The sequence below is a fragment of the Haliotis rubra genome, unplaced genomic scaffold, assembly GCF_003918875.1.
Source record: "Haliotis rubra isolate DU_JTF1 unplaced genomic scaffold, ASM391887v1 Scf479, whole genome shotgun sequence".
In the NCBI taxonomy this organism is placed as follows: Eukaryota; Metazoa; Mollusca; class Gastropoda; order Lepetellida; family Haliotidae; genus Haliotis; species Haliotis rubra.
Genome location: NW_025767167.1, coordinates 217,911 through 336,835, shown reverse-complemented (window position 1 = coordinate 336,835; position 118,925 = coordinate 217,911). Strand labels below are relative to the sequence as shown.

The window sequence follows — 118,925 nt, the reverse complement described above, 5'->3', positions numbered from 1 at the left end:
TGTTTCTCAACTTTGGTTGTGTAGTACATGTTGAAAGGGATCTATAGAACCTTTAGGCTCATATTTCATTGAAGGTGTAATTGCTGCTTCTTCTAGGGTTTTTTTATCATTGAGTTTACAATTATATTTTTTTTCATTATCTGTAAACACAGTTTATTATATAGTTTCATATGGTCCTTTGTGAGTTATCAACTGGTTTTTCATAGGGCTGCTTTAAAAAAATATATGTGTGGCAGGGGTGGAAATAACTTTAAAATTGCTAGTGTACTCCGGTACAGTGGCACATGTAAAATCACTTGCCCTGGTAATTTTTCCACTATACTGTCCGTTTTCTTGTTGATTTTTTAAATAAACAACATAATTAACATTGGATAGTCAACTGGACACCGGTACAGTGTGATATACAAATTTGCTTGCCCGACAGAAAAAAACACTGGACTCAGACATCGGGCAATGGATTATTTCCACCCCTGTGTGGTGGCACGTGGTCCTGTGCATAGAGCTCAGGTCACAAATCAGTTGAAGTTAAGCAAGGTTGGGCTCGGACAGCCCTTGGATGGGTCACCGTGTTGGCAGCTTAACTCCTGAGAGTTTCTAGGACTTCAGTCCAGCCCCACAACGAAGCACATGTGATACATGTGGTCTCACCTTAGGCAAGCGAGTTTGTTCACAATTGCCTCTGTTCACCCAGCAGGAAATGGGTACCCGGTGAAATAAGTTGTGAGACTATTAACCTTCTAGCACCTAACAGGCAGCTTGGGTTATCCGGGGTAATAATGATCATATTGTGTGCTTTGAGCAGGATATCTAGCCTGGAAAAGGCGCTTTATAAATATTCTCATCATTATTAATGTGAAACACTAACGATGTTTGACAATTATGATCACTGGGCTTCACTGGACTCAGATTCACTTTTGGCTTCCATGGAAGTCAACACGGTGATGTTGATGAGTTCTGCAAGACCCTTGTTAACTAACAGTTGTGACCTCATTCTGTTGCTAGACCAGCTGGTAATTCTGCAGCCTTGTGGTTGAAGTGTTCACTTGTCAAGATTGTGTTTGATTCCGGTTTGTTTGTTTGCTTGTTTGTTGTTTAATGTCGCACTCAGCAATATTCCAGCTATATGGCGGCAGTCTGTAAATAATCATGTCTGAACCAGACAATCCAGTGATCAACAGCATGAGCATCGATCTATGCAGTTGGGATACGATGACATGTGTCAACCTAGTTGGTGAGTCTGACCACCACACTAATCACCTCTTGCAACAAGGATGGGTTGCTGAAGACCAATTTTTCATTGGTCTTGATATCAGTACAACGCATGAAGCTCAACTCTGTTGTTCTGACTTTGTCGAATATCACTGAAAGCTGTGTAAAAATGTTGTCTCACACCCAGGTGATACGCAGTGCTTTACTGGAAATACTGTTCACAGCTGAACTCCTGGCAATAACCAGTGATTTTGGCAGTATGGTAAAATGCTAGATGCTTACATTTCTCTTTCAACTAGTTTTTGTGAAGCGAAGTATCAATAACTAGATACACTGTCTTCTGGAATGTCTGTTCCTGTATTTTTGCTTTCGGTATTTACAGGGGACATACCGTTAACATGGGTCTAGAAGTATTTGCTATTTGATAAACCAAGGTTGTCTGTTCAAACTCAAGAGTACTTTATAATATGCAGAGAATATGAGACTGTTGTAGACTAAAGTGTTGTATCAGCTCTAAAGTGTTGTATCAGCTCTAAAGTGTTGTATCAGCTCTAAAGTGTTGTATCAGCTCTCAAAGAGCCAGAAAATATTACAAATGTTGGGCAGCATGGAATCTCACGAATGACACCATGTCAGGCAACTGTCTGCAGGAGTTTAACTCTCTGAAACTGGTCATTGATTGATTGTGTGCCATGTCTCCTTATGGTAATATATACTACTCAAAAAAGTTAAGGAACATCCAATTATTCGATGTTACTGTAGTTAGTAATAATAAATCAAGTGTTCTTTAATTTCTTGTGAGTAGTATATATACCCTGGAACCACCATGGGTTTGCTTTGAGTCTGGGTTGAATTACACAACAATCGATAAAGACATCAAATCAATTCCTCTGTGTATTTATGATAAAAACAAGCAGTGGTATCACAGTAGCCCTCTCAATGTTAGCATGGTTATGTTACATGCACTTGAACAACTTTGTTAAAGGATCATCCAGTCTCACCATTCAAGAAAATGTCTTTTTCAACTGGATGTTCAATCATGACTGTGTTTTCATTTGTGTAGGTATTATTGAGAGTTCACCCTTACGAATATGGCATTTTGAATGCAGATGTTTACCAATCTCATGCCCAGAGGAGGTATTTTGTGTATGATTTTGAAGCTCAGGAGTAAGAGAAGTTCTGTACTAGGTCTGTGTCAAGTTTGTTTGTTTGTTTGTTTGTTCAGGCTGCCCTAAGCAATATTCCAGCTATATGATTGCAGTCTGTAAATAATTGAGTCTGGACCAGATAATCCAGTGAATGAGCGTCAATATGCACAACCACATGCGTCAACAAAATTCGTGAGTCTGGCAATGTGATATTGTTAGTTTCTTTTTATGACAAATTCTAACCCAAATCTGCATGGAGCGTTACTTATGTATGTAATACAATACAATACTGGAGATAGGATACTCTGGATGAGGATGCAGATGTGAGGGACACGAGCTTCATATGGCAAGTGTCATGTTGTAAAGTTATCATGCATCTGATTTTGTATATCATGCCAGTTCAAATTACTATTAAATACCTGTAATCCCAACAAAGTATCCCAACATACCTCGGACCCGTTTCCCAAAGCTCTCATAAGCCTAAGATCTCATAACCTTTCTCGTAGCATTTGTACCTCCTGTGTTACAGTATAGGAGGTACGAATGCTACGAGAAAGGTTTCAAGTTCTTAGGATTACGAGAGCTTTGTGAAATGGGTCCCAGGTCATTAGTATGTGTAGCATGAGCAAATCATTGCTACATGGCATAAAATTATTGCTTTTGAGGCCAGTCATGAGGTAACATATTTGGTAACACATAGTAGTTAGCTGATTACCCCAGTATTTGGAAGTATTGATGTAAAACATATATTTACCTGATTTGTCAAATCTATACCACTCAACTTTTGATAAGCATACTGAGAGGTGTCATCAGTGACATAACACAGCTCTTTCTAGTTCACTGTGCAGTTCTGTCCCATCAACTTGAAATGATTTGTTTGTTGTTAACGACTCCCTCAGCAATATTCCAGCTATATGGCGGCGGTCTGTAAATAATAAAGTCTGGATCAGACAATCCAGTGATCAACAGCATGAGCATTGATCATGATCGTGTGAACCAAGTCAGCGAGTCTGACCACCCGATCCCGTTAGTCACCTCTTACAACAAGCACGGGTTGCTGAAGATCAATTCTAACCCGGATCTTCACTGGTACAACTTGAAATGTTTCACAAGCTTCATGTATCTGATATTATTTGTATGACAACATATGCAAGCAGTCAGACAGTTTCATCCTACACGAATGCCCCATATCCATTTCAAGAGTTGAGTAGTATATAATACTGTATTATCTTCATGCCAGTATTAAGAAAATGTCCTCGATACTTTAAAGATGACAGTATTTGTTTCAGCTGCTGGTTATGTTACTGGTGAAATGCGTTTACTTTTTTCATAGTAAGTTACCAGATTTCTATGATTGATAATGATTGTTTGGAATGATGTTTCACATGTTAGTATTGTTCTGGTTAAGGATGACGAACAAATTGTGCTTTTATTGTTGGTTGTATTAATTTGGATGAGTTTTATTTTCATGTTGCATGAAAATATCCTGTTGTATTACCCAGATATATTTTTTTGCGAATATCCACGATGCAGGAGTTTTAGAATAATGAAATAACAATTATAAAAATAATTCAGTACAGTGTATCAGTAACGCCAGTTACTATTTCAAAACAAAACGTGCCACGCATCGAGACCAAGCTCAGAAATCATGACAACTTTTTAGGGCACATTTTAACCATGGTCTAAGAGTGCTGTTGTTTGCCATACTGAGTTGTGATCCTTTGGGTGCTAGAACTCATGATCGTGGGTTTGAATCCTGAATATGCTCTGTTCAAGTTTTCAGGTTTGTCAACCCCGTACTGATGTATTAATTTGGGGTTTTCTCTCACTGGAATCATGATCAAACCGGTGCTAAACCAATTTGCTCAAACTAATAGATGAAAATAAGATATTGTTCAACACCATTCTACCCCATTGGGGTAGCCTGGTGGTCAAAGCGTTTGCTTGTGGGCCTGGGTTTGATGCCCCCACATGAGTACATTGTGTGAAGCCAATTTCCGGTATCCCCCACAGTGATATTGATGGAATATTGCTAAAAGGGGTTTAAAACCATACTAACTCACTTGTCCCACTGATTAGTAGTGAGAGGACAGAGAGGCTGCCTTGTTTGTATCATACCAGAAAACATTAGGAGATGGTACTTGTTGTCACCCTGCCTGCTGCTTGGCATTGAGGGGATGGAACAACCACTGGTTGGCTAATAGTTGTATACTAGGGTATGAAACTCCCACAAAATTCCGCCAGACCACAGGGCTGGTTAGATGTAAACCTTGCCAGCCCTCACCAAAACTTACCTGCCCACAAAAATATCTTCATTATAAATGTCTAAATTTAACCCGACAGTTGGGCAGGTGAATTTGAGAATCTTGCAGTCAGTGTTGAAAATAACCCTTTCCCGGGCGGTCGGCCAGGCAGTTATTTCGAGTGGCATATCCATAGTGTCTCAGTGTGCTAGTAATTTAATACAGCCATTAGTCAGCACATGTAGACACACACCCCTCGCACGCATGCACGCACGCACACACACCCATGTTGCTGGCTAAGTACATCAGTCTTTAAGGCCACATTAAACTGCATTTCATCACACCTCACCTGTAGAGTGGTGGAAGTGTCCCCATGTGAAGGAGAAAGTGCAGACTCAGCACGTGACAGTCATCCTTGGTGTGACATTGCCGCATACAACACACATCATCTTTGGCGTGCATCATATGCCAAGCGAACACTGATACAAAATACAGTGGAAACACATTGATCGAAATTATGGGGGACTTAAAAATCAAGGAAAAAGTCTGATTTTTGTTTCGTTCAAGACCACCAACAGAGTGAATTTCCGAAGCCAAACATGTTGAGAGATTACATGCAATGTAGTCATGTTTGTTCTTACTGCCAGGGCTGGCTAAAAAGATCGATAATCGGAAATATCGTCATTGGGGAGAAATATCAGTGATTATCGATATGAAAACTGTGTCATCGATAATCAGAAATAAACTATAAAGGTGAAATAAAGTCTGAATTATGACACATAATACTCAACGTTATGTCTATATTCAAATCAACATCGAAAGTAGGTTCAGGAGGCTGTTTTGTTGGTGATCCATGCATAAATGTCTCACCAATCGCCAGTCTTATTGTGATTTCTTCAGACTTTCTTTGGTATTTTTGCTTAAATTTACTCCCTAATATTTATCAATAATCTATCGATATTTAGCAAGATTATCGATCTCTAGGAGCTATATCATTGGTCAGCCCTACTTACTACTAGTACAGAATATTTACATTGTATATTGTGTAAGGATTGCGACGTGGTTGAGTCTGAATGTATGATGCTACCTGCATCAGTTGGAGATTACAAATGGATGGAGATATTAGTAGCCTGTTCTGTTTCCTATTTACTGAGAACAAGAAAGGTTGCCCTTAATATCTTCATTTTCAAGTGTATGTGTTTCTTTGGAACACAGATATTGATGTTTGTGTTTGTGAAATGTTCATTGGATATTAATCAGTTGATATTAAAGATGAGAGTCAGGATTTATATACGATCTATGTATAAACTGCTTTTGTTCGTGTAGAATACGGACTAATTTGACTAGACCCTTATGTATGACTAATCAGGACTTCGGAAAACATATCCATCTTATAACAAAGTCCCATTCAAAACACATGGTAAACTAATGTCCACCAATAGGCTCATGTACTGGACGGTCAGATTTGTAAAAAGTAAAAATGAGCCATGAAAGTTCAAAATTGTGTTTATAAACTGACCGTGTCCATCATAGTGCGTCATGTCTGAAAAGATGTGTTCCTGTATAAGTCTACACGGACACTTAGTCCCTGAATATACATGTAACAAATAAACCCATTTAATTGAAAAGGAGCCATAGTGAGTTGGGAGATTCCTGACCTGGGGAAATCTAGACTTGCTTCATTTTCGTCTTTAGCACTGCATCGAAAATAGGGAAAATAATGTGGTTCAGGGACTGTGAGACAGACTACATTGCAGGGAGGGCTAGGCAGTAGGGAAATAATGTGGTTCAGGGACTGAGACAGACTACATTGCAGGGAGGGCTAGGCAGTAGGGAAATAAATGTGGTTCAGGGACTGAGACAGACTACATTGCAGGGAGGGCTGGGCAGTAGGGAAAATAATGTGGTTCAGGGACTGTGAGACAGACTACATTGCAGGGAGGGCTAGGCAGTAGGGAAATAATGTGGTTCAGGGACTGAGAGACAGACTACATTGCAGGGAGGGCTAGGCAGTAGGGAAAATAATGTGGTTCAGGGACTGTGAGACAGACTACATTGCAGGGAGAGGCTAGGCAGTAGGGAAATAATGTGGTTCAGGGACTGTGAGACAGACTACATTGCAGGGAGGGCTAGGCAGTAGGGAAATAATGTGGTTCAGGGACTGTGAGACAGACTACATTGCAGGGAGGGCTAGGCAGTAGGGAAATAATGTGGTTCAGGGACTGTGAGACAGACTACATTGCAGGGAGGGCTAGGCAGTAGGGAAAATAATGTGGTTCAGGGACTGTGAGACAGACTACATTGCAGGGAGGGCTAGGCAGTAGGGAAATAATGTGGTTCAGGGACTGTGAGACAGACTACATTGCAGGGAGGGCTAGGCAGTAGGGAAATAATGTGGTTCAGGGACTGAGACAGACTACATTGCAGGGAGGGCTAGGCAGTAGGGAAAATAATGTGGTTCAGGGACTGTGAGACAGACTACATTGCAGGGAGGGCTGGACAGTAGGGAAATAATGTGGTTCAGGGACTGTGAGACAGACTACATTGCAGGGAGGGCTAGACAGTAGGGAAATAATGTGGTTCAGGGACTGTGAGACAGACTACATTGCAGGGAGGGCTAGACAGTAGGGAAATAATGTGGTTCAGGGACTGTGAGACAGACTACATTGCAGGGAGGGCTAGACAGTAGGGAAATAATGTGGTTCAGGGACTGTGAGACAGACTACATTGCAGGGAGGGCTAGACAGTAGGGAAATAATGTGGTTCAGGGACTGTGAGACAGACTACATTGCAGGGAGGGCTAGACAGTAGGGAAATAATGTGGTTCAGGGACTGTGAGACAGACTACATTGCAGGGAGGGCTAGGCAGTAGGGAAATAATGTGTTTCAGGGACTGAGAGACAGACTACATTGCAAGGAGGGCTGGACAGCAGGGAAATAATGTGGTTCAGGGACTGTGAGACAGACTACATTGCAGGGAGGGCAAGGACGTAGGGAAATAATGTGGTTCAGGGACTGTGAGACAGACTACATTGCAAGGAGGGCTAGGCAGTAGGGAAATAATGTGGTTCAGAGACTGTGAGACCAACTACATTGCAGGGAGGGCTAGTCAGTAGGGAAATAATGTGGTTCAAAGACTGTGAGACAGACTACATTGCAGGGAGGGCTGGACAGTAGGGAAATAATGTGGTTCAGGGACTGTGAGACAGACTACTTTGCAGGGAGGGCTAGGACGTAGGGAAATAATGTGGTTCAGGGAATGAGAGACAGACTAACCAAAGTCAAATGAATGTTAGATTGGTCATGTGCATTTATAATGAAAGTGTACACTAGTCTGAATATTGAACAGATACATATGGATGATTGGACGTGGGATGGAATGTGTTTACTGTCTCTCATGCAGGCTCTGAGAACATCTGTGCCAGATGAAATATATTTCCATCATTCGTTTGTTTCTGATTGTTTGAGAATCGCAACTCCCATACCTTAACATAGACTTAAGTAGTCATAGCGCTGAGATGATCGCAACTCCCATACCTTAACATAGACTGAAGTAGTCGCAGTGCTGAGATGATCGCAACTCCCATACCTTAACATAGACTTAAGTAGTCATAGCCCTAAGCTGAGATGATCGCTGAGATGATCGCAATTCCTATACCTTAACACAGACTTAAGTAGTCATAGTGCTGAGATGATTGCAACTCCCATACCTTAACATAGGCTTAAGTAGTCATAGTGCTAAGATGATCGCAACTCCCATACCTTAACATAGACTGAAGTAGTCGCAGTGCTAAGATGATCGCAACTCCCATACCTTAACATAGACTTAAGTAGTCATAGTGCTAAGACGATCGCAGCTCCTATACTCCCATACTTTAACATAGACTTAAGTAATCGCAATGCTAAGAAGATCGCAAATCCCATACATTAACATAGACTTAAGTAGTCATAGTGCTAAGACAATCGCAACTCCCATACCTTAACATAGACTTAAGTAGTCACAGTGCTAAGATGATCGCAACTCCCATACCTTAACATAGACTTAAGTAGCTAGAGTGCCAAGATGATTTAACATAGACTTAAATAGTCATACTGCTGAGATGATACTCCTATATCTTAACATGTTAAGATGATTGCAACTCCACGTTAAAAAAATCATAAATGGAAGAAATTAAATGTCTCTGTTTTGATGAAATATCTGAAAATCTCATATTTCATTTATTGTGGCCAAACAGTTCAAACTTGCACTGAACTGGAAAGGGTCATATTAGTTTATATATTTTCTTTTCAGGACATTGCTGTATTTGTGTCAAATATATTTGAAATGATGATTTTCGCAATAAATATACGACTCCAACATGTTGTATTGTATTTATTTTGTAAGACACACTATCGCATTCAGCAAGGAATAAAAGGAATTGTTTTGAAATAAAAGATCCTGCAATAAATGTCAGATGAAAAATGAATTTCATTGTTTGAAGACCCATTATATGATCTCATACTTTAAAACACATCATGAAATGCATGGTGAGCAGTGGATATGTCAATTTTAAACTTCAACTGAAGATGTCCAGCTTTCCTCAATTCACACAAAAACTGATGGAATCCACTCTTAAATACTTCCAGTCATCTTTCATGCAGTTTCAATAAAATAATCAACCAGGCTGTGGCAAAAATATATAATCCTCCGAACACACGTCTATTACATCATAGCCATTATTTCTGTGTAAAAGCTGTCCCGAGATTTTAAACACATTTCTTCAAAGCACTTGAGACATGTCAAATGCCGGTTGTAAATCGGTCCATTCTTGGGTGTGCTTGAGCAGATGGGGATTTTCTTCCAGCAAAAAATTCAGTTGACCTTCTCACCAGTAATTTCTTGAAGGTTTTCATACTTACAATATTAGTATCTATAACCATTTTGCTGTTATTCTTCTCTTGACGGGTTTATGGAAGTACTGATTTTTGTGATTTGTATCCCCCATTCCCCTACCAACCCTCTTGGACAGTAGCTGCTTACAAATATAATCCACACTGCATTAGCCTCTCAGACCAACAAAGTTAATTCTATTCTCAACAAAATACATTACAATGTGATTCTCTTCACTCAAATCACAGGATCTGTGTCACTGATGTGTCTCCTTAGATTCACATTTAATCGTCTCTCACTCCACACTGTGGCACTGCCATTCATCTTCTGTACAGAACAGGAGTTGTCTGCTCTCTCAGTCTTTGTCATAGTCTCATTCTATGCAGTAGTTGCCTGCCCTTGCTTGTAGGTGACACTGATGTCTGCTTTCTATGAAGTACTAAACATCTGCTCCATCCATCTTTGTTAAAGTCTCACCAAAATGCTGTATTTGCCAGCCCTTGTTCAGTGGTGACATTGATGTCTGATTTGTACAAAGAAATAGGCGTCTGCTCTCTTGGTCTTTGTCAGTCTGACCGAATGTAAAATATGCTGCCCTTGCTCAGTAGTGGCATTGATGTCTGTTTTCAATGCACAGCTATAGGCATCCCCAATATTGGTCTTTGTCACAGTCTCACCAAATCAAGTAGCTGCCTGCCCATGAACAGTGGTGACATTGATGGCAGATCTCTCAGTGTTTGTCACAATTTCAGGAATTGTCTCCCCCTTGATCTGAGGTGCCGTCTGCTTCTGACTGTTCGTGACCATCCTCCTTTCCATCCTCTCCATACTGAGTGAAGTCTGGCAGCTCGCAGCCCACATAAGCACCATTGTCCACACAGTGTCGAATCAGGGAGCGCCACTTGTCATCCTGCAGACATGTCACAACATTGGATAGCCAAATTAGTTCACCATTCTACTACTTGAGTCAGTGTAGTTTTACATCGCTTTTAGCAATATTCCAGCAATATCACGCGGGGGACACCAGAAATGGGCTTCACACATTGTACCCATGTGGGAAATAGAACCCGGGTCTTTGGTGTGACGAGCAAACGCTTTAACCACTAGGCCCTTAAAAATGTGACTGAGATAGTGAAGTCACTTCAGAATGGAGTCTTGGTAGCTATGGTAATTAAGGGACCTGGCCCCGATTTCTCGAAACAATCTTAAGTCTGAGTTTTGACTGAAGTTAGAGTTTTTACTCAAATTTGAGAAAACATATTTCCCAAAATGAAATAAAATCTATATTAAACTCAAACATAGTAGACAATTTGAGTTTGGTGAATAGAAAAATTAAGTTGTTTGGGCTTTTTTATTTTAAAAATGCAGCTGAGTTAAAAATTCAGCTGTTTCAAATTGTCAAACTCACTTTGAAATTTGAGTAAAAAACTTAGTTTGTTTAGAGAAATCGGGGCCTGGTCTAATTATCATTATAGAATGGAGATATTGTACCCCTGGATCACTGAGAAAGTTATACACATTGGTGGATGGTTGCTCTGAGTTCATCAAGACACTTCCAGCCGAGTTCAGGCAGATCAGAGATCCACTCACCTGACACAGAACGTGTGGGTTTCCAACAATGATGAGCAAGGCCTGGGCTCGTGTGATGGAAACGTTGAAACGTTTTGCATTGCTAAGGAATCCCAAAGTGTGACGGAGGTCGAAGCCTATCAGTTTCTCATTGGCTCGCACCTGTACAGAACATAAACAAAGAGTAATGAAAAACATGATGGAATGATTTCAGAAATAGGCAGTTTCACACCACTTTGGATTTGAACTGTGATTACAGAAAATGTTCCTATTATGGGACACAAGTCGGTGATCCTGTAAGAGCCATCCATTCTTTAACAGACTTGAGAATGTCTTCTATCAAATCTTATGAAATCCGATTCATAAAAAGAGTTCTTGAATGGCACTTAGAAGTTAAACGAACATGAATACATGACACATTTTTATGGATAACAACTTCTTATTGATTCTTTTGAGAGCTAATTCTTGCTCCTTCATCAGGTGAATAAAGTTGTTCTCCATAAAAACATGCCGTGTATTCAGAGATAGGATTTATTAAAATAAACGGTTATTTAAAGGCTATCAACAATCTTGATGAACATCCCGCTCACTGTTGAAATGATGATGGCCTTTCTCTCCTGTCCTTGAAACTCCTCCACAGATCCAACCTTCACCATGTCCACATCCAGTTTGTCTATCATTAGACGGATTTTCTCCACCTGAGGAGAGAGGGAATAAATTCAATATCACCTTCATGTCCAGACCAAGTCTGTCACTAAACGAATGAGATATGAACTCCGCCAGCACCAGCACTTACATACCTGTTTCCTGTAGGGGTGATGATACCAATGTCGTCCACTGTCAGTCTGTACTTACATACCTGTTTCCTGTAGGGCGTGATGATACCAATGTCGTCCACTGTCAGTCTGTACGTACATATCTGTTTCCTGTAGGGCGTGATGATACCAATGTCGTCCACTGTCAGTCTGTACGTTCATACCTGTTTCCTGTAGGGCGTGATGATACCAATGTCGTCCACTGTCAGTCTGTATTTTCGATTGTTCAACAGACTCTGGAGGTAGTGAACAACCTGGACGGTTTCCATGGGGTTGAACCAGGAGGGGCTGTCTGTTTCACGCATGTCCTCTCCCTGATGATTAAACAGCGGTGTTATTCTGCGCTTATAAAAATGTTGCATGATAACTGACTTCACTGCAATAATGTGGGGATACAAAGATTCTTATGGCTCATCAATGGGACGACATATATCTCTGGATACCTTTTGTTGAAGAAGTGATGAATGGGCCCACATTCTACTGATAATCTATTCTGTCACTGAATCCCATAAGGTTTTGTATGGGCCAACATTCTACTGATAATCTATTCTGTCACTGAATCCCATGAGGTTTTGTATGGGCCAACATTCTACTGATAATCTATTCTGTCACTGAATCCCATGGGATTTTGTATGGGCCAACATTCTACTGATAATCTATTCTGTCACTGAATCCCATGGGATTTTGTATGGGCCAACATTCTACTGATAATCTATTCTGTCACTGAATCCCATGAGGTTTTGTATGGGCCAACATTCTACTGATAATCTATTCTGTCACTGAATCCATGAGGTTTTGTATGGGCCATTCCACTGATAATCTATTCTGACACTGAATCCCATGAGGATTTTGTATGGGCCAACATTCTACTGATAATCTATTCTGTCACTGAATCCCATGAGGTTTTGTATGGGCCAACATTCTACTGATGATCTATTCTGTCACTGAATCCCATGGGATTTTGTATGGGCCAACATTCTACTGATAATCTATTCTGTCACTGAATCCCATGAGGTTCTGTATGGGCCAACATTCTACTGATAATCTATTCTGTCACTGAATCCCATGAGGTTCTGTATGGGCCAACATTCTACTGATAATCTATTCTGTCACTGAATCCCATGGAGGTTCTGTATGGGGCCTACATTCTACTGATAATCTATTCTGTCACTGAATCCCATGAGGTTTCTGTATGGGCCAACATTCTACTGATAATCTATTCTGTCACTGAATCCCATGAGGTTCTTGTATGGGCCAACATTCTACTGATAATCTATTCTGTCACTGAATCCCATGAGGTTCTGTATGGGCCAACATTCTACTGATAATCTATTCTGTCACTGAATCCCATGAGGTTTTGTATGGGCCAACATTCTACTGATAATCTATTCTGTCACTGAATCCCATGAGGTTCTGTATGGGCCAACATTCTACTGATAATCTATTCTGTCACTGAATCCCATGAGGTTCTGTATGGGCCAACATTCTACTGATAATCTATTCTGTCACTGAATCCCATGAGGTTTTGTATGGGCCAACATTCTACTGATAATCTATTCTGTCACTGAATCCCATGAGGTTCTGTATGGGCTTCTATGATAATCTATTCTGTCACTGATTCTACTGATAATCTATCACTGAATCCCATGAGGTTCTGTATGGGCCAACATTCTACTGATAATCTATTCTGTCACTGAATCCCAAGAGGTTCTGTATGGGCCATCTACTGATAATCTATGAGGAGGTTCTGTATGGGCCAACATTCTACTGATAATCTATTCTGTCACTGAATCCCATGAGGTTCTGTATGGGCCAACATTCTACTGATAATCTATTCTGTCACTGAATCCCATGAGGTTCTGTATGGGCCAACATTCTACTGATAATCTATTCTGTCACTGAATCCCATGAGGTTCTGTATGGGCCAACATTCTACTGATAATCTATTCTGTCACTGAATCCCATGAGGTTCTGTATGGGCCAACATTCTACTGATAATCTATTCTGTCACTGAATCCCATGAGGTTCTGTATGGGCCAACATTCTACTGATAATCTATTCTGTCACTGAATCCCATGAGGTTCTGTATGGGCCAACATTCTACTGATAATCTATTCTGTCACTGAATCCCATGAGGTTCTGTATGGGCCAACATTCTACTGATAATCTATTCTGTCACTGAATCCCATGAGGTTCTGTACCAACATTCTACTGATAATCTATTCTGTCACTGAATCCCATGAGGTTCTTGTATGGGCCAACATTCTACTGATAATCTATTCTGTCACTGAATCCCATGAGGTTCTTGTATGGGCCAACATTCTACTGATAATCTATTCTGTCACTGAATCCCATGAGGGTTTTTGTATGGGCCAACATTCTACTGATAATCTATTCTGTCACTGAATCCCATGAGGTTTTTGTATGGGCCAACATTCTACTGATAATCTATTCTGTCACTGAATCCCATGAGGTTTTGTATGGGCCAACATTCTACTGATAATCTATTCTGTCACTGAATCCCATGAGGATTTCTGTATGGGCCAACATTCTACTGATAATCTATTCTGTCACTGAATCCCATGAGGTTCTGTATGGGCCAACATTCTACTGATAATCTATTCTGTCACTGAATCCCATGAGGTTCTGTATGGGCCAACATTCTACTGATAATCTATTCTGTCACTGAATCCCATGAGGGTTCTGTATGGGCCAACATTCTACTGATAATCTATTCTGTCACTGAATCCCATGAGGTTCTGTATGGGCCAACATTCTACTGATAATCTATTCTGTCACTGAATCCCATGAGGTTCTGTATGGGCCTACATTCTACTGATAATCTATTCTGTCACTGAATCCCATGAGGTTCTGTATGGGCCTACATTCTACTGATAATCTATTCTGTCACTGAATCCCATGAGGTTCTGTATGGGCCTACATTCTACTGATAATCTATTCTGTCACTGAATCCCATGAGGTTCCTGTTCTACTGATAATCTATTCTGTCACTGAATCCCATGAGGTTCTGTATGGGCCAACATTCTACTGATAATCTATTCTGTCACTGAATCCCATGAGGCTTCTGTATGGGCCAACATTCTACTGTAATCTATTCTGTCACTGAATCCCATGACGCTTTTGTATGGGCCAACATTCTACTCCTGATCTATTCTGTCACTGAATCCCATGATTCTGTCCAACATTCTACTGATAATCTATTCTGTCACTGAATCCCATGAGGTTTTGTATGGGCCAACATTCTACTGATAATCTATTCTGTCACTGAATCCCATGAGGTTCTGTATGGGCCAACATTCTACTGATAATCTATTCTGTCACTGAATCCCATGAGGTTCTGATATCTATTCTGGGCCCATGACATTTCTACTGATAATCTATTCTGTCACTGAATCCCATGAGGTTCTTGTATGGGCCAACATTCTACTGATAATCTATTCTGTCACTGAATCCCATGAGGTTCTGTATGGGCCAACATTCTACTGATAATCTATTCTGTCACTGAATCCCATGAGGTTCTGTATGGGCCTACATTCTCCTCATAAACCAGTGGTTGATAGCCTGAGCATGAGTGTCATCAGGCCCCCCATTCCATTAAGAAATCTTAGTGTTGTGACTATCACAACTCTCCATTTAAGTATGGTATAACTGGCTTTGTACTAAGGTCGCTTTGTGATAATCCCCCATGTCAAGCTAGTGTTCCCATTTGCCAGTCAGCTTGAGATGACTCACCCTGAGTCCGTGGAAGATGACGGGGTGGTTTTTCCGAGGCAGCATGTCCCAGTCACACAGAGTATGAGTGAGGGCTGGGTCAGACACCACCTCCAGTTGGTCGAAGTAGAACAGGCGGGACGGCAGCGCCAGAATGGCAGGGTGAGACCGGTAGTTCTCCACCAACATGGTAACCTAGGTGACAGATATTGGTATGGTTACCTCAGAGATGAACACAGTTATGGTTACCTTGGTGATAGACAGTCATTGTTACCTATGTGAAAGATATAGTTATAGTTACCCAGATGATAGACAGTCATTGTTACCTATGTGAAAGATATAGTTATAGTTACCCAGATGATAGACAGTCATTGTTACCTATGTGATGAATATAGTTATGGTTACCTATGTGATAGAGAGTCATTGTTACCTATGTGAAAGATATAGTTATAGTTACCCAGATGATAGACAGTCATTGTTACCTATGTGAAAGATATAGTTATAGTTACCCAGATGATAGACAGTCATTGTTACCTTTGTGATAGATATAGTTTTGGTTACCTATGTGATAGAGAGTCATTGTTACCTAGGCTAGGTGATAGGCGTAGTTATGGTTACCTAGGTGATAGACATAGTTATAGTTATGGTTACCTAGGTGATAGACATAGTCATTGTTACCTATGTGAAAGATATAGTTATAGTTACCCAGGTGATAGACAGTCATTGTTACCTATGTGATAGATATAGTTATGGTTACCTAGGCGATAGACAGTCATTGTTACCTATGTGATAGATATAGTTATGGTTACCTAGGTGATAGACAGTCATTGTTACCTAGGCTAAGTGATAGGCGTAGTTATCGTTACCTAGGTGATAGACATAGTTATGGTTACCTTGGTGACAGACAGAGTTACATAGGAAAGCTTCCTAAGCTTAAACTTAAAATAACCATTCATTAAGAGAGTGGAAATATGAGAAATGAGTGAGTGGGCTGTCTATTACAACACTTCAGTATTTAAGTTTCATCAAAGCAATCCTCTTGAAAGATGAAAGCCCAAGTTGATGTTCGTTATAATAGTCTCATGTCTGGTGACACTTATTAGATTGTGGATGTTAAGTTGCACATTTCCTTTTGCAAAACTTACAATCTCAAGTGGCAAATTATATTATTTTCATCATGTGGTATATATAAAATGGGCCAACCAGCATGGAATCAAATCCACCATGATCTGCAAACAGCCTCTCATTCCTCATGTACAGTGACCTCTCCATTAGCCTTTCAAGGAAAGAGAACTCCAGGCCGTACATCTTGGAGAACTTCGACATGATCACTGGGCCCAGCTGTTTGGGGTCTCCTGCCAATACGATCTGAAACAACCACGAAATGGTTCCTGGAATCTGCAATGATCACTTGAACAATTATTATCGCTATCAGACAGTGCACCTGATCTCTTATTAGTCTTTTTGCTAACTGTAAACCATAAGAATGCTTTACCTAAACTAGCCGTGTCACCTGGTATGTGATATTATCCAGACAACTGGTTCTACTATTTACACAGTTTCTCTTGTTCACTCACACAAAGCGATACAATGTCATTTTCTTATCACAGAAAAATGAGCTTGATGAAGAGTAACCTTTAAACGAGCTGACCCCTTTCTACAGTGCTATTTGGGGTCCTCAAAATTCGGCTTATATACAATGACATACAGTATATGGTTCCAGGACAACTGAAGCTCAACAGTCTTGATAGTTTTCTCAGGTTTACAGGTTTACATGATGTCTACTGATTTATTAAACAATAAATTGAAATGACATAATTGTTGTGATGTTTTAAGTTAATCGGATCATCAAAAGGTATGAGCCAAAATGTACAAGCATGCATAATTTCACAAAGACACACCTAAATTATCTGTTTGGTGCCCAATGGTACCCTCCTAAAAACAATGCATTTCTACCCCTGGTATCAGCTCACCTGCCCGTCTGCTCCTGCCACAAGTCCTGTAGATATCAGACACTCCGGCTCTGTCGCCTGCCCTGCCTGAATCAGAAATACCTGTAAGTATCTACAGATATAGTGATCCTTTGCGATAGTACACCACAGAACCTGACCTGCCTTAACCAAATAGGTGAAATGTCAGCAAGTGCTGGGAGGAAGCCATATTCGTAAAGATTTTGTCTTTGAACGAGAATGTCCTGTGACCTTGACCTTGACACACATGTTATAATGTTTTTATTTAAAATAAACAGTGTACAAAGGTTACAATGAAGCACTACGACTGCTTCCTGATGTTGGGACAGCGTCTGCTGCACATCAGATTACAAATGTACACTAACAAAAGAAAGCCAACAGCACATACAGTCTGTCTCCAAATGAGATTGTTTGTTTGTTGTTTAATGCCGCACTCAGAAATATTCCAGCTATATGGAGGCATTCTGTAAATAATCAAATGTGGACCAGACAATCCAGTGATTAACAGTATGAACATCGATCTATGCAATTGGGATACAATGACATGTGTCAACCAAGTCAGCGAGCCCGACCACCCGATCCTGTTAGTTGCCTCTTGTGACAAGCATGGGTTGCTGAAGACCAATTCTAACCTGCATCTTTACAGGTTCCAATCGAGAACAACCAATTCCAAATAACTCAAAATCAGGATGGTCTATTAAATGTTAATACAGTACATTGCAATGAATACCTTGTACCAAACAAAATCTCCAGCAACTGACCCTATGACTCACCTCGTCTACAAACGCGTGAGTGAAGTGTCCGGCCTTCAGCCCCAGCATGTACAGAGACCCAGCAGAGTTGCATGTACACACAACAACGCGGTACCGTGATATCAGCTCAAGGTCGTCTCCATAGCGACAGTACTTCTCTAATACCTCAGGGACGTTCTGAGAAGAGAGACTGATTAATTCACAAATAATTGAAACAAACATTCATTGTGACCTAAGTTCTATCCATCTATAATCTTATATTTGTAGGGTATAAGTTATTTTTTCTGTGAAATGGAAGGGAGCCAACAGAATCTCTTGTTTTCTTGCTGTCTACTGACATGTTGACTTGCTTGGGAATTTTCAAACATAGTTGTTTGACAGAGAAAGTTCTACTTTATATTATTTAGATTTGTTTAGGTTTTCTTTGTTTAGGCTTAAAGATGTCTCAAACATGATCTATGGGATTGCGAATTGGACTCCTGGAGGGTAGGCAGAGTTGCTATTGTCTCTTGATGTAGGAAATCACCAAGAGCACATGAACGATGAAGATTTGCCTTGTGTGTGCCCATGTTGCTTATGTTTGATTGTAGCACATGCAAATCTAAAATCAATGTATGGTGTGCGAAAGGGACAAAATAATCATACAAACATACATAAGTAGTTATTATATGAATATATACGGCTAAATATCTTTGCTTGGGGCTACAAATCATAGGTGTTGCGTTACATTTTTCTATGTGTATATAATATGTTGGAGAACTACTGCCTAGCTAACAGTGCTTGAAATATAGTCTCACATGCTCTTTCTTTCTATTCTGTTCGCCATCTTAAATGAAGGACAGTCAGGTTGTTCAGAGCATCATTTTAATGTCCCCATCTTACCTCCAGGCTCCTGTTGAATGCATTCAGTCTCACCAAGTCAGACTCTTTCACCAAGCCACTCGCCACAAGTCTCTCCGCCTACAGACACGAGACAGAGTTATCACAAATGAGTTTCTGAATCTTAGAAAAACTTGGTAATGAAAATATATAATTCAGTTACCTGAGTACTATCACTGATTACATGTTGTATTATATCCTCATTCTGTCATCACTGCATGAACCCATTCACAATTGCAACTTTATTTCAGAAGAACCCATGAAGATAACGTGTTGGAATTTGTCTTCAGCAACCCATGCTTGTTGTAAGAGGTGACTAACAGGATCGGGTGGTCAGGCTCGCTGACTTGGTTGCTACATGTCATTGTATCCCAGTTGTGTAGATCGATGCTCATGCTGTTGATCACTGGATTGTCTGGTTAATTATTTACAGACCGCCTCCATATACCGGTAGCTGGAATATTGCTGAGTGCGGCATTAAACAACAAACAAATAAAACGAAGATGTATAAAGGCTCGAGTTAAGGATGTCGGTCTAACAATTCTTGTTACATCACGTCACCTCATTGTGGGGTGAAATCCTCAAGTCATGCAAATCTCAGGTGTTTATTATTGTGGTGACACCTGTGGGTATTGCATAAATCGAGGCTCGTGCTGTTGATCACTGGATTGTTTGGTCCAGACACAATTATTTACAGACTGCCGCGATCTGGTTGACACATGTTATTGTATCCCAGTTGTGTAGATCGATGCTCATGCTGTTTATCACTGGATTTCTGAGTTGTTTGTTGACTTCACACCTAGACCTTTTACAGTCAGATTCCTGGTTAACTTTTTAGTTCCAACCGGTAACACTATAGACAGGTACTTAAACACGCATTGATTCAAATGGGGTCAGTGAGTGAGTAAGGTTTTACGCTGCTGTTAGCAATATTCCAGCAATATCACTTCACCAGAAATGGGCTTCACACATTTTACCCAAGTGGAAATCAAACCTCGGTCTTTGGCATGATGAGTGAATGCTTTAATCACTAGGCTACCCTACCACCCCCTATTCAAATGGGTGTCATGACAATGGTAAAGTTACAGTGTTAACCAATACAAAATGGTACAAGGACTATACAGGTGGTACCGAGCACGATGACCACTTCAGCTGAACTTAACCCGTCTCATCCCTGGACTTACGAGAAGGTCTGCAGCACTGTTGGATGGCGTGGACGCTATAATCCGACTGGACGGGATCTGGGAGAACACCTGGAGGATTGCCTCCACCATCGTCATCGTCTTCCCTGTACCTGAAAAACAATGTCTTCAGTAGAGGAGTGAGTGAGTGAGTGAGTTTAGTTTTACGCTGCACTCAGAAATATTCCATCTGTATGGCGGTGGTCTGTAAATAATTGAGTCTGGACCAGACAATCCAGTGATCAATAGCATCAGCATTGATCTGCCTTTGGGAACCAATGACATGTCAACCAAGTCAGCGAGCCTGACCACCCGATCCTGTTAGTCGCCTCTTACAACAAGAATGGGTTACTGAAGACCAATTCTAATCTGGATGTTCACAAGTGTGAGGAGATTATGATGAGATAAGGTCAGATCAAGCATCTTCTTGTTTATACTGCAGTTGCTAAAACTTCCTGTCAAGGTCTCTGTCCCCACCACGATACTGCTCTTTATCTTACCTTCATATGAAATACTTTAATTTCATTGGTTAGTGATGCTTAACAAGTTTCTGTGTCATCCCTCCCAAACTGTCCGCCGAAAATCTGTATCGCTAACAATCGTATGACGTCATAATATGACGCATGCAGTGTCCGGGGTTCAAAAACCATTCGATTAGCTGTTTTGAGTTCACTATGTACAGATTTATTTTACCGACTTTCACTGCTTTATTTAAACTATTTTATACATTGAGTCGTTTGCACACTCAACTTAAACATAATTAACCATTTTCATAGCAGTGTTAAGCTTGTCAGAAGATGTTTCACTGATTTAAAACATCCAGTCGAGAGGCACACGCCATTTTGTTTACATGTCATATAGTTGGTAGCGATCTTTAAAATAAAATAAAATGATGTTTTGTACATTTAACATGGCGGTAAGATAAATACTGCTACAACCAGGATACAACCACTCTCTAAATGTACAGTATCAGGTGGTTTCAAAACAGTGAAAACATGGCAGTCCATTCCTGTGAGATATGGTGTTCTGCATTTTCCCCTAAATATTAGACCATTTCACCCTTGATATCCAAATCCAGCTTTTCTGTGGGAAAAAAGAAACAGGGAAGAATACTTGGCTAACTGATATCACCCAGGTATTTATCCCAAGAAGTCAACCCAAAATTGGTGCAATTAGGAATTTGAGCTCCCGAAGATAGAAAAAATTCGTAATTTCCCCAAAATTACTAATTTCCCCAACAAATTAGGGGGAGTGTATCCGTATAAATTGTTGCACTCAAAAGGAACAAACTTGAGTCAGGATGCCATTCTTTTCACATATTACACATCACGATCCTTACACAACTGAAACCGGTTTGCAGTACTCGGCTGCAGTGTTTGTGAATGGTAAGTGAATAAAATAAACAGTGCGTGGAATTTATCAGGAAGCCTACTCAACTTCCAGATTACTTTCTACGTGTTAACAATTTGAGAACTTCTGTAAATAAAGTGTTGTATTTATAAAAATCGGAATGAATTTGGCTTTGTCGGGATGGCGGAATCGACATGTATTTTTCGGGATGATTCCGATAAATTCGGGAGGGTTGTTTAAGCCCAGTGTAAGTAAGAAAGTGTGCAAAGGCCATGGAGCATGTTCCCCTTTGACATAACAATGTTTTCTTGTCTATTCTGACAAATATCACATCCAAACACATAACCAAATGTATAACTAAATTCATCCATACCTGGTGGCCCAAATATGACATAAGGCAAAGGCCGACTCTGCCCGAGGAGAATCTTAATAACAGCAGCCTTCTGTCTGTTGTTGAGACTTCTGTTGAAAAACTTGACTTGATCCTGTGTCCATGGGTTGATGTTTGGCAAATATGTAGATTTACCGTTTCTGTCAGTGCCTTCCTTGTCTACAGAATTTTTGTTTTGTGGATGACAGTTACCATTATTTTGAGTGGTGCCACCAAAGCCAGTGTAGCTAGCCTGGAGTTTGACAACATCTTGCGCTCCAGATGGCTTGGAGAGTTGGATCTGTGGCATTTTGGTTTGAAGATAAGTAGGAAACAGAACTGGAATTGGACAAAAAAGTATCAAAAGAATTTCAAAAGCAAATAATATAAAGCAGTGCTAAAAGCAGTGTTTAGTGTGTCCTTTAGTATTCAGAATACTGAACACTTTCTATCTGCAATACATACTGTTCACATGATTTAATCTAAATCCCCAGTTAACAAAAGTAGGGTTTAGGTTAGACTAATATCTAGTCTCTGAAATGAACATATTTTGCACAAACAAACGGTTCAGCTTCGGAAAAGAGCACTACCACCAATTTCAGGCTAAGTCAAACTTGTTGCCATGGAAATGCCAAAAATATTTTATTCAGAATTCCAAAAAACTACCAAAAGGCACCAGTACACCACCAGACCAATCTATGTGCCAAGTTTGGTGAAGAAATAGTGAACGGTTTTAGAGTTCAGCTCCGGAAAAGAGCACAACCACCAATTTCAGGCTAAGTCAAACTTGTTGCCATGGAAACGCCAAAAATATTTTATTCAGAATTCCAAAACTACCAAAAGGCACCAGTACACCACCAGATCTATCTATGTGCCAAGTTTGGTGAAGAAATAGTGAACAGTTTTAGAGTTCTGCTCCGAGAAAAGACAAATGTGCACGGACGGACGGACGGACTCCATTTTAATACCCCCCTCAAAACGCGTTGCGGGGGTTAAAAAGGAGCCCAGAAATTTTCTTAATTTTCAGAACTGAGGTAATCTAGACTTTTGCCACACATTCTAGTCTTGCATGGGCTGTATTGGGTATATTTGTTTTGGGGTCTGTATGATAATCTCGGGGTTGGTGTTTGTTTTATTTCACCAGGTTCAATTATCAACTGGTCCACCAATTTCATTTCTCCTCGAGCTATGTCCCACAAAGCTACCATAGTTCTATGACAGTCGTATGTATATGTTATAATCATCTTAGCCAACTCACAGCTTCATGAAACAGGGCCCAGAGGCTTGGCATAACTCACTGGATTAACAGTTTTCCATAAAAATATAATTAGAAGTATTTAATGTAACCTCAATGCCATAAACCCCCAAACTTGTAAGATATAAACATCCCTCCAGAATCATAAGTTGCAGATCATTTGACCTTCAGCAAATCAAGGTGATGTCAGATGTGTTATCAGTACAGTAGGTTACTGGTGACCTTCAGTCAGGGGAGGTAAATATTCCCCTTGGTACACAGGAGCTATTGTTGGTATGAAAATGTTTGCTGGCTGGAGGAATCTGAATGCAGTATTTGACACATGGGATATTCTTACAATCACAACATTGTTAAAGTTGTCCCCATTTACCTGTGTCCTTGAGATGGCGGACAGCCAGTGAGACGGCCTGGTGACATCGGCGCAGCGACGTCCTACATAAACACAACACTGTCAACACATTACTTCATCTACCTAAACAACAGTGTAATTAACAGGGAAGAAGAAATACTGTTTGCGTTTCTTTCAGTTACTTCCTGTTGCTATAATATCAGTATTCTTTTGTTTAGCTTTGCCCTCTATATTACCTTTCATTTGTTCTCATCTTTCAGGAGGCGGTGGGTAGCCTAGTGGTTAAAGCGTCCTCTAGTTACGCTAAGACCCCGGGTTTGATTCCCCACATGGGTGCATTGTGTGAAGCCCAATTCTAGAGGCCCCCACTGTGATTTTGCTGGAATATTGCTAAAAGAGGCATAAACCCAACTCACTCACTCACTCTCATCTTTCAACTTGTGATTCCAATAATCCTGTGATCCAAGATACAAGAAATACTGGCCAAAAATCATATTTACCTGTTAAACGTAAACTCCACATTGTAATCCTCTCCATTGTACTTTCCCTGGAATTCTGGATTGAACTTCAACAGCACTTCGCTGCTGTGTATCTGTGAAAAAAGTATCTGCCTTCAGTCGTACTGTTATAATTAGTTCCTTCCATGCCTTCTGATTGGTCAGATAGACAGAGTAAGGTAGTAAATCAAACAAAGACAATATAAATAAAAGGCAGGTAATTTGAGATCACAAGAATCATAGGAACCCGTGAGATATAGAGAATTAAGGTATTATATCTATACATATAATCCTTAAAATTCTGACTTCCCGCTAAACAGACATACCCTACCTCCAAAAAAAGTAATGAGTAACACAAACATATTTTGAGTTGTCTTTCAACCTATTGGTCAGCAATAGATATATAAACCGGAAAACAAACAATGTGGCCAAATCATAGCCAGTGAGCTTCACCTCATGCACAAAACCCTCGTAGCAGGGTCCATCAGGGTCCCCTGGATCGGTGAGGATGATCTTGTCTCCAATGAGAATAGAAGGTCGACCTTCAGCAAGGCCTGGGACTTGGAGGGCCAGGTATTCCCCGCATCGACGTAAACACACCTGCAACATGGAGGATCAAGTCTACAATAACCATATTATTCTGGAATTAATGTTTTCAATTATTATTACAGTGTTTATTTCCATTTCAAGTGAAGCGTATATAACTGTTATCTATAAAATGAAGTAAAGCTTTTGAAACCACTTGTCAGATTGATAGGAGCACGGAGAATAGAACAGATCACTTTGTGTGTAAGTTTTATTCTGTTTGTTGTTTAATGCTCCACCCAGCAATATTCCAGCTATGTGACTGCAGTCTGTAAATATTCGAGTCTGGATCACACAATTCAGTGATCAACAGCATGAGCATCGATCTACGTAACTGGGGTACAATGACGTGTCAACCAAGTCAGCAAGTCTGACCACCCAATCCCGTTAGTAGCCTCCTACAACAAGCATGGGTTGCTGAAGACCAATTCTAACCCAGAACTTCACAGGTGTTTGAGTAAGTGAATGGGGTTAAATTCCCTTTTCTCAGCAAGGAAGACAAAAAAACACAATTTGCAGTGCAGTGTTGCATCTCATTCCCTGTTTGGATTTCTCTCAGCATTAAAGGCACAGTTGTATAACTATTTGTACTTTTCATGCCATATTCAGCATTAAGAAGATGACACGAGTCGATATATGTGATATCAAACGACACTATGTCTGGGGCAGTAGGATAGCCTAGTGGTTAATGTGTTCGCTCATCACGCCGAAGATCCGGGTTCGATTCCCCACATGGATACAATATATGAAGCCCATTTCTGGTGTCCCCCGCCGTGATATTGCTGGATTATTGCTTTAAAGAGGCATAAAACCCTACTCACTCACTCACTCTCTACATGTCTCACCCTGTGGAGATCAAACTGCCTGATGTCAATCTCTTGCTGTATTTCCTCCAGGTGCAGTAGAGCTGAAAACTTCTTTACGTAGTTGTCCATGGTCAGTACCTGCCATTTCAGTATTTGTTTATCAATTACTACATGTTCAACCAAAAGCTGAAGCTGAAAAAGATATGTCCGTTTCCTATTACATGCTTTTTAAAAATAGGGTTGGTGGGTCGGTTTTATCTTCTTTTTTACTTTTTTAAAATATTTTTTAGTGGCACCAGGTGGGCACCTGAGGTCTTCAAGAGTACCATATCATGTTGTGACAATGCCTTATGATGAAACATTGAAAGATTTCTATATAAAATCATTATTTATGTTATTTATTTGCAGATTTGGTTAGTGAGGACCCATTATACCAATTCAATGCAAACCATTTTAGCCCTACGTACACTGAAAAACATGAATATATCATAATCGAATTGGATGAAAATGATGAGTTGAAATGCACTCCAGTCATGATATTGACTTTATTGATAAAGATTTAGTGTCGGGTGGGTTAGGATAGGGTCGGTCGGGTTACCGGAAACGGACATATATTTTTTTGGGGGGGGGTGGCTTACACTCATAGAATGAGTTTGGATGTTTTTCCCAAGCAAACCTATTCATTTTGCCAGCACATAACACAGGAACTTAATTACATTGGTTGAGTTTGTTATCTTCTGCTCGAACCTGAAGCAACACAATGTAGGGTTTTGAAACTTGTTGAAACTGCGAAGTTAACACAAAAAAATCCATTTTCTCAAAACTTATACTCACTAATTTGCTGAGTGCTGTACAAACAAGATATCAATACATGTAAATTACTGTATGCACTATCATACTGAACTGGATACTTTATACATCCTATCATTTCTTAGAGCTACAGAATCTCCACACAAAAGTATGTATTATCAAGGGTATATCTGGTTCTGGCTTTCTTTTGCTATCTAAAACTGCGTGGTAAAGAAACAAAGCTGAATCATTTTTAGAAAACCGATACTGGATTGGCAAAGGAACCATGCATTCTTCAAGTCAAAGTTCATTCAAAGTCAACTGACAACCTTTCATGGAGACGTCCACAGATCTTCAGCCAGAGAGGTGGTATATCAGAAAAAAGATCTGACTTTAATCACACTACATTACGTCTGTTCATTTCAGATAACGTAACTGTAAATGATGGATAATGATAGATCAGCTTGCTATATTTCTAGGTGAAAGTTCCTATGGCAGTTCACAAATGTGAAGGTTATTTACACACCTGTGCCAGTTCAGGGACGAGTTCAGTGAGCTCACCGTCACACCAAACACACTGACGTAACCGTTCGGGAACTACAAATGATGGAAGTTTCTGGGGCAGCTTCATCTTGTTCTGAAACCTAGAATTCATCACGTTACAGTGAAGTACAAACAACAGACATCTATGGACATTTTGGTACAGTATTTGTCCTACTAATTTGTCCAATTACCTAAGTCAACTGGTAAGTGTGCACTTGGATTCTTATCCTCAACTCCCTGGGGATCATAGCACCTTAACTGCCTGTGAGGAAGTTAACAGTCACAGAATATTACCATCTCATCCTACCGGGTACCCATTCACTGCTTTGTGAGGAGGCATGTTCCAAGGAGAGGCCTGTGCATCAGGAGACACCAATACAAGTTAACAGTCACAGAATATTATTGCCTCATCCTACCAGGTACCCATTCACTGCTTGGTGAGGAGGTATGTTCCAAGGAAAGACCTGTACATAGGGTGAGGTGAAATGGGGTTTAACGTCACACTTACAATATTTCTCTCATATGACCACGTGCATGTTTGTGTATGTGTGACTGCTTGTACCAGCCCAGACTTAAAGGTCACATGCAACGTAAAACACAACTTTGCAGATTCTGATACCTTTCGGTATGGACTTACCGAAACAAAGCGTCAAAAATGCAAATTCAACTTATAAAGTTGAAAAATAACGCGATGAAAAAAAACGTTCAAACGTTTCACTAATTTTCCCCAGACTTTTCTGGGGAATACGGGTTTCAACAGCTGGGCTGCGCTCATAGCACGTGCGCAGTGAAATAGGTTCGCGCAACTTGGAGTGAGTGAGTGAGTGAGTGAGTTTAGTTTTACGCCGCACTCAGCAATATTCCAGCTATATGGCGGCGGTCTGTAAATAATCGAGTCTGGACCAGACAATCCAGTGATCAACAGCATGAGCATCGATCTGCGCAATTGGGAACCGATGACATTTGTCAACCAAGTCAGCGAAACTGACCACCCGATCCCGTTAGTCGCCTCTTACGACAAGATAGTCGCCTTGTTATGGCAAGCACATGGGTTGCTGAAGACCTATTCTACCCCGGATCTTCACGGGTCCGCAACTTGGAAGCGGGCTGTCTGGTGAATACTCGGTTAAGGCTTTGGTGTGAGCTATTTTCATAATGTTTTGTTGATATCTCACAGGCGCGAGCTTTTTATATGTTATGACAGTAAATAAACTGTTTATATAATTTCATTTGTCTATTTCACCACACGTTCTTCTTACCGAGTCACTTTCTCAGTTCGATACTTAAAAGCAATGTCATTATTTAGCGTTGACACAATTTCTAACTGTGATATAGATATGTCGCTGTCACAGACAAAACTCAATGTCTTGTTTTATGGACACCTGTGTGTCTGCCTGCCTGTCTGCTAATGACAATATTCAATACACAACTGCGATCACTGACCACATGCAATTTGAACTTAACACCAATCAGGCTATACACCATAAACAAAACGCATTGATTTATGGCCCGAGTTCGGTCTCTGTCATATTATGTAATTACACAGACAGGCAGGTGTGATACTTGAACACATGACATGTTATGATGTCTGTTGATTGCAAAATGTTATACACAAAAAATGAGCATGTATTTACAAAACCCAACATCTCAATATATACACACACAATGAGCCGTGAAGGCGGCATCTGCTAATGAACCAGCCGTTACACTTGAGTGCACACCCACCCGCTCTGACTGGGTTCGGTATCCGGCTGCTTCGTTTCGAGGGAGGTAAACCCAAGTACAAAATATTGCACTTTTGATTTGCGATTATACGCTTATAATTTTGTTTATTTGTTTTTTCATAATCAGCAATGCATATTATATGTCATGAAGAAGTGATAATTGTGTTTTAATTATGTTTGATTTTTTGGTTGCATGTGACCTTTAAGCTTGTTTTATAGTGCTAGCTCACTGAGATACCATGCCTCAGTTAAGCATGAATACCCCACTCAGACACATTATTCTGACTCTGAGCCGACCACTTCTTACTTTACCCATACATGCCGAGTGCCAGGCAGGGACCAACAAGTACTATATTTCAACACCTTTTGAAGCAGCAGGGGATTGAACCTGTGCATAGGGAGACACCACTACAAGTTAACAGTCACTGAATATTACTGTTTCATCCTACCCAGCACACATTCACTGACTGGTGAGGAGGCATGTTTCGAGGAAAGGCCTGTGCATAAGGAGACACCAATACAAGTTAACAGTCACAGAATATTAATGTCTCATCCTACCGGGTACCCATTCACTGCTTGGTGAGGAGGCATGCTTCCAGAAAAGGCCTGTGCATAAGGAAACACCACTAAAAGTCCTTTAGCAAGACCGAAGTCCTAGAAATCTTCAGGAGTCATGCTGCCGAACACATTACCCATCCAAACATTACCCATCCAAAGATTTTCCAAGGCCAGCATTACTCACCCCCTGGAACCACTGTCCTGCAGAGGTGCAGTGATAGGGTGACTGTCCGCCTGTGTTTGCAGTGATCGCGTGCTTGTTTTGGCGGTGAATGTAAGTTCTCTGTTAAAAATCTAGTCACCATTTGTGAAAGACGAACAATATCATTTAAATATTAACATTTCACAAATGCAAAGATGTTGATGGTTATTTGTAGAAAGTTTTAAGTTGCTAGGTTAAACATGAGGAAAGCCAGCAGCGATTATCCGCAGAACATACCAGGAAATGGTGTCAAGAGGAACCATTTTTTGAAAATTTTCTTGGGGGTCAGGACATGCCCACAAGCCTCCCAAGAAGTCTCATGTACTAGCACGTCCAGTTGTGCCTACACTTCATTTCTTTCCTGGGTACGCCCCTGGAGGGATTTCAACATTGTGAGCTGGGGGTCCATTCATACTAGGAATTGCAACAGGGTAAAGTGGGATCTATTTATATACGGATAAAGTGGGGATCAATTCACACTAGGAATCTCATCCATGAACATGATGAATGAGGAAGTATCTCTCACCTCTGTGGCCTCTGACCTGGGATGACCCATTCACCTGACCCTGCAGCTTTGTATTGATTCACTTTGTGTGGGTTAGACCTGGGAAAGGAAGGAAAGATACATCATACAGTCAGTCTATTAACTATATACAGGGATATCTAATCTAAGACACTACGTCACTTCTAACATCATACTTCACACGTTTATATCCACAGTCTTCTTTGACTTTGGACTGACTGACTGAGTTTGGTTTTACGCCACTTTTAGCAATATTCCATCAACATCACGGCGGGGAACACCAGAGTGAGTGAGTGAGTTTAGTTTTACGCCGCTTTTAGCAATATTCCAGCAATATCACGGCGGGGGACACCAGAAATGGGCTTCACATATTGTACCAATGTAGGGAATCGAACCCGGGTCTTCGGCGTGACGAGCGAACACTTTAACCACTAGGCTACCCCACCGCCCCCTTTGACTTTGGAAGGAACCAGGAGAGTCCTTAACCACTGGGCTACCTCATCGGCCCTATATATAATAATAAAGAAGTTTTTATCCATATAACTATGCCCCTTTATTTCCAGACTAAATACTTTGTATCTGTTGTTTCCAAGAAGAAAGATAATACCATGGTTACCTACCTGCCTCCATCATCACTGGAACAGGGTACAACTTGTGTGGCTCGCCAGGAGCACTTCCCCTGGTGGCTCTCTATAGCGGTCACTTTCACCCTGTCCCGCTTCCTTGGACGGTAGTTGTTGACACACACCTTGGGGGTAAAATACACCTCCCCATCAACATACCCATGATCCTCCATCGCAGCCGAAACATCTCCGACAAATGTCCATTGACGTAAAGGCTCAACATTTACAGCCCATACTCTGTCCTCATCTTCTGATACTTTCACTGCTTCCAGCTCGGCTGTGACCCAATCGCCTCTCCAGGGTTTGAAATTCTCCACACAGCTGTCTATTTCAAACTCAAGTTCACCATTAATCATCCCGGTTTCATTCCCTAGTTGTGTTATTTTACCAACACAAGCTGATTTGGGTTCTGCTTCAGCTTCTTCCTCCTCATCCTCCCATGACTTGGAAACGACTGTTATTTCTTCCGCATACCAGCCCCCATTTTCATACTGTTGCTTAGCAACAACAGAAACAGCATCGCCAACCCCTGGCTTATGGGAACCCTGTGAGTCGTCTAAAGCAAAATAGATTTCTCCATCAACAAGGCCATGTTCACCAAACACGTGTGTCACTTTGCCGTCAAAACGTCTGGTTTCAAAAGCCTCAATCTCTTGCTCCTCGATAATGAAAGAGGAATCGGGCCATTTTGATTGTACCTCATCTGTTCTGGTTTCTGTGTTGTCATCCTCAGTATCTTCTTGATTAAAGAAGTAGTTAAATATATTTCCCAAAGCAGAAAACATTCTGTTTTATACCAACATTGATCCTGAAAATAGACAAGATATTATTTTACATTTACTTCCTACAGAAAACAGCCAACATTAAACAACATTTGTGATCGAACTGTAATTGGCAATTCATTCAACAAAAACACTTTCTTTGGGAATTCAACAATTAAATTTTTCATCCAGGGAATAACGCATCCAGAGAGTGGAAAGATGGTGGAACCAACCTTGCCACGTCATTCCAAAAGGCCTTAACAGATGTTCTATCGTTATCATGCACTATGGGGACAAAACAAGGTCTGGTTGGCACTGTGTCTGAGAACACTGTGTGTTAAAGGTCACATGCAACGTAAAACACAACTTTACAGATTCTGTTACCTTTCGGTATGGACTTACAGTAATAAATGATCAAAAATGCAAATTAAAAAATAACACGATGAAACCCACCCCGCGAAATCAGAGTTCAAACGATTCACTAAATTCACCCCAGCTGGGGTGAAAAGTGGTTTCAACAGCTGTGCTGCGTTGCACTGCGCTCATGGCGCATGCGCAGTGAAAATGTGTCTGCCTGCCTGTCTGCTAATGACAAAAAGCAATACACATCTTCGATCACTGATCACATGCAATTTGAACTTAACACCTATCAGGCTATACACCATAAACAAAACGCACTGATTTGTGGCTCATGCACCTGTATTTACAAAACCCAACATCTCTATACACACAAAGAGTGTATCGGCAAATGAACCAGCCAATGAAAGACTTCGACGTGAAAGACTCCGTGACACTTAAGTGCACGCCCATCCGCTCTGACTGTGTTCAGTATCCCGGGTGCTTCATTTCGAGGGAAGTAAACCCAAGTACGAAATATTCCACTTTTGATTTGCGATTGTACGCTTATAATTTTGTTTGTTTTTTCATAATCAGCAATGTATATTATATGTCATGAATAAGTGATACTTGTGTTTTAATTATGTTTGGTTGCATGTGACTCTTAGTAATGTGCCATGATATCTCAGTTATCTACAATATAATATCTGCATTAATCTAGATCAGTACATATATGCAAATACAGGCATGCAGCAATTCACACATACAAGTGTAAACATTACATTACAGGTGCAATTATGTTGAACGTAAAGTTTAACCCATTTTCACCTTTACCTCACTATGCGAGTGTGAGATTTTTATTACAGTATTAGAGGCCTCCAGCCCAAAGTACATGTTTTGTCTGACAAACCACCATTCACAAAAGGTTTACATAACAGTGAGTGAGTGAGTATGGTTTTATGCCACTTTTAGCAATATTCCAGCAATATCAGGGGGACACCAGAAATGGGCTTCACACATTGTACCCATGTGGGGAATCGAACCACGGGACGAGATGAGCGGACGCATTAACCACAAGGCAACCTCACCGCATCACATCACCATGCATGACACAAGTCCATGTCTGAGGAACTTGCATGTTACAAGTAGATGTTCTATGATACATAATCCTATTCCAACAGTTCAACAAGGCAATGAAACATGGGTTAACATCCCATTCAAAATTATCACTCTTATATCAGTGGTATGGGTGATATGCACACACGTGAGTGGCTGCATGCATTACAACAGATTAATGCCAATTAATTTTATGGCGCTTGCTGACAGAGCTACCCAAGTACCCTGCCACAAATTTTACCCCCTGTGCTTTGGTTTAGGGTTTTGGAGGAAGATCACTTTGGGAATGCAAAAGTATGTTGTGCAAAATCAATAGCCTTACTCTGTCTCTCTGCTTATGACTGAAATTACACAACTTAATACACGTTGTACAGATTCAGCAGAAACCTCTTATCAATATCATTATGGCCTCTGGTTTCAGGTTTTGCAAGCCTGTTAAGTGACTCGAATGAGGAATGAGGAAATTGTTTTTCACGTTGATTAAATTATTGAAATATTTCTGGAACCACATTTCCTTGTAGTTCGAAGGTAAGATAAGTTGTTGATCAATCACAATAAATCAAATAGCCATTAATCCGGGCGCACCCTTGCAGTGACCAGATGTTACGACATTCTCACATGCGAGTTGAAATTAAAGGGGAATTCCCGCCTTCCCAGACTTCCGCATTATTTACAACATCCGGATTGTTGTTACTATAAATAGAACTTCGCTTGCAGCTGTTTTGGTAAAACAAATCATTCACGGATTAATTATAACATGTAAGATATTTTTTATTTATTCGTCACAATTTCATGAAATAAAATTTGATAATGAAGTATGTGACTAAAACGTAATATAATAATGTGCGTCACTTCCGGTTGTCGAGATACTCTTTGTTGGGATTGATGAAAACATTGCAATACTTGAACAATCTTCCGAAAAGGTTTGTTCCTATGCCACTTCTTTGAACTTTATTTCAGCCGATTACTTTCTTAACACTATAGTCTATGTGTTCGACATGAGGTTTGTTTGAAAATGTTCCAATTTTCATTTTTAGAGAAGATATTTTAATGTCAACGACAGTCATCTGTTTTTGTGAGTCATGAAGAATATATTGGTATGACACTCACTATACAAATAGTTTGGAAGATCGAATATTTAGCCAGTTTTTCCCCGTTCAAACAGTAGACAGTAGAGACGATTAATTTACGGTCACAAATGTTATTCCTAGTTGAATAAACAAACTAGTTTATCTTTTCTTTCTCTGAAGGGGGCTTAAGATTATCACAGATTATGATAGGTTTAACGTTGGCCTAGTATCTAGCATGGGTATTGTTGACTCACATTATGATGTGAAATCAAGAACAAACAGGTGATTTTCAGGGCCATTTTCAGTATAAAGTGATGTTAAATAAGATTGTATATGTCTTCAAATAAAGTGAAATTTTGTCATCCTTTTCAGTGCAGCTTTAGAATTGTAAACACTAACATTGGGACTCATTGTAGTAATCATTTGTTCATTTAGCCTTTTATAATGTAACCGTTTGAAAGGTACTGTGTTCCTGCTACTGGCTTGTCACCAGTTATTGTCGAGGCCAGTTACTGGCACCCCCATATGATAGCTTGTACATTATTAAGGCTTTTTTTACTTTAGCTCATGTTTATCAGGAGATATAGATATGGGAGAGAACCTTATTAGCCAAAATGACATTCATGAGTCCGGAAATGTTAAAATTACAGTGGATTACAGAATCATTTCTTAACTGGTCAGTGGTCAGTACAGAGGTGCACATGAGTCATGTCGTCCACTGATCGTTTGGATTAAGGTATCCTGAGGGCAAAATATCTTGTTGTGGAGTATCAGGCTTTTTGGAGAGGAATGTGGGGCATCCTCTTATACTGTCAGTATTTGTAGATACTTACTTCAGTTCTATTTCTGCTGCTGCTCCTGTAACCATGGTAATTGCAGCCATTTTTAACTTTTGCAAGGTTTGAAAGCTTGTTTGTTCCAGGCTATTAATAATCAAAGACCAGTAAAAGGAAATGCTGGCTAGTGTATTTGACTTTCTTTTTATGATGTGATGACAACAAATTACATGTAAAAGATCTTTAAAAATGTCGTATAGAAAACTGTACGCATGATGCTCTCATTTGCCACAATAATTTTGCATCAAAAGCTTGATGCAATAATTCAACTTTCACGATTCTGTTTGGATCAGAAACAGACAAAACCAGAATTAACTCCAAAATGTCATGTTTAACAAATCAAGAAAACTCAAAACTCTGTCATTCATGTTCAACACATCTAAATGCCTTCAAATGATTAAGAATGATTCTTTCTTAAGTGTTTAGCATTGCATGCAAATGTTAACAACAATATAAATCTTCTATTTGTTGCTACACTGATCTTGGATGCATTTCAAGGTGATTCAACCCACCAGAAGCAGGAAGTAACTTTTGGAGTCCAGTTTTCGATCACCAAACATTAGAAATGACATTTGTTATTTTTACATTCATTGTGACCTGAGATTATCTGTTTTATGTTAAGTACATATTTAATGTGCTGGAATATTGGTATGTGCATTGTGCATGTTAACACTGAGGCCACAACACTAGGCTGAGCAGAGTGTTTAAGCTGTGTTGAATCCTTGTCTGCTTACCGCTGATATACCTTGATATACGGTTGTAGCTTTCTCTATACAAGTCAGTTTTGTCATGTTTATGGTAATATGCCTCAGTGGAGATTCTGAGTTGGAATAGCTCCAGCAACATGCTGGTCATAAAGGCTCAGGTCAGTTGTCATGGTTATAGTCCAGGGTGCCGTTGTACAAAGCAACCATAGCCTTACACCAGTCGTAAGTCTTTATTGATAAGGTATGTGAGTTACGATCATCTTAGCTCTAAGGTTGCTTTGTACGAAGGGACACAGGTTGATTGTGTATTTTTACCTCTACATGATCAAACTATTGGCCACTTGATTCTGTGGTCCACCATCCTCCAGCTGGAACGTTGGACTGTGGCATTAAACAACAAAGAGTTGCAATGTTTTTAAAAACGTTTTTTGAAGAGCTATACCAGTTTTGAGTTGATAGTTTCATCATGTCTGTACAGATCCAGACTTAACTATTCTCATGCATTCTTTTTCACTATCTATATTGTATTTGTATCATTTGTTTGTATTCCTTGACTGTTATGTAAAGGGGCGGTGGGGTAGCCAAGTGGTTAAACGGTTAAAGCGTTCGCTCGTCACACCGAAGACCCGGGTTTAATTCCCTACATGGGTACAATAGGTGAAGTCCATTTCTGGTGTCCCCCATCTTGATGTTGCTGGAATATTGCTAAAAGCAGCATAAAACCATACTCACTCACTCACTGTTACGTAAACCTTTTGTGAATGGTGGTTTGTCAGACAAAACCTGTACTTTGGGCTGGAGGCCTCTAATACTGTAATAAAAATCTTGAATCTTGACAAAATTTAACACATACTTAACAATACACAATGCCTTTCAGAAAGAGGTCAAACACAACATATATTATGTATGGGATTACACTTTCTCAGTAAAGTACAGATTTTCATACTATTTGGGGCAGAGTCTCATCCAGTATTTAAACTCACATTCTCAGATGAAGGCTCCTAATTGCCAGCACAAAAAGTATGTGATCTAGACTACTACTTGTCTGACTTCCATTTTTGTTAAGGTTTCTGATAATTTAAATTAACAAAACAAACCCATGGAATTGGAAATATTACACTGTCTCAGTTTACCGATCACAATAATTCACATCCCTTTTACAGCGCACCATACTAACTTGTAACATAATAATACACATTTTAATTCAACACAAAGGAATGTTTAAGGCATGTAGTAATGAATATGAATACTTATTCATGAAAACTTTATGGTTAATATCTAGTAATTAGCATAACAAAATATCATGTATTGTAATCGTTAAAGTTAAATGATAATTTCTATGTATAACAGCAATACTTTGTGAACAAAGCTGCTTACAGCCTAATTGCAATGCCATGAGGGTTGACTAATGCTTAGTCTGTGAATATACATAATTTTGAAAGAAACAAATATTTCCTTTTAAGTTGAAAAGGAGCCCCAGTAAGATGGGGTCTGTCATACAGACCCTGAAGCAAATATATCCAAGAATGCCCACTTATGTCTAGAAAATGTGGCAAGTCAAGAAGAAAGTCTCAGGGCTCCTTTTCATTATATTTTATTTTGTTTACTATGAACTTTTTTCTGTAAAATATGTTCATTTCAGAGACTAGTTGTAAGACTAGGTCTGTTCCCCACATAGCTATTGATATTACTGGAATATTGCAAAAATGATGTACACCTCACTCACTCACTGGAAATGATTATATACAAGCTAGTGTGTCATTTTTTGTCAACTCAGAGTTTTATATAATATTGTGACCTTTTATACTGGGGCTCATGTTATCACTGACCTGGCGGATTGAATGTCATAAAAGTCTCTGGTATATCTCGTTGAGATGTGACAAGTGACACAGTTGTAGTGATTTATCTCGGGCATTGTTGATTGTCGACTGTTGCTTAGTCTGTGAATATATTTTGATAGAAACAAACAATTTAAACTGAAAAGGGGGCCCCAATGAGTTGGGAGATTCAGTTTGAGTGAGTTTAGTTTTACGCCACTTTCAGCAATATTCAAGCAATTTCACAGCGGGGGGACACCAGAAAAGGGCTTCACATATTGTACCCATGTGGGGAATCGGACCATGGTCTTCGGCATGACGAGTGAACGCTTTAACCACTAGGCTACCCCACCGCCCCTTGGAGATTCAGAACCTGAGGAAATCTAGACTTGCTTCATTAGGGCTTTAGCATTGCAGAAAGGCTAGACAGATGGGAAAATAATGCGGTTCAGCGACTGTGAGACAGACAATTCTGATTGCTATAATTTCAGTATGTTATCCAGGATTTGTTGAACAGTATGTGCTGATTAGCCTGGTTTTCTCCATGTTACTGTTAGAATTGATCTTCAGTAACCTATGTTGGTCGTAAAAGGTGACTAACCAGATCGGGTGATCAGTAGTGGTGGTCCGATTAATTGAAATACTCGAAGATTGGTCGCAGTGACTAAACAGCCAAGCAATCGATCACATTTTCTCATAACCGAACACAAACAATTTTGGAACTACTGTTTTAGTCTTTGAAACACTTGACTATGTAACATATCTTCGGAGTTGTCAGGGCCTGAAAACCTGTTTAATTCTTTGAAAACTCACTTCACTAAATGAAATTTATATCATGACTGAATATTTCTCTAAGACTCCAGGACGTTTATGTTCATGATATATTAGTCATCACTTTAAAGTAGCAAGTTGCATCATGTTATACTTATCTGCAATAACAAACTGGATAGGAAAATCTGACGAACGACGCTAACCAATTTTTTTCGATGATTGTTCGTTGGTAATAAAGCAATCATCAAATTTTAGATTCCAACCAATTCCCAACACTAGTGATCAGGCTTGCTGACTTGGTTGACACATGTCATCGTATCCCAATTGCGTAGATCGATGCTCATGCTGTTGATCAGTGGATTGTCTGGTCCAGACTCGATTATTTACAGACCACCACCATATAGCTGGAATATTGCTGAATGCAGCGTTTAAACAAGAAACCAACCGACCTTGTTTTCTCCCACTCTGCTTATACTTGCAACAGTGAGTGAGTGACTTAAGTTTTATGCCGCACTCAGCAATATTCCAGCTATATTCCAGCGGTCTGTAATTAATCGACAAGCATGGGTTACTAAAGATCAATTCTAACCCGGACCTTCACTGGTAGTTGCAACAGTTAAAAGTAACATAAGATGTACCCTGATTGAGTCTAAATCAAAATGTTGGGAAACAATTGCTGCTTATAACAAGTTGGAATTCCTGTATAATCTTGATAATGGCCAATAGGCTGCCATGAGGTGATGTACATGTGTTTCATACATATCATGTTTATGTTATGTACTCAAGTTAAAATCTTTAGCTAGTTAATAGCAATATCATTAATCAGGGAAGCAGTTATGTACTCAAATGAAACTTACATCTGTTACTAATTAATAGCAACAACATCAGCCTGGGAAGCTGTGATGATATTTCAAGTGGTATGTTTGCTCCACGTTGTCTTGTAGCTAAGTCAGATGGTAATATTGTCAAGTGAGCTGTGTGGAACAACAGGTAGGTTGAACCATTTGTCTGGAGCTGTAAAGAAATGTTTGACTGTCTCCATCCTATTATGATAAAGATCCTGATTCACATGCTACAGTTTTTAAAATAGCAGTCATGTTACTGTCATTAGCAATGTTTATGGGTTTGACTTAGGTTGGATTCCCAATATTTGTAGAATGTGCGAAGCCCCTGCCCAGATAGCATTCAGACATTGGCCCAATGTTGGCAATGGTTTTGCCAACGTTGGGGCCAACGTCCGAATGCCATCTGGTAGGGCTTCAACGAGTCCATTTTTTTGGACTCGAGTACTCGAGGGATGAGACTCGACTCGGACCCGAGTACTCGAAATTCATACCTTTCAAGCAAACGATAGCGTAAATTGCATGACGTGTTCCGATCACACAAGTGAACACTTACTTCTTTCCGACTTCATATCGTCATGTGACTAACATTTCCTATTGGTCAGAATCAGTATTTGGATGTTTACTTGACAAATGTTTTTTTTCTTCGTACTTCTTGTACTGCCTGCAAAACGCAGTGATATACCGCACAGGCGGCATTTGGTTATTTTGCTCTTTTCACTATCCAGATCAAGATACACCCATACATTTGATTTTTTTATCTTTCTCCATGTCTATCAATTGTCAAGATAGTTACCTAATCATTTTAAGAAGTGAAATCTCAAACGATGTATAATATTTACTCTCATCTGCAGACTTGTAACAACTAATACCATACAGCCACACCGTGTGAGGAGTAAACTATTTAATTTAGGTGTTAATAAAAACATTATCAGATGGGTTAAAGAATTCAGGGTACATAGAACTCAGTATGTCAGTGTCAATGGCTATCAATCTTCTTTTCTCTCAACCTCTACTGGAGATCCACATGGCTGTGTTCCTTCATCCGTTCTTTTCGTTTTGTATACCAATGACTGTTACTTGTCAATATATGACTTGTTTACTGTAAAATGTGCAGATGACGCCACTGTTACTGGCCTAGTTTCTGATTCTGAACATTATTATCGTCAAGGCATTGACAAAACCGTAATGACAGTTTTTTATCAAACCTTTATTCAAAGTGTGTTGACCTACAATTTTCTATGTTGGTATGGGGATCTGTCTCATCGCAACAAAAACAAACTTTTCAATATTGTTAATACCGCTTGCAAAATTTCTGGAGTGTCTTTCGAGTATATTCCCTCTATCTATAAGCGCCAGATTGTCAAAAAGGCAGCTAAAATTAGATTTGATAGTTGATATATTTGATCTCACCATTTTGAACTACTTCCTTGTGGACGCTGCTGTCGATTCCCTCCTTCAAAACAAACAGAGCTCGACAGTCTTTGATACCATCAAGTATTCGTGAATGCAACAAATATTTTGAATCACACCATCATGTTATTAGAACTAGAATTATTCAGCCTCTTTACCTATGTGGTTAATTGAATTATATCATGTCAGATTTATTTGTAAATAGCATTCGTTTTGAGCATGTAATTATTGTGTAAATTTTTGTGAACTGTGTATATATTCATTTTGAGACAGTTTGGATGTATAAGAATTTCCTCCGGGATAATAAAGTTATATCTTATCTTATTATAAGACGTTAACGGCCGCTCGTGCTTAGCACATGGCAGACAGTCTGTCAACGTCAAATAATTCGAGTTATCTCCTCTTTTCGAGTCCTCGAGTCCTTGAAAATGGACTCGAGTCCAGCTGAACCCGACTCGTCCTCGAGTACTCGAGTACCCGTGGAAGCCCTACCATCTGGGTGTTTGATGTTCCCTGCTGTGATATTGCTGGAATATTGTTAAAAGTGGCATAAAACCTCACAATTCCCAAGACCATGTCTGGTGTCCCCTGCCTTGATATTGCTGGAATGCTGGAATATTAATAAAAGCAGTGTAAAACCTAACACCCAATCACTCACTCCCTCACTCATTCAAGAGAAATTCTGTATTAGTGGAGATTGGTCCTTCTCTTCTGAAATAACAGGGATATTGCATAAATCCTCACTCACTCATTGAAATGATGGAATAAAGCTCATAGCTCATAGATTATATGGATAATTGATGATGGTTAGACATTGCTAATTTAAATCTAAATAGGCATTTGTCTGCCCACAGCCGTTATAGCAGAGCATAAGCAGAGAGTTTATTTGTTCATACATATATCTATATATATCTTCACACCAGTTTTAGTTGAAGTAGGTATTTACTTTAAGATGATAATCTGTTGGCTTTGCTGAACCGAAAATATCTGCCCCCCAGACATTGCAAGAGGCTGGTGGCTAATACTTCAGACTGGTTTGCAAGACATACTTGCATAATGTTGCTGGTAGCTGTGATGCTGTAATACTGATTGACCCTGGCCCCTCTCACACACTCGCACACAATGATACATCACATGACTTTATGGAGAACAACTTCTCGTTTGTTGCATAGAGCGATGTTTCAGTGTTGGATCTTGAAAGCATAAGTACCTACACCGAAATGTTGCTCTTTGCTATAAACAAGAAGTTGTATCCATAAAGCTTTTTTTGACTTATAATACTTTAATAATGACTCAACAACTTCTAGAATGCCAATCACATGCACTCAAACACTTTCACATGCCCTCTCTTACAAACTCATGCTCACACTCACTCAATCTCACACACCCTCATAGTCATACACTCTCTCAAACTCTGTCATGCTCTCATACACTCCTGCCCACTCTTACTCACTCTCACACACACTCTCTCTCACACACACACTCTCTCTCACTCACTCACTCACACTTTCTCACTCTCACACACACTCTCTCTCTCACACACACACTCACTCTCACACCCTTTCTCTCACACACTCTTTCTCACACACTCTCACTTGCTCATGTACACTCATACGCTTACACACTCATACATTATCACACACTAACTTTCTCATACTCTCACTCTCATACACATTCTCACACACTATAATCTCACTCTCATACTTTCTCACACACATTTTCCTCTCTCACACTCTCTCTCTCTCACACATACTCTCATCTTCTCTATCACATTCTCTTTCTTCACTCTCTCATCTTTCTTTAAAAGTGGTTCATATTTGTAATCTGTGTGTTCCTGCACATATACACATTAAAGAAGAAATATGTTCCCAGCCTTTCGATTGTTCAAATTGTTGTGTCAGTCTAACTATTGCAGCTAGTGCCGTCTGTAGTCTCAAAGTCCTTGAAATATACTACATTCCCCCTCTGCCCAACTCTTGCTGTAATGCTAAAGTAAGGCAAGGCTAGATTTTCCGCAGGTTCGGATCTCTCATTTCTCTTAGGTTATTTTTCATAAAGATAAAGTGAGAAAACTAGCATAGTTTTACACCACTTTTAGCAATATCACAGCAATATCACAGCAGGGGACACCGGTAATGGGCTTCACACATTGTACCTATCTGGGGAATCAAAGTTGGAGTTAGAAATGAGTTTATTAGAGTTGTTTGTTGCTGTGAACATTTTTTACTGTAGTGTATATAATATCGAGACTTTGTCTCCAACTTTTTATACAAAATATCGATAATTAACACATTAAGATAGTGATCATGCCTGTAGTGTATGTGTGTGTAAATTGGAGTTCCGCTTTAATTCTTGAATCAAACATGCTAGGACTGTTAACTAAACCAGATCTGTGTTGATGGACATAGTGTTGAGGTAACTAGAATTCCAGGCCATATGAGCTGCCTTGATACTTTGTCATGATACTTGACACATTGTGTGAACATGGCTAAGTAGACAGCTTCCATTATCAGAGTCACTATGACAACAACGATGGCATCAGATTTCTTCTATACATTGTCTATCCTGGCAGACAATAGTGCTTAATTTTCATCTGGATGTTATTTTTCAAACCTTTATCTGTATACAGGGATAGAAATGCATATAAATTAGGTGTGCCTTGGTGAAAATTATACTAACAATTATATGCAATCAATTAATGAAGTGTAGCTGCAAGCTCAATGTTTATAAGCACCTACAACGCACATATATGATTTAATTTGTCGTTTTTTTGTTTCCAGTTCTTGTGTATTTGTTTAAATGATATATGTACTGGTGATGTATTAATATAAGCAGAGTACAGCTTGTTTACCAAACCAGATTCTCTAGGAATAAAAATATGTTTAAACCAAAATAAGTGTGGCCATACCTTTTGATGATTTCAATGAACCTTAAACATTTAATCAATAGTTTTGTTATTTAAATTTCTTGCTTAAAAAATCAGTAAACATCATGTAAATCTGTAAACTTGAGAGCTGGATTTCCGTAACACTGTCAAGGCTACAAGAACAATTCAGCATCATTTGTCCTGGACCCACAAACTATGTCATGATCCAAAACAGGATTTCCTGTTATGCTCGCCAGCATCCAAAATGCCCATGTCCTTGTTCAGCTGTGAGACTGAGAGGGCCACTGATGAACGGTTTCAGGGTATGCCAAAATAAGTTTTGATTAATTTCAGATGGTCAGATTTATTGCATTTTCCATTAAATAAATCATGGTGTGTATTGTTTTTATGATTTTAGTCGTGCTGCCAGGGCACATAGAAAACATTTAATCTTTACCATTTCAATATTTATCAAATATTGAATTACCAATAAGGGCTATTTCAATTCTTGGTATGTATTCTTGTGTTGAATGTTGTATTAAAACTTGTCTTTATAATACTATACTTGTATCACCATGTAGCAGATGTTTCATTTGTTATAATGAACATTCAATGTTAGACTATACTACTCAAACTAAGCTAACTAACTCTTCATATAGTGATAGGACAGAATTGAGTGTTCCCTAACTTATGTTGAGTAGTATATAACCATGATAATCACAATCCCAACACAAATCAAGTATCATGATTTGTATATCTTGTAACTCAAGTAACTCGATTCATGAAGATCCAGTTAGAATTGGTCTTCAGCAACCCATGCTTGTTATATGAGGCGACTTACGGAATCGTGTTGCTAGACTCACTGACTTGGTTAACACATGTCATTGTATCCCAACTGCGTAGATTGATGCTCATGCTGTTGATCACTGACTTGTCTGGTCCAGACTCGATTATTTACATACCATCGACATATTTCTGACTATTGCTGAGTGTGGCATGGAACAACAAACGTTCAAGTTGTGTCTCATGCCCCATTGATTTGAAATTAGGGAAAGCTATCAGGATCAAAATTGTTAGTAATGCATGTTTAAGGACGCATATTTTTGTCTGACATGATCATGGAAGATTTCTGTGTGTTGTACTGGTTTTACGAAATCATCTTTTTCAGAAAAGTGATCTAAATCCAGACACAATGTCGACAGACATGAAGAGCCAGAATTCTGAGGAGTCCGACTACAGTGACCAGTCTGACGGCATGGATGATGATGATGATGATGAGTATCAGGATCTCCATGATTACTACAATGAAACAGATGACCTTGACCTTGAGAAGCCAAAGAAATGTGATGACCCTGAGTACTTCGAGTACGAGCTGCTCCAGATGGAAGATGTGGATAGGCTACTGAACGAGGAAATAGAAGCACTTTGTACCCCTTTAAAGGTAAACTCAGTTGGAAAATGAAGAACCTACATGGTGAAGTAGTCACTGTACTTCAATTCCCAAGACCATGTCTGGTGTCCCCTGCCATCATATTGCTGGAATGATGGAATATTAATAAAACGCTCTCTCGCTCGCTCCCTCCCGCTCCACTCCACTCCGCTCCACTCCACTCCACTCCACTCCACTCCACTCCACTCCACTCCACACTCCTGGTCTTTAGTGAAAAATCTAAGTGTCTTGTGCAGATTTGATTATTTGCAGGTTGCGATTACACTGGGAATATTGCTGGCAAAGGCATAAAATAAAATAATAATATATTGCGGAAAGCAATACTGACCTCGGACTTTGTCCTCGGTCATTATTGCCTTTTCGCGGGTCCATAAAAACAGGTATTGACCGAATTCGCTAGTCTATAATTGTTTTATTATGTAATTACCGAAAAAAAGCTTCTAAAATCCAAAACATGTCCATTTAGTCAAGAAAAGTAAGTTTATTTTCACTACAAACCAATAACATTAAGTCAACAATACTGTGACATGTAAACAATAGAATGACGTCATAGTAACTCAGGTCAATATGACTTTTGTTCGGGACCTGGGTTGGGGTCAATATGCTTTTCTGTCAACGGTCACGTGACCGCCTCTAGACCAGTCAGTAAGCTGGAAAAATATGCTTGCATAATAACATGTTTTAGCATGTAGCATGTTGGATATATCTCACACATGAAGTTGTTGACCATGATATGACTGAAATATGGGTTAATCTCCAGCTCAGTGTCTGTTGGTTTCTTAAATTTGTGTTAACTTTAGATGATTATGGCTTCCCCATGCCATTGCAGTCCTAATTCCTTTTGTCTCTCAATCCTTACAGTTCTTCATTTGTTTGATAACGGTGTTAGAACCTGCACTGAAACATTGCTCCCACTGTAATAAAGAAATTGTACGTTTAATGTATCGCTTCTCAATTAAGATATTGAATACATTTAGTATTAAAAGAGTATTATAGAATACAGGTAAAACAGTGCAAGCCTAGTGAGATATCACCAAGCTTAATGGGGCTGGCGGGGTAGCCTAGTGGTTAAAGCGTTCGCTCGTCTCGCTGAAGACCCGGGTTTGTTTCCCCACATGGGTACAATGTGTGAAGCCCATTTCTGGTGTCCCCCGCCGTGATGTTGCTGGAATATTGCTAAAAGCGGTGTAAAACTAAACTCACTCACTCACTCAAACCTAATGGCCTGTGAGATGTGTTAGCATGGTTCATGGCGACCCATATAGCCAAATTGGAAACTATTTTAATTAATGTTCTTCTTCAGATTACTCCATCTCTTGCCAAAATGCTGCTACTAACCCACGACTGGAGGAGAGAGTACATCCTAGACAGGTAGGTGAACTTTCACTGGTAGTGTAATGGTGTAGCGATAGCAGGTCCACGACAATGCAGCGATATACAACCGCTGTATTGCGATACATAACATACGACACACGTCTGACGCATCTGACCTCCATGCTATACCTCAAATGTTGTCATGGTTGCTTCACTTGAAACCTGGTAATCCAAGGCACCACAATTTCGTAATTTCATTACATGATGTCACACCTTCACTTACATACGGCTGCAGATATTTATATTAACATTCTGAGATGTCGATTTTCTATCTGAAGTCATGTTTTCCTGATGTCATGGTGATACTTCAGACAAAAAAGCTGCTGAAGTGACATTATTTATAGACCCACTCCAGGCACCCAAATTCACTGGGAGAAATACTTCGGTAACTGGTTGTCATGGTAACGTACTATTGTTAAAATAATTCTGTTTCTGTTTCTAGACATCAAAAGGATCCTGCTCAACTTCTTGTCGACTGCAAAATCAGGAGCTCTAAAAAATATGATGTGAGTATCCATGGTGATCTGTATTGTTACAATAGTTACATGAGAAGAACATTAATGCTGCTACTGGAATTTACCTCTTGAGTCTGTGATCTTGGTTGTCACTATGCAAACAGATAATGCTTTTATCTTTTACATAAAATATTTACCTCATCTCTATATGCTGTATGTCACTATTGGTTGTCAGACAGCTGGTACCATCCCTTTATAAGTTGTCAGGTAAATGATATATCAATTTCCTGTGCTTTATTTGCCAATTCTTTCAGGAGACAATGTCACTCAGCTCCCATGTCAGACATATGGTACCATCCCATTATAAGTTGTCAGGTATATAGTATGGTAATTTTGCGTCCCTTATTTGGCGATTTTTTCAGGAGATCCTGTCAGATATACAATACCATCCCATTATAGGTTGTCAGGTATATAGTATTACAGTTTCATGGCTGTTATTTGCCGATTCTTTCAGGATATGATGTATGGTAGCTTCCATGTCAGACAGACAGTAGCATCCCATTATAAGTTGTCAGGTATATAGTATATCAGTTTGACGTCCCTTTTTTTGCTGATTCTTTCAGGAGATGATGTCAGGCAGCTCCCATGTCTGTCGTGTGTGTGTGTGTCCTAGTCCAAGGGAGAACTTCCACGCCCTCAACTGTGGCCATGCCTTCTGTGCTGATTGCTGGGACATGCATTTCCAAATCCAGATAAAACAGGGAGTCACTATAGGTGAGTACACACCTCCAAGTCCCAATAAAACACGGAGTCACTATAGGTGAGTACACACCTCCAAGTCCCAATAAAACACGGAGTCACTATAGGTGAGTACACACCAAGTCCAGATGAAACAGGGAGTCACTATAGGTGAGTACACACCAAGTCCAGATAAAACAGGAAGTCACTCTAGGTGAGTACACACCAAGTCCAGATAAAACAGGGAGTCAACATAGGTGAGTACACACCAAGTCCGGATAAAACAGGAAGTCACTATAGGTGAGTACACACCAAGTCCAGATGAATCAGGGAGTCACCATAGGTGAGTACACACCAAGTCCGGATAAAATAGGAAGTCACTATAGAGTACACACCAAGTCCAGATGAAACAAGTTCAGTGTGAGGTACAGGTCAGGTCCTGGGCAAAGAATTCACAATCAACTAGTGCAGAGTTGCGTCCCTTTGTCATGCCAGGATTCGCTGACTTAAATATGTCAAATTTGGAAGTTATGCTTTTATTGAGGTCTGATTAGGGTAGTGGCCACTTCACAGGCAGTGATAAACACCAATCTTTCCCTTATATACACAGATATTTCAATAGTATGAGGCATATATATATTTGTTATCCCCCACCGCGCGTTTAACGCGAAGCGGGGGATATAGTATTAGGCTCCATCCGTCCGTCTGTACGAATAGGAATATCTTAAGAACCATTAACTAGATTCTTTTCATATTTGGTACCTAGGTTCATCACAGAATAAGAAAGGTCCCAGTCAGGTTTGGTGACCTTGACCTTCATTTTAAGGTCACAAGGGGACTTTAACGTTTTACGCTTGTCATCAGATATGTCAAGAACTGTTAACAAGATTTTCTTCATATTCAACACCACGCTTTATCTAGGGAAGGCGCAGGGCTCAGTCGATTTTGGTGACCTTCACGTAATTTCCAAGGTCAATGGCGACACTTTGAAGATTTCAGCACATTAACCTGCATGTTATGCTTGTCAGCAAGATACCTTAAGAACCATTTACCGGATTTTCTTCATACTTGACATCAAGCTTCATCCAGGGAAGGCACAGGGCCCAGTCGATTTTAGTGACCTTCACTTAAATTTCAAGGTCACAGCGACATTTTGAAAATTTCAGTATGTTAACCTGCATGTTATTGTTAAGATGGTCAGTGAGATATCTCAAGAACCATTGACTGGACTTTCTTCAAATTTGACACCAAGCTTCATCTCGGGAAAGTGCAAGGCCCAGTCGATTTTGGTGACCTTCACTTAATTTTCAAGGTCACAAAGACACTTTGAATATTTTAGCATGTTTACCTGAATTCACTGGATTTTCTTCATAGCCTTTCAAGACTTCTCTTGAATGTTTTTTCAATAAGCAATTTCTTTAGGACCATTTTTGCATATTTCATACACTATGACATCCATGTCCCGGTCAAAGTAAGTCTTGAAAATATTTGTGTGTTTGAACAACTAAAGAGCAAGATATCAAGAGAGGTTGACTGGTCGTGTTTTTGTTGACATTTAACTTCATCTTAAACTTTCAGTACTTTTTAAGTTTGATTTGATAATTTGCGGCTGGGGATTATGTCACCTTAGTGACAATGCTTGTTGTTTATGTCCTGAGGTCTGTTTATGTATTCATATGTACGTTGCAGGTATCGAGTGTATGGGCAAGGACTGCCCTGTGCTGGTCCCCGAAGACTTTCTGTGCAGTATACTCAGTGATACAACTCTCAGGGACAAATATTCCATGCTCTCCTTCAATGATCTCGTCAAGGTGAGTTGCACTGGTGCTTGTGGCATGCTGTTCAGTTTATCTCTGAGTATGTGTGTGATAGGTTGTAATATGAGCTTTATTTCATCATCGTCAGGTGTATTAGTGCAATCAGATGTGAATGTCTACCTTGTCCTCTTTGTTGCTTTGGGGCTGTGTTGCCTTGTGCTTATAGCGTTCGCTAGTCACGGCAAAGACCCTGGTTCGAGTCCGTACATGGGTACAGTGCCTGAAGCCCATTTCTGGTGTCACCCGCCATGATGTTGATTTAATATTGCTAAAAGCATCATAAAACTTGACTCACTCAATCACTCTTGATCGGTGAACCCTCCTCAAGCATTTCTCTTCATATCTTACTCTCCATCTTTGCTAGTTTGTTGTTGAATATTTAGCTGCATGATGGCAGCATGCAAATCTCCATGTGTATGTAATGATCTTGATGTTGACAGAAGAATTTACATACATTTCCAGTTCTGTACTTTTCCCAACATAAAGTGTGGTACAAATACAGTTACTATACTTAGAAAATTTCTTCTAAACCGACACAAAGTATGAATATTAAAAAATGAAATGCTGAAATATCATTAATCTAATATTTTTCCAATATCTTACACTACATGGATCAACCCTACATTTTCAAGTTCATCAGTATCATGCCCGTTAGCATTTACCTGTAATTACCCACCCGCAATTGAGGTTCTGCCCAGGTGCTAATTGTTCGGCATTGAACCACCCTAGCTAAGAAGGTCCTGAGGTTCTGCCCTTCTGGTGCTAATTGTTCAGTGATTGTTCGGGCTAAGGAGGCCCTAGCTAAGAAGGTCCTGTGTTCCCAGTGTAACAGCTCCTTCTGGTGAGTGAAGGAGCACATGTCACACCATTGTCATTGCTGTCTGTGATGTGTCCTGAAGTATATGGCTCCAGAATTCGCTGTGCAGAGTTGCATCTCTTGGTTCTACCAGGATCTGCAGATTGATACTGATATAGATAGGAAAGATCAATGATCATGGGTTTGAATCCTGTTGTGCCTGATTAAGTGTCTTGGTGTGTCAACACAAATCAATGCTTGTGGATTTCAGAAAAGTGATAAACATATGAAACCTGCATCACATTGGGTTTCCTCCCACATCGATTTGGCATGGGGGCGGTGGGGTAGCCTAGTGGTTAAAGCGTTCACTTGTCATGCTGAAGACCTGGGTTCGATTCCCCAAATGGGTACAATGTGTGAAGCCCATGTCTGGTGTCCCCCACTGAGATATTGCTGGAATATTGCTAAAAGTGGCGTAAAACTAAACTCACTCGCTCACTCAATTTGGTATGCCAAGATATAGCTGAAATTTAGTTCAAAGTGGCGTTTAACCCAACTCAGCATTGAGTAGTAAAAATGGCAGTCTATGCACAGTCTAAACACCATACCAGATGAACTGGATGATGATAAATGTGTTTGGCTTCAGTTTCCGCTGTGGTAACGAGTACCATGCTCCCACCGACTGTGAAACAATCAAGCGCTGGCTCACCAAGTGTGCCGATGACTCCGAGACAGCCAACTACATCAGCGCCCACACAAAAGATGTAAGTAAGTACCATTAATGACCGATGTACCAAAAAAGCAGTAAGTAACCGTGCTTGTCTCCCAGCGGAGATTCTAGGTTCATATAGTCCCCATTACCTCATGCTGTTCTGATTTGACTGCGCTGCTGTATTTTTGTGAAATAACTTCTCTCCTAGAAAATATTAGTAAAAATGCAATGTCCAACAGTATTTTCCTCGTGTACATATATTTTCTTTTTCATCTTGAAATTGGGAATATTTTACAGTAGATGAGTGATATAAAATGTAAAATCGCAACAGCATTATTTCTGCTGTTTAGTGATGAATATATTATACAGTCACATGATACATTACATCTATTGCTGCAACTTATTGTTGTTCACAGTGTCCAAAGTGCCATGTATGCATAGAGAAAAATGGAGGCTGCAACCATATGGTAAGTTTGTCATGGTTCACCGGCTCTTAGGTTAGGGAAGCCCATGACATACGCTTTCTAGATCCTAATGAAAACTCCATACCTGTAAGAAAATTTTGAACATCAGAAAAAACTGACAAGTAATGTTATAAGAAAGCCTGACTGTGCAAGTCCTAGTGTTAGAAATGCAACCCCTGCCGAAATGCGAACACAGTGATCTTTTCAGGGAGATATTTCATCCTAGTAATGACTTAGCAAGATTAATCCTGGGTGTTGTTCCACAAAGGGTCACAACTCTTCACCTTTGCTATATCTCTTGTCATCCATTTTCAGCAATGTTCCAAATGCAAGTATGACTTCTGCTGGATGTGTCTTGGAGGTGAGTTGCATGGCAATCATATTGGTATCTGTTTAAACATTGCTGTGGGGATTGCTGTGACAGATGAAGATCCCCAGCAAACATGCTGGTCATTGAATTGTCTACATTGATCAGACAGTCAGGCTTGTTGACTTGGTTGAGTATATGTAATGATACTTCGATGGTACATGTAACAGTACTTCGATGGTACATGTAACAGTACTTCAATGGTACATGTAACGATACCTCGATGGTACATGTGATGATACCTCGATGGTACATGTAATGATACTTCGATGATACATGTAATGATACTTTGATGGTACATGTAGTGGTACATGGTAATGGTACTTTGATGGTTCTTGTAATGGTACTCGATGGTACTTGATGGTACATGTAATGATACTTTGATGGTACATGTAATGATGATGGTACTGATGGTACAATGTAATGTGGTACATGTAATGATACTTTGATGGTATGTAATGGCACTTCGATGGTACATGTAATGGTACATGTAATGATACTTGGTAATTGATGGTACATGTAATGGTACTTTTGTAATGATACTTTGATGGTACATGTAATGTAATGGTACTGTAATGATGGTACATGTAATGATACTACGATGGTACATGTAATGTAGTGGTACTTAATGATACTCGATGGTACATGTAATGGTACTTTGATGGTACATGTAATTATGCTTGATGGTACATGTAATGATACTCGTATGGTACATGTAATGATACTTTGGTATGGTACTTTGATGGTACATGTAATGGTACTTTGATGGTACATGGTACTGGTACCGATGGTACATGTAATGGTACTTTGGTGGTACATGGTACATGTACTTTTGATGGTACTGGTACTTTGATGGTACATGTAATGATACTTGGTACATGTAATGATACTTCGATGATACATGTAATGATACTTTGATGGTACATGTAATGGTACTTTGATGGTACAGATCCTTGCTCACAATATCATTCAAGACTCAGTTATGTACCGCTTGTAGCTGGAATATTAGAGCATGGCAATAAACACCTCACACACTTTTGAGCTCATAGTGCAGGACTTGTTGAGGAGTGATTCACTGTGCTACGTAGCATCAGACCTATAGCTTTTGTTGATTCCCCTGCTGACACAGGTTAGCAGTCTCTCAGTCTACTGTGTCAAGTTCCCATGTTACACTGCAACATGTCACCGCTAGTGTGTCTCCTCCCACAATACCGTATCTCTATCCCTGTAGACTGGAAGGCCCATGGGAGTGAGTACTACGAGTGCAGTCGCTACAAGGAGAACCCCAACATCGCCAACGAGTCCGTGCTGGTGCAGGCTCGGGAGGCTCTGAAGAAATACCTCTTCTACTATGAGAGGGTGAGTACCTGTCATCATTGACACGACATGCTTTTTGTCTGCCTGCTTCTTGTATGAACACATCATGCCATTGATAAGTACAACATATATGTTCAACTCTTTGGCAAACAGGACCCTGATTTTGTGTTCACTCTCAGAGGAGATGCCAAAAGTGCTGTCAAAATTTGTGATTTTGTTTGTCACTGAATTTGACATTTTTTATTTCACTGTTTACATGAAATAGTTTGAACATGACTGACTGGGCTGGTTCTGTGAAAACCAAAATAAGAAAGTTAAACCTGTCAACACAAGTTTGCTACCTGTGGACAAGTCCTGGTAGTGCAGTTACTGTCCATCTGAGGATCATGCTCTGTATCAGGCACTAAGGGCTAAAGTGTCTACAGTGCTATGTTGTTACTTTGTTTTCATGTCCACAGTGGGGGCGGTGGGGTAGCCTAGTGGTTAAAGCTTTTCGCTTTTCGCAGCCAAGATCCGGGTTAGATTCCCCAAATGGGTACAATATGTTAAGCCCTTTTCTGGTGTCCCCTTCGGTGATATTTTCTGGAATATTGCTGAAAGTTAAACTCACTTACTATGTCCACAGTGGGAGAATCATGCCAAGAGTCTGAAGCTGGAGGAGCAGACGTTGATGAAGATCCGATCCCGGATCCAGGACAAGGTGATGACGAATGAAGGCACCTGGATAGACTGGCAGTACCTCCTGGATGCAGCCACACTGCTCAAGAAGGTCAGTCCTAAACACATAGCAGTTATCAGGGATGGAAATAACTTTAAAATTGCTAGTGTACTCCGGTACAGTATCACATGTAAAATCACTTGCCCTGATAAGTTTTCCACTATACCGGCTGTTTTCTTGTTGATTTTTTAAATAAAAAACATTATTAACATTGGAAAGTCAACTGGACACCGGTACAGTGTGATGTACAAATTTGCTTGCCCGACAGAAAAAAACACTGGACTCGGACGTCGGGCAATGGGTTATTTCCACCCCTGGTTATACAGTTGCAAGATTCAACCAATGTACACCATGAAAATCTGAGCCTTCAGCAGTCCATGCTTGCTGTAAGAGGCAACCAAAGTTATCAGGTGGTCAGACTCACTGACTTGATTGATGCTCATGATGTCAATCATTGGATCATCTGGCCCAGACTGATGTTATTAAAGACCACGATCATACAGCTGCAGTATCACCAAGTGCAACACTAAGCAGCAACTGAACATAGATACAAGCTTCAGGAAGGGTCACAATTATAATAGAGAGTTTTAGATGAGAAATATTTTTGATTATCTTGGGACAAATGATTATGGTTAAACTTGTGTTCAAGCTTATTATTTATAGCAGTCCATGTGAGTGTTATTGTGTACTATCGGAAGCTAAAATGGGGCACAATACTGTCATGATTTAATTTAATTAAAGGTCAGGGGTTAATACCCCTCATATGCTTACCCATCCCACCAGTTATGTCAAGTCAGTTTGATAGGGCTAAAACCAGGCTCATTTCTTCACACTTTATTGCGCTTTGATGGACTGGAAACATCTGTCCCCCTCCCCCAGTAACAGGTGCCTGATCTTGTTGTTTGCCTTCCAGTGTCGATACACCCTGCAGTACACATACCCCTACGCATACTACATGGACAAGGGAGGTCGTAAGCAGCTGGTAAGATGATTTGTACAAACAAGGACTTTGTGAAGAAACTTGTTGTGTTCAATTTATACTTGTAACACAAATATTTATGTTATAACACTGAAGTAATCAAAATGGAGATAGTTTGTATCTCCATAACAAAGTATGTATGAAAAGATGCATGATGTACTGCTATGTATGTGTGTAATGTTGTGTATCTCTCCTTCAGTTTGAGTACCAGCAGGCACAGCTGGAGGCGGAGGTGGAAAATCTGTCCTGGAAGGTGGAGAGAGCTGAGATTACAGATAGAGGGGTAGGTGACCCAGTACAGATGTAGGGGAGATAACCCAGTAGAGATAGATGGGAGGTGATCCAGTAGAGATAGATGGGAGGTGATCCAGAACAGATAGAGGGGAGATAACCCAGTACAGACAAAGGGAGGTGACCCAGAACAGATAGATGGGAGGTGATCCAGTACAGATAGATGGGAGGTGATCCAGAACAGATAGAGGGGAGATAACCCAGTACAGATAAAGGGAGGTGACCCAGAACAGATAGGGGAGGTGATCCAGTACAGATAGATGGGAGGTGATCCAGAACAGATAGAGGGGAGATAACCCAGTACAGATAAAGGGAGGTGATCCAGTACAGATAGATGGGAGGTGATCCAGAACAGATAGAGGGGAGATAACCCAGTACAGATAAAGGGAGGTGATCCAGAACAGATAGAGGGGAGATAACCCAGTACAGATAGATGGGAGGTGATCCAGAACAGATAGAGGGGAGATAACCCAGTACAGATAAAGGGAGGTGATCCAGAACAGATAGAGGGGAGATAACCCAGTACAGATAAAGGGAGGTGACCCAGTACAGATATAAGGGAGGTGATCCAGTACAGAGAGAGGGGAGGTGATCCTTTATATATATGGGGGAGATAACCCAGTACAGATAGAGGGATAGGTGACCCAGTGCAGATATAGGGGAGATAACCCAGTACAGATAAAGGGAGGTGACCCAGTACAGATATAGGGGAGGTGATCCAGTACAGAGAGAGGAGAGGTGATCCTTTACATATATGGGGGAGATAACCCAGTACAGATAGAGGGATAGGTGACCCAGTGCAGATATAGGGGAGATAACCCAGTACAGATAGATGAGAGGTGACCCAGTACATATATAGGGGAGTTTTTCTAACTCGGTTGACACATGTCAATGTATCTCAATTATGTAGATCGATGGTCATGCTGTTGATCACAATATTGTCTGATCCAGACTCGATTATTTACAGACTGCTGCCATATAGCTGGAATATTGCTTAGTCGGCATTAAACAACATACAAACAAGTCAATGATTCACCTGTTATCAGTCTTATTCAATCTGTAGATACAAAACTGCCTTTATATACTAAACAGGGACCATGACATTTGTTTCATATTTCTGTGAAATTTTGTGCTCCATCTTCACTACACAAAAAGAAACAGCTTCGAAAATATTCATGAACTTTTTTGTTCAGTAAATTTATGATATAACTTGAATACAGTACATACAAGCTTTCAACCTATCCCAGCCCAACCCAGCTCACTGTCATTTAAAAGGACGTGATGAGATATTTTTGGTTACAGGACCTAGAAAACCAGATGGATATCGCGGAGAAGAGGCGGCTGACCTTGCTAAAAGACTTCCTCCAAGTTGCTTAACAAGGGCTACAAGTTGTTGTATGTTATTTAAGTCACCTGTAAATCATAATCACTGAGTTGTCAACCTGTTCATGAAAGTTGCCCTTGCCTTCCACACACAAATATCAGAAAGCGATCGAAAGTACTGGCAATTAAACAAACAAAACATGTTTCGTATTCTCTCTGGTTGTTTCGCCACCATCAGGTCAAGGTCATGGCTTTCATCTTGTAAAGTCTCTACTGGGGCTTCCACTCAATACTGCCGTTGCCGGGACTTTGCTTTCACATTGAATATTTCCAAAAACTTTATTTCCAAATGTTATGGATCCACTTTGATAGGTGTTGTACTTCATTATTTCCAAATGTTATGGATCCACTTTGATAGGTGTTGTACTTCAAATGACTTGTTTTAATAAGTTGCCTGTATTATGAAGTGTATTCATTACAAGTTGCCTGTATCACAAATTGTCTGTATTACAAGGTTCCTCTTTTACAGTCTGTCTGTATTTTGAGGTGTTCTCACTACGAGTTGCCTGTATCACAAAATGTCTATATTACAAGGTGCCTGTTTTACAGGCTGTCTGTATTTTGAGATGTTTTCACTACGAGTTGCCTGTATCACAAAATGTCTGTATTACAAGGTGCCTGTTTTACTGTCTGTCTGTATTTTGAGGTGTTCTCATTACAAGTTGCCTGTATCACAAAATGGGGGCGGTGGGGTAGCCTAGTGGTTAAAGCGTTGGCTCGTCACGCCGAAGACCCGGGTTTGAATCCCCACATGGGTACAATGTGTGAAGCCCATTTCTGGTGTCCCCCGCCGTGATGTTGCTGGAATATTGCTAAAAGCGGCGTAAAACCAAACTCAGTCACTCAGTCAGTCAGTATCACAAAATGTCTGTATTACAAGGTGCCTGTTTTACAGGCTGTCCGTATTTTGAGGTATTCTCATTACGAGTTGCCTGTATCACAAAATGTCTGTTTTACAAGGTGCCTGTTTTACAGGCCAATTATATTATAAGTGGTCTGTATAACATGCCAGTGTTTGACACTGCCTGTATAATTAATGAAGAGTCCACATTACAAGGTGTCACCATTACAGGTTATCAGTGTTACAGGCTGCCTGTATTATGGGGTGTCTTCATTGCGAGTTGTCTGTATTACAAGGTGTCTGTATTACAAGCGTTCGACACTGCCTGTATAATGAAGAGTCTACATTACAAGGTGTTACAATTACAGGGTAACAGTGTTAGAGACTGCATTCAATAATAAGTGTTTGTGTTACTAGGTGTCTGCAATGTGTAGATATTTGTGTGTGGAAGTTCAGGGTTGTTGTTAGTGTTGTGTGGAACGAAGCAGTGTAAATACTGATGTAAGATATTATGTTTCTGTATCCAACATGCTGCATGGATGTGCTGAATCCAGTACTGATGGATGTTTGACTACTTTGTTATATCAGGGATGCAGATGTTTACTTTATAACCTCAGTTATAACCTAGTCTTAAAGGGAGACTTCCCTGCATTCTGCCAAGACCTTATAGCCTCAGTTACAGTATGGATACTTATTAAAGGGAGACTTCCCTGCATTCTGGCCAGACCTTATAGCCTCAGTTACAGTATGGCTACATATTAAAGGGAGACTTCCCTGCATTCTGCCCAGACCTTAAGCTTATAGCCTCAGTTACAGTATGGATACTTATTAAAGGGAGACTTCCCTGCATTCTGGCCTGACCTTATAGCCTCAGTTACAGTATGGATACTTATTAAAGGGAGACTTCCCTGCATTCTGGCCCGACCTTATAGCCTCAGTTACAGTATGGATACTTATTAAAGGGAGACCTGCATTCTGGCCCGACCTTATAGCCTCAGTTACAGTATGGATACTTATTAAAGGGAGATTTCCCTGCATTCTGCCCAGACCTTAAGCTTATAGCTTCAGTTACAGTATGGATACTTATTAAAGGGAGATTTCCCTGCATTCTGGCCTGACCTTATAGCCTCAGTTACAGTATGGATACTTATTAGAGGGAGACTTCCCTGCATTCTGGCCTGACCTTATAGCCTCAGTTACAGTATGGATACTTATTAAAGGGAGACTTCCCTGCATTCTGGCCCGACCTTATAGCCTCAGTTACAGTATGGATACTTATTAAAGGGAGACTTCCCTGCATTCTGGCCCGACCTTATAGCCTCAGTTACAGTATGGATACTTATTAAAGGGAGACTTCCCTGCATTCTGGCCCGACCTTATAGCCTCAGTTACAGTATGGATACTTATTAAAGGGAGATTTCCCTGCATTCTGCCCAGACCTTAAGCTTATAGCTTCAGTTACAGTATGGATACTTATTAAAGGGAGATTTCCCTGCATTCTGGCCTGACCTTATAGCCTCAGTTACAGTATGGATACTTATTAGAGGGAGACTTCCCTGCATTCTGGCCTGACCTTATAGCCTCAGTTACAGTATGGATACTTATTAAAGGGAGACTTCCCTGCATTCTGGCCTGACCTTATAGCCTCAGTTACACTATGGCTACATATTACAGGGATATTTTATACATTGTTCACAATACTTTGACTTAGAACAATATGTACACTTTTTAAAGAGATATTTTCCCACATTCTGCCGAGGCTTCAGAACCCCAGTTACAGTACAGATGTGTCTATAAGGGAGTCCTCACTCACAGTACAGACTTGTCCTAAAGGAAGACCTCCCCCTATAACCTCAGTTACAGTACAGACTTATCTTAAAGGGAGACTTCTCCAGTTACCATAATTACAACATAGCCTTCATCAGAATAGCCAAACGTTGCAATAAATGTCAGCACACAGCTATCCAGGGTGAAGGGTTGTCTCCCTTTAAGTTGATAAATTTGAGTACAGCAATGGTTAAATGATTTATTCTGAACAGCGATTGCAAAACAACTTATACAGGAATATTCCATTGTCAACAGACTTCATTGCCATCAATGGTTATTGGGTGTATTTTTTAGACCTGTTAATTCCTTGTAGGTATGTATATTAAGTCATTGAAAAACAACATTGTAGCAAAAAAATAAACACATGATTCTTTCATGTTTGTGCAGTAAATCTGTTGTACCATGACAGGAATTATGTCCTATGGCTATAGTTGACCTGCTGTGGTATGACAATAAACTGAAAGAATAGGTTGTTCTCTGACTCGGTTGAGTAGTATAGGAATATTAAGGACATATTCTAGTTAGCCAATATTATTTTTTTATGCACCTGAAACAGCAGAGTTGTGGTGTATCAGCTGAGAAAGTTTGACACGGCAATGCTAGCATCTCAGGTCGTACTTCCAGTCCCCTACACAACACTCCAGACTAGGGGCGGTAGGGTAGTCTAGTGGTTAATGCATTCACTTGTCATGCCGATTCCCTACATGGGTACAATGTGTGAAGCCCACTTCTGGTGCCCCCCGCCGTGATATTGCTGAAATATTGCTAAAAGCGGCGTTAACCATACTTACTCACTCAAAGTGGCATTAAACCTTACCAACTCACTCACTCCAGACTAGCCATTTTAAGACAAGGATGCTGTTCAAAGTGGCATTAAACCTTACCAACTCACTCACTTGTTTACAGGGATACTTTAGTTGAGAAACATATCCTGCATTCCATGGAAGTGAATTTCAGTTGTTAGTTACAGACTTGTTGAAATTATATTTCTGTGTACTTAGTTCAAAAATATTAGCATGCGTTTGTTTTGTTTGTTTAGTTGTCTACTGTAAGTATATATGATTGTAGATAGAATTGTTTAGGGTATCATACATGAGACTGATATCCTGTTGATATCGTGTATAAATGCAGAAAAAAAATGTTCCCCTGAAAATATGATCCTGTCGTGCATAAAACATTTAAAACATCCACTTAATTCAAGTCCATTGTTTCTGTAGGGCATATCGAAGTGAATACATTTAATGTAAACAATCCTACTCACTAGTGAGATATGTTTAGTAACTTAAAACCTACTCACATGAGAGATAATATTAGTTGCATGAAAGTTACTTACTAAGGAGATATGTTTAGTTACATAAAAGCCACTCTCTAGTTAGATAAAATATATTATTAGTAAATAAAAGATGCTCATTAGGGGAGATAGGATTAGTTACATAAAATACTCACTAGAAAGATAAAATTTCCTAACAGCTACTCACTATGAAGATATGTTTCACTACAGGATTGCCTCACAGTGTAAATGTTTTTCCTTATCATTTCTCAGAGAAAGAGAAATAAACTAAACCCAACTCAGTCAAGATTTCTTGATTCATTTATGGATACTTTAGCTGTGAACGTATTATATTATCTAAAGAATGATTGTGTGTTTGTGTCATCATGTAAATATATTCCTGAATTTCTTACCAGCACTATAGACGCTGCTCTTACAGCCATTTTGAGTTGCTCCACCTACTGTACTTAGCTTCTACTGCCATTGGGTGTTTACCTGATGGACAATGGCTGTTGTGTCTTAATAGTCAGTCGAGAGATTGAAGAACCATTAATCAGTTTAGACAATCATAATTTGATATATTTCCTGAAATAGGTTTGAGAACTAGAGTCATTTCTGGTAGACAAATGAAAATGCAATTGGACATGGTTGAAACATTGCCTAGTTATCAATATGCATTTAGAACCCACCATATTATGCTTGGGGGGTTTGGGTGCTGGGTTTTTGAGACAGGAAATTTTTCATTTCAAAACATGGGTTATGTGAACAATTATTATTTGCTTATTTTCTTAAAAATATTCAGGACATCCAGCATGTGTGAGAACCCGAGTGAAAGTGAAACCAAATATTTTCTAAAGTATACCAACAACACCTACAAAACAAGATGAGATGTTCCTTATGCTTGGTTATAACACATTCTTCTGAACATTCAGAAAGATGGAAGTGTCAAGAAATGAAAGCTAAATATAGATCCCATGAGTGGAACTTGAGGTGATGTTGGTCTCAGACATTGTGGGGCGGTGGGGTAGCCTAGTGGTTAAACCTTTTGCTCGTCACACCAAAGATCCGGGTTCGATTCCCCACATGGGTACAATGTGTGAAGCCCATATCTGGTGTTCACTGCCATGATATTGCTGGAATATTGCTAAAAGCGGCATAAAACCATACTCACTCACTCACTCAGTCATTGTGTAAAGACAGAAAATACATATATATTACATGGCTATCTTTGTTTGCACTGTGTTCTGCATTTGTGTAATCTCCTTGGCGAATTGCTGAAGCAACTTAGAAACTATTATTACATGATTTCAGTTGATTCATTGATGTTGCAATTCATATTTAGAATCTTTTCAGTAATATTGGGCTGTGTGGTAGCGAAGTGGATAGAGCGTTCCCCTTCACACCAAAGACTTGGGTCTGATTTCCCATGTAGGTACAATGTGTGAAGCCCATTTGTTGTGTCCCTTGCCATGATATTGATGGAATTTTGCTAAAAGCAGCCTCAAACTGAACTCACTCACTCATTCACTCACCCAGTAGTGTCAATGATATCGAAGTCAGAGGTGCATTATTATGAATTGAATACCTCTGATCTGAACTGTCCTGCATCATCTAGCTGCATCATCTTCAATATCATCAACATCATCACTGGCTGCAACATTTCAGTGAAAAATAGTCAAGGATTTGGTGATGAAGAACCATGTGTTTTGTAGGTTGTTCCATCACCATCTTAGGGCATTCTCTCCCGTTCTTAGAACCTTTCCTCATTGCTTTTCATCTCTGCTTATTGTACAAAAATAGCTCATTTCAAAGTAGTATTTGCAAGTATTGAAAAGTGTGTCTTGTGCAAGTAAGGATTTTTATTTGTGAGTTGAGATTTGTACGAAAATGTCAGAAAAAAATCTAGAATGAATCTAAATTGAAAATGTCTTTAGAAAAGTGAGAAATTTGAACTCTGTATATATTTGGATATGTCTCATTTCTCATTTGTTTTTCATAATTAGCAGTAATGAATATATCTAGAGCACGTGTACATTCTTTTAATGTATTTATACAACTGTGGCAAAACAGATTTGTAAAATCTGGTTTAATATCAATTCTGTTGAATTAATAAATTGTGAAACTAAACGAGTGTCTGTTTTCAGAATGGATCTGTGTTAAAGGAATATGTGTCATATTGATGTACCGGTATGTAATATAATGCCTAGTGTGCTGATTTGAATACAGTTTGAAACCAGTGGTAATGGTTCTTGTTCACAATATGCAGATCGATAAATGGAGCTCAGTAATCAATCAATAATCGATTGTAATCAAAAACCAGACCTCAAAACTCCTGACGGCAAGGGACACAGTCATAACCTTGTACAAACAATCATCAATTAATATGATAATCATGGGTATTTCCTGTTGAGACAGGGCGGTGGGGTAGCCTCGTGGTTAAAGCGTCCGCTCGTCACGCTGAAGGCCCAGGTTCGATTCCCTACATGGGGGCTTGCGAAGCCCATTGGTGATGTTTCAGTTTTTATGATAATCACTGAAGCAAGCGAGATCAGTCAATTCAGCACAAGAAACCATGGATGTGACTTTACTGTGGGTCTGTGAAATTCAACAGAACTTTTTATATAAATGCATACCATTATTTATATGCATAAATTAAATAGTCTTCCAGACCCCTGAGTTTTCAGGGTTCTTGGAAATTAAGATTTTCATCTGTATGCACTCCCATCCATCTTTCAGGGGGGTGGAATAACTTAGTGGTTAAAGTGTTCGCTTGTCAAAACAAAGACCTGGGTTCGATTCCCCACATGGGTATAATGTGTGAAGCTCATTTTTTGAGTTCCTGTCATAAAGTTGCTGGAATATAGACTAACAGCAAAAGAAACGCAAGTCTGGCTTTTTGTCAAGTTTTTTAATAGAAGACAACCCAAATTATATCTAATCATTTATTCTGTAGAAAACACTGTCAATGTAACGGCTGAAAGTTGCTGTTGACATTGAATTGCAATAAGTTCAAATTGATCACAGTCCGTCAAATGGAGATCCCCTGAACGCGAAACGTGACAGTCTCTTTAGTAGCGCCTATAGCCACCTTGAGCTTACACACAGGCCGTGCAATGTGGCCTCACTGAGTTCACTAGAGTCTGAAAGAATGCCTGAGGCAACTGGTTTCGCTCAAACACCAATCTCTATTCCAACTGTGCAAGTGTTAGTGGCTGTCTACCTGCAGCAATCCTCCGTCCATTTTCGTCCCAGAATGTTCAATGGGAGCCATATCCGGGGAGAAAGAGACGTTAATGTTGTTCTGAGCCAGATAATCCATCGACACCCTTGCTATGTGAGGGCTGCAAACGTCATTGGCGTTGTTGACGTGCCAAAATTGGCCCCACATATGGTCTTCGGCAGTGGATTCCAGCAGCCCGAAGACGATGCCTAATCGTATCGCTTGGCACTGCTCCTCTTGACCCAAGAACTAAGGCTGCTGTTATTGTTGCTGCTTGAGTTCGGTTCCTTAGATGAGTGACCCGGATGAACCGATCTTGCGCATGAGTGGTCACTCGTTGCGTCCGGTACTGGGACTATCAGCAGCAACCCGCTTTGCTGATGACGTTGAGCTAGTCGTGTTATGGGGGTAAGATGACAGCCCAATTGTCTAGCTACAGCAGTTGCAGTGCTACCTCCGTGTAACTTTCCAATGGCCATTCCCCTCTGCTCAGTCGTTAGTCTAGGCATCGTTTGTGTGGCGTGTACACCTCCTAGCGTCAATGCTGAACTGTTTTTTGACACAAACCTTTATAAAGGATACTTCAGAGTGAAATGCATGCTTTTCATCCATAACCGTCGTGCTAAAATTATGGTTTTGCTGCGCTGTTGGTGTGTTTGTGCAAATGTTTCCTTATGGACGTCTTATTGCATGACATCATCTCATCTGGAATCATTACGTCACTTTACCATGAACGTTCCATAAGCATGAACGCTTACCTTTATGAGATTTCATTTTTCCGAAACTTGCGTTTCTTTTGCTGTTCAGTATAGCTATAAACAGTGTAAAACCTCACTCACCCACCCATTTCCTTAGAAAAGTCCATAAAACGGTCTTTTGAGGCTGTGATTTTTTATGTAGGTACATATCAGATTTTCATTCAGATGAATCATTTTAGTCGACATCATGAGTGGGAGAAAGTCTGTACTGGTTGGTGATAAGAGAGATGAAGATGTGGACGTATATTACAACTGAATGGATATATAGAGAGAATGGATGATCAAACACACTGGATAAATGAGGTGGAATTCATCCATCCACAGTCATCACCGTTCCGTCATCGAACGTACAAGTGAGTGAGTGAGTGAGTATGGTTTTACGCCGCTTTTAGCAATATTCCAGCAATATCACGGCGGGGGACACCACAAATGGGCTTCACACATTGTGGGGGCGGTGGGGTAGCCTAGTGGTTAAAGCGTTGGCTCGTCACGCCGAGGACCCGGGTTCGAATCCCCACATGGGTACAATGTGTGAAGCCCATTTCTGGTGTCCCCCGACATGATGTTGCTGGAATATTGCTAAAAGCGGCGTAAAACCAAAACTCAGTCAGTCACACATTGTGCCCATGTGGGGAATCGAACCCGGGTCTTCAGCGTGACGAGCGAACACTTTAACCATTAGGCTACCCCACCGCCCCCCATGGAACGTACTAAGAGAGCCGAAACAGTTACAAACACAAAGGGATCTTGGGATAAATACTACCCACAATGCAATGGTGTTTAAGCCTGCTGCAGCACATCAATGATGGTAATAAGTAAGTGTGGACTGGATGTCCAGTGACCGATATTACACACACTATGTTTGTCCAACCCACTACAGTATAGGCGGAACCACCACTACAGCCCAGTGTTTTGTTGTGTGATATCTGCGCTAGCACTAGTCCAGGACTATGATTTGTGTGTTTGCACTCAACAATATTCCAGCTATATGGCAGCGGTCTGTACATTTTGAGTCTGGACCAGACAAGCCGGTGATCAAGAGCATGAGAATCGATCTACGTAATTGAGATACAATGACGTGTCAACCAAGTCAGCGAGCCTCATCATCCGATCCCGTTTGTCGCCTTTTACGACATGATGGGTTGCTGAAGATCAATTCCTGACTGACTGACTGACTGACTGAGTTTGGTTTTACGCCGCTTTTAGCAATATTCCAGCAACATCACGGCGGGGGACACCAGAAATGGGCTTCACACATTGTGCCCATGTGGGGATTCGAACCCGGGTCTTCGGCGTGACGAGCCAAGGCTTTAACCATTAGGCTACCCCACCGCCCCAGATCAATTCCTGCAATATGACAGCAGCCATACAGGACAGACCTGATGATATGAACAGCAATCAAACCACTGAGGTCCGATGACAAATAATTAAACAAGACTATCTTGTTCATGTTGCCACCTCTTGCCACCAGGTGGCTGGAGTAAGTCTGCGAGTTCAGTTTTACACTGCTTTTCCAGTATCACTACGATGGAAATGGGCTTCACACATTGTACCCATGTGGAGAATTGAACCCGCGTCTTTGGCATAACGAGTGAACGCTTTATCCACTAGGCTATCCCACCAACCCAGGTGGCTGGAGATGGCTCTTCTAAACACCAATGCCCTTGGAAGGTTTCTGGTAATTTCCACAAACATCCAGTTGGCTTTCAAGAAGAAAAACTTTGTCAAACATGAGTTCAATCGTTGATGTGTTTATTGCTCTAAGGGTAAGTAATACAGTAAGTGAAATGTTGAAAAACCTTTTTGGTCAATCAGTTGTGCAAATATTCTTGAAACAAAAACAGTTTGTACTTGGATATGAACTAAAAAAAATCACATAAAGCATGATGTCCCAAAAACTCAGGGAGCCTATCCACAAAACGTCTGTAGCATTATGCCATTCATAAACCTATGATAAGTATAGACTTACGATTGGTCGCAACGTTTCAAACGCTTTGTGGATTGGGACCTTGGTCTCCTTCGAGAACTGCACTTAGTGGGGATCATAATCATGATATAACAAGCATTAGACATTAACAAAAAAGCAATGAAACTAACCTTGCAAACACTTAAATATCACAATCTGGCCCTTTTTTTACATAATAGGTAGTACATACTGACCTTTGAAACAAATGAAACAGAGCATCGTAGTCCACTGAATTGCCCAAGAGAAAATTTTGTTCGTGTTGGTTGTGTTGCATCATAAGATCATCTTACTGCTACCATGGCTACTGGTACCGTGAAAAATATATGCATTTACCCTGTATTATTTTTGTGTTTTGTTAAGTCTGAAGGACAAAATAATCAATGGCTTGTCTGATCCTCACATGACTGACCTTGTACGAAAGAAAAAACTCAGCGAACTTAAAGCGAATTTACTCAATTTCCAAACAAGCAAACATATTTCATCAAACTCCTATATCAATTAATACCATAAATAAAAACACTGTCACACTGGCCCAAATTCAACCAAGAAATGAATTGAAAACACTTTAATTTTGATTATATAGACACCAAATCTGACATTAAAAGTCGAAGACAGGAAATAATTTCAAAATATGTTTTACAATACAAGATGCATTCATGGAGAATATATACATATCTACAAGGAGGGTATATATCACCATCACCAAGATTAAAAAAAACAAAACAAGCAAAAATATTTATGAAAGCTTCATATCAAATCTCCATGTCATCTGTGACATCACTTAGTCATCCCATTCATCGTCATCACCTTCATCGTCATCGTCGTCATCGTCATCTTCATCATCTGAAAAAAGAATAGATCATGATATGAAGCTGATTTACTGTGAACTGTTTTAAGTTAACATTGCGTCTGGCACTAACAAAACAATCGTGGTTTCTCAGAACAAATGAGAAATGTCTTGTAACAACTTATTTCATGAACACTCCTTCAATGTAATATATACAACGCCAGTCACCAAATTACCCCTCCAGAGTCAAACTGGAGCCAGGCAGGTCAGCTAACACCTTCTGTCCTATGCATCTCGCAGTAAGTATGTCCATTCAATCCATTAAATTGCTTTGAGCAGCAAGCAAAGGACACTGAAAAGCTAATCCCTAATTGTGCCTCAAACACATCACTTGATGTGGGGAAAAAATGGCTGACAAAGTAACTGAAACCAGGGTTCGATTTAAGAGATGTTAACCTCCTTGCACCAGGTGCAACCTACAATAAAGACCTGGTTGCATCAGTGCAAGCAACAAAGCACTAAATCTAGCCTTGTTAAACTGTTCTTGACGATTTCCATGGAAACTAAATATACTTATGTGGAAAAAACTAAAAAGTTGACTGAGTATTGCTTTAAAACATATCAGATAAAGAAACAAAGTGAGGTGAGGTGAAATTGGATTTAACGTCGTGCTTGAGAATATTTCGCTCATATGACGACGTGCATGTGTGTGTGTGTGTATGTGCGGCTGCTTGTACTAGCCCAGACTTAAGCTGGTTTTATAGTGCTAGCCCACTGAGATACCATGCCGCAGTGAAGCATGAATACCCCACTCAGACACATTATACTGACTCCGAGCCGACCAGTCCTTGTTGTATCCATTAATGTCGAACGCAAGGCAGGACCAACAAGTACCATATTTTAACGTCTTTTGGTATGATGCGGTCGGGGATTGAACCCACGACCTTCCGCTCTCTGGGCAGACGCTCTAACCACTACACCACTGAGGCGGTCGATAAAGAAACAAGAGAAATAAAGAGTTGATGTATACCATCAGTATACCCTACCTGATCCATGAATATGTTTCTGTCTGTTGGCGAGGGCACGTGCCAAAGCTCCAACAAGACCCGCACTATCATCACTCTGGACCTGTTTTTCATTCTGCTCCACCTGGACACAAGACAATAATCACATACAGTCTGGTTGCTATAGCAACACAAGACCCGCACTATCATCACTCTGGACCTGTTTTTCAGTCTGCTCCACCTGAACACAAGACAATAATCATATACAGTCTGGTTGCTATAGCAACACATGACCTGCACTATCATCACTCTGGACCTGTTTCTCAGTCTGCTCCACCTGGACACAAGACAATAATCACATACAGTCTGGTTGCTATAGCAACACAAGACCCGCACTATCATCACTCTGGACCTGTTTTTCAGTCTGCTCCACCTGAACACAAGACAATAAACACATACAGTCTGGTTGCTATAGCAACACAAGACCTGCACTATCATCACTCTGGACCTGTTTTTCATTCTGCTCCACCTGGACACAAGACAATAATCATATACAGTCTGGTTGCTATAGCAACACAAGACCTGCACTATCATCACTCTGGACCTGTTTCTCAGTCTGCTCCACCTGGACACAAGACAATAATCACATACAGTCTGGTTGCTATAGCAACACAAGACCTGCACTATCATCACTCTGGACCTGTTTCTCAGTCTGCTCCACCTGGACACAAGACAATAATCATATACAGTCTGGTTGCTATAGCAACACAAGACCTGCACTATCATCACTCTGGACCTGTTTCTCAGTCTGCTCCACCTGGACACAAGACAATAATCATATACAGTCTGGTTGCTATAGCAACACAAGACCTGCACTATCATCACTCTGGACCTGTTTCTCAGTCTGCTCCACCTGGACACAAGACAATAATCACATACAGTCTGGTTGCTATAGCAACACAAGACCTGCACTATCATCACTCTGGACCTGTTTCTCAGTCTGCTCCACCTGGACACAAGACAATAATCATATACAGTCTGGTTGCTATAGCAACACAAGACCTGCACTATCATCACTCTGGACCTGTTTCTCAGTCTGCTCCACCTGGACACAAGACAATAATCATATACAGTCTGGTTGCTATAGCAACACAAGACCCGCACTATCATCACTCTGGACCTGTTTTTCAGTCTGCTCCACCTGAACACAAGACAATAAACACATACAGTCTGGTTGCTATAGCAACACAAGACCCGCACTATCATCACTCTGGACCTGTTTTTCAGTCTGCTCCACCTGGACACAAGACAATAAACACATACAGTCTGGTTGCTGTAGCAACACAAGACCCGCACTATCATCACTCTGGACCTGTTTTTCAGTCTGCTCCACCTGAACACAGACAATAAACACATACATTCTACTTCTAGTTGCTGTTGCAACACAAGACTTCCAGACAGACAGACAGACGCATAGAATATTTCAAATTGAAAGCTCACTTCTCACAACCCTTAGCCACAAACAGATGTGAAGTTGCTGACGCAGCTTAAAGCCACATTTACTCCCTCAGTCTCGCAACCTTTGCACAATTTGGCATTGCTGCCATTCCCAAGACTCACCCTCTTGAGGTTGGCCCCACCCTGGATGGCCTTCAGGAGGTTTCCCCGGGCATCTGAAGGTCCACCACTTTTCTCACTAGGATCCACTTTCTTCAGTGCAGTACCCTGGTGGATCTGGGACAACAGGCCACTACGGGCATTCCCTGGGCCAGCCCGGGAAGGGGCATCCGTATCGCTTCGGTGGGGGGTGGTGGTGGTGGTGGAGGGGGGTGGGGGGCTCCTGTAGGGGTGGAGGTGGGGGTGGAGGTGCACTGCCCATCGGGGGCCAAGAAGCTGGTGAGGGTACCGGGGGAGGCGCGGGCGGTGACATTGCTGGTGCTCTAGTGGGGGCCCTGGCGGCCTGGGGGAGGGGTGCTTGTCCTCTGGCTGGGACTCTTTATGGGAGGAGGAGGTGCTCCATGACGAGATGTGGGTGGTGGGGGAGGGGAGGTCCAGTGTTCCTGGAAGGAGGGGGTGGGGGGGCTCCTGCTCCTGGTCCTGGTCCTGGTCTAGCTGGAGGAGTAGGTGCTGAAATAACATGCGACTTTAGCAGTTTTGTATATACATGTACTGAACACACTGAATGAGATATAGGAGTTGTAGATTGTGACTTTAGTAGCAACAAAGTTAGCAAGCATCGTGCAGCATTGATAGGAGGGCAGAGATGCCACAACGAAATCAATGTCTTGCAACACTTCATTAAGTGTAAATAATTACTAGGACTGGGATAGGTTACCTGAGTGTCTGGTAAATTAGTTTCACTAACTGGGTCCTGAATATTCTACCAATACCTGGTAATCGGATTCGGTCCGGTCACACTGATAGTCTGATACATGACATAAATTCACTGAACTGAAACGATGAACCAGACTTACAGTTTATATCACAGAATCAGAGAAATGACCATAACAAAATTGCTCATTCTATACAAGACTTTGTGCTACATTGTCAACGATTGGTGCAAGCTGGTTGTATGAAATATATCCAGTCAGCACTTTTTAAAGTTTCCGTCAACACGACTGTCACAAGAGTAAGGGAATTAACTCTAAGTTCACCTGTAACGGGTACCCTGGTCAGGTAATGCTACCTTAGGTACAGCAAACAGAATATCTATAAAAGGCGCATTCTATATCAGTATATGAGGCTTTAAGATACACTGTCAACGATTGGTGCAAATTGGTTTTGTGCGTTGACTGAAATATGACCAGACACTACAAGTGTCATTTACCATGGCTGTCACAGGAGTAATAGAATTAACTGTAAATCCAGCTGTAATGGGTACCCAAGCCAGGTACTACTACCTTGGGTACCATGTCCAAAATTTCTACCCGTCCCAGCCCTAATAATTACCACAATGGATGCTCAAAGTAAGGCTGGAAGAATATAGAAACACAAGGATTTGTTTCTGAAATCACACTGTGTTTAAGTTCCTTCAAGATGATCACATGACTACACTGAATCACAGATATAATCAGGATGATAAGACTGACTGACTGAGTTTGGTTTTACGCCGCTTTTAGCAATATTCCAGCAACATCACGGCAGGGGACACCAGAAATGGGCTTCACACATTGTACCCATGTGGGGATTCAAACCTGGGTCTTCGGCGTGACGAGCCAACGCTTAACCATTAGGCTACCACACGGCCCCAGGATGATAAGATGATATGTTATCCAAATGAAGCTATTCTGCTGTCAGTCAAGTTAATCTAACTTACAAAATGACAAACAGTCCCAGTTTCATTGAGATCAATGTTGCTCTCTGACCAGTGCATCAGCAGATCAATTCCGCATTCGCATCTACACTACACCTGACAGTGAGATGGCCACTTCTACCAAAACTGACACATTATATTAACATACATACTAATTTCAGTCAACAAGGAAAAATATCACTAACTCAGAATTTCTTATACTCGGAATTTCTAAATATTATTCTTGTGTGATAACACTAAAATAACACACAACTCAATTTGTATCAAACGGAAGAGAAAAAATCAATATAAAATATCAAAATATTGAAGAATTTCAACATGTTACAATGAACACAACATAAATAACGATACATAAATACCACCAGAGCTTCCCACCTTCCTGCGTACTAAAAAACTATAAGAAGCAGATGCAGAGCGAGATAGGTGCAGGAGAAATGTGCAAGGGGAGGTAATTCACAAAAGGGACACAACTCTGTATTTTAGCATAATTCTACAATTGTGAAAAAGAAAGGCTCTTGGTTGGTTGCAATAGTTGGTTGTATCATTGTGTATTGGAGAGTACAGCCCTTTCGTAAGATTTTCAGGTTTATCTAAAAGCAGGAACAAATATCTTGGGCACAAGATGTCTGACTAACACAAAACTTGAGTATTTTGTGGGGTCTGTAGAAAAGGTTACCATGGTTACAAGTGAAGCTGTTTTGAAACTATAGAATGACGTCATAAAAATAAAATGATATATGTTCTTTGGTAGTTAAAAAAGAAATATTAGGTACATCCTTTATCTACCACTCACACAATATATATATACTGTTTATCACGTGTATTAGTATATAGTTCTGTTTCAAATTTCTATTTCTTTCAAAATGAAAAAATCCCTCACAAATGAATGTGTTGAGAATGTAAACTTGACAGTAATTTAGAATGTTCCCCTGCCCTGTGTCAAACTCTCCTTTAGAACACTCATTTTGATTGGTTGTCGATTTCAAGGTCATGAGTGGAAAAGTATTAGTGTTTAAACTTAGTGTTTGTGTGACTGTGATAGTGATGTCACTTCCAACATTCAGGGTATTTATAACAGTCCTGGATAATCGAAGATCAGCTGCCCCTTATAAAGTGTCCTTATTTCTGATGCGTCTTTTGTGAATTCTTTGCAATGTAATGCAGAAAGATGAATGTTCAGTATTTGTGAAAATATTCAAGACTCATTTTGTAGGTTGTGAGTTAGTAAAGCAAACCAATATATCTGCAGTGTTAGTAGGCTAGTGTCACAAGAAACGTCCCTGCTACACAAAAGTGATCGTAGCATTATGACTGTCACAAGACAGCATGTACGATTGCACTTACGACTTCCTTAGCACTACAATCACTGAGCGTACCATGGCCCGATCGCAGTGTCTCATGCTATTACTTTGCCTCACCAACTACAACTTAAAATGAACTAAAATACAAAGTTGCGGATAGATATGAAGCAGCAAAATAAACAAAATGTGGGACTCTAACCAACAGACGCAGGGGGTGGTGGTGGTGCGGGCCTACCAGCCATTTCTTTGCGGACAGCTTCAATGCCACCGTTCTTCTCAACAAAGTCGTAGATGAAGTTGAGAGTTTCCTTGTCAACTTGGTCTTCAGGCTTAATTCCTACAGACTGGAACAACATCTTCATGTCCCGGTTCCAGGTTGTTCATCTGAAGATTAAACAGGATATTTGTGTGTGGTTTGTGACATGACTGACTGGACTGCCCTGCCACTCTGAGCTGTTTTCACTGATATTGCCACTATAATTTAACATAGCATTCATTTCACAAAGTAAAATTAAACGTTAACATTTCTCACTTCTTTAGCATTATGTGGCAATGACTGATACAAAGCTATAATGGTCCTTGATATGTTCTGATACACCACACACTGAAAGTGCCTATTTAATCACTTCAAGGGAGGCATGAAATTAATCAGTCCATGGGGTGCAGTGAGGAAATCAGTCCATGGGGTGAGGTGAAGAATCAGTCCATTGGGTGGGGGTAAGGAATCAGTCCATGGGGTGGGTAAGGAATCAGTCCATGGGGTGGGTAAGGAAATCAGACCATGGGGTAGGTAAGGAAATCAGTCCATGGGGTGAGGTGAAGAATCAGTCCATGGGGTGAGGTGAAGAATCAGTCCATGGGGTGGGGTAATGGAATCAGTCCATGGGGTGAGGTGAAGAATCAGTCCATGGGGTGGGTGGGTGAAATCAGGAATCAGTCCATGGGTGAGGTGAAGAATCAGTCCATGGGGTGGTAAGTGAAGAATCAGTCCATGGGGTGGGGAGTGAGGAATCAGTCCATGGGGTGGGTAAGGAATCAGTCCATGGGGTGGGTAAGAAATCAGTCCATGGGGTGAGGTGAAGAATCAGTCCATGGGGTGGGTAAGGAATCAGTCCAGTGGGGGAGGTGAAAATCAGTCAATCAGTCCATGGGATGAGGTGAAGAATCAGTCCATGGGTGATGAAGAATCAGTCCATGGGTTGGGTAAGGAAATCAGTCCATGGGGTGAGGTGAAGAATCAGTCCATGGGGTGGGGGTAAGGAATCCGTCCATGGGGTGGGTAAGGAAATCAGACCATGGGATTGGGGTAAGGAATCAGTCCATGGGGTGGGGGTAAGGAATCAGTCCATGGGGTGGGGTAAGGAGTGAATACCTGAAGTGAGAAAAAAACAAACTCATCTAAATTACAGGGGATATATTTTGTTACACAACCAGAATAAATCATGAAAGTTTTACTTACATCAAATCCCTTGTCGGGATCCCAACCAACATGGCTGACATGTCTGAAATATGAAACAATCATAAAATACAATCATACCAGCATGTATATAAAGAGAGCATACATTCTCAGATTAAATACCAATTCCCATCAAAGTACTGAGGAAATTCAAAAGATTCCACCAACATGTTTGTTAATGCACCACTTGATCGCCTGTTACAACAAGCATAGGTTGCTGGGGACCTACTCTTACTTGTTTTCCCAACAGTAGTGCCAGCCACACGAGGCAGTGAGTGGGTGAATGGGTTGTTTTTACACCTCTTTTAGCAATATTCCAGCAATACCACGGTGGGGGACACCGTAAATGGGCTTCACACATTGTACCCATCTTGGGAATCAAACCCCGGTCTTAGGTGCGATGAGCAAATGCTTTAACCACTAGGCTACCCCACCTTCACATTGCCAGCTACTAACACAATATGACTGAAAAAGGAGTATGACCGTACCTGAAGTCTGTCGGGGTACTGATGTCCTCCTTGGTCAGTTTCTTCGGCCCCCCTTTCTTGTCCTTCTTGTCTTTGTTGCTCTTCTTGGAACCGTTCTGTTTGTTGGAGTCCACAATGTTCAGTGTAACCGGAGCATTTGCTGAAACAGAAACAGTTGTTACAGGCTGTGTTTCACTAATAAGTGTTTCAAAAATCATAGATTTATACCACTTTTCACCATTCCTTTCTCAAAAGTTACTGATTTTGCCTTGCAAAGGGCACCATAACTGTGGTCTAGCAGGTTTTTATGATGTCCCTCCCAGCAACATGGGATGAGGTTTGTCAATAATCGAGACTGAACAAGATAATCTATGGATTGACATTTAAATGACATTTAATGACATCTTGAGAAACAATCTACACAATCATGACACACATTAACCAAGACAGCAAGTCTGTCCTGATCCTGTTACTCGCCTCATATGAAAAGCATGGGCTGCTCAAAACCAATTCTAACCAAAATTTTCTCTGGGCAGTCTGCCAGGTACATCCTGGGCTACAGTGCATGCAGTCCAGGTAAAGACTATGGAGACAGGTCACATGACAACCCACATTTAAACTAAAAATGCTATGTCAGTTAAACCACATGAAAGATTTGATACTGACTGACTGACTGAGTTTCGTTTTACGCAGCTTTTAGCAATATTCCAGCAATATCACGACGGGGGACACCAGAAATGGGCTTCACTCATTGTACCCATGTGGGGATTCGAACCCGGGTCTTTGGCGTGACGAGCCAACGCTTTAACCAGTAGACTACCCCACCGCCCCGAAAGATTTGATACAAAAATGTAACAAAGAGTGTACAGCGTTACATCCTATATCATGATTCAGATACTGACACACTTATCGTCAGAGATATATAGTAACAACCCTAGTTATTTCAATACTGAAATTAGGTCAAATAACCTCCAAAACATGCTAATTTATATAAATCTAAAGTAAATTAAATATTTATGACTCAAGATAAGTTGCTGGAACTAAGAACTTTGAAGTTTATGCCTCTCTAACCATGTCATCATACCTGGCGCTGGTCTGTTTGGCTGAGCAGGTGCCCCTCCTGGAGGTGGAGCTTGTCTGGCACCCACGGCACCCGTATTCTTCTTCCTCTGGGTCTTCTCTTTACATAAACAGAAAAAGATGCAATTTATTTCAAATTCATTTCATATGTAGTATTTCTATCTCATGCATATTCCCCAACAATCTAATTAATTTGATGATCCTGCTTAAGGTGAGGTGATACAAGTTCACAATCACGACTGCTGCACTACTATGGTGACACCCATGTACAAGAATGCTGCGCTCCAGATAAGCCTTTGGCCATGTAGGTATGATACCCATACTTTTTAAACTAAGTAGGTATTTCCAATTCCAAGTGGGTATCTATACTTTTTTGAGATCTATTTTATACTGTATGCCCGTTGAGATGCCACATGGATATTCTACTGAGACAGGATACTGACTCCATGTTGTCTAGTCCTTGTTTTGTTCCCTTAATTCCAAGCGCCAGGCAATGTAACAAAAAGTACCATGTTTTAACATCATTTAGTATGATGTATCTGATCATCTGATTCATTAAAACTAGCGAATCTGAACTCCACCCTTCCGCTCTCAAAGAAAAATTCTATCCAGTGCACCCATAACGTTAACCTGGGGTGTTCACCCCATCCCTGGGGAGAAGGGTCAGAAACATTCAGCAATTGTGGATGGAGACAAAAGATCATTGTCTGAGCCGTTAGAGTTGCCAACCCTAATTTAGCCCAGTTAGTATTTTGGCCAAAAGCTGATGCAAAATATAACTTAATGTATTTTCTTTAAAAATTTGCATATTTTCACTGCTATCGTAGTCACATATGTTGTGATATTTTTTCGTAACAAATACGATAAAATCGTATGAGTTGGCATCTGTGCCATTAGCACGATTAGAGATTTATACTCATTACTAGCAAATCCAAGATTCATTAGAAATTGCGAATCCTGATTGGGAATGGGTGCAACTCTTCACAGTGTTTTATTTGTTGTTTAACGCCGCACTCAGTAATATTCCAGCTATATGGCAGCAGTCTGCAAATAATAGCGTTTGGTCAAGACAATCAACATCATGAGCATCGATCTACGCAATTGGGATATGATGACATCTGTCAACCAAGTCAGCGAGCCTGACCCCCCTGATCCCATTAGTCGCCTCTTATGACAAACATGGGTTACTGAAGACCAATTCTAACCCAGATCTTCACAGGTATCTTCTGTAAAATTTTGTCAATAAGTTTGGCTTACGCATTTTACGATGATGTCTCTCAGCCAACTTGCTCTCCACAGCATTCTTAAACTTCAAGGCTTCATCCTCACTGGCAAAATTCAGCCCTGCCTGAGATTGCTGAAACAAGATGCAGAAATAACATTGTTAACCATTGTTTTTACCATTGCTACTGTGTCAACTGTTCACCTGGAAACCATGGTCAGTGCCAGTAGTGGTGGCTTTACAACCAGTTCAAGTTTGCCGATTTGTTAAAAATATTTGGTCAAACATATAAATCAGCAGCCATTATCATGAAAATGAGGATGAAACGAGTCATGGAAACAAACCAGCAAATGTTATCAACAGTCATTTAGCAATAACAGTTATCAGACTATGACAAGTTTCTTTTGACTGATACTCACATCAGCTTCAAATGTATGGAAATACTCTCTTGGACTCTTGTAACGGAACTGATTGTACAGTTCTTGTTCCCACAGCAACTGTTGTTTCTGGAAAAGGCAATTTTCACTAACAAACAAACAAACGTATGAAAATAGGTCACAGTTCAACTTCAATAGTAAACATCAAGAATATTGCCGGGTCAAAACACAAAGAGAATGTGCATGAAATTCTTGTTATGTTTTGTCTTCAAGTTCAAAGTTATTTAACTTTTTATAAAGTTTAATGCTTTGTTTCGGATAAATCAGATAAAAATAGTAAGGACAAAAGAGCAAGCAGGATAATTCATCATCACGACCCAACAACTCACTAACAAACTTAGATATGGCAAAACGGTACAATATCATTTATCACAGCGCTTTGCGCGATGCACAAATGTGTGTACAAATGTAGAGAATGGATGCAGAAAAAACTTCACTGCGCCAAGAGGGACGCACAATATTATTCAGTGTACTGACAACATATCTATGACTTTGCTAAGTGTTTGGTTGTTTCTTTCAAAGCAGCTACATGCATCATTTCATCCACCAGTCCATATGATCAACTATTCATTCCAGGCTCTAAGGAATTGTCAAAATGTACAGTTCTGAACACTGTTATTTCAATGGACTTTCACATTACCTGCAAGGACCTCTAAACCTAATAATTGTTTGTGAGTCGAGGTAAAACCCTGTTATAATGAAATATTTGTACTTCAACACAAGTGTCCAAGGATACATTACTGACATTAACCAATATGTCAGCTCCCATGTTATCATTTCGATTACACTGACTTCCCCATTACCCTGATGTCGTAAGACGCGGATGAAGTAGGAACGTTTGGTGTTGTCCTTCACAAACGCCACCACGCCAGCGAAGCGCTTGTTCCATCTTGACTTGTCAGGAGAGTCTGACAGGTACAGCTGCACTATCCCCGAGGAAAGTGTCTACAACAAATATGACATCCATCAAATCAAGTAACGATAGTAAAGGGACTGCTATACTAACGCTTAGTCCCTGAAAATACATAATTTTGATAGTAACAAATAAACACATTAAAATTGAAAAGGAGCCACAGTGAGATGGGTACCCGTGAAGATCTGGGTTAGGACTGATCTTCAGTAACCCATGCTTGTCATAAGACTTAGAGGCGACTAACAGGATCAGGTTTTCAGGCTCGATGACTTGATTGACACATGTCGTCGTATCCCAATTGCGTAGATTGATGTTCATGCTGTTGATCACTGAATTGTCTGGTCCAGACATGATTATTTACAGACCACCACCATATAGCTGGAATAATGCTGAGCGCGGAGTAAAACTCAACTGGGAGATTCCTGGGGAAATGTAGACTTGCTTCATTTAGGGCCTTAGCAATGCAAGGATGGCTAGGCAGCAGGGTAATCAATGTGGTTCAGGGACTGTGAGACAGACTAAGGGACTGCCTTTATTGTTCTGTAGGATGGAGTTCAGCTTAATATCAGTGTATGAAATAAGCCAAAAATCCAGCCAGACATCAGGACTGGTAACTTAAAAATGTTACCAGCCCAAAATGGATTTAATCAGACCAAATATGGTGAAATAACTTAGATGTATGGAACATCTAAAATTTGTACCAGACCATCGGGCTGGCTAGCTGTAAATTTAGACCGTCCGTCAGAAATCTAGCCCGTCTCGGGCGGTCCTTATTTCATACACTGTTAATATGTGACATATCACCAGCCTGTAGATCATACAGCATCAGCAGGACCTGCACTAACCACTGTACTGACCTGTGTTAACCAATTTAAGCTTACAAATGTAGTCACGCAGGTGAAATCACTGATATCCTATTTGTATCATTTTGTGTTCTATTTCTAAATTCTAAATTCTAGTGTTTCGCAATACACTAAGCTTTCGACAGTCACGAAGTAACGTTGTGGCGTTCAGTCTGCATGAAAGGCCATAAAGATCTAAGATTTGTTTGTTTCCCAAGAATATAATACATAGAAAAGAAAGTTTATAAATAAGTGATATAAAACTTTGCGGTGTTTTGTACACGACACTAGTTTCACACACCATATTCCTTTCATCATCATCTTGATTGAAGAAACGCCTCTAACTTAATACGACCGGTTTCTTTTTCTTACCGTACACCCGCGTCCCAGACATCCAAACAGTAAATCGTTTTCAGAATTATTCAGCAAAATACATGAACTGTTGACAGGCCTTTGTCGATTTTGGGCCGACATTGTAAGATTCTGTGCATCCAAGTCGCCAGTCTGTCCCGATAACTTCCTGGTTCAAGTTCACGTCATCAAAACTACTTCCGGGCATTTCGGGAATTTCCGGACGTGTCCGTGAAACTCGTTTTCTTAAACTAGTTCAACGTTAGAATCAAGTGCGCACCTGTACTGCCTCCTCACAGCGTGTTTCTGTTATCATTAGCAGCCTGGTTCCCTGGGTCATCATTAGAGGCATGCTAATTGTTATTGCAATAAGGAGGTTGACGACAGTGACACGCGCTGGAGTAGAGCTTACAAGTTACCGTTAGAAAGAGCCCAGTTAACAACTAAGGCTGCGCGAAGATACAGAGATTGTTCTTGTATAAACATATAACTGTTTGTAAATGGTACTACTTTCATATTCGATTATGCACAGACAGCACGGAACTGACATTTAGTCAGGGAAAACATAAATATAATCCAAAAAGAACTTAGCAACTCTTAATTTCGAAGGTTGAGGTAACACAGACTTGAAAAAGGTCAAATCACTCTTCTACTCAAAATTATTTATTCTTTCGGGACAGAGAGACAGACGCTGGTAGCAATATAGTACAGCCAGAATATATTTCTGTGTACAACTACTACATCACAGCCTGGCCTTGTAAATGTGTGGTCTGTTTCGTACTGTTGTTGTTGTTGCTGTTGATGATGGTGATGATGATGAGTGAGTGAGTGAGTTTGGTTTTACGCCGCTTTTAGCAGTATGCCAGGAATATGGGACACCAGCAATGGATGATGATGATGATGATGATGACGACGACGATGTCCGGATTAGAATACGTCCCCAGCAACCCATGCTGTTAGTATTTGGTAACTTTCTAGATCCCGTGGTCTTGCTCGATAACTGAAGTACTGTCGGAAATAGAAAACTGTTTTTTTCACATTTATACCTACAATTTAGGTAGTTAATATGTGAAAGTGTGAAATATCTGTTAAACTAAGCTCGGCCTAACTACAGTCTCAGTGGGAGGGAGATAGGAAACGTAAAAGAAGGATTTTACTGAGGAGAATAGTGCAGAAATGAGAGCAATGCGGTTCTTTCGAATGCGACTTATTTAGAACAGATCATGGCTTTATGCAAATTAGTGTGCGATGATATTGTATTACAAAGGACACTTTTTAAATGATCATTTTGAAATTAGACTTAGCTTCATTATAAACGATAGCAGACGTAAAAAATAATAACTTTAATACTGAAACTATTAAGAATGTAGCTACCATTGCGTCTCATTATCACTATAAAAGAAACAGGTAGGAGGGGTCGTCTCAAAAGCAAAACCAGGACGGGTGTCGCAGACGGTGGTTGGGGTCGGGCTGGGGTACTGAGATATCAGCTAAGATAATATAATCAATAGAGACATATTCAATACACATGAAAAGCATAACATATCTTTGAGATGACCCCTTGTGCCTGTGGGCAGCACGAGCATTTCAAGCCATGTGAGTCGACGGTCCGTCGTCATGCCTGGCTGAGCGACCTAATTTCTATCGTCTGACTATTGTTTTCAACGGTTTATACCCGGACTGTCGACAACAACAAATAATCCATCCAAACAACTTGTTGACAGTCCGGGGAAAGGGAGATGATGTTCTACAGGAGTGACTTCACGCCCAGTGTTCTCGAAATTAACAAACCAATTAAAAACAGAGTGCAATATATATGGAAGACAACATTTTTATTTAGTCAATATAATAACATGTATGTATCATATGTCACAGAGTATAACATGTTTGTATATATATTTCATAAATCTCACACAATATATGTGTGTGTGTGTGTGTGTGTGTGTGTGTGTGTGTGTATGTGTGTAGGTAATCAATAGAAATAAGTGATTTATGCTGGTGTATAAGCAATAAATATATAAAAGATGAGTCCAGATATTTCTTCTTGACACATGGTCTGTGTAGTTCAAGTCAGTAAGTCTGTGGGCAAGAAGGTCGGCCTTCAAGGATCGAATCCTAGCGTCGATGATTCGGTAGCGACGTCTACGGACGGGATCTCTCTGCTGTCCTTGGATCTGCTGGGTTTTAACTTCAGTAGATGACTGTTCTTTTGCAGCATTTGCACAACCTCAAATACATTCAGATGTGTCTTCATGGCATACTTGTTGATTTTGTTGCGCCAACCTTCCAAATTATTGTTAGTTCTGGTGTCCATCATTTTCAACATGATTCCAAGTTGGCTGAGTCCATGGACCTTCTATCCAGGTGGTAGTAACATAATCCAAATGTATCCAAATAAATGTTTTCAACAGCATTTCGATAATCCTTCTACTCCCAATATCCAAAATAGTTTATTAGCTCTCTGTTTCTTTCGGGAATTTTTTGGCAAGTTAAACTCCAAAATGGTAATCCTTCCACTCGCATAACGTAAAATAATAGTCTGTTTGCAACCTTAATTGTCTTACAAATTGTTAAAAAGACATTCTCTATAATTAACTTAATTCATTTACTCATGAATCGAACATAACCACCACAGCCACTTGCAAATCACCAAGCAAACATTCTCTTTCATTAATTAACACCGTCACGGTATGTTGACCACGTGATGTCCACACTCCGGGTTTTTGTTCTGTCGACGGTTAGCAACATCCTATTTTTCATTTGTCGACAGATCGGGCTGACACCGTTTTCAACAGCTATTCGTATTTTTCTAAGTTTTGCCCGATTTTACGAGTAAGGATGCTTTCCTGGGTATCCTATTACGCGTCCCACTGAACGCCCAGTTAGGCCGATGTGGGTTATTTCGACATATGCTATTTGCAATCGTGTCAATTTTAGGGATACAGAGTAACAGCCTAAAAACAGTTTTTTCTATTTCCGACAGTACTTTAGGTTGATTGCGAGTCATCATATCTACAACAACGTTATATAGTCTCCCTGTTATAACTAAACGACGTGTGTCGTTTCGCATGTCATTCACAGGATTGTCTGGTACAGAGTTGATTTTTACAGTCCCACAAAGTGACCGTAACTCCCATTACTAGACTAACAACTAGTCTCTGAAATGAACATATTTTACTGAAAAAGTTCATAGTAAAAGAAAATATAATATAATGAAAAGGAGCCCTGAGACTTTCTTCATTTTCAGAAGCTGAGGAAATCTAGACTTGCCACATTTTCTAGACTTGCGTGGGCTTTCTTGGATACATTTGCTTCAGGGTCTGTACGGCAGACTATCCCATTACCTAAACATATACTTATGACTCTCGTAGCGCATATTATGTGGAGTGAGTGAGTCCAGCTATATGACGGCTAGCGAACTGCCGAGTGCAGCCCTAACCAGCAACCATCATGCCGCACCCAGCAGTATTCCAGATATATGGCGGCGATCCGTAAATGATCGAGTCTAGACCAGACAATCCAGTGATCAACATCATCAGCGTACTAGGTAGTACTTATATAAGTTCTTTGAGAGGAATTTAGAAGTTGGAGCACTGAGAAAAGATAACAATATATGGATTAACAACTTCTTTAATGCATGAGAGCGATAACACAAGTGTGCCTTGATAACAGTGTTAGAACCTACACCGAAACGTTGCTCTCGCTACAATAAAGAAGCTGTTAATCCATATCTTGTTATCCTCTCCTAGGTAGTACTGACGTGAAGTGAACATGCAGTACTTAATGGGCAGTGCTGCATAATGTTGTCGAGATAGGAATACACAACCGCAACGGAAAAATGAACACAATTTATTTATTATTTAAAACACGTAAATACATTGCTGCTCTGTTGAATAAAACGTTGATCAATTATCTTAATGACCTCGTATAAACATGTGTTTACAGTATATATTAGCATGTTTATAAGCAAATTTGCCATGATAAAGAAACCTGACCCTTTCTGTTTTACGGTATGAATGATAGGGTCGGCGTTTAAGGCCATTCTGAACACTCTCAGTAAGATAGTAACCTTGAGAGAAAAATGTCCCAAGGTGACACAAGTCGAGGGCGTTCAAGAATGACGTCGAACTATAAAACGAGTGGGTGAGTGAGTTTGGTTTTACGCCGCTTTTAGCAGTATGCCAGGAATATCACGGTGGGGGTCACAAGAAATGGGCTTCATACATTGTACCTATATGGGGACTCGAACCCGGGTCTACGGTGTGACGAGCGAACGACAAGCCTGCCTCACCGACCCAACAACTAGTATGGATGTAGCTGGTGATTCATCATTAGAATTTATCTGAAATATGCCAGCGGATCATGGCACGACCAAGGGACACAATTCTTATGATTAAGGCGTAAGCTACTCCTTCTATAACACACCACGCCCATCCTTTTAACACACACCACGCCCATCCTTTTAACACACACACCACGCCCATCCTTTAACACACACCACGCCCATCCTTTTAACACACACCACGCCCATCCTTTAACACACACCACGCCCATCTTTTAACACACACCACGCCCATCCTTTTAACACACACCACGCCCATCCTTCTAACACACACCACGCCCATCCTTTTAACACACACCACATCCGTACTTTGGTTTCCGTTCTCTCTGAGTGTACAATATAGATAACAATATAGTAATATAAACAACAGCTCTCCAACCCTGTTGATAGGTTGGTGCGTCATATATTGTGATTGCTATATTTATTGTATTGTAATACAAGTCAAAACAAAATAATGAAAACAAGAAACTCCTGCTGCTGAAAACTACAAAATACAAGAAGTGAACTATTCAAGAAAGTAACTTTTTCCAGTAATGATGTCGTGACGTGTAAACTAACTCAAAAGTAGCAAACTGACTCATGTTGCTGAAGAGACAGGCTATTTGGTGTCAACACCACTTAGTATGATGTGGTATACAGCTGTAAAGTTAACCATGTCATAATATATATCACATTTCATCCTCATCCCAGTCCTGATCATAGCCTTCAGCGTCAAAATCTTCGTCATCTGAAACCAGAACAAATTCAATCTCAATAGACAAACAGTAATTTGTAGTAAATATTTACAATACAGAATGTTGCGACTTTGAATTAATAATCAGGCTCGCTTACTTGGTTGACATGTCATCGTACCCCAATTGCGCTTTATTTACAGATCGATGCTCATGTTCACTGGATTGTCTGGTCCAGACTCAATCATTTTCAGACCGCCGTCATATACTGACTGAGTATGGTTTTACGCCGCTTTTAGCAATATTCCAGCAACATCACGGCGGGGGACACCAGAAATGGGCTTCACACATTGTACCCATGTGGGCGCCGTCATATAGCTGGAATATTGCTGAGTGCGGCGTTAAACAAAAAACAATGAAAGAAATATGGATTTAAAAAGTAAGAACGAAATGTCTCATATCTCAACCAAATTTGGAAAATATAATGACACAGACAATCGTTTCCTGATATGTTAGAGTTTTGTTCCTGAGTAAAACGTTCATTAGGCAGACCGCATCCGTTGTCTACTGGAGACCGTCTCTCTGAGAGCTGGAGTTTGGTAGTTCGATTCTCGGTCGTGTCACACCGTAAACACGTCACAAAAAGGGTACTTGTTAGCCTGTCTTGGGCTGGGTAGGTTATAGGGACAATAACCCATTGCAATAAAATTCTATGCCTACAAAACTAGGGGTCCACGGAACAGGGAAATAGGAGGGCCCTGTAAATTAATTAAATGGTGAAGGACAGTGTACTGAAAAATGTAAGAATTTATTAATTGCTTTAATTACAGGACCTTAATATTTCTTCCGAAGATGTCGATACGACGAATATTCATTCAAGACCTTTGAACATATCTGACGCACATTTGTGAGTCGTGAAATACATCACCTCACCGTGACAAACATATGGGTTTGTTTCACTTTGTGCAGTGTGGAAGTCCATGTGATGTGTAGAGTAGCCTCCCTTAGTAAATATGTTCGCTCTGCCGTGCGTTGATTTGCGACCCACACACTGTTCAAAGCGGGTTTTTTTTTACCAAGGAGTCAGTTAATGTGTGTAGTTTTACGTTACTTTTAGCAATATTCCAGCAGAGACCATATAATCAATATCATTATGTGGTCTCTGATTCCAGCAATATCACGGTGGGGAGGAGACCAGAAATGGGCTTCACACATTATAGGGGAATCGAACCCGGGTCTTTAGCGTGACGAGCGGACGCTTTAACCATTAGGTTACCCTTCCGCACCTTTCATCAAGGAAGCACATGACACCTTCTAAGGCATGGATGTCACACGTGATTTGCACGTGTCTTGTGTTTCGAGTGAAACTGTTTTGTTCAATGATTTTGACAAACGACCGTCTCCGTGGTGTAGTGGTTAGAGCGTCCGCCCGGAGAGAGGAAGGTCGCGGGTTCGATCCCCGACCGCGTCATACCAAAAGACGTTAAAATATGGTACTTGTTGGTCCCTGCCTGGCGCTCGGCATTAATGGGTACAACAAGGACTGGTCGGCTCAGAGTCAGTATAATGTGTCTGAGTGGGGTATTCATGCTTCACTGCGGCATGGTATCTCAGTGGGCTAGCACTATAAAACCAGCTTAAGTCTGGGCTAGTACAAGCAGCCGCACATACACATACACACGCATGCATGTCGTCATATGAGCGAAATATTCTCAAGCACGACGTAAAAGCCAATTTCACCTCACCTCACCTCACCTTGACAAACTAATTGAATATATATTCTTTGTTATGCTTCTTTCCATTGAATGCAATCTCCCAGGTTAAGCTTACCTGTCCCCTGAATGATAGCCTTTCTTTTTTCAATTTCATGGCGGAGCATGTCTATAATATTGCTGCTTTCGTCGGCGGGGGGTGGTATTAGCCCGTCACCACGAGACTGCCTCTGAAAACCGTACATCGATACAAGAGATGATCAATGTGGAGGGGAAGAAGGAGCTGAAGCTGTTATTGAAACAATGAAACTTGGAGTGACCATCATCCACCGACTTTAACCAGCTATAATGTTGTGACTACACGCAAAGAGGCTCTCTCTCTCTCTCTCTCTCTCTCTCTCTCTCTCTCTCTCTCTCTCTCTCTTCTCTCTCTAAAACACACACACTTCCATTCTCACTCTCACACACATTCTCTCTCGCACATAAACAATCTTTCTCTCTCTCAAACACACACCATGATCTCTCTCCAATAAACATTCACTCTCTCTCTCTTCTCTCACACTCTCAATCACTCCCTCCCTCTCGATCACACAAACTCTCTCCTCTCTCTCACAGACATCCTTCACAGACACTCTCTTTCAGCTCCCCCCTTACTCACACCCAGGAAAAAGGTTGATCATTATAAACTCACCCTCTTGAAATCCGACGTTCCAACTTCGACCTTATTCAAAGTGACGCCAGTCTGTATATCATTCAAGAAGCTTGCGCGTAATTGACTTGGTGCTGCATCATCCCCGGGAAGTGGCGCTGGAGGTGGTGATTGAGCTACGGGTGGGGCTGGAGGAGGCGGTGGTGGCGCTAGGGGTGGAGCAAGGGGAGGCGGTGGTGGAGCTTGGGGTGGGGCGGGAGGAGACGGTAGTGGCGCTTGAGAAACTACAGAAGGGGGTGGTGGAGGAGGGTTTCTCTGGGGTGGATTTAGAGCAACAGTTTGTTTTGGCGGTGGTGGTGGCGGTAGTTTTTTGAGGGCGTCCTGAGACAAAGGCTGATGATGACTTTGGTTGGTCCAGATGGTGTTTGGCAAGTGATGGCGCCATTGGTTTAAAGTGGCACGGCGTTTGTGCTGTTTGGGGAGGGGGTCGAGCAGTGTTTACTGAGTAAGGTTGGCATGCAACTGGCGGTGGGGGTGGGAGGCGGGTAGGGTCAGGTACAGGACGGTCCCTATACGGTTGCGAAGTCGGAGAAAACACGGGTACCAAGGGTTGGCGAACAGGTGGCATTAATGGTTCCGGTCTTACAGGAGGGGGAGGGTCACGTTGTCGAGATGGAGTCTGTCGAGGAGGGGTAGACGGACCCTGCTTTCGTGAAGGCGGTGTCCTTTGGTCAGATTGAGCTGCACGTTGGGGAGATTGAAGACCTTGGTCTGACTGGCTTGAGAATCTGGGAGGTGGTCGTGACGATGGTGGGCACGTTGTGGGAGCTGAAATACATACATAATAGCTGCAGGAACTTTGACGAAATACATCACGCCGAAGACCCGGGTTCGAATCCCCACATGGGTACAATGTGTGAAGCCCATTTCTGGTGTCCCCCGCCGTGATGTTGCTGGAATATTGCTAAAAGCGGCGTAAAACCAAAATCAGTCAGTCAGTTGACGAAATACAAAAAAAGCAACATTCATTCATATAGGTCCGGCAAATTATATTATGTTTAGACTCTTCTCCTATCTAAACCCGTCTTGTCAGTAGATATACATACACCCTGGCATGAAGGATACGTATGAATCTAAATGTTGCACTGACCAGCAGGGGGTGGCTGATTTGGACATGTTGTCCATTGCCTCGCGAATGGTATGCATGCCGCCATTCCGCCCAACAAAGTCGTAGATGAAGTCGATGGTGTCGGGGTCCCTGTCTGTAATTCCGATCGTCTCGAGTAGACTCTTCATCTCTGGTTCGGTGATATGGGTCTGAAACATGACAATAGCAGGTTTAGATTTGGTAGGCGTGACATGCCGTAAATCAATAAATATAGTGAGTGAGTGTGGTTTACGCCACTTTTAGCAATATTCCAGCAATGTCACAGCGGGAGACACAAGAAATGGGCTTCACACATTGTACCCAAGTGGGAATCGAACCCGGTCGCAAGCGTGACGAGCGGACCCTTTAACCACTAGGCTACCCACCTTCCCCATAAAGAAATAGACGCACTGATCAGTCAACTAAGTGAGATAATGTTGTTTTATGCCGCACTTAGTGTATTTTGCCTACTACATGATTGCGTCCTTTCAGAAGGGGTCTTCGAGAGACAAACAAGAGCTTCAGTAACCAAACAATCGAAGTGATCAGTCCCCTAACTGAGATAATGTTGTTTTATGTCGCACCCAGTAATATGCCTGCTATATAAAGACGCTCCGTTCAAAAGGGTCCTTGAGAGTCAAACGTGAGGGTTACAGCCTCAATTGTGCCTTCACTACCATTTTAGACGGACACATCTTCATTAAACTGAGCCAGTCATGATCAATCACTGTGGTGTCCACAAAGCATTAATAAATAACATACGCATTTATTTGTATTGAATACTTACTTTATAACTGCCATCTGTATCAAATCCAATACGTTGGACGCGTCTGAATATAATTGTGAAAAAGTATTATAATTCATCTAATATTATTTACATTGAATTGTCGTCTCGCATTTTTATATAATTTATTATTACTTTTGATAATAATCTTGACTCAACGTCATTGAAATCTGCACAGGAATATACAATATGGCGAGTTACTGAATGATTATCACCGTCGCTATGACGATGAAACACATCATTAAAGTCTTCATCAGTAACACCACCACCACCATCATCATCATCATCATCATCATCATCATCATCACGAAACTGAACATCGTCACCAGTAACTTCATCAGATAAACACAGGAATTTTTACATCGTTATCTGATAATCAGGTGTCGTCAGCTGCCCTGAGTCGATCAACATCATCGACAACATCATCACCATGAACATCAATGGCGTGCCCCCTCCTCACCTGAAGTCTGTTGGAAAACTAATGTCCTCCTTGCTCAGCCTCTTGCCCGTCTTTGTCCTCTGAGCGGCCTTGACGTTTGGTGTCGTCTGCTTCTGATTGAAGGTCACAGGCGTAGACACTGAAGTCAGACAAGCCTTCACAGTCTAGTTACCCTGAGACAACATTTTGTATGATATTTTAATTACGAACACGTCAGATCTTGATAATCCTTTAATCATGTATCTTATATGACAAACATGTTGTATCTTTATACTGCATTCACGTGTTCAACATTAGAACTATCCCGAGCACCCAGGAACCTAGGTTACAAAATGTCCTAAGTTTTTCTGTTTATGGTTTAACGCTGCACTGTTCCAGCTATATAGTGGCGGTCTGGAGACTGGTGGTCAAGCATGCTGATAGAGAGAGGTGACCCTTGGTCGTTCACTGCAGTAATGTGACATTATGAGGATATCGTCATTCAAATTGCTTTGCAGCACACAAACATGTGATTCGTCGTTTACAGTATACCAAACACAGCGTTAGATACCAGGGCCCCGTTCCCTAAAGTGATCGTAGCAGTAAAATAATCGTATCTCCCATACTTTAACATAGACTTACGACTGTCGTAGCGCTACAATCGCTTAGAGGAACGGGGCCCTGGTCTTTGAATGGCATTTAGAAGTGAGAGCGTTAGATATATTGACACATTAAGTGACTAACATTATTGTATCGGTGTATGTTTCCAAAGAACAGGGTGTTGACACGGTTGGTCTAACATTCCTTTGATTGTCGTTCTTTTCATAGAAGAACTATAAACTGTTTGTTTGTTTGCTGTTCAACACTCCACTCAGGAATATTCTAGCTCTATTTCGGCGGGATGCAAAAAATCGAGCCTGGACCAGACAATGAAGTGATCAACATCTTGAGCATCGATCTACGTACTTGGGATACGAATGGGTTGCTGAAGACCAATTCTAACCCGGATCTTCGCTGTCAACTTATAGGTCCTCAGGTTCCATTTGGCAAGAAGACAGAAGGAGCATCGGTGATCATGCAGGCTCTGTGACCCAGATTCGTTAAACATCAGTTACTCAATCAACCACTGTGAAACATTTGTCTCTTACCAGGCCTCGGCGGTCTGTTGGGGGGTATCAGCCACGCCCTTTTGCAGCTGTCTGTCATGTCGACCTAAACAGTCAATATAAACAGCTTTGTCAGAACACCTTAAACATTAATGAGAAGATTATATATCACAACAGATGGCTCGGTGATCCTCTGACTGACTGACTGACTGAGTTTGGTTTTACGCCGCTTTTAGCAATATTCCAGCAACATCACAGCGGGGGACACCAGAAATGAGCTTCACACATTGTACCAATGTAGGGATTCGAACCCGGGTCTTCAGCGTGACGAGCCAACGCTTTAACCATTAGGCTACCCCACCGCCCCGGTGATCCTCTGAACATACATCATGCATTAACACTTTGTAACCAGCTAATATGGAGATTACAGTCGGGAAATACGATATCTGCACTTGTAAAAGTATTCGAAATTCGGTCCCTTATTAATATGTCCTAGGACAGTTTTTCCAAGCATACAAGGTCCAACGCCGGATATTTATTCCTGATTTATTGCGACCTTTAATTCCTAGGTGGACTGTGAAGCCCATTTCTGGTGTCCCCCGCCGTGATATGGCTGGAATATTGCCAAAAGCGGCGTAAAACTAAACCCACTCACTCACTCCTAGGCGGACATTGGTTTCTCAGGATAAGTAGTCTCGGGACATTGTTACGCAGGTCTGAATTCATGGGACCTTCCACACCTGGTATCCTTACACTATCGTACAATGTCCGCAGGGCTGTTGGACCCAAGACACCGGTTAATAGACAATAGATATTTTACACCTCAGGGAATATTATTACTTTTTTGTACAGGCAAACCAGGATAAGTTGGACCGGCGCAAAGAACGCGTTTAGGAGAAGTAGGCGGTGCACGGCAATGAGCAAACCCATTTGGTTTGTGAAAGGCAGAGCAGATGTAAGCTAGTGCACGTGCATTACATGACGATGAAATTGATTCCGCGCGTAGCTGCACACGCCTTGCTTATACGACTCTCACGACGGTGTAGCAGTTAAGTCTCTATTCGCCTACATCTCTATTTGCCCACATCCCATTTCGCATACAAAAATACTGTAGGCTAATTGGGATTAGAAATTGCACCCCTGCTCTTATATTGAACCAGACTCACTGGTCAGTGCCACACTACATCTTGATCGACTGTTGTTATAAAGATATGTGTTCGATTCCAACGAAAAGTGTACACAGCTAAGTATAAGGTGTCCAAAACAGAATTGTATTCAAAGAAAGCACATCACAAATGTTCAAAACGCTTGAACTATCATGGTATTTTTATGTATTCGTAGGCAACAAAATACGTATGTTCTGAAGATCGCCCCTTTAGGTCCTCGACGTGGCTGGTCACCGTATCAAGTTGAAGTGAGATTCTACCATGCCTTCAGTAAATACTGGATTGTGGTTAATCAAAGTCATTCAGAGGTATATCACGTTATATACCTGTTTTTCCAATACAGTATGCATTTTTTTAATCTTAATAACACGGCTATGGTAGAATGGAGATAAAATTATAATATCTCTAAATTTGGTATTTAAAACCTCACGCTACACGTAGGGTTTTTAATTCAAATTGAGAGCTATTATAATTTCGTTATAAACCTCTAATTTTCCAACACAATAGTTTATCTCCTAAGTGGACATTTGCACAAGGTAACTTCCTTAATACTAATGTGATATGATGTGAATATCATTGTGATCGGAAATGACAAATAACAGAATAAATAAATAACTGGCAAATAACAGAAATAGATTCTTTTTGACCTTCAACTACTTTAACTAGGAGAGTCCACTTTTAGATCATAGGGGTGCCACTAGTTTACCATTGCGTAATCAACAGTCAACAGACCAAGAAATGTTGTTGTAAGACTGTAGGCGAATTGGGATGTAGGCGAAATGAGAACATGCCGGCGTAGCACTACACTTGATCGCGGACAACCTGGGGCCCCTTCGCTAACAATGCCAAGCGCCAGTGGGCGGCACTCATACATGCTAATACGAGTCAATTGTCAGGTCGGTGCTGAACTTATCCTTGTTTGCCAGTAATAATAATGGCCATTCGTTAAGAAACTATTCACGCACTCATGCATGCTCAAACATCATAAAAGACTAATAGTTATATGACTTATACCATTCACCCAATTTTGAACAAATTTCCATGTCTAAGGTGGACTGAAGTCCTCGAAACTCTCAGGAGTCAAGCTGCCAACCACGGTCACCATTCCAAGCATACTCAGTGACTAACGTTGCTTACTTCAACTCTGTGACTTGGGCGCTATACACAAGACCACGCACTAGGATTTCTGGAATCGAACCGGAACGTTCGGCTCTGATGAAGGAATGCACTACCTAATGTGTCAACACACAGTGACCTTACTCACGTTTTTCAGTACGCCGGCGTCTTTGTTTCAGTTTTGACACCATCGTCTCCTCAAACTTCCTCGCTTCATCTTCACTGGCAAAATTAAGCCCAGCCTGAGAACACTGAAACACATGGAAATGGACACTACATCTAATGAAAATAATATTAATTATTCTAAGAGTATGTATATGTTTTAACCTGAATCGAATGTGAACGTAAGTCATGATAATAATTATAATATACATAGGCTTAGGGGTCAAGGTCAAGGTCAGGGTTAGGGTTAAGGCCAGGGTCAGGGTCAGGGTCAGGGTCAACAGGGTTATTATATATACTAATAAGAACCTTCCACAAATACCCAGTTGACTATCTCTCTTTAATCCCTTGTGGCCGGGTGGTATTGAATCGACGCCGAAATCTCGGGTTCGATTCCCCACTTGGATACAATGTATAAAACCCAATAATGTCTTGCTGTGGGTGGCTCACTCACTCATTCACTCACTCACTCTATATGTGCATCATACTGTCAAGTACTACAAACGTCGTTTATATCACTGTAGATTTTAGTAACTCTTACTTCAGCCTCGAAAGTGTGAAAATATTCTCGTGGAGTCTTGTAACGGAACTGCATGTATATTTCTTGTTCCCATAACAACCGCTGCGCCTGAAATCAAACATTGTGAATGTGGTGGTCAAAATAACATAGACAATGCTTTTTGTGTGATTAGGTGGCTTACTCTGATAGTGGTGGCGAGGGGGTAGCCTAGTGATTAAAGTGTTCGTTCGCCACGCCTAAGACCCGGGTTCGATTCCCCACATGGGTACAATATGTGAAGCCCATTTCTGGTGTCACCTGTCGCGACAATGCTGGAATATTGTATACTGAGGAAAACAAATGATGAAACATCAGTGTTTCTTTATTTATTCTCAGATATCGTCCCACAGCGCGATTCAAAACTAGTGATGAAAACTTGAAAATATTAAAGGAACGCTTGAATTTTTCTGTGTTCCTTTATTTGTTTCTCTCAGTATATTTTCTTCGTCATTGCCCTATGTTACCATAAGGGAGTGGAACTGATAACGGACATACTGTAGCTCACCTGTATGTCATACAGCCGTATAAAGAATGTCCTCATCTTGTTGTCTTTGACCAGACAGGCCACCCCACAGGCGTATCTTGTCCACCTGGAGCCACCCTGCTGCTCCGTCAGGTACAGCTCCACCACCCCAGACGCAATGGTCTGTAACAGACACGAGCAGACCTTGTATAAATAGAGAATATTACACGAGGTCTCATTACATACGAATTATACGAAACGAGTGTCCTTCCCTATGGTATCTGACCGAGCGAAAGCGAGGTCAGATAACATAGGAAGGTCACGAGTTTCGTATAATTCGTATGTAATGAGACCGAGTGTGGTATTTTATTTATTACCCACGTCTTACATGCATTTAAATTGACAAAATAGCGTATTTTTGTTATGTTTTTGGTTTCAAACCGAAACCGGTTTCATAAAGAGGTTGCGGAAGAGTTTTGTACTGTAGTACAATATTTGCATGACGTCACACTAATGACGTCACTGCCATGGTAACCGACGTCACGATGCATGTCAGTTGTCATCGCCTCGTACAGCCTTCTACAGTAAACTACTCCGTTGCACCTCGTTTCTTGGTTTCCAGTTGCTTCATTCGGCTAACATCACTGGTGGAAACATTGCGTTTATGTTTTTCGACAGATATAATGTCTCAGTTCGACTCACAATTAAACAGCGACACGGCAACGTTCGCAATGTTTACATTCCCACAATGCATTTAAGTTGTAGAATGAATGAATTCACGTGTTTGTTATGAATGAAAAAATAGTTATGTCAGAATGTGACCTAATTGAGAGGTCATCGGTTATCCAATCAAATCGTTAGAATTTCAGGTCAAGTCGTTACGACACAGGTCAACGCGATACGACACTCGTGTGACGTACGAGATTAATATGCAACTACCCCATAGGTTGACCACGTGGGTAATAATACCACATATGACATGACTTAAAAAGTATAAATAAAAATAGTCATAAATGATAATAAAAACAATATACTAGTGTATGATGATGTTTTTGTCGTGACTTCTGCTATGTCATCTATTTTTCGCTTTCTTTCTTTCTTGTTGCTAGTTGGAAATGTCATTTAGTTACAGTCTTTTTGATAATTGCTAGGCAGTATTGCTGTTATTATATCACAGCGAGTTAGCCACTGTGCCCATTAACACATATTGTTTGTTTGTTGTTTAACGCCACACTCAGCAATATTCCAGCTATATGGCGACGGTATGTAAATAATCGAGTCTTGATCAGACAATCCAGTGATCAACAGCATGAGTATCGATCTACGCATTTGGGATAGGATGACATGTGTCAACCAAGTCAGCGAGCCTGACCACCCGATCCCGTTAGTCGCTTCTTACGACAAGCATGTGTTACTTAAGATAAATTCTAACCTAGATCTTCACGTGTCATTAACATAAAAGTGCCATTAACAGTAAAAACGCCTATTCCGACCGAATCTCGGACTCGAACCCACGAAGATTAGTATGATAGGGCCCTTCAAAACAACACAGTTACTGAGTCTTCGCAACATGGATGGGTTCGATGCCAACATCACCTCCCAGTGGTTTGGCCACTCCAGGTTTATAACACCCTGATCATTAGCCACCTAATTAATCTCATTGGCAACCAATGGGGAAAATACGTTTCATTAGCGCTTAAGAAATTGTCCTTACCGTACAACCTTGTCCAAGACATTCAAATAATATCTGGTTCTCGGAGTCGCTAAGCAAAATGCATCCAACGTTGGTTTGAGTCTTCCCCATCAGGAAAGTGACGTCTCTCTTGCAAGGACCAGCCTGGAACTGTTACACTTCGAGAGTGTTTTGAAGAGACCAATTTTATTTTTAGATTCCAAAAATGAATATTCCGGACATTTTCCTAAAATCCATAATGAGTCGATATACTAAGAAGAATCTATTTCGAGCGATATATGTACGCACTATTTCTTCGTTTCATGGTGAATCATTAGCAATGCAAATCTATTCTGAGCGGGTACCCCGTCAAGCGCGTCACGTACTGTATTGTGCTGTAGGGCGTTGCGCCTTTAAGGAGTGTTGGCTCAAGTATGTTTTATGAATTGGGCATTCACAAGTGCTTATAAGTACAGTAACAATAAGTCAAGGTCATGATCCTGAACACCCTCGGCCCTGCATAAGGCTATGTAGGTAAGGGTGGGTTTGAACTAAGCTGAGGGGATATAGACAAATAATGATCACTAGCTAGTGCTTGTTTGTTTGTTTGCTTGCTTGTTGTTTAACACCGCGCTCAGCCATATTCCAGCTAAATGACGGTGGTCTGAAAACAATCGAGTCTGGACCAGACAATCCAGTGATACTAATCATGCACACCGATCTACTCACTTCCGGGTTGGCCTGTTCTATGCAGGGCTACCTCATATAAACTACAAATATAGGTTAAATGTATGTAGAGGCACTACTAACTACACAGCTCTGTTCCTCTATTTTCATAAAAACAATATGACGTTATGTGCGGTTTACTGAAAATGCGTTCTTACCGTATATCCACATCCAATCAATATTCAATGAGATCTATGAACGCTGAAAACCTGAGCCCGCTGTGACGAAATATTCATATGCGCAGCGGACGTTTGAAATGACCAGCGAAAGCAGCGTCTGTCAATACTTTCAAAGTGTTTTGTCGCCGTGTATTAAACTTGTCAGTCCTAAAATAAGAACTGAACGCCTTGAGAATAGGACTGTGGCGTTTCTCGGTCACATTAATACACCAGTAAGCTTGAGACAGATAAGCTCTTTTCTTGTGATGAATTGCTGTTCCCACCAACTTCGATGAACATGTAATACTGGCGAGTTGCTCTGCCCACCAACTTAGGTGAACATGTAATACTGGCGAGTAGCTCTGCCTACCAACTTAGGTGAACATGTAATACTGGCGAGTTGCTCTGGGTACCAGGTTAGGTGAACATGTAATACTGGCGAGTTGCTCTGCCTACCAACTTAGGTGAACATGTAATACTGGCGAGTTGCTCTGCCTACCAACTTAGGTGGACGTGTAATACTGGCGAGTTGCTCTGCCTACCAACTTAGGTGAACATGTCCTACTCTCAAGTTGCTCTGCCTACCAACTTAGGTGAACATGTAATACTGTCGAGTTGCTCTCCCTACCAACTTAGGTGAAAATGTAATACTGGCGAGTTGCTCTCCCTACCAACTTAGGTGAACATGTCCTACTCTCGAATTGCTCTGCCTACCAACTTAGGTGAACATGTAATAGTGGCGAGTTGCTCTGCCTACCAGGTTAGGTGAACATGTAATACTGGCGAGTTGCTCTGCCCACCAACTTAGGTGAACATGTAATACTGGTGAGTTGCTCTGACCTAAAAACTTAGGTGAACATGTAATACTTGAGAGTTGCTCTGCCTACCAACTTAGGTGAACATGTAATACTGGCGGATTGCTCTGCCTTCCAACTTAGGTGAACATGTCCTACTCTCGATTTGCTCTGCCTACCAACTTAGGTGAACATGTAATACTGGCGAGTTGCTCTGCCTACCAGGTTAGGTGAACATGTAATACTGGCGGGTTGCTCTGCTCACCAGGTTAGGTGAACATGTAATACTAGCGAGTTGCTCTGCCCATTAAGCTAAGTGAAGTTAATGAATCTTGTTTGTGAAGTGACAAATATATCATCCATTAAATCAACTTGTTTTCAATATAACCTTACCTGTACATTGGCTTCGTGACTTGTGCTATATGTTAGTCTGACCTATTCCCTATCCGACCTCATCCAGTAATGTGCAACTTGAATGTAATCAGTTACCCGTTGTTGTTTATGTTATTCTGAAGTTGTCACATCATACCGGCATAGATAGGGTGAATCCAAACGTTCCTGAATAAAGCAATTGATATTCAATGTCAATGGAAGTATCTATTACCTTTCTTATTATTGCAAACAGAATGTGAAGGCAATGTAAGTGTCACTGTGACCCAGTTCTACGCGATCAATTATGTGATTAATATTCATGAGCTGGGCCGGTGTTACCTTATTACGCCTGTAAATGCTGTAATATGATTGGATGTGTCCGGGAAAAGAAACCAATCAATGTACTTCTCTATTCTTTTGGTTTTAAGTTTGACTGCGCTTTCAAGATTATCTAATATTAATATGTCGTTGCAGTTATGACATATTAGCAACTTTTAAACATTCACCTAGACGATAAGTCACATAATCAATTAACCTTAATCAAGGTTAAAATGCGGCAAAACACGTTCCAAAGCTGGAAGATACATAGATAAAGCATTCATTGATTGGTGCTGCATTAGAAACTAGTATCTTGTAAAGATGGATCGACTATGGAACTTAAAGAATATGTAAAACAGGATTGATGTTTATTTGAGACTTCTTATAGTGAAAACGTTTTGGTTTCAAACTAAAGACTAACCATTTATTGAGTAACACTACATTGTATTTCTTCTTCCGAAACTCTGCTGAACGGAGATCACGTCAATGGTATTCATTGTGATTAAAACTTTCACTATTAAGGATATAGGTCTCCAAGTGTGAATGTTATTTTGAATGCGTATGTATGTGTTGATTGTTGAATATGTAACACTGAAATACGCTGGATAAGAACGACTAAATATCTATGTAGAAAACAAGTTGTTCAAACATAGGTATAGTGGGCAGTGACAGTGATACAGCCGTGAGTGGCTACGCTTGTCCACGCGTCCGTAGTTAGGGCAACGGCGCAGGTACTGTTTTGGGTACTGATATTTTGTTCTCCTTGCAAACTTCATACGACTTTATGAGGTAGTTGTGAATTGTCGCAGTACATGGGACCTGGTAATTTGGGTTCAATGGTTCACAGAAAGCCCTGAAACCCTCCCCTTTAACAAGACTTAATGGTCGCATATCCTTAACGCGCATAAGCATTGCTTTTTGCGAAATACCTTCATACCATTTCCTGTCAACAGGCTTGCGACTTTTGCTATCAAACTTACCAAACTGCCCCAGCGCTGCTTGTTGAGCTGGTTTTCTGTCTACAGTGCTTATTGTGGGTGCTTACAGGACAAATGCTTGCGTAACTAAGGGAAACGCCACAAAGACGGCATTTCGTATTTTGGCCACTAAATCAAGATAAAAATGCGCCCAGACATTGGATTTTTTCTCACGATCATCCATCTTGATTGCATGAGATGTTTAGAGGTATCTCCCCTGCGAGTCCTCGAGTCCATTCAATTGGACTCGAGTCCTGCTTTACCCGACTCGGCCCCGAGTACCCGAGTACTCGTGAGAGCCCTAGGCATAGATACTTCTTATCACCTGGTTGTACTCAGCTTTTGCTAGATAGTGGTGTAAGGAGCTGCACCGAAACGTCGCTCTATGCAGTAGGCGAGAAGCCGTTATCTATAAAGGCATGGAACATGTTCTATTTGTGAGTGAGTAAGTGAGTGGATAGGTGTGAGTGAGTGAGTATATTTTTACGCTGCTTTTAGCAATATTCTAGCAGTATCACGGCAGGGGACATCAGAAATGGGCTTCACACATTGCACCCATGTGGGGAATCGAACAGGACCTTCGTCGTGACGAGCAAACGCTTTAACCACTGGGCTACCCCACCGCCCCTGATGTGATTGACTTGGCCTGCTGACTATTTGTGTCCAAGATATGTCCACACATATTGAGCGCAAAAACATTCAAATCCATTTATTCAACACATATATTCTCCTTGTGCACCAATGTTAAAAACACACGCCACTAACATAACCTAAAACTGGAATAATAGAGAGATGAATTTTGATGTGTAAATATACCAAAATATATTTATGATATTCCAAGGCACGTTGATCGGGGAATCTTCTTCAAATATCAGAAATCCTAAAGCAGCTCTAAAGTGTGAGCTGTATACTGTTAAATACATATTTTAAACCACGGAAATCATGAGGACAATCAGCTTAATTTAAAGGCATATAGACAGTGTCTATATTCATGGACCGTTGTAATTCGCGGAATATATAGTTCAGGCTTTCGCAGTCCTTCTCTCCAATCCAAGGCACATAGAACTGACGATCTTTGACTAAAAGTCCACCTCTTTAAAGTCCTTCTCTCCAATCCAAGGCACATAGAACTGACGATCTTTGACTAAAGGTCCTCCTCCTTAAAGTTACAGGCTTTATGAACGACGTCCATATCAACAGTGACAACTCCAGCATCCTTGAGGGAGCTGATTGCATCGAAGAGAACCCGACTTGTGGCTTTCTCGGCGTTTACCCTCACCCATTCCTTAAGTATGCTGTAAATATTCTGTTGGATGGTGTTATTGTTGTTTCCGGTGAGTTCTTCCCGGCGGCAGTCGGACATGCCGAGTTGGATGCTCAAAAGCTGCCAGTTGTCGCCGAATGCCGTCGACAGCGTCATTAGCTGGCGCTCCGTCACTGTCAACGCAGAGGGAGAAAAGAAATGTCAATACATCACACAAGTTCAGTGTTTGAGAAGTTTGATAGACACTTCTTGGCAAAAGGAGATATGCATCCGTATTTGATGATGGCAATGAAAACACACAAACATAGCTAATATAAGGTGATCATTTTGTGGTTTTTGGTTTGGTTTATTGTTTTACGCCGCACTCAGCAATATTCCATCTATATGGCGGCGGTCTGTAAATAATCGAGTCTGGACCAGACAATCCAGTGATCAGTAGTATGAGCATTGATCCACGCAGTTGGGATACGATGACATGTATCAACCAAGTCAGCGAGTCTGACCAGTGACCACCTGATCCCGTTAGTCGCCTCTTACGACAAGCATGGGTTACTGAAGACTAATTCTAACCCGGATCTTCAGGAGTCTGTTATGTAACGGAGAATTACAATATAACCTGCTGCATCTAGTCGGTCTTGTGTGGCTGGATCTGTAGAACAGTCAACGACATCGTCCTGTTCCGTCGGCTGAAATACACCAGAGACCAGAGACATTCAGTCAATTTATTCAATAGAAATACGGCCCACGTATATAAAATGTCAGTCCACAATAAGCAATGAATACTATAGAAAGGAACTGCGTAAAACTAAGGTATCCCTAATATACTGAGTCAAAAAAAGAAACTTCACAAAATGTAATTTGAAAAATAATGAATAATTTTTTTCTGATGATACAGCTATGTATCCGAAATGGGATCCCTATCTTTCGACTCTAGAAAAACGTTAGCAAAACCCACTCAAACCCATCCATTCGTCGTGCAAATGATGTTAGTGCCAAATCAGGTTTTGCACGTGCAGTCGATCACGTGATCTTCGCATCGAAGTTTTCTTCATATGCACGTGTTTGCATTTGCCTCAAGAATTGAAAAAACACTTTTAAACCACAGTTCTAACGGTACTTGAAATGCCACGATTGTCAAATGTGCAACGTGAACGTGCCGTTGGCATGTTGCAAGCGGGAAGATCAGTTATTGACGTCGCAAGAGCAATGGGATGCAGCCGTCGTACTGTGTATGACTTGCGAGGTCGTCTATAACAAACTGGCACCACTTCTGATCGCCCAAGGTCGGGTCGTCCACGTGTGACGTCACGAGCAGAAGACCGTCAAATCGTCCTACGTCACCTACGTGACAGATTTCTGCCGGCTACACGAACCAGGGCTGAGATGTTTAGAGGTCGACTGTCCTACAGACCATTCAAATCGGTTGACTGCCAATTTCATTCTCGACGTCCATATCGTGGGCCAATATTGACGCCGTTTCATCAACGTCAACGGGCTGTGGGCCCAACGTCACCTCCGATGGACCCAGAGAGACTGGAATCGAGTCGTCTTTAGCGATGAATCCAGGTTTACCCTCAGATTCGCGGACGGCAGGCATAGAGTCTGGAGACGACGTCGTGAACGGTATGCCCAATGTTGTGTACAGGAAGTCGACAGATTCGGGGGCGGAAGTTGCATGGTGTGGGGTGCTTTCTGTGGGAACAACCGTTCCCGACTTCTGGTCATCCGTGGAAACCTCACAGCTGCTGCTTACCGCAACCAGGTGCTCACCCCTGAGCTCGTTCCTTTCATGGCGGCTCATGGCCCAGGTCTACAGTTCCAGCATGATAATGCTCGGCCGCATACCGCGATGTTGACACGAAATTTCCCTCAAAACGCTTGAATCAACGTCATGGACTGGCCATCGAGGTCCCCTGACCTTAATCCAATAGAGCACGTTTCGGATGCACTTGGGAGAAGGCTTCGTGGTCTTAGGAACCAACCTCAGAATTTGCAGGAACTTGGCGCTGCCTTGCAAGAGCAATGGCGCAGAATCCCCAACCACGTGTTCACAAGCATCAGGCAGTCGATGAGGAGACGGTGTTTGGCAGTGGTGAATGCACGGGGCAGCCATACACGATATTGAACTGAGAAATTTCGCATTTTTATTCTTGTGACTTGACATTCTGTATACCCATGTTTTGGAACGGCGATGTAGCCTAATGGAACTGATTATGGCACTGTCAGTGTATCGAGTACATCACACAGATCTCAGCAATGAAATAATAACAATTTAACCATCTTACCATCTCTTGTTCTTTTATAGTGCCCTGAAGAAAGAATGTGAAGTTTCTTTTTTTGACTCAGTATTTAATCTGAGTAAGACAATAAGCGAGACAGATTATTGCATTTTAACGGATGAATTACGTAGTTATTATTGCTGTACAAAGGTATATTTCTCAAATATTTCTTTCGAAGATCATGATATACTGGAAATTTATCTAAGGTTTCATTGTTTCTTTTCAAGCTGGTCTTTGGGTGGACCAAGCTGGTCTGTGGAATGCCTACGAGTGAGTGAGTTAATATTCAACGTTACATCGGCAACATTTCAGCCATATCGTGACGAGAACAATTAAATTGAATAAATTTAAAGTTAGAAACAATGGACAGTAAAACATCAACACTAGCTATTCTCGAAACTTTCGTAGCCCTACGAACTTCTTTAGCCCATTCTTAACACATTGGCTACGATCAAAGTTAAGAATTCTTAGGGCTACGAACGTTTCGAGAATAAGGGTATCACAGAGTTGGACTTAAAATTAGCGTGTTATCCTAAAACGACATCACTTCAGAGAGCGATAATATATTAAAACGGGTTCCAGATCGCCTCAACTGAGTGAGTGAGTGAGTTTAGTTTAACGCCGCACTCAGCAATATTCCAGCTATATGGCGGCGGTCTGTAAATAATCGAGTCTGGACCAGACAATCCTGTGATCAACAGCATGAGCATCAATCTGCGCAACTGGGAACCAATGGCATGTGTCAACCAAGTCAGCGAGCCTGACCACCGGATCCCGTTAGTCTCCTCTTACGACAAGCATGGGTTACTGAAGATCAATATTCTAACCCGGACCTTCACGGGTCTCGCCTCAACTGAAGGTAGATCACCATACTAGGGACCATAGGAAGTAATTCTAAGTCATTTACACCATTCCTTCACTTGCTGGTGATGTTTGCACAAATTAAACATACATTAAAAAACATATATTCCACGATTAAACTCACAGAGAGTTACGTTCCCTCTCAGGGGACACTTATTTAACGCTACTTCAACCCCCTTTGAAGGTACAGCCACAAACAATCTCATTTATTCAAACTTGCAGATTAAGATTTTACTTACAGTTACAATATATATGCTATCCAAAATTTATCTATTCAATTTCTTTCAAAAATCCAAGAAGAAATATCAGTAAAAAAAATCCGTCATAGATGATGGTTTGAAATACTGATCCCTTGAGACAGTATAGTGTCTCCAGGCGACAATCATCAGTTTTTAAGCAGCTAAAATAGTTTCTTTTTTAAGATGTCTACATGAGTCCAAATCAGCAGAAACAAAACTATTTCGTATCATCGGGCTTAGGAATTCCCAGGTTTTTGTTTTTCATGGATATGTGGAAACAGTCCGCTATTGTCCGAGCCACTTCAAGAATATCGTCACGTGAAGACGTTTAACGCCAAAATGATGTCTCTTATTCACGTCATTTTTAAGGTCACGTGGGCAGCATCTCGTCCAATCGAAAATCCATATGTTGTGTAAACAAATTACAGTGTTATGTATAGGAATGAATGAATGAATGAATAAATGAATGAATGAACGAACGTCAGCAATATTCCAGTTAAGCACAATGGTAGTACTGATCAAGTTACGACAGGTCGTTACGAGTGAGTGAACTTAGTTTTACGCCGCTTTTAGCAATATTCCAGCAATATCACGACTGGGGACACTAGGCCACCCTACCGCAATCGTAACGTTACGAACGCATCGTGGACCGTGATCTAGGTGTGCGTACAAAGTCGAAATGGCCGTCGTACCTGTGAGGGGACGTGTGATTGGGACCTTTTGCGCTGCCTGTGACGTCATCTCTTGCGAGACAGCTGACGTCATCTCTTGAGAGACATGTGACGTTACATCCTGTTCCGTTCCCTGTGATTGGATCTGGGACGGAACTTCCTCTGGGACCCTTGTGAACAGATCTTGCGGGGTCTGTGTCAAAATATCTTGCGGGACCTGTGTTAATAAATCTTGCTGCGTCTGTGAGAATATCTCTTGCGGAGTCCGTGAAGGTATATCATCCGGGACGAGAGTCGGGACCTGTGTCGGTGTCTGTGTCGGTGTCTGTGTCGGAGCCTGTGTCGGGACGTCCTGTGGCAATTCTTGAATGATTTCCTGTAGCGAGACGTGAGGGGGGATGTAGTCAGGCAAGCCACGGGGATGGGGCGGGATGGAGGGAAAGGTCCATTGTTCTCTTTTGCAGTCAACCGTCTCTTTGAACAACTTCGCCTCGATTTCGTCAATAAAGTTTAGGCCAGTCATCCGATTTTTCTGAAAACATAGGTTTAGCATTCAGATTGAGCGCCTTTATCTACTCAACACTACAACTGAATTCAACACCGACACACAATGTACACGTGCCCTTGTAAAATAACATTTAGCTTAATGAAGAAATGTTTAAAAGATGGTGTTTAAATGGTGTTTACCTCGCAAGTAGCAATATGACGACTATAGCGCGCCGGTGGTCGATTCTGGACCAGACGAACCACTGGGCGACAGTGTGAATAATGTGCTAAGGTAATACAGAATCGGGCAGGTTAGAACTAGTCGCCATTCACAGGACAGGTATGGAGTATTTATGGCCAGTTCTGTCCCTGAATCCGCACTGATGACACTCAAGCACCTATTATTTTGGTTCTGTCCTGATTCCTACGGGAAGACAGGCAGTTTATAACTTTGGGTTTATTTTACCACTGGATTACCATGGGAAGACAAGAATTGGATGATTCGGGAGTGTTTTGTCCCTGATTCTCAGAAAACAACCATGCATGTGGTCTCTCTCGGAATTTCAACAAATATACCTGTTTGGCGAAACAGATACGTTACAGAAACGGCTTACAGGAAAACATGTCAACACCAAGCACTGAATACGGTATGGGAGGGCTGCAATGAAATTGGTTACGTCTACATTTTGTATGACATTGTGATATAAGGACATTGTGCTACCACTATGGTATTCTGGAAGTCGTGGGACCTGTTCAATAAATGACCTTGGTGTTTGGATCGTGTTGTATAACAGGGTCCATGTATTTAGAAGCGTGCAGTGATGCATGAAAGGTCATTGTCTCGTTGTCGCATTGACACCTTAAAAAGAACAAACAAACCTTCTCAAAATTAACCAAAGAGCACAACGCCACAACGCCACATTTGTCAGGGCTGTCGCTTTGTCGCGCTTTAGATCACAATGGCGCCAAAGGTCAAGCTTGATGGGTAAAGCGTCTGCTCGACACGTCGAAGACCTGGGTTCAATTTCCCACATGGGTCCAATGTGTGAAGCCCATTTCTGGTGTCCCACGCCGTGATATTGCTGGATTAGAGCTAAAAGCGGCGTTACACCATACCCACTTTCGTGACAATGCCAAAAAATGGTAAAAAAATGTCGCTTGAGGCAATGTAGCACTTTCGTTAATCGGTTTGGAGTTTTTATAAGGGCAGCAAGACAATGTCCCTCCAGGATTCCATAGTGATACTGTATACAAGAGGCTCACCGCTCCAGTCATGTAGTGGAACCGATCGCTCTTCTCTATGTACTTGAACTTGTTGTTAATAGTGTGCTCGTGTATCTCTTGCCTCGTCTGAAAGTAAGGATGGTAAGAATTAAAATATTCACACATACTAAGGGTTATAGTAGGCGACCCGGGATTTGAACCGCTTTTCAATCTACTACTACTTTTATCGAGTGAAACGTTTGACGTTTGTTACAATCGCAGGTTGCTAGGAAGAAGAACAGAGCATCAGCTACCTCGCGAAGGTCCGGGTAAAAATTGGTCTTCAACAACCCATGCTTGTCGTAAGAGGCGACTAACGGGATCGATGGTCAGGCTTGCTGACTTGTTTGACACATGTCATCGTATCCCGATTGAGAAGATTGATGCTCATGCTGTTGATCACTGGATTATCTGGTCCAGACTCGATTATTTACAGACCGTGGCCATATAGCTGGAATATTGCTGAGTGCAGCATTAAACAACAAACAAACACACACTAGCTAGAGATTATTTGTCTATACCCCCTTCAGTTTAATTCTAACCCGCCCTTACCTACACAGCTGCATGCAGGGTCGCCAGTGTTCAGGATCATAACCCTGACTTACTGTTAACGTACAAAGCACTTGTAAATGCCAGTCTAAGTAAACTTAGGCTCAGTATTATTCGTTACACTGCTATACTGAGTCTAACAAAACCTTGTAGAAGGTCGCGTCAGCTAACCTTTTGGACTGACCAATCAGAACACAGCTTACCAAATCGCGAAAGTTAACATTCGCACATACCGTTTGAACCTTTACCTCAAAACCTCGAACGATTCCGAATGCTATTTTCCGCACGATCGCTTCCGAGTGATACACGCAATGAGTAAACAGTCGCTGAAAATAGCGTTTTTGTCAATATTCAAGGATGTCATCTTGCGAAAATATAAGCAAATAGTAACCATGTCATTAGAAACCCATAAGCGTATATACTGCAGGTCAAATATCTGTGTTTTATGCGGATTTTCGTTTGTTGATAGATCAGTGTCAGCGACCAGGGAAGAGAAAATTCCAAAACCGTTTTGTAAGTCCCGCCGAACCCTAACAAGTAGTCGTTGTCTGATTGGTTAAATCCGTTCGGCCGTCTCGCGTTTGATTGGACGGTCATAGGTCGCTCAAAGGTTAGCTGACGCGACCTTCTACTAGGTTTTGTTAGACTCAGTATAGCAGTGTAACGAATAATACTGGATATTAGAGGGAAAATGTCAACACTAGTGAGTCTATTCAATTAGCGTTAAACCGAACTCACTCACTCACTCACTTTATATAAGAGAAGAGAAGAGAAGCACAGTACTGACCATGAGGTTATATGCCTTGAAGATGTACCGTTTCCCTGGATGGTCCTTGATGAAACATATGACCCCATAACCCTTGTGTGCCCACGTCCTTGAGCCGGCGTCAGTGACATCCGCTGTCAGCACCTCCACCACGCCTGCAGCCCTGATCTGCAGAAGCAAAAACACAGTTTGATCAATACGGCAATACACTGATACAACTGACAACCCGACGTCATCAACATCGCTGTGACGTCAGCATGGACTAACAACGGTGTCGTATGACAATGTATGATAGCCTGTGTGAGTTCAATAAAAGCTGAGCTAAGTTGGGAAGTGATGAGGAATTAACGAGAATTAACGACTCGGAATAATTGTTCAACCTTTTCTAGTGTGTTGTCACGGATCGCGTGGGCGGATTCTTTGTCAAGACTACTGTGGAGCCAGGGCATCACACTTACTCACACTTATATCATATTGACTGTGGTCAGAATATTGTCTTTTATGCAGACCCCAGAGTGTATATTTCAAACATCTCTCTCTATTCCACTGTCATCCTTTGCAGTCAGTACTAAAGCCCTTTTAGTTCTGTGAACCCTCAAAAGAGGGATCCTCAATTCACGCGAGTTCATTTCTTGACTTTTTAAGTTATTATTCATATCTCCGTTTCGCAGACTATTTTTAGTCAAGTCACGCCGTTCAGTTAAAAGGTGCGTTATTATGGTCTGTCTTCCTACATTAATCATCGACATAACGGAAATACTGTTGTTCAATTGGACATTAAACATAGATCCTGTATCTCCCTGAAGAGTAACACAAGAACAGACCATATTTACTCACATTTCTGCAATACGCATGACAGACAGTGATCGCACTTGTCTGGAATAGATCTTTCTCTTGTTATGGATGATGATCTCGCCAAACAACATTGATACTTAACATGCACACACGCACGCACGCACGCACACGCACATACACACACACACCACCCCTCCACCCCCCAAAAATAATAATAAACATAACTAAATGAATTATAAAAACATTAAAACAAATAGACACATACTAACTTAGCGTTATTTTGCAACATATATGATTCATAACATATCCCCACATACTTTCATAACGTTATTTTACAACATACAAGATCCATAACATATCCCCACATACTGACATAACGTTATTTTACAACATACATGATCCATAACATATCCCCACATACTGACATAACGTTATTTTACAACATACATGATCCATAACATATCCTCACATACTGACATAACGTTATTTTACAACATACATGATCCATAATCCATAACATATTTTACGACATACATGACTAACATATCCTACATTGACATAACGTTATTTTACAACATGCATCCATAACATATCCCCACATACAGACATAACGTTATTTTACAACATACATGATCCATAACATATCCTGTTATTTACAACATACTGACATAACGTTATTTTACAACATACATGATCCATAACATATCCTCACATACTGACATAACGTTATTTTACGACATACATGATCCATAACATATCCCTCACATACTGACATAACGTTATTTTACAACATACATGATCCATAACATATCCCCACATACTGACATAACGTTATTTTACAACATACATGATCCATAACATATCCTACATACTGACATAAACGTTATTTTACAACATACATGATCCATAACATATCCTACATACTGACATAACGTTATTTTACGACATCCATAACATATCATATACTGACATAACGTTATTTTACGACATACATGATCCATAACATATCCTACATACTGACATAACGTTATTTTACAACATACATGATCCATAACATATCCCCACATACTGACATAACGTTATTTTACAACATACATGATCCATAACATATCCTACATACTGACATAACGTTATTTTACACGACATACATGATCCATAACATATCCTACATACTGACATAACGTTATTTTACAACATACATGATCCATAACATATCCCCACATACTGACATAACGTTATTTTACAACATACATGATCCATAACATATCCTACATACTGACATAACGTTATTTTACAACATACATGATCCATAACATATCCTACATACTGACATAACGTTATTTTACAACATACATGATCCATAACATATCCCCACATACTGACATAACGTTATTTTACAACATACATGATCCATAACATATCCCTACATACTGACATAACGTTATTTTACAACATACATGATCCATAACATATCCCCACATACTGACATAACGTTATTTTACAACATACATGATCCATAACATATCCTACATACTGACATAACGTTATTTTACAACATACATGATCCATAACATATCCCTACATACTGACATAACGTTATTTTACAACATACATGATCCATAACATATCCTTACTGACATAACGTTATTTTACAACATACATGATCCATAACATATCCCCTACATACTGACATAACGTTATTTTACAACATACATGATCCATAACATATCCTACATACTGACATAACGTTATTTTACAACATACATGATCCATAACATATCCTACATACTGACATAACGTTATTTTACAACATACATGATCCATAACATATCCCCACATACAGACATAACGTTATTTTACAACATACATGATCCATAACATATCCTCACATACTGACATAACGTTATTTTACAACATACATGATCCATAACATATCCTACATACTGACATAACGTTATTTTACAACATACATGATCCATAACATATCCTACATACTGACATAACGTTATTTTACAACATACATGATCCATAACATATCCCCACATACTGACATAACGTTATTTTACAACATACATGATCCATAACATATCCTTACAACATAACGTTATTTTACAACATACATGATCCATAACATATCCTACATACTGACATAACGTTATTTTACAACATACATGATCCATAACATATCCCTACACATACTGACATAACGTTATTTTCCCCTACATACATACATAACGTTATTTTACATAACATATCCCATAACATATCCTACATACTGACATAACGTTATTTTACAACATACATGATCCATAACATATCCCTACATACTGACATAACGTTATTTTACAACATACATGATCCATAACATATCCTACATACTGACATAACGTTATTTTACAACATACATGATCCATAACATATCCTACATACTGACATAACGTTATTTTACGACATACATGATCCATAACATATCCCAACATACTGACATAACGTTATTTTTTTATGATCCATAACATATCCCCACATACTGACATAACGTTATTTTACAACATACATGATCCATAACATATCCCCACACATACTGACATAACGTTATTTTACAACATACATGATCCATAACATATCCTACATACTGACATAACGTTATTTTACAACATACATGATCCATAACATATCCTACATACTGACATAACGTTATTTTACAACATACATGATCCATAACATATCCTACATACTGACATAACGTTATTTTACAACATACATGATCCATAACATATCCCCACATACTGACATAACGTTATTTTACAACATACATGATCCATAACATATCCCCACATACTGACATAACGTTATTTTACAACATACATGATCCATAACATATCCCCACATACTGACATAACGTTATTTTACAACATACATGATCCATAACATATCCCCACATACTGACATAACGTTATTTTACAACATACATGATCCATAACATATCCTACATACTGACATAACGTTATTTTACAACATACATGATCCATAACATATCCTCACATACTGACATAACGTTATTTTACAACATACATGATCCATAACATATCCTACATACTGACATAACGTTATTTTACAACATACATGATCCATAACATATCCCCACATACTGACATAACGTTATTTTACAACATACATGATCCATAACATATCCCCACATACTGACATAACGTTATTTTACAACATACATGATCCATAACATATCCCCACATACTGACATAACGTTATTTTACAACATACATGATCCATAACATATCCTACATACTGACATAACGTTATTTTACAACATACATGATCCATAACATATCCCCACATACTGACATAACGTTATTTTACAACATACATGACCCATAACATATCCCCACATACTGACATAACGTTATTTTACAACATACATGATCCATAACATATCCCCACATACTGACATAACGTTATTTTACAACATACATGATCCATAACATATCCCCACATACTGACATAACGTTATTTTACAACATACATGATCCATAACATATCCCCACATACTGACATAACGTTATTTTACAACATACATGACCCATAACATATCCTACATACTGACATAACGTTATTTTTACAACATACATGATCCATAACATATCCTACATACTGACATAACGTTATTTTACAACATACATGATCCATAACATATCCCCACATACTGACATAACGTTATTTTACAACATACATGATCCATAACATATCCTACATACTGACATAACGTTATTTTACAACATACATGATCCATAACATATCCCCGATACCGACATAACGTTATTTTACAACATACATGATCCATAACATATCCTCACATACTGACATAACGTTATTTTACAACATACATACATGATCCATAACATATCCCCACATACTGACATAACGTTATTTTACGACATACATGATCCATAACATATCCCCACATACTGACATAACGTTATTTTACAACATACATGACCCATAACATATCCTACATACTGACATAACGTTATTTTACAACATACATGATCCATAACATATCCCCACATACTGACATAACGTTATTTTACAACATACATGATCCATAACATATCCTCACATACTGACATAACGTTATTTTACAACATACATGATCCATAACATATCCCCACATACTGACATAACGTTATTTTACAACATACATGATCCATAACATATCCCCACATACTGACATAACGTTATTTTACAACATACATGATCCATAACATATCCCCACATACTGACATAACGTTATTTTACAACATACATGATCCATAACATATCCTCACATACTGACATAACGTTATTTTACAACATACATGATCCATAACATATCCTATGATACTGACATAACGTTATTTTACAACATACATGACCCATAACATATCCTACATACTGACATAACGTTATTTTACATACATACATGATCCATAACATATCCCTCTACATACTGACATAACGTTATTTTTACAACATACACGACCCTATAACATATCCTCACATACTGACATAACGTTATTTTACCATACATGACCCATAACATATCCTACATACTGACATAACGTTATTTTACAACATACACGACCCATAACATATCCTACATACTGACATAACGTTTATTTTACAACATACGTAATATATTTTTATTTTACAACATACATGATCCATAACATATCCCATACACATACTTATTTTAACGACATACATGATCCATAACATATCCTACATACTGACATAACGTTATTTTACAACATACATGATCCATAACATATCCCCACATACTGACATAACGTTATTTTACAACATACACGACCATAACATATCCCCACATACTGACATAACGTTATTTTACAACATACATGATCCATAACATATCCCCACATACTGACATAACGTTATTTTACAACATACATGATCCATAACATATCCCCACATACTGACATAACGTTATTTTACAACATACATGATCCATAACATATCCCCACATACTGACATAACGTTATTTTACAAATACATACATGATCCATAACATATCCTACATACTGACATAACGTTATTTTACAACATACATGATCCATAACATATCCCCACATACTGACATAACGTTATTTTACAACATACATGATCCATAACATATCCATACATGATCATAACTGACATAACGTTATTTTTACAACATACATGATCCATAACATATCCTGCATACTGACATAACGTTATTTTACGACATACATGATCCATAACATATCCTACATACTGACATAACGTTATTTTACGACATACATGATCCATAACATATCCTACATACTGACATAACGTTATTTTACAACATACATGATCCATAACATATCCCCACATACTGACATAACGTTATTTTTACAACATACATGATCCATAACATATCCCCACATACTGACATAACGTTATTTTTACAACATACATGACATAATCCATAACATATCCATAACATACTGACATAATAACGTTATTTTACAACATACACGACCCATTACATATCCTACATACTGACATAACGTTATTTTACAACATACATGATCCATAACATATCCCTACATACTGACATAACGTTATTTTACAACATACATGATCCATAACATATCCCCACATACTGACATAACGTTATTTTACAACATACATGACCTATAACATATCCTACATACTGACATAACGTTATTTTACAACATACATGATCCATAACATATCCCCACATACTGACATAACGTTATTTTACGACATACATGATCCATAACATATCCCCACATACTGACATAACGTTATTTTACGACATACATGATCCATAACATATCCCCACATACTGACATAACGTTATTTTACAACATACATGATCCATAACGTATCCCCACATACTGACATAACGTTATTTTACAACATACAACCCATACATATCGACATACTGACATAACGTTACATATCCATAACATATCCCCACATACTCGACATAACGTTATTTTACATGACCTATACATATCCCCCACATACCATAACGTTATTTTTACAACATACATGACCTATAACATATCCCCACATACTGACATAACGTTATTTTACAACATACATGACCTATAACATATCCCCATGCTGACATACTGACATAACGTTATTTTACAACATACATGACCTATAACATATCCCCACATACTGACATAACGTTATTTTACAACATACATGATCCATAACATATCCCCACATACTGACATAACGTTATTTTTACAACATACATGATCCATAACATATATCCCCACATACTGACATAACGTTATTTTACAACATACACGACCTACCACATATCCTACATACTGACCGTTATTTTAACATACATCCCATATCACATACTGACATACGTTGTTTCTACAACATGCATTTTTTTTCAACACAATAACATATCCTCACGACCTATAACGTTATTTTATCATGATCCATAACATATCCCCAGCATACTGACATAACGTTATTTTACAACATATCCTACCCATAACATATCCTCACATACTGACATAACGTTATTTTACGACATACATGACCTATAACATATCCTACATACTGACATAACGTTATTTTACAACATACATGACCCATAACATATCCTACATACAGACATAACGTTATTTTACAACATACATGACCCATAACATATCCTACATACTGACATAACGTTATTTGCAACATACACGACCCATAACATATCCTACATACTGACATAACGTTATTTTACGACATACATGACCCATAATATTCCCCACACAAGGAAATAACGTTATTTTACAACATACACGACCCATAACATATCCTACATACTGACATAACGTTATTTTACGACATACACGACCCATAACATATCCTACATACTGACATAACGTTATTTTACGACATACACGACCCATAACATATCCCCACATACTGACATAACGTTATTTTACAACATACATGACCCATAACATATCCTACATACTGACATAACGTTATTTTACAACATACATGATCCATAACATATCCTACATACTGACATAACGTTATTTTACAACATACATGATCCATAACATATCCACACATACTGACATAACGTTATTTTACAACATACATGACCTATAACATATCCTACATACTGACATAACGTTATTTTACAACATACATGACCCATAACATATCCTACATACTGACATAACGTTATTTTACAACATACATGATCCATAACATATCCTACATACTGACATAACGTTATTTTACAACATACATGATCCATAACATATCCCCACATACTGACATAACGTTATTTTACAACATACATGACCCATAACATATCCTACATACTGACATAACGTTATTTTACAACATACATGATCCATAACATATCCCCACATACTGACATAACGTTATTTTACAACATACATGACCTATAACATATCCTACATACTGACATAACGTTATTTTACAACATACATGACCCATAACATATCCTACATACTGACATAACGTTATTTTACAACATACATGATCCATAACATATATCACATACAGACATAACGTTATTTTACAACATACATGATCCATAACATATCCCCACATACTGACATAACGTTATTTTACAACATACATGACCTATAACATATCCTCACATACTGACATAACGTTATTTTACGACATACATGATCCATAACATATCCTACATACTGACATAACGTTATTTTACAACATACATGATCCATAACATATCCTACATACTGACATAACGTTATTTTACAACATACATGATCCATAACATATCCCCACATACTGACATAACGTTATTTTACAACATACATGATCCATAACATATCCCCACATACAGACATAACGTTATTTTACAACATACATGATCCATAACATATCCCCACATACTGACATAACGTTATTTTACAACATACATGACCCATAACATATCCTACATACTGACATAACGTTATTTTACAACATACATGATCCATAACATATCCTACATACTGACATAACGTTATTTTACAACATACATGATCCATAACATATCCCCACATACTGACATAACGTTATTTTACAACATACATGACCCATAACATATCCTACATACTGACATAACGTTATTTTACAACATACATGATCCATAACATATCCCCACATACTGACATAACGTTATTTTACAACATACATGATCCATAACATATCCTCACATACTGACATAACGTTATTTTACAACATACACGACCCATTACATATCCTACATACTGACATAACGTTATTTTACAACATACATGATCCATAACATATCCTACATACTGACATAACGTTATTTTACAACATACATGATCCATAACATATCCTCACATACTGACATAACGTTATTTTACAACATACACGACCCATTACATATCCTACATACTGACATAACGTTATTTTACAACATACACGACCCATAACATATCCCTACATACTGACATAACGTTATTTTACAACATACATGATCCATAACATATCCTACATACTGACATAACGTTATTTTACGACATACACGACCCATAACATATCCTACATACTGACATAACGTTATTTTTTACAACATACATGATCCATAACATATCCTACATACTGACATAACGTTATTTTACAACATACATGATCCATAACATATCCCCACATACTGACATAACGTTATTTTACAACATACATGATCCATAACATATCCCCACATACTGACATAACGTTATTTTACGACATACACGACCCATAACATATCCTCACATACAGACATAACGTTATTTTACAACATACATGATCCATAACATATCCTACATACTGACATAACGTTATTTTACGACATACACGACCCATAACATATCCTACATACTGACATAACGTTATTTTACGACATACACGACCCATAACATATCCCCACATACAGACATAACGTTATTTTACGACATACATGACCCATAACATATCCTACATACTGACATAACGTTATTTTACAACATACACGACCCATAACATATCCTACATACTGACATAACGTTATTTTACGACATACACGACCCATAACATATCCTACATACTGACATAACGTTATTTTACGACATACACGACCCATAACATATCCCCACATACAGACATAACGTTATTTTACGACATACATGACCCATAACATATCCTACATACTGACATAACGTTATTTTACAACATACACGACCCATAACATATCCTACATACTGACATAACGTTATTTTACGACATACATGATCCATAACATATCCCCACATACAGACATAACGTTATTTTACAACATACATGATCCATAACATATCCCCACATACAGACATAACGTTATTTTACAACATACATGACCCATAACATATCCCCACATACTGTCATAGCGTTATATTACGACATACATGATCCATAACATATCCCCACATACAGACATAACGTTATTTTACAACATACATGATCCATAACATATCCCCACATACAGACATAACGTTATTTTACAACATACACGACCCATAACATATCCCCACATACAGACATAACGTTATTTTACAACATACATGACCCATAACATATCCCCACATACAGACATAACGTTATTTTACGACATACATGACCCATAACATATCCCCACATACTGTCATAGCGTTATATTACGACATACATGATCCATAACATATCCCCACATACAGACATAACGTTATTTTACAACATACATGATCCATAACATATCCCCACATACAGACATAACGTTATTTTACAACATACACGACCCATAACATATCCCCACATACAGACATAACGTTATTTTACAACATACATGATCCATAACATATCCCCACATACAGACATAACGTTATTTTTACGACATACATGATCCATAACATATCCCCACATACAGACATAACGTTATTTTACAACATACATGATCCATAACATATCCCCACATACAGACATAACGTTATTTTACAACATACACGACCCATAACATATCCCCACATACAGACATAACGTTATTTTACAACATACATGACCCATAACATATCCCCACATACTGTCATAGCGTTATATTGCAATATACATACAACTGCGTCATTTCAAATTAACGTATGTGTATATATAGATACAAAACCGTCATAGAAATGGACTAAGTCACGATTTCTATTTGAGAAGCGATATAGATATTGACAAAAAAGGATCTGGCCTAGATATCGTTCTACCCATGGTATATATTACATAAACGACGTAGGCTTTCGCTTATCTACGCCGTGTTCACTGTAGATATCATATCTGTCTACGTACCTCTCGCCGACGTCCCACTATGTATTTCAATAGGTCACATTGGGCTGTCGTCAGGTGAGTAGAGCTAATTGTGTGAACTTCAATCATGTCGATATCAGACCCCATCAAACGCTGTACATTTCAGGTGTTGAGCATAATGACAGTCGTGTCAGGTCGCCTCGTGCACAACGCCACGATCCACTTCCTTGATGGAGTGGGCTGTGTTGACGAAGATGACACAAGCAATACTGCCAAGGACGGGGGATTCCCCGTCACCAATGTCGTTGCGTAGTCTCCCACAGACCGCTGCACGTGTTTGGCTCTGTATGGAAGGTCTTGCGACGACGTCAGGTGTCGATATCAAGCTATCGACGGCTAATCAACATCCTGTACAGGTATATGCATGGGGTTTCTGGCGACGCGTTTGTTGAATAAATTATAAACCGGATTGTAATGTAGCTGTTTTCAGTGAAGCGGTGCAGGGGAGCGATAGATTTTAACAATGCCTTATTTATTCTTCTAGAACGTGAATTTCCAAGAAAGAACTTGACTGTCAGCTTCCTCAGTGATATTAAGCTTTAAAGTATTATATATATAGTTTGCGGTTGTCAATAATACACAGTAACGAAATCAAAGGGACTACAACTATAAACTACGGTTATAACGAAATCAAAGGGACTACAACTATAAACTACAGTTATAACGAAATCAAAGGGACAATTACTATAAACTACGGTTATAACGAAATCAAAGGGACTACTACTATAAACTACGGTTATAACGAAATCAAAGGGACAATTACTATAAACTACGGTTATAACGAAATCAAAGGGACTACTACTATAAACTACAGTTATAACGAAATCAAAGGGACTACTACTATAAACTACGGTTATAACGAAATCAAAGGGACTACTACTATAAACTACGGTTATAACGAAATCAAAGGGACTACTACTATAAACTACAGTTATAACGAAATCAAAGGGACTATTACTATAAACTACGGTTATAACGAAATCAAAGGGACTATTACTATAAACTACGGTTATAACGAAATCAAAGGGACAACTACTATAAAC

The 118,925-nt window shown here is 40.2% G+C and overlaps 4 protein-coding genes and 2 long non-coding RNA genes across 9 annotated transcripts; 2 read left to right on the top strand and 4 right to left on the bottom strand.

Moving 5' to 3' along the window:
* Positions 1 to 8,959: 8,959 nt before the first annotated feature.
* Positions 8,960 to 33,413, bottom strand: LOC124290948 (RNA helicase Mov10l1-like). 3 transcript variants are annotated; one of them, XM_046727794.1, is made up of 19 exons: positions 33,353 to 33,413; positions 30,540 to 31,350; positions 29,923 to 30,000; positions 26,896 to 27,013; positions 25,620 to 25,718; positions 24,643 to 24,789; positions 24,193 to 24,284; positions 23,714 to 23,775; positions 22,092 to 22,427; positions 20,372 to 20,481; positions 19,191 to 19,268; positions 18,330 to 18,485; positions 17,560 to 17,625; positions 16,790 to 16,954; positions 15,608 to 15,781; positions 12,019 to 12,168; positions 11,630 to 11,737; positions 11,061 to 11,201; positions 8,960 to 10,380 (listed from the first exon to the last, which is right to left on the bottom strand). In XM_046727794.1, exons 2-19 carry the CDS (start codon positions 31,325 to 31,327, stop codon positions 10,219 to 10,221), a joined length of 3,030 nt encoding a protein of 1,009 aa, XP_046583750.1. In that variant the 5' UTR covers positions 31,328 to 31,350; positions 33,353 to 33,413; the 3' UTR covers positions 8,960 to 10,218. The 3 variants fall into 3 exon arrangements, with proteins under 3 accessions (XP_046583750.1, XP_046583748.1, XP_046583747.1); XM_046727792.1 differs by having other exon boundaries at positions 33,341 to 33,404; XM_046727791.1 differs by lacking the exon at positions 33,353 to 33,413 and adding an exon at positions 33,078 to 33,332.
* A 202-nt stretch (positions 33,414 to 33,615) lies between these two features.
* On the top strand, positions 33,616 to 56,215 carry LOC124290944 (potential E3 ubiquitin-protein ligase ariadne-2-like). The gene is made up of 16 exons (XM_046727790.1): positions 33,616 to 33,678; positions 44,246 to 44,518; positions 45,831 to 45,898; positions 46,344 to 46,407; positions 46,980 to 47,130; positions 48,784 to 48,905; positions 49,582 to 49,624; positions 49,686 to 49,752; positions 50,354 to 50,471; positions 50,836 to 50,886; positions 51,199 to 51,244; positions 52,482 to 52,609; positions 53,193 to 53,336; positions 54,199 to 54,267; positions 54,464 to 54,547; positions 55,858 to 56,215. Exons 2-16 carry the CDS (start codon positions 44,270 to 44,272, stop codon positions 55,930 to 55,932), a joined length of 1,479 nt encoding a protein of 492 aa, XP_046583746.1. The 5' UTR covers positions 33,616 to 33,678; positions 44,246 to 44,269; the 3' UTR covers positions 55,933 to 56,215.
* Positions 56,216 to 57,535: 1,320 nt separating this feature from the next.
* Positions 57,536 to 58,126, bottom strand: LOC124290946. 2 transcript variants are annotated; one of them, XR_006902094.1, is made up of 3 exons: positions 58,091 to 58,126; positions 57,765 to 57,828; positions 57,536 to 57,576 (listed from the first exon to the last, which is right to left on the bottom strand). It is a non-coding gene; the product is annotated as an uncharacterized LOC124290946 (long non-coding RNA). The 2 variants fall into 2 exon arrangements; XR_006902093.1 differs by lacking the exon at positions 58,091 to 58,126 and adding an exon at positions 57,899 to 57,935.
* LOC124290947 lies at positions 57,753 to 60,178 on the top strand. Its single transcript, XR_006902095.1, has 2 exons — positions 57,753 to 59,950; positions 60,030 to 60,178. It is a non-coding gene; the product is annotated as an uncharacterized LOC124290947 (long non-coding RNA).
* A 5,411-nt stretch (positions 60,179 to 65,589) lies between these two features.
* On the bottom strand, positions 65,590 to 95,257 carry LOC124290949 (neural Wiskott-Aldrich syndrome protein-like). Its single transcript, XM_046727795.1, is given in 27 exon segments — positions 65,590 to 66,663; positions 67,654 to 67,756; positions 69,232 to 69,636; positions 69,639 to 69,664; positions 69,667 to 69,738; positions 72,425 to 72,590; positions 72,592 to 72,609; positions 73,685 to 73,727; positions 74,170 to 74,308; positions 75,233 to 75,328; positions 76,486 to 76,585; positions 76,870 to 76,956; positions 77,691 to 77,702; positions 77,704 to 77,832; positions 79,015 to 79,168; positions 84,008 to 84,062; positions 85,837 to 85,948; positions 86,410 to 86,748; positions 87,144 to 87,195; positions 87,518 to 87,684; positions 88,192 to 88,219; positions 88,778 to 88,876; positions 89,865 to 89,928; positions 92,253 to 92,355; positions 92,808 to 92,894; positions 93,331 to 93,471; positions 95,003 to 95,257. Coding segments are annotated over 27 exon segments (2,949 nt in total). The 5' UTR covers positions 95,093 to 95,257; the 3' UTR covers positions 65,590 to 66,601.
* Positions 95,258 to 98,999: 3,742 nt separating this feature from the next.
* On the bottom strand, positions 99,000 to 118,272 carry LOC124290953. The gene is made up of 6 exons (XM_046727799.1): positions 117,865 to 118,272; positions 106,705 to 106,851; positions 105,369 to 105,455; positions 103,641 to 104,151; positions 100,186 to 100,255; positions 99,000 to 99,742 (listed from the first exon to the last, which is right to left on the bottom strand). The coding sequence occupies exons 1-5, from the start codon at positions 117,967 to 117,969 to the stop codon at positions 100,230 to 100,232; spliced, it is 876 nt and encodes a 291-aa protein (XP_046583755.1). The 5' UTR covers positions 117,970 to 118,272; the 3' UTR covers positions 99,000 to 99,742; positions 100,186 to 100,229.
* Between the last annotated feature and the right edge of the window lie 653 nt (positions 118,273 to 118,925).

Bases quoted from the DNA above. Each gene is read 5' to 3' on its own strand.
- LOC124290948 (XM_046727794.1), bottom strand. From the start codon at position 31,327: ATGTTTTCTGCTTTGGGAAATATATTTAACTACTTCTTTAATCAAGAA. The intron at 23,776-24,192 runs GTAAATATGATT...GTGTTTATGTAG, and splicing joins GTGGAGTTTACGTTTAACAG to GACGTCGCTGCGCCGATGTC. The intron at 10,381-11,060 runs GTGAGTGGATCT...ACATGTCTGCAG, and splicing joins ACCCACACGTTCTGTGTCAG to GATGACAAGTGGCGCTCCCT.
- LOC124290944 (XM_046727790.1), top strand. From the start codon at position 44,270: ATGTCGACAGACATGAAGAGCCAGAATTCTGAGGAGTCCGACTACAGT. The intron at 45,899-46,343 runs GTAGGTGAACTT...TTCTGTTTCTAG, and splicing joins AGAGAGTACATCCTAGACAG to ACATCAAAAGGATCCTGCTC. The intron at 52,610-53,192 runs GTGAGTACCTGT...CTATGTCCACAG, and splicing joins ACCTCTTCTACTATGAGAGG to TGGGAGAATCATGCCAAGAG.
- LOC124290953 (XM_046727799.1), bottom strand. From the start codon at position 117,969: ATGGGGTCTGATATCGACATGATTGAAGTTCACACAATTAGCTCTACT. The intron at 106,852-117,864 runs GTACGTAGACAG...TTGCTTCTGCAG, and splicing joins TAGTGGGACGTCGGCGAGAG to ATCAGGGCTGCAGGCGTGGT. The intron at 100,256-103,640 runs GTACGACGGCCA...GGTGTATTTCAG, and splicing joins AATCACACGTCCCCTCACAG to CCGACGGAACAGGACGATGT.